The 144,179-nt window shown below is 39.1% G+C and overlaps 2 protein-coding genes across 5 annotated transcripts; both read left to right on the top strand.

The window, feature by feature from the left end:
* The first annotated feature begins 27,460 nt into the window (after positions 1 to 27,460).
* Positions 27,461 to 36,337, top strand: LOC115783783 (uncharacterized). Of its 4 annotated transcripts, XM_030734782.1 has the most exons (8): positions 27,963 to 28,256; positions 28,437 to 28,470; positions 29,827 to 29,903; positions 31,057 to 31,162; positions 31,271 to 32,254; positions 32,935 to 33,087; positions 33,877 to 33,969; positions 35,251 to 36,337. In XM_030734782.1, the coding sequence occupies exons 5-8, from the start codon at positions 31,271 to 31,273 to the stop codon at positions 35,569 to 35,571; spliced, it is 1,551 nt and encodes a 516-aa protein (XP_030590642.1). In that variant the 5' UTR covers positions 27,963 to 28,256; positions 28,437 to 28,470; positions 29,827 to 29,903; positions 31,057 to 31,162; the 3' UTR covers positions 35,572 to 36,337. The 4 variants fall into 4 exon arrangements, with proteins under 4 accessions (XP_030590639.1, XP_030590641.1, XP_030590642.1 ...); XM_030734779.1 differs by lacking the exons at positions 27,963 to 28,256; positions 31,057 to 31,162 and adding an exon at positions 27,461 to 27,620; XM_030734781.1 differs by lacking the exons at positions 27,963 to 28,256; positions 31,057 to 31,162 and adding an exon at positions 27,642 to 27,941.
* Positions 36,338 to 67,135: 30,798 nt separating this feature from the next.
* ntsr1 (neurotensin receptor 1 (high affinity)) lies at positions 67,136 to 131,618 on the top strand. Its single transcript, XM_030733777.1, has 4 exons — positions 67,136 to 67,817; positions 109,404 to 109,605; positions 119,139 to 119,223; positions 131,363 to 131,618. Exons 1-4 carry the CDS (start codon positions 67,149 to 67,151, stop codon positions 131,616 to 131,618), a joined length of 1,212 nt encoding a protein of 403 aa, XP_030589637.1. The 5' UTR covers positions 67,136 to 67,148.
* Positions 131,619 to 144,179: the final 12,561 nt, after the last annotated feature.

The raw sequence follows: 144,179 nt of genomic DNA, 5'->3' as shown, positions 1-144,179 counted from the left end.
TGTTTAGTGACTGAGAATGTGTGATTGAGTTGCACTCGTTGTGTCTAAGTGCCTGAACTGTGTTTGCGGTTTGGCCAATGGAGTGTTTGACTCATGAAATAAGTTTAGTCCACTGAGGATTTGGTTTAGGGAATGAAGTTTAGTGTTTTAGCAATTCAGGAAAATTGTGGAGTCTTGTCAAGGCCAAGTTCGGCACACAAGAGGGTTTCCCCCCCCCGTTGCCTGGCATGGAACATTATTGCCTGTGATGTGGATGAAGTCCTCTGCCCGGACCCTGCATGAAGACGATGATGTTGCAGAATGTTGTTCTGTGGTGAATGTGTTTTTACTTGCTGTGTGGATGGTCTGCACACACTGGTTTTGAACACAGGAAAACTGATTTCTGCAGTGATAGTTTGATTTTGACAGGAAGATCTGGGATTTTGTGAATGTGGTTTGAGTTTTTTGGATTTGTGTTTAAAGTTTTGAGAAAATGGGTGGTGGATTCAAGAAATGTGTTTTAGCGATTCAGAAAAAGTGTGATTGAAATGTATTTATATAGCACCAAATCATGACAGTCCCCTCATGGCATTTTATTTTGTAAGGTAAAAACCTTACAATAAAAAAGAGAAAACCCCAACAATCAGATGACCCTCTATCAGCAAGCATTTGGCGACAGCGGGAAGGAAAAACTCCCTTTACACAGGAAGAAACCTCTGGAAGAACCAGGCTCAGGGAGGGGCGATCATCAGCCGCAACCAGCTGAGGGTAAGGGGATGGAGACAGGACAAGACATGCTGTGGAAGAGCACCAGAGATTAATAATAACTAATGATTAAATTTAGAGTGGTCTCATGTCTTTTCACATATAGTGAAAAGACATGAGACCACTGATTTCTTGCAGATAGCTGAGAGAAGAACTGAACTCCCTAAAGGTAAAAGGGTGTAACTTTAATGATCAATAGCTCAAGAACTGGAGAACAGTGTGTTACTAAGACACAGAGTTAAACATGAAGCACACACCTCATCCCCTTGACTTGCCCGAGTCCTTCATTCTTCATCTCCCTGATGAATGGTGAACCAATCTGGTGCAATAGCACAGTTGGGCACACTGGGCTTCAGCCATTTTTCCGTGAATGCCAAAAAAACAGCATTTCCTGATGTCTTTTAATGTATAATCTGTGCACAGATCTTGTCCAGTTTGTTGTTCAGGGACTGAACGTTAGCAAGCAGGATGCTGGGAAGATGAGGCTTGTTGTTTCTTTGCTGCGTTCAGCACAAAACTCCAGTGCATTTCCCTCTCTTTGTTTTCCTCTGGCAGAGCAGAGCAGCATCTACAATATAAAAAAAAAAATGCTATAAAGTCTGAATTGGCTGGCAAACAAAGCTCCAGAAGTGCTTGCCAGTCATATTGAATGAGTGATAGCCCTGTATGGACAAACACACAAAAAAAGCTGGTAATAAAAAGTAAATAAGTTTTTCACTGAAATAACAAAGAGAACTCAAGCAAATCGGCACACAGAAGATCTTGTATCATCTGACCTTTTTCTGTTTTTCAAAGTGAGTGATAGAAAGAGAAGGATAGAACAGATTCAATAAAATTAGAATTTAATGTTCTCATAAATGTGGTTTTAACATTGTGATATACCAGCTTCTGATATAAGTGAAATGCATTTGAAATGCAGAGAAACGTTTGTTGATGTTACCCTTTGGGCTTCTTTGACCTTCTGTTCAATAAAAAAAAAAATGACTGTTATTATTTTTGACTCTCAACTGCATCAGGTGGAATGACTTCAAGTGCTGACAGGAGAACGCAATGAGGCTGATGAAAACTTTCAGAGCTTTTATAGGCCTGGTTTAACGGCATTGTTCACACCCGAGTGCAGGAGAAAATGGAAAATAATTAGAGCTCAGATGCTTAAAGAACAAAAGTTCAAAGTAACAGATCTTTGCTTTTTTTCATAATTCATGTAAAATAAGAAAGTGAGGTCATTATGAAGTTCAGCAGTGGGAAAGCAAATGGGTGTAGTGAATGTGCTAGAGATGTGTTTTAACTTTTTCAGATCTCAATTACTGGCTGATGAGGCATCATTAAAAAAATAACAGATTTCCTAAAAACACCACCTCAAAGTTGACCCTGAGCAGTTTTGTTAATAAGACAAACAGTATTTCAAACACTGATTTGACAAGTTCCCATCACGACCATATTTCTGTACTGCAGGAATGAAACTGTACATAATGGGTGCAAAATCCGATGAAACAAATGAATATTACCAACATGTTTTGAGTAAATGAAAGAGAAATAAAAACATAATCTTTACTTTTCCTTGCAATTCAGTCCAATTTCATTTAGGATAACATCAAGCACAAACATTATGTTATATGGATGGTGCAGCTAAAGCTTTAGAGGCAAGACAATAAGTGGGAGCCATCAAAGTTACTTACAGCCAATTTCACTGTTACAATAAAAACACAAGGCTTCTGTCCAGATCCTGATAAACAAAGCACTGATGCTTAATTAAGCAGGCAAACAGATCACTTGGAGCAAAGACAAGTTTACACTGAAGCCCAGCCCAAAAATACCTTTATGTTTGTGTGTTGATTGTGAAGTAACCATGATTGCATCTGGACTGCTATTATTATCAACATGTTTGGAAAAAGCATTTTTAGCAAATTCATTGTTCAAATAGAGACTGATGGTGGCAGCATTTTGGTTTTCTCCCACAAAATCTGCTTTTGTGATATAATACCAGAAATATTTTAAGTTATATTAAAAAAATAATAGTATTGAATTGAAATCTCTGGGAGAATTTCTGAACAGCAAAGATAGCAGTTGTAAGTTTGTAAGCAGTCAGATTTGACTGGTGGCATTCTGATATCCTGTGTCAAGTGAAGTTCAGCTCTCGATTACCGGAAGAGCCTAAGCCTGGCACTATGTGGATAATCATAATCTAAATGTATAAGATTGTTAGAGAACGAATTATGCGATTTAGAATCAAATGATAAGTATGTGTGTAACACAGAGATGATCTGCATGCATGTATGCATGTATGAAAAGTTGTGATATCACTGAGCAAAGGGTAAAAAGAGGAACAGAAACTGTTGCCTAGGGACAAGTAGGAGCAAAGGGAAAAAACAAGCTGAAAATAACCTTAAGTGCAAAGTACCTAACAGGCCCATGTAGTAACAAGAAATGAAGTAATGTTTAAGCCAAATACCATAATTGGAAATTGGACAGTGGGGTGATAATTTGTCATGATGATGTTTTAAAACTAGGATGTGTCTTAGATTTAAACTATAAAAAGTGATGCACAGAAGCATCGAACAAGAATTTCAGGAGCTTCTTCCCCAGACAAGAACAGCTCTGCTGGACCAAACCCTCTGCGGACTAATTCGACCTTGAACAGTTCTGCTGGATTCTCCCTGCCAACTGAAGTTGGATGTTACTCTGCTTTAGGATTTCTATCTTTTGGACCTTGGACTAAGTCAAAGAAGATTTCTAAACCACAAAGCGAGGATTACAAGAAGGGATAGAAGGACAGAAAACGTCTTTCTTTTGGACTTCTTTTTTCTCCACTTCACGGAGGCAGTGAACTGGACTGGTTTTTGGGTGTGGTCGCTTCGGCCGAGTGACTCATCTGAAGTCCTTTCTTCCCAAAAAGGATTTTAAATAATTGGACATTCTCGAACCCCTTCTTCATCAACCCAGCTCATAAGTATTCATTTTGATTAAGATCAAGTGATTTGGAAAATTAAGATTAAGTGATTGATTTACAGTGATTTTGAGTTCTGAATTTTGATTACTGAATTTTAAGAACTGATTGAGAATTGTATTTTGAGCTAATTGCAACTGCTTGAACTGAAACTTGCAAAATAAAATTGACTCTAAAAAGTCAGTATAGTTCCATTGACAATTATTTCCCCATTCATGGTACACTTAGTCTTATGCCATAGTAAAACCCTAGGCAAGTTAGGCTCTAACATCTAGTTCTGTTTTGGTCACACTAGTCTTGAATCCACTTAAAATGTACTTATGTCCCTAGGGCTTTCTGCCTAGCCTTTAAATAAAACTTGGCCAGTAACAAGCGGAAGGACCGAAAGGGGTTAGCCACTACAACTAACGGAACTGTACTTCGGGGTCAGCTGCGTGGGCCTCCCTGACTGGCAGCATCGGAGTACAGAGGAAGCGGGGCAGACGTTAGGATTATCAGTGGTAAGAAGCCAAGCGAGTCACCCCGCTACAGCTTTAAGTAGTGTCACAGAGTATCAGCTGGGGTAATACTCCGCTGACGTGCGTGGCCAGGACCCTATTGAAACGGAGAAGCTGTCACAGATATAACCTGTGGGATCTAACACCTGCTACCTTGAGATAAATTCATTTAGATACTTTTTAAAAATAAATTAAATGACCAAATAATGACCGGAAGCATTTCAAGGTGACTGCCAAGTTGGGAGGCTTGATTCTTGAAAGACTTTGGTAAAATGCAATAAAATAGCTATAGTATTTTTGTCTTTTAATGTCAATCCACTCATATTATTGCCTTTATTTCTACTCTGTACTATTTATGACAAAATTATCTGTCAATCTAGATAGATCAAAAATTCGGGGATGCCACTGACTTTTTCACATCAGTCATCACAAACATGTCAAAACAACAACACAAGATGCCAGGTGATCACCCCAGAGTTGAAATAACAGAACTCAAGCAATTTAGAATTGGTTTTTTTCTTTCTTTTGCCAAACAGTTGAATTATTGCCATATTTACAGCGCACCTTGTTACATGACTCTATTCTTTGTTGCTCACTTTCACTGAACGACAAAGAACAGAGGTCAGCACGGTGGTGCGGTGGCTAGCACTGCTGCCTCACAGTTAAAATACCATCTGGACAGCCTGGGTTTGATTCCACCTTGGCCTAGGCCTCTCTCTCTCTCTCTCTCTCTCTCTCTCTCTCTGTGGAGTTTGCATGTTCTCCCTGTGCCTGCGTGGGTTTTCTCTGGGTACTCCGGTTTCCTCCCACAGTCCAAGGAAGACATGCACTTACTGGGGTTAGGTTAATTGGAAACTCTAAATTGCCCATAGGTATGAATGTGAGTGTGGATGTCATCTGTCTCTCTGTGTTGGCCCTGTGACAGGCTGGCAACCTGTACAGGGTGTGCCCTGCCTCTCGCCCTATGTCAGCTGGGATAGGCTCCAGCCCCCCCGTGACCCTAAACAGGATAAGCAGAAGTGAATGGATGGATGGACAAAGAATAGAGTCATGCTACCAACTTAGTAATGAACAGGATGTGTTAGCAGGTTTGTGCAAATATGTCCGTCCATCGTTTATCCTGCTTATCCTGTTCAGGGTCACGGGGGGGCTGGAGCCTATCCCAGCTGATATGTACAAAATTATTTATAAAGCACTTTTCACAGACATATTGTTTTATCGAAATAATGAAAACTAAGAACAATCCCGATAAAATAAAAAGTTAAAATACAGTTAATAACAGTACAAAACCCAGTTCAATACACAGAACAAAATAGAACAAATGAAAACAACTAAAAAGAATGGCCAATAAGAATCTCACCAAAAGGTCTCATTAAATAAAAAATGTTTTTAACTGCTTTTTAAAGGAGTCCATGGAGTCAGCTAAAAAAAGTTGGAGTGGGAAATATCCCAAACTCTCAGTGCCACAGACTGCACCCCCAGTCCTCTGGCTTGTTCTGAGCCTGCAACTGAAGACTGCAAGCAGCTGTTTAATAAGAAACTGAATTAAATCATCTGGAACTTGTCTATTTTAGTGTATGTAAGTACAAAAATTTAAAAACTCTACTGGGAGGCAAAGTTGATAATATAAAATAAGAGTAATGTGAGCTTGCTCAGCAGAACATGTTAATAGTCTGGCAGTAGCCAACTAAAACAATAATCCACCCCCCACCCCCCCAAAAAATAACAAAAAAAAACAAACAAAAACCAAATGAGGTCACATGGCATGGAAACATCTTCATAGGAGGAGAGACAAGAAGCAGCAGGGCCAAGTCCATGGACGTTGGTGTTTAAACAGTCTTACTGAAAATGGGCCAGGTGCTCTGCATTTCCTGCTATCTCCTGCATCTCCACATGGGGAATGTCATGCAACACAACACACACATAGCCTGTACAGCAGTTCCTGGTTTTTCTTTACTGTGCAGTTTCAGTGCATTTCAAACCATGAGAGTTGGGTTATGTCCTATATTGTTGATGGTAAATTGTAAATGGGCTAGTTCTTATATAGCACTGTTCTACAGTAGTTGAGCACTCAAAGCGCTTCATACAACATGTTTGCATTTACCCCTTCACACACACATTCACACACACATTCATACACACATTCATACAAGCACTTTTTTTACATCTACGGTACCAGTCAAAAGTTTGGAAAAACTTTTGACTGGTACTTTAAGTGCTCTTTTTCTACCATTCATGCACATTCACACTCCAATAAATACAACTCAGGGTTCAATATCTTGCCCAAGGGTACTTTGGTGTGCAGAGCAGCCAGGACTCGAAAAACCAACTGATGACCTGCCATGTCCATCATACAGCTTTTTCATTGTCAAACAGTCCTAAAAACCCTGTAGATGTGTCCTGCTGGAGTATAGTATTGTGGGTACCGTGTTCTTATCCCACAGTACTGGGCCTGATGAAGGCCTGATTCACATAGTCTGTGCCAAACAGTTGAAGCTGAGATGTCTCTGCTGCTGGAAAGCATTGATGTAGGTTCTAATCAGAAGTGCTGCTAACTATTGATTTTTGAGGCTGTTGATGTTAATGAAATCTGCAGCAGAGGAAACTCTTGATCCTTCATTCCTGGGGTCATCTGCAAAAAAAATTGGTGATTTTTTTTCCCCTAAATATCTTTATTTTCTTTTCTGGACTGATTAATCTAAATGTGTTCATGGACTGTCTTTACTCTTTAGCAGGAATTACCTCTTAATTGTTATCAAGCTATTAAGCTACTCCCACCCATCAAAATCTAATTGAAAAAGCACTGACAATGACATTGCCAGGTATCTAAACAAAGATTTGATTGAAAAGTGAAAGGTAAAAAGGCATCTTCTATGGTCAATAACATGACATTTACAAAAATTCATACCTTAACATCTAAATTTGGTCAGAAAGTGAAAGGCATCCTATTCCTGCTCGAAACATCTGCCAGCTTCTCAGACGAGAAGCTCAGCAATGCATAAATATAACTGCACTTATTTTGCCTGTCCCAGATTGGCTGACCAGAAACCTGGTCCACAAATGTCTGGTACTTTGTGCATATGCAAATCTATCCATCATTATAAATATTGACAAATTTTAAGAATCTATGCTATGAAATATTTTTTATGTATCTAGCTTCTGTTTGATTAACATAACCATGAGTAGTCTCAGTGCAATATTGCTGAGATATCAAGGGATTCAAAAAAGATTGTAACTTTCTATAAATGTAATATTCCTTAGCTGACTCATGGAGTATTCCCCAAACAAACACTTAAGAAAGCCTATATTAAAACCCGCCAAAATGGAAACTGGCAAAAAAAAAAAATGAAAGCACAGCTGATTACTGACTTTCATTAGAATTATCAAAACAAAATCCACCTGTAGTTTCCAGTTAGTCTTATTGCATGAAGATGGATATACATAAATAAGCTGTGAACACCATAATTGTATTTGGACACACAGGCTGTGTATTTGAGTATGAACCTTTTAGTTCCACATGGAAAAGAGTTGCTACAGGAAATAACAAAGGTGATTGTGTGACTTCTTAAAGATTAAAAAGAAGGAAGCAGAAAGATTGATTACATCTTTCACTAAATCCTAAATGTTTTCTATATTTCTTAGTTTATATTATGATAGAAGTTATTATGACTAAGAATCTCTCTGATGTCTGAATATTGATATTTCTTTTCCACTAAACACTCTTCTTCTACTTGTTTAGCTTTGTTTAAGAACCAATTATTGAGTGTTATGGTTTGAGTTTGTTTTTACTATAATTCTGGTAGAGGGATTTTCATAGTGGCAATTCAGCATTTTACTACAAAATAAAGGCCTTTCCTTATAGGTCTGTGGGCATTTTATTCTGAAAGGAATAAAGAATCACATCAAAGAGATTCATTCCAATGCATGAATCTGTGACATCATCTGTAGCTCAGGAGGTAGAGCAGGTCACCTACTGATCGGAAGGTCAGCGGTTCGATTCCTGGCTACTCCAGGCTACATGCCAATGTATCCTTGGGCAAGATACTTAACCCCAAGTTGCTCTCCGACCGTCATGTCAGAGTGTGAATGTGTGTGAAAGTTAGCTAATTAAAAGCACTTAGCTTAGTAAACATGGAAGTGCTTGTATGAATGGGAGTGCATGGGTGAATCTAAAACATGTTGTATAAGTGCTTTAAGTGCTCTGACTGAGTAGAAAAGCGCTATATAAGAACTAGTCCATTTACGATTTATCATAAGGAGATAATGTCAGAGTGTTTGATCTGAGAGGGTATAAGGAGGTTCAACAGCCAGAATAAGTGATCTTCGACGGCAGAAACTCAGAGCAAAACAGATGCTTAAAAACACTGAAGTAAACTCCAGAAGGTTATTATTCTGAAGCTTCAAGAATGTCAGACAAACAAGAGGAAACAGTTGTCAGACCTGAGGCAATAAACATACAGATGCATGAAAATGATGATGGGAAAGTCCCATCCCTGGAAACTGGGTAGATGATTATGACCCCGAACAGGGCAGGCCCCTGTATGAAAGTCCAAGTGAGGAGATCGCAGATCTGAAACGACAGCTCCTGGACTCTCAGATTCAGGTGGAACTTTTTCAGAAGAAACGGGTAGCTGCCATTAATAGAGGGTCGAATATCCAGAAGTTAGGCCTAGCTAGTGTGCCTAGTTATTGTGTGTCCATTGAGACACACAATAACTAAGGGCTTCTCTTCCTGCTCTTGACGGAGACGGTCGCATTCTATCTCTCTCCCTGCCCTCCCTATCTCTCTGCTTGCTGTGAGAGCGTCTCTCACACACTGTCCGAATAAGAATAAGATTGAGAGCAACATGGATCTGGCAAACTGGGCCCTAAACACCACTGATCGAATGTTTTTTTCCACTATAAGATCGGGGAAAGGGGAGCCTGCGTGTCCGAGTGGAACAGACCCGGTTGGATACGTCATCGATTCTTGGAGCTTGTGGAGACCTGTGTGCTTCTCAGCCCTGGAAGTCGAGGACGTGGAAGATGCCTACATATTTGGCTATGTGGTAGGGGTATCTCTCTTGTTTGGGCTCGGAGGATACCTGATTTACCGGGAAATTAAGAAAATCTGGGCAGCAGTTCGACATCTGCAGAGGCTGCCGACCCAGGTGGATGGGCTGTGCAGGGCCGTACAAATTCAGACTCAAAGCCTGTTGGACCTGAGCCGTAAAGCGTGCTCGCAGGCGAGAGGGGTTCGATCTGGAGATAAGGTTCGGTTCTGCATGGTGAGGACGGTAACTAATGAATTTGGAATATTGGATAACTGAATGGGTTCCCCAGTGAGACTGAAGGCTGTTGGAAAAAAACAAGCAGCCTGTTCCAAAACAACATCTGCATTATCAGGAATTCGGCTCCCTAGCCGGCCTTGGGCTGGCAATCATATCTTTCCAGGCCTATGTGTGACGGTCGCTCTCCCCCCTCAGCCCTCTCTGTGATTTGTGAAGCTGGATCTGGTGTACCACGGCCGCTGATGAACTTCCACCACTATGACGAACTGTTTTGGCTAGCAGCTGGCATCTGGGCTCCACAATGCCCTCACCCTCTCGTCTCTGTCTGTTTTTTGTTTTTTGGAACCTTGTACGGTGTTTATAATGAATACAGTACGAGATGATTTTTTTGAACCTACCTATCCCAGTGTATCTCTTTCTGTACCTCCTGCTAAAGGTAGCGCTGCAAGTCGGCTGCATGACCTCGGACACCTGTCCCCCCGTGTTTGTGTTTGTTGTATTCTTGGATGGGTGCTCTGTTAACTGCAATTTCCAATGTGTGAACCTGTTCACCCACATGGCAATAAAACCTTCATTCATTCATTCAACTATGTAATAGCTACATGCGAAAAAATTGATGGTCTTAAAAACAAACGTAAAGAATCTGAGAATAAAGTCAAGGATCTTCAGAAGCGTTTCTTTGGAAACAGAAATTTAGAGGATCAAACTGATGTGAGAAACCAGCAGCAGGAATTAAAGCAACTTCAAAAGGATTTCAAGAACCTCAAAACAAATTCAGAGAAGACGACTGAAAATAAAGATAAGGAACTTGATGAGAAATGTGAGGTTGCCTCTGACGAAGCTGCACGACACAAGTTTAAGTTGGATCAGCTTCAAAAGGAGTTCCAAAACAACCAAACAAATTTGAAAAAACCATTTGTGGCTTGAAAAAACAGCTGCAAATGCTACAAAATCAGCTCCAAAACAACAAAGAAAATTCAGAAAAGACAATTGAAAACCTGAAAACCCAACTGGAGGTGTCCGAAAATAAATTGAAAGAACTTCAGAAGTCTTTCTACAACAACAAAAAACCTCGGAGGAAACAATTGATGAGCTGAAAACCCAACTCCAGTACTCTGAAAATAAAGGTAAGGAACTTCATGAGAAATGGGAGGCTGCCTCTGACGAAGCTGCACAACACAAGTTTCAGCTGGATCAGCTTCAAAAGGAGTTCAAAAACAACCAAACAAATTCGGACAAAACCATTTGTGGCTTGAAAAACCAGCTGCAAAAGCTAGAAATGAAGCTCCGAAACAACAAAGAAAATTCAGAGAAAAGCAAACAACAAGAGCAGATCCAGCAGCAGCTCCAGCAGCAGCTCCAGCAGCAGCTCCAGCAGCAGCTCCAGGAAGCTCAGAGAGAGCTGGAGGAACAGGCAACTCAACGCAGACAGGAGAGAGAGCAATTCCAGTCTGAGATGGAAGAGTTAAAGTTCCAGCTCGTTAGCTACAAGGACCTTCATGCTTCCTACCTCAAAATCACGAAGGAAGAGAAGGAAGAAAAGAGCCGCATGGCAACTCAACTGGAAAAAGCAAAGGCAGAGAAGGAACTGCTGCAGGAGACTGTGGAGCGTCTGCAAGAGTCTGCCCAAGAAAAACACGGCACAGAGAAACGCAAGGAAGAAAAAGGAGACTCACTGCTGGATACTGTGAAATCTTTGCAGGAGTCTTTAAAAACAAAGCACGAAAAAGAGACGATCCTTACCACCAAGCTGGATGAGCTTGAGGCACATCCTACGATAGAAACCCAAAAAGAAGAAAAAGATGCGCAATTGGTTCCTTCGGCTATTCACTAGAAACGCTTCACAATAATCTGATTTACTGTCCTAAAAATCACATTTATATACAGCTAAATATGTCAGTGAACTCCTCAGAGGTACGGTAAGAAATCATTCCTTTTTTCCATCACGCACCCCCCAACCGGCCGCAGCAGATGGCTGCTCCTTCCTGAGCCTGGTTCTGCCAGAGGTTTCTTCCTATTAAAGGGAGTTTTTCCTCCCCACTGTCGCCAAGGGCTTGCTCAGAGGGGATCTTCTGATTGTTGGGGGGGCTCTTTTAACCAACCACTGATCAGTTCACTGGCATTAAATTTCAGACTCAGCAAATATGTAAATATTATTCCTCACAATTGTGACATTACACTGTCACAAAGTGAGGAATCATCCATTTAAAACATATTTGCTGAATCACCTTTGGTTGTATATGAATATGATCTTTAGGCCACTGAGACCAAATTTAAAATAATAAAAAAAAATAAAAAATTGAAAGTGTCTGTGTAAATGTTTTCATATATACTGTAAAAAAAATCCTGTTTTATGGTAAATTACTGGCAGCTGTTGTTGCCATTAAAAAATATGGTACAACTCATGAGAAATTACAGCTGGCTGGCTTACATTTTACAATCAACAACTGCTTATGGTTAATTGAGAAGAAAATAACAGATAAAGCCCAATGCACACAGAGACACACTGTTAAACTTTCAAAAACTTTTTGCATTTCCACATTTTTGTGAAAAACATTTAACTGATCCAATTACTCGTCCAGTATGCAGGTATGGCAGTGTTGAGATCTTCTTTAAAACAATATGTGTCCATATAAATATGAATAAAATCCATGGTGTGTTGCACAAACATGAAAAAAGTAGCCACTTGCCTGGCTGATCAAGAGTGTCAGAGTCCAGGTATGACTGAAGAGCGTACTCTGGATGGGATGAAGTCACACATGGACAGTGGAAACAGAATTGCAAGAGCAATTAAGAGTTAGAAAGTGAGCCACAGTACCATTAATCAAACCCACAGTGGGGCCCTCTTTTAATTATACCAAGAATGTATTTCTAGCACAGTTTTTTACAAGTAAATGCTTCAGCTTTGGAATACCATTTAATTAGTAAAAATCAGACTTTCTTTGACAGCTCAGAAAGTGTGAAGGATATCAAAAAACACAATCCAAGTAGAGAAAAGTGACTTTGCTTCCTCTTTAGCATAAACCTGCAGACTTTGCTAAGGACCTCAAAGAGAAGTGAAAAGTCTAAAAGCTTAAGGAGCAATAAAGCAGATATCTGGGAGTCGACCAACTGAAGGCTCCCAGTCTCCAGAAGCCTGGAATATTTCAGTGTGATAATGATCCAAAGCACAGCACCAAAGTCACATGAGAGTTTCTAAGGAAGAAAAAGTCAAAACTGACCTTGGCAACCCAGTATGTTGCCTAAATTGAGCCAACAGAGCAACTTGGGCTGTATGTGAAGTGAAATGTCAGGAGGTTTAACTCTTAAAATAAATTACTTTTTATCATTATTGGGTGACAGACTCAACACTAGTTGGCATGCAGGATACCAGTTTTGCACAAATTTCATAAGAGATGTTCTACCATATTTCAGAAATTATCTTTGTTGTATGTGGTGCATTACTCTATTTTTCTCTTTAAAAAGTCAGGAAAGCAATGTTAAAGTCTACGCTGATCTTGTCTTCCACATAAAATAGAGACTGTAGTTTCTTCCTTACAGTGAGAAATCCTCCTTAATTTGAAACTGGAAGACTCAGTATTAACAGACACCTGAAGCCCTATCAACTGGAAAAAGACCGATCAGTGTATCCTTGATCATGTGCAGACATCCACAGCACAAAGGAATTATTATGGTTAAAAACAAAAACAAAAAGACACCAGCAGAAAATACAAGATAGGCAATTTTACTACCATTATTTACAGCCCTGATGCAGGAGTGGTTACTACTGTGTCTGGATTATAGATGTATAAATTTACAGTTTTAATAATTAGTATGTTTGCAATGTAGCGTTTTCTTTTCCCTTTCTGTATTGCATTAAGTCACTCTGTATTGAATTGTTTTAATCTCTAACTCACTTTATTAAATCCTAAATCAATAATAGTCTTAATTATTGTGTACATTACTAAATAAATAAATACACTATAAAGACTAGAAGCAGATATATTAGTAATCATGCAATGATGATTACATTAGAGGAAAACCATTACGCCTGATGATTTTATTTCAACTTCAAGTATGTTTATTCTTATCATGTATAATATTGCTTTCATTTCTTTATTTTATTTATTGTCGATATAACCAGGCTTCCATCTTAATCTCATAAATGTTAATGAGGCAGTCTTTAAAACCCAGCAGCTTGGCCATCCAACATGCTATGCCACAGTTAATCCAATCCATAGTTCATTTCACTGAAATGACATGAACACAATAATTGAGGAAGGGAATGCAGTCATGAGGAACATGACTGTTCATAATCAACTGATTGCAGGGGTCACATTAACATTATGGACCAATAATGACTTTCTGTCAGCCATCCACATTTTGCCATACATCCCTTATCATGTTTATGTCTTTTTTAAAATTATCTCTATTGTCTCTTGCCATTGTATATTAAAAACACTAGCTTCAGAACCTCTACCAAATTCTAGATTATTGATGCTTGATGCCAGACACCAGTTCAAAGACCCTTTGAACCATGAAACTGAAGGACAAGTTATAGTTTTCTCCATGTCTACCATTAGAATACCATTCTGCTTGCTGTTTAATTTACTCAGCATCCTACTGTTCATGTAAATTCCAGAGATGCTTCATGTCACCACCACTTATTTTCATGATATATGGTACAGAAGGAATGAGATATTAAGATATTTTAAGCCTGTGACAAATACACTAAACCCTGAACCTGAATTATCAGAGTATGTAACATGCTTTTTATAACCAATGAACTAAGTCTTAAATCAATAAAAAAGAATAGTTTTTCTTTGTAACTGAAAATTTACACACAAAAAAGAGAAAAAATATTTGGCAAACTCAAACTTGAATTACAGGGTCAGTCCCCCACAGAGGAATTGGAGTTCCACTCCACCATGAGCACTGCTAAAAAAAAAAAAAAATTAAATAAAGACTTTAAACAAATTTGAATCAGATCTCAAAGGGAAAAACAAATCATATTGGATATCTATTGTGATCTACATGGATCTATATCTGCACCTTTGTGCCAAGAAGAATAGGATGAGCAATGCCAGAGCCCTGCAAAATTCAATTCAATTCAATTTATATAGAATTAATTTATTATAACAGTCGCCTCAAGGTGCTTTATATTGTGAAGACCAAACAATTAAACAATATGACCTCCAGCAGGCCATTTGTATGAATGTCTCTAACCAAAAATCAGAAACAGACTTTATGAGGGTGACCTGAGGGCCTGACATCCTATAGTACCCAGTATCGTGTAGCCCAATTGGCATTTGCCACAGAATACCAGAATTGGACGGTCCACCACTGGCCTCCTGTGCTTTTCACAATTGAGAGCAGGGGCACTCTGAGCACATGTAACAGATCTGAAAGGGTCTGGACAAGCTGTGGAGCACATTATACTGCCTGTATTATCGTTCAGTATGACCGGTGGTGAGTCAGTGATTGTCTGAGATGGCATATCCATCCAGGGATGCACAGACCTTTACAGGCTAGGCAATGGCACCCTAACTGCCATTAGGTATCAGGATGAAATCATTGGACCCACTGTTAGACCTTATGCTGGTGCAGTGAGTCCTGGGTTCATATACCTGGTATGTGACAGTGCGGCCTCATGTGGCGAGAGTGTCACGGTCTGTTCCTGCTTTTGTATAGGGGGCTGGGGTTGTTGTGTTTTTTCCTCCCTTTTGGTGGAGCCACCTTTCCTTATGGCAGCCAAACACACCTACACTCAATGAAGCCTCATCAAGTCACTGTATTTGAGCACCGGCAGACGCCTTCACTCCTCGGCAGAGAGTCATCATCTGTCCTGTGATAAACTGACTCCATTTAACAAGCGTCTATAATTTTCCTTCACCTGACTAATCTAACGATCTTGCCTCTTGCCCTTTGATACCTTAAGGATGAACTGTGGCTTTTCCCTCCTCTCCTTTCAGCAGCCCACCTCATGAATTCTGGACTTACCTTCCTGCCCTCTTCCAGCCTCACCTGTAGGACTTTTCTTCCTCCAGCACTGACTGCCTCCCCCCAGAAATTAGTTCACGAGAGTCAATTATGCATTCAGTGTGCACCCTTTTAGTAGATGCACAGTGGCTATTGCATTGGGTACAGCTGCTGCTGTATTCTTTTGTTTCCAAACTTAATAAATTAAGACTCTCGAAGTTTGCCATTATCTGTTGAATTTATGCCAATTCTTTTGAACACCTGTAAAAAAAGTTCTCTTTGAATTTGAACTCCCTGCTTCTCTGTGTCTGCTTTGAATCCCTTTGCTCGAGTGTGCAGCACTCATGACAGAGAGTACATAGGCAGTTCCTGGAGGATGAAGGAATTGATACCACTAACTGGCCACCAATCTAGTTCAGTTACACTGCTCTCTTCGTGGTTGGCACATTATGTACATACTGCTCACTGTTGTTCCCATTGTACTTTTGCCTCTGGACCTCCAACTTTCCTTCTATTGATATTATAGTACTGAGCTACCAGGTGCTTTTAGTCACTGAGGTCTTCTGCACATCCATAGTTCCCACATGCATTGCATATAACCTCTCTCATTGTGTCGACTGGCATGGTAACTTTTCGAACAGTTCCGTATTCTCAGTCCTTGTCCATGTATGTCTTGTTCTAGTAACCCACTTCTTATCAGTATGTCCTCGTTACCCAACACCTGATGCAGGCGTTGTTAAGCTGTGCGATTTCCAAGCCGTATGGCTTGTGTCTCTTACTTATGCTCTGAGTTAGGCTTGGGTAGCATTGGGATCTAGTCCAGCGACTCTTACTGGATGCATGCCCTGACTGGAATTCAAGCATTTATCCCTCCCTTTAAATGACATGGTAGAACAGTGCTAACTTTGCACACACACAGAAAATCATTTAAAAATGATGACAAAAAAAAGAAAAAAGTTTGCTCTTCAGTTTCCAGTCTGAATAACAGACATACTTATGTACAGCACAGAATCCTTTTGTATTTACTGCATCCTTTTGAGACAAATGACTCAGGGATTTTTACTGTCTGGCCCATGCACTCAGCAAGGGATTTTTAATTCTAATTTTTTAAATCGCGTTGTTTGTTATGGGCATAGTGGATGTAAGATATAGAATGTTTGAGGACAGACTAGGAGATGCTGATGACAAATATAAAAGAAATCATGTTTGTTATTTTTTTGTGTAAAATACTTTTATCTGAGTAAATTAACAGTGGAGGATAATAATAATTTACTATTGCTATGATACATTTATGTTTATTGTGTTAAATAAAGCCAGATGTCACTTCTGTTTTTATCCCTCTACACGAAAATGAAATGTTTTGCATTCTTGCAACATTAAACAAATGAAAGTGCACTATAAATGGTCCAAACAAAAGCTAATTCTGACTGTAGTAATCAATCATACTGAGAGAATACAGTCAGTAAACAAGATGTCTTTGCCTGTCCTCAGTCCATTTAATCATTAGTGTTAGTATTTTCACATAGATGTGCATGAAACTCAATATGGTGATAGAAAAAAAGTTTCCTGTGTGCTTATTTATTGTTTCTTTATTTTTTTGGAATTATTAGATTTTTTGATTTATTGTTCTGCTGTTATTAGACATCGTCTCAAAGGTATAAAATAACTGAAATTGTCCCAGTGCTATCTATCTGACAACCCACCTCTGATTTAGTGCTGCAGCTGTGGCTTTTGCTTGGCTGTTCTTTTGTGCTACATATATATATTTTTAAGCTATAAGAAAACCCCCAAATGCATTGCATACCTTGCTTTGATACCAATGATAAAAATGAAATTCAAAATAAGTTGCAATGCATTCATTATTTTGTTGTTTCTTGCAGTTTTCTTCTTCAGACTGGAGGAAAATAACAGCTAGATTCTCTCAGACAGCATTTTTATATCCTATTTTTGGGCATGCGCCGCCCCCCCTGCTTCTCTCTCACACATGCCCAGTGAGTCATGTCCTGTTGACTTCGGAACTTTCCACAAAAGTCTAGTACAGACTACAATTACTCTGCTGAGAATAAACATTAACCATTACATTTATTTCATTATATTGATTACATTTTCTTATTCAGTTTACACAACTTCATTTCAACATGATTTGTCATTGTTAGAATCATATGTAAATATATTGTTCTATAGAACTCTGCACTAACTCGACCACATAAGGCTTTATGCTGAGCTGGGGGATCTCACACCTCTTTGTTACAGCTCAGAAATTGATAACAGTAAATCCACATAAGGTTATAGAATAATGATCAATGAATGAAATAAAAACATTTTAACTGGCCCATGTATTAATTGGCCCATTCATTAGTGATGATCTCCTCCCTTCATTTATGTTGTAGCTCTGTCTTCTTCACTTTACTTTTTCCTTTACATTACTACCTTCAAAGTGACTAAAACTGGGAGCTGTTACGATTAAAATTAACGGTGGGTTATGTTAGCCTGCTTGCACAAACCTACCTATAGGATTATATAAACATTATCTGTGCTAATCCTTAATCATATTTAGAAAACACTTAAGAAAAAAAAACAGGGCATGCTCTGCCCTTTGTAGGGTTTCACTGTGGTCCCTGGGTCTCTGACACCCAGAGAAGAATTACCTTGCTTGGTAAGATTTACCATGTAACTAGCCCTGGTCCCCCTAACCCTAAAAACTGTGATAAACCTTCTGCATCTACGAGTATGCAAGGTATGAGTGATGTCAATGTCATCATAAAAGGGTGTGGCTTTGAATAGGTGGTTATGTGGCCTTTCTGTGACTGTATGGACTTAAATGCTTAGTTCTCAGTTGCACAGGTTTAAGACTGATCAGTGACCATCTGGAAACCACCATTCGTGAGGGAAAAATGTATATTACCTGACCAGATGTGCACGGTTCCTGGAGATTACTGATAGTCACTGTGAAAGTGACTGCTAAAGCAATATTCATGCATGCTGATATCCATTCAGCAATAGGGAAAAGTCTGCATTCCCCACATGGTGGTTGCTTGAGGTTATTGGCAGATGCTAGCATGAAATTGGTTGCAAAGAAGTATATGGTGCTGCACTAAAGACCTCCTTGTTATTGCTTAGTCACCAGCAGATTGCTATGGTCACTAATAGTTTGCATGGAAGATGCCCACTTGTCTGCAGATATTGGAGCAAACTACTCGTCAAGCCATGACACTGACAGTGTGACACAAACCAGAAAGACACTGTCCAGATTTAAAGTAAAAGATGTGCTATTTGCAGCAAGACACAATTTTTACTTTGAAGGCAAACACTTGAAGGCAAACTTTGCATCACAGTCATGCTCAGAGAGAAAATAAGTGTTTGCAGACAAGTTGGTGTCTTCCATGAAAACTACGGATAACTACGACAGTTTGATTATAACAAAAGCAATCACAAGAAGGCTTTTGGTGCAACACCTTCTTTGCAACCTGTCAAAAGCCAGCAACATTCAGCAACCACTCACCAATCAGTTGGGAAATACACATTTGTCAATGACCCATCATCAGGAAGTCAATGACTGGACTCTAGGCTTGAATGACTGAGGCCTCAGACACACTACCCACTCACCTTTCAGTAAAAAAGCTGCTCTTACATCACATAAGAGCAGCTTACAGCTTTTCTGTAACTGTTCATGTCCTTGTAAACAAATGGCTGTAATCCCTGTCTAACCACACGCCCACTACCTAATCCAAACCTGGGAGTGTCAACCCTTCACTACACTCCTCAGACCTCCAGAAAACCTGACCTCCAGCCAGATCCTGATAGGCACCACGTAATACTTACCAGGACTTTGTTGATTTTGTTTTGGAGCAGGGAAGCAAAGTGAGTAGCCCCAGGGAGCCTCTCCAGACACCAGTGACCACTTGGTTGCAACACAGAGTCCCTTTGAAGGGTGGTAGTTTTCTCTGCTTAGGTGCTGCTGGTGGGGCCTTCTGGTACTGTACACACTGTGACTCAAACATACCACTGAAGAACAAGAACAAGTATTGAGTCATTAAATTAGTAATTATTTAATTTTTACTTTGAAAAAATATTAAGGTGAACATTTACTTGTTGAAATACCAATGGATAGATTAGCTAATGTAAAACACATAAATTTGGTTTGATAGCATGCTGACATTTACTAATCTGCACAAAGCTGAGGCTGATTGGAGGATATTTAGTCATTAACCAAAGCAAAAGATAGATTAAATGTAATAACGCTGGAAGGAAACATGCAATTCCCTCCAAGCACTATAACAGTTGTGTTTATGTTTTATTGTGTAGATACTGTATATGATGATTAGCATTGCACCTTCCTCAGCAGTGTCAGCAGAGGAACATATAGGAGTGATTTTGCCAGTACTGCTGATGCATCTTTCAGATAGGCACAGAACACAAGTGTGAAGATATACTACAGCATCTTCATAGGAAGATAATGTACCACAGCATTTTCGTTAACACTGAGATAGAAACTGTCAGCTATAGCACAGCAGCTGCCAGAGCTACATCCCTGCCTTTGATATGAAGTTAGATAGCATCGCATTGATCAACCAATCAGCATGAAGCCCCAACATCCACATAATATGCATGTTTGCTTTGGCTTATACTGTAGCAGGAGGCAACACGAAGCTACAGTAGCCCGCCTCCCCACCCAAAGGCATAATTTAGCATGGACTTCTGCTGTGTGACAGAAAACCTATTTTTCCTACTTTGAAGTTTTCCCTATCTTTGAAGTTTATACTTTCAGTTTGAGTCTTTACTTGCTGAGTGCATGTAAAGCACTCTGCTGTGCCATTCCCTAAAGCATGTGTGTGCTGTCTTTGTTCTCTGGCAGATCTTCCAAGGATGACAAAAGCTCGTCTTTTCTGCAGCCCTTGAACCTGTCTGATGCCGTGCAAGCTCTGAATGCTCTGAGATCTCAAATACACACTGAAAAGACAGTTTTACTGCTGCTTTGTCTTGTGATATTTTCATCATTTCATCATTACACAGCAGGAAATTGTTCTACCAGTACTCACTTTAGTCAAGCTGTGTTGAAAAGCCAACCCTTAATTGAAACCCTTGTACAATGACACCTATTTCTCATCAATTTTATTTTATTTTACTTATACAATAAAATGTGCAGTTGTGGTCAGAAATTTACATACATTCATCATGTACATGAATGTCATGGTAATTTGGGGCTTTTAATGGTTTCTGTGGACTGCTCTTTTTCAAGGGTGGAATGTAGAGCATACATGAATTGGGTGCCCAAGTTTTAATATACTTTTGATTTTCTCTAATCTACACAGATCCAAAAGTATACCTACATGCTCAAGTATATACATGCACTCACTTAAATCTTTTAATAAGTGGTAATGGAGATTCTTTAAAGTCTTTTAACCTGACAAAACCAAGGCCTATTAACTTCCCACTACATCTGATGGTTTCTCTTTCCAGCAATAAAAAGGATTTGTTTAACAGCACTCATTGGACTGACTTAATAGTCAGTGCAAAGGGAAAGTCCAAGGAAGTCAATAAAGATCTAAGAAGAATAACTATAGATTTGCACACGCTGGAAAGGTCTCTTGGAGACATTTCTGAACAACTGCATATGAATGTCACCATTTGGCCAAGTACTGGAAGAAGATCCAAACTGTCACCCTCAGATGAGAGGAAATTGGGTAGGATGTTGAGGAAAAAACCCAGGAACCACCAAGGCTCAAGCCTGCCACGAATTGAAAACTGGTGGAAAACCAGCATTACTGTCTACAGTGAAATAAGTTTTACATCACCACTTACTGAGTGGGTGCCAACCAAGAAAAAAGCACAGGCTGCAAAATTGACACCTTCAAGCTCAACTGAAATTCGCAGCAGAAATTTGCAGAATAAGCCAAAAGCCTTTTGGAGAAGTTTTATAGTCAGAGGAGACAAAAATTGAGTTTTCTGGTCACAATGACAAGAAGTACGTTTGGAGGAGTAAAAATGAGGCTTTCAAACCTAAGAAAACTGTACCAGCTCTCAAGAATGGTGGTGGTAGCAACATGCTATGGGGCTGTTTTGCTGCCAGTGGTACTGGTACAAGGCACAAATTGGATAGAATAATGAAGAAGGAGGACCCTTTTTACTGGTTGGGAAACCTGGAAAACATTAATAAAGTGATGTCTCTACTAACAATATCTGCATGAACATCCATTAATTCTGGGAATAACTCATTCCTCCAATCTCATTGTACATCCTGTATAATGACAATAAAGGGATTCTATTCTATTCTTATCTGTTACAATATGCTATAGATCAATTAATAATATATGAATTTAAAAAAGTAGACAGCTGGTTTTATCATTCTTTTTAGTGAAAACAACCAGCCATCCATTAATTTTCAGTTTGTTTGTTTGTTTTTTTACTTTTATTGTAAAAACTAGTTCACTCAGGACCATTATTCACAATAAAATGTTATTTTGTTGTGAATAATGGTCCTGAGTAAACTGGCCTTCAACACATGTTGATGCAAGAGTCACTGATAACAGATATGATGCTGATTAAGTGAGAAATTTTATGAATAAAATGCTCTGGGGTGTAGATCTCTTGCAAAGTGGTTTGCAGGCTGTTGTTGTGAACAAGAAAGTCATCTTAAACAGTACACACTGCATTAGACATGCCACCTGGATTTGTATGTATAATGGTGTCAGCTGATGTGTTTTGGCACTGAGAAAATATAGCAATCGCTGCAACTTCAGATATGGAATGAGTAAATGAAATGCAAAGAAAGTGTTGTCACCAATCTTGAACTATCCCGCAAAACAGAAACGTCAAGCAAATGCACACACACACAAAAAAAAAAAAAAACAACCAAATACAGAAAGCACTAGTGAAGGGGGCACTTATTTTGCTACAATAGCACCTATTAAAAGGTGATATATGCATCCAGTAGGCTAAACTGTGTTAGCTACTCGGTCAGAACATCTCCTAAATACTAGATTTGATCCCCTGTCTTGTGGGATGTTCCTAGTGTGACATAGTTAATACATACTAAAACAACAAAAGGGTGATGGACACCTAAGGACCTTAAATAAGAGCATGTGATGCAAATTGCTGAAAATTTTGGCTGACTTTGATAGAAAGGTGTCAGAACAAAGTTCACCACAACTTGCTGTGCATGGCTTTGTGCATCTCCAAACCATATGTCCATACTCAGTCTAGTCTAGTTTCTAGTTTTTTCTTTTCCTGGTTATCTACACATGCTTCATAGGCTAATTCTGATTTGTCTGGTACAGATTTTTCTTTCTACATTGCCTACTTGGTGAGTAGTACCAAGTTGTTCTTATCCAAGTGCATTTTGTCAGATGTTGCCTGCATTTTCCTTTTTTGGACAAGATGTTCCAAGTGCCTAACCACTGCAACCAACACATTTCAAAAGGCCCAGCCTTTAATGTGAAGGTGAATGTTCTCAGAGAGTAAATGCTGAGTGTTTAAGACAAGTTGGTATTGAGACAACTACGGGCAACCATGACCTCTGATAGATTTTGCCATGTGTATGGTCCCTATACTTTTGTGACTAAGAGATCTGCCTTTAAAAAAAAAAAAAAAAAAAATCACTTGTGTTTTTTATTGCTATTTATTTATTTATATATTTTAACTTTTGCTCTCAGTTGATGGTTAGGTTTAGGCACTGAAAACTAGGTTAGGTTAGGTTTATGAGTGGCAGAACTGTTTTACTAATACCATAATATGGTGGGTCAAGCAGTACCAATAAGGACACCTTGTGCGTAAATGAGCCCGTGGTTCTGGCCAAATGACATGAAAATGGACTGGCAGCACATAGTAACCCTGAATAATATAAGTCAGCTCTTGCATTGCCTTTGGCTCTTCACTCAAAACCATTTAGCTGTTTGTGACATTAGGCCTCAGTTTGGGTCCCCAACAAATGCTACAGAAATATTGAGTGTGTTCCACTACTTTCTTTACTTTTCTCAGCACATTTACACTTTCATTGTCTCTGTTATCGCCAGCTCTGCTCAGCAACCCCCCCCCCCCACACACACACCTATTATATCAAAAAGGACACATTCAATTCGGTTCCGTTCAGTTTTATTTGTATAGCGCCAAATCACAACAAACAGTCGCCTCAAGGCGCTTTACACACAATTATTGTCAAGCCAGGCAGCTGTGCCTGCCCGTCCTCCCCAGTGCCCCTCCCTGAATCCGTTGCCCCACCCCTGCCCTGCAGCCGTGCCCCAAACCACACTCGTTGTCACAGTGTTAAAACAGGGAGACCAGGTGACATAGATTCTTCATCATAAGTGTAAAATTAATTGGTAATGAATCATAACTACACATAAGTCATTTGTAATATATTTCAGATGCTGTTTGGTATGGATTATATTGAGTTCATCCCAGCTTTCCCAAGGTTTGCACATATTGGGCTTCATTTGTTCCTTTTAACAAATTACCATTTTCCATTAATGGCCCAAGGACACACTTCAAAAGCCTTGATAAACCATTTTCAGAGCTTACATGCACTACTTTTCTAGGACAATTTCTCAAGAGCTAAGCGACACTCTACCCTACAGCCCCTTAAAGAAAAAAAATACAACTTTACGCTCTGTTCCTCTTCTTTAACCTCTATCTATCTTCTTTCATTTACATTTTTTACGTGCTTCAAAACTTCTGTTTTCATCAATTTTTTAGTTCCTGCACTTTGCAGTAGTTTTTTTTCGATTATTCTTTTTTTTTTTTGGCCAAGTCATCACCAAGGTCTTTTGCTTTTCTGCCGCTCACAGCTGGTGGAGTATGGTCAGAATATCCTGTTATGCAGAGTCACTGTTGCTTTGCTAAAAGGTAAAATTACTTCAACCACTAGGTGATTGAAGCATAAGGTGGATACTGGGAGTCTTAGGGACTGATAAGAAAAAGGGCATAGAGCTGTTGCTAAAGGAGAGATAGTAGATGACGTTCGAAAGAGCAGTATTAAAGTATAGGGATGTGAAAAAAACAAAGCCAAAGCTCAAAAATTACACTCTATACCCATAGTTCTTCCATAGGAATTGAAAAGATGAGTAGCAGCCAGGTGCTGCTAATCAGTTGCACTTGATTGATTGATTGCCACTTCTTTCAAAGCAGATGTTTTGGCACTTTGCTGGTCTGGAGCACTCAGGTTAGTCTTAACACAGTGTGAAAAAATTATCATGCAAGGTGGGTACTTCTGACTCAGTGTTTTCTAATGCTTAAACAACAAAGGCACACGTATGCCTTTGATATAACAAAAATAACCTTTTTGTGGAATGAGTATGTGGACGAACACTGTTGTGGACCTTTCCTGTGAGGATTTTGTGTCACAGTTTAGAAATGTGTTTGTTAAGACTGTCATAGACTGTTTTTCCTACAACAAGGTAAGAGGAGTGTGGCAGATTATTCTATTGACTTCTGCATTCTGGCTGATGAGGCAGGCTGGAAGAAAATGCTCTGAGGGATGCATTTTTGCATGTGAAAGTATGAAAAGTGCTTTGGCTGCAAAGGATCTCCCTGAATCATTTGACTCACTTATTTCTGTTTACAAGGCTTGATAATTACATTTGGGAGCACTGGCAGACTCTAAACTACAACTCCCAGGGTTCATCACAGTGAGGTGTTTCTGGCCTGGGAGGAGTTTCCCCAGAAAGAGGCAGTAGGTCAGAAGGAGGTGAAAGTGAGCCTGTTCAACTTGGCAGAGTGCATTCTGCTCCCTCGAAGAGACGAAGAAGAATTTGCATGGGTGAGTGCATATACACTGCAAAAATTGACTGTCTATCTAAGTCTAATAATCTTACATTGAGCCAAAAAGTGTTTTTGTTCTTGTTTTGAGAGTGATATACTAAGCAGGAGCTGAATGTGTAAGATTATAAAACTTGTTTTTAGAATATATTTCTTTTATTTCTTACTTAGTTACTAAATCCTTAAACTACCGTATTTTCCGGAGTATAAGTCGCACTTTTTTTCATAGTTTGGCTGGGGGTGCGACCTATACTCCGGAGCGACGTATATGTGACATTTATAACACATGAACCAAAATACTCCAGCCACTTGACATCTCCGTGAACTGCAGCTTTAAGGCAGTCTTGCGTAACCTGTGGGCGCAGTGGATGATGGATGGAGAGCACAGCTTAACGGCAACTGGGAGAATGCGCCACCCAACTTTCCTGGAAGTCATTGGATGGATCAAGAAAACATGGGCTTCAGTGACAAACCATCCTGTTGGGATTCAGAAAGGCTGGAATAATTGGAACTGCAGCTGACGACGAGTCTGACTAACGCGACACAGAAGAGGAAGCGGCGCTTCGTCTACGGAGTGTACGGAATTATTTAGAAGTGACACCGAGGATGAAGAATTCAATGGATTGATGGTTTGGTTAACTTGTTAGTATGTTCTTTATGCTATGGTTATCTGAATAACTTAATGTTACGGTAACATACCGAACACGTGTTCGTTGTGCGTCATGTAGCTGGATGTGTTACGTTAGCATAACGTAGGCGTAACCGTGTTCGTCCTGTTCTTTAATCCATTATTATTTTAAATTGCCGTTCAAGATGGAATTTCTGCTCTGGGTCTCGGATTCTATCAACCCCCCCCCCCCCCCCCCCCCCCCCCCCCCAAAAAGTGCGACTTATAGTCCAGTGCGACCTATATATGTTTTTTTCTTCTTTATTATGCATTTTTTGGCTGGTGCGACCTATACTCCGGAGCGACGTATAGTATGAAAAATACGGTAGTTACTTTACATGCATTTTAGGCTAAATTGTATCACTGAGACACTGTTTGAGATCACATTGTATATTTCATAACCATATTTAGATGTGAAAGCTTATTTTAAGGCCTCTCAGTAATAAGTCGCTTAGGCTTTTGTTGGCCCATCATTAACACATTTATTTACAATATTTACAAAGCTGCAGTGTAACATTTTATGTAGTAAAAATCCACAGCCACAACATAGGCAATAAATCACAGCACATCTTCCACTGTTTCATTTCAACTTTTAAGTGCAATGACATCATCAAGGTTATATTTTGCCAGAGCATACATACTGCATTTGAAACTGACTGGATAATATGATGTAGGATCAACTAGCTTTTCAGCATCTATAAACTCTGTTGCTTGGGCGAGACTACGAACTACAATTTCACATGCTAAAAGATCTGTATTAAAGCCCACAGTCTCACAAAGCTGGTCTAATGAACTGTCTACCACATAAATATTTTTAATAAGTCCAAAAACAGGAACTGTGTCACTCACACTGGTGATTATTAGAGACTTTTCACTTATGTACTTGTTCCCATTGAGAATAAGCCATTTTACTTTGACTCCATGTTGTATGCCACCTATCCCCCAAAAAATCTTTGCTGCAATATACTCAGAATTTGTCACTTCAGAGACAGGACCCAATTCCTTCTCACGTACAAATATTGGATGCTCAGTGCCCATTTCATTTTGACAGCATTCAGAAAGCTAATTATGGTTCACAAGTGACTTACAGACATTTCTGAAGTTCAATTTAGATGCCCATTGTTTAAAATTTTTAGCCTAATGAAAATCTTCAATCAGAATCAAGTATTGCTATCTCTACAACACACGTTCGTAAACCTCTATTAGAAATGTAAATGTAAATGTAGCAGAAGAAAGTGGACAAAATGTTCAGTCTAAGAAGCAAGACCAGAAACAAATACCTAACTGCTTCACATCACTTTTGAGCTGTTGTTGGCGGGCTCAAACAGGCGCTGCAGGTCATTACCAAATCTGGAGGGGGGTTACACGTTACAATGCGATTTTTTTTTTTTTTTGTTTACCATGACTAACCAATAGTGTTACAAGTTTGAATACAATTTTCCACATAAATGTGGAAAATTCCACATAAAATATGTACATGTTTGATGTAATTAACAGGACATGCAGACAGACTTGGTACTAATGAACGTACACTCTTAACCCAGATATTAATTGTAATTAAACGTTTTAGTAATCATTACTTATTCTTTCGTGTTTGGTAAAAATGTTGTCCCATTACTAAATCAAATTAGTTAACTGTACTTTTCTACACAAATATAGAGTGTAATGAACTTGTTAAGCAGAGATTACTAAAGATATTATGTTTTTGAAGTGAAGGGGCGGGGCATATTCAAACTCAGTCCTGCTGCAACATGCACCGTGGCAAGTTCAACGACTCCTGACTGGTAAGTGTGAAGAATAACTATTTTAAATAATTCTAGCTATTTCTTTGCTTAAAAGATAGCTGAGTTCCATGTGCAGATATAACTGAAAATTATAGTTACAGCCTACCGCCACCATTATCGACACTTTGGTAAAGTGAGGGGTTTTGGAATCGAAGTTAAATATCGCGAGTGGAGTGGCGAGCGCGAATGTTAGCATTGGCTTAGTGTTAGCATACTGACGAGTCTCAGTTTATAACGGACAGTTACTTTAGGAGAGATGTACTTTGCTGAAATAAACCTTTATTACACCAAGTTTAAGCCGAGTGTATCCTGTCTCTGAGGGTAATTTTTTTTAATCGAAAAAGCCGCTCCAGTAGTGTCAAGACAGCTAAATGCTATCGTTAGCTTAGCGTTTCACATCGTTCGTAACAGCATGTGCTTGTGTTAACCTAGTCCACGTTTTTTTTCTATACGGTTTCGTATGTACTGAAATGTAATGGTCGGACACAAAGGTTGAAATCTTGTATGACTAAAGAGCTGAAGCTGAGGTTATCGCCAGTTCTTCTTCTCCACCTCTGATCTCCAGACTCTTAAAATACAGAACTGACAACAAGTTAGAAACGTTATTAAACCTGTCAATTGTCTGCAGACAGAAGGGTAAGCCTAACTCATTTGGCAATATTTTAACTCTAATGTGAAATGGGAAAACAAAATTTTCAGGCTGAGAACAGAAATTTCAAAGGGAGACAGTATTTCAAAGTACCATATTTCCTTGATCACTGATGACATGGTTGTGGACAAGTGTGCTAAAATTTTTATTATTTTTTGTTCTTACAGGTCCGTGTGAAGATGCAGTGGAAGTGCAAATACTGTGAGTTTACATCAGAGAAAAGGGGTTACCTCTTAAAACATTACAGGCTAAAACATGGAAGCTACACCAGAACTGTACCATTTCCTTGCTTACACCAAGAGTGTTTATGCACATTTAAGTCCATCAGTGCACTTAGGGTCCACTTATCCAAAATTCACCAGAAAGACCAAGATGCACAACTGTGTGAAACACTGACCTTTCACTGTCAGTCCTGTGATTTTTCTGCTGCTTGCACAGAGGCAGTTTTTATCACTCACTTGCGGAGTACACATTTAAAAGTTAATCACAGAGTCCACTGTCCATATAATGGGTGTAACTTTCATACTACTGTGTACTCCACATTCAATGCACACAGAAGTAAACAGCACAGAACAGGCAATTGGAAGATGTTCAAACCAGAAATAGTGTCTGGTAGTGAAACCAATGAAGTGGCAGAAGAGGAACATGGGCCCCCAAACAACACTGTTGATTTAGAAGGCAGCGAAGAGTCCAGCAATGAAGAGCATCATGATCTTGGGAAACAGTTGGAGCACAACCTAGCTGCTCTTTTTTTAAAGATGCAAACCATCCTCCACATTCCACAAAGTTCTATCGATGAAGTTATACAACAGCTCCTACATTTAAGTGAACTGTCCCAACCACTGCTGCACAATTCAGTCAAGGACATTTTGAAGCTACACACAGATGTAGATGATTCAACTGTGAAACAGGTAGTCAGGGCTGCCTCAGAGAGCAATATCATACTAAAGTATTGTGGCAAGGGTGGCTCCTTATCAACCTCTAAAAGGAGAGCAGCATATGTAAACAAAAACTTTGATGTGGTTATGCCAGTTGAGTACTTTATTGCCAGGGAAAAGAAATCTAGTGCTGTATATGTTCCTATAAATGCCATGTTACAGAAAATGTTGAACAGGGCAGACATTTTAGATAAAGCTCTTCCAGTACAAAAACATGTGCCACATGAGTACAGTACATACAGAGATGGTTTGTACTGTAAAGGAAATGGCCTCCTTAACAGCGAGGAATTCAGAATCGCTGTTGGACTTTACACAGATGATTTTGAAGTGTCCAATCCATTAGGGACATCTAAGAAGAAACATAAAATGAGTGCAGTGTATTGGGTGCTTGCCAATGTGCCATCAAAATATAGGTCCACACTCCAGTCCATTCAACTTGCTCTTTTATGTAAAGCCTCTGATGTAAAAGAATATGGCTATGCTAAATTTCTTCATCCTCTGATCCAGGATCTGGTTTCTTTGGAGCAAGATGGCCTATATGTTGAGAAGTTGGGAGCATGTGTCAAAGGCACAGTGTTGTATGTGGCTGCTGATAACTTGGCTGCTCATTCTTTTGCAGGATTCTTTGAGAGCTTTGGAGTGGACAAGTTCTGCAGGTTCTGCATGGCAACGAGGAGTGAGATCCAAGACAAGGAGGTAAGCTCGGGCTCTTTTGAACCCCGAACTGCAGACATTCACAACAAACAGGTACAGGAGGTACAGCAGGATCCCACTTTGGCAAAACAGTATGGTGTAAAGGGACGATGTGTACTAACTGACAGTCTGGAGCACTTTCATGTTGCTCGTGGCTATCCCCCTGACATCCTACACGACCTTTTTGAAGGGGTTGTTCCTGTTGAGTTATCACTCTGCATTTCAGAACTGATTTCTAAGAAATATTTCACATTAGAAACACTGAACCATGCTATCAAATCTTTTGCATATGCTTTTCATGACAAAACTGACCAGCCTCAGCCTATTGCCCAAGGCTTCTCTACCAAAGGGACCATAGGTGGAAATGGCCATGAGAACTGGGCTCTAATCAGGTTGCTCCCACTTCTCATTGGCCATAAAGTGCCTGAAGGGGACGATGCCTGGAACGTTCTGATGCTCCTTAAAGATATTGTTGAATTGGCTGTAGCAACAAGGCACACTGAAGAGTCTATACATTTCTTTGACTGCAAAGTGTCAGAACACAGAGAACTGTTGCAAACTACATTCCCAAATTTCAAATTGCGTCCAAAACACCACTTCATTGAGCATTATCCTGAGATGATTAAGGCATTTGGCCCACTGTCAGATGTCTGGACAATGCGTTTCGAGGGAAAACATAAATTCTTCAAGCGGGTCATTCGTAATGCACACAACTTCAGACATGTGGCACTTACACTGGCTGTAAAGCATCAGAAAATGATGGCTTACTGTTTGGACACAAGTTCGTTTTTCAAGCCCTCAGTTGAGCTGGACAAAGTTACCACAGCACTGATCACATCTTTCCCCGAGAATGTCCAACAAGTTTTCTGCAAGAGAGTACCCCAGCTTACAAAGGTTCTGGTTGCATCATCAGTCTCTGTAGATGGAATTAGATATTGTGCTGATATGATACTCTCTGTCGGTTCATGTTCAGGCCTCCCAAATTTCAAACAGATCAAGCAGATTGTGGCAATAAACACAGAGATCTTGTTTGTGTGCAATACAATGACGGCATGGTACCATGAACATTTCAGATCATTTGAACTCTGTGGCAGCGCAAATCCCTCTTTGTGTGTGGTGGAACTAAAAGAGCTGAATGATGTTTTCCCTCTGTCAGCATACAGATTTGGAGAAAATTCAGCAGTGACACTCACTCGCTATATTCTGTGTTGAGAAACCACAAGTGTTGTCAGTACTAGCATTGCTCTGGATAGAGTCTAAATGTAAGCCTAATTGGTAATTTTGTATCTTTTTTGATAAGCCATATGTTAAACTGAATATCTATGTCTTTGTGTATATATTTCTAATAAGCTATTTTTTTTATTTCCAAGATGGCAGCACACCAGAAGATGACCTTGAGAGTAATTTTCACAGAGACAGATATAAGAAAGGTTGTTCTGAATACAAGACCTACTACAGTGGAGGATTTGATAGGCAAGCTTAAAGAATCACTGGGACTTAATTTCAACTTCAGTCTCCAGTACCAAGATCCTGAATTCAATTATGAAGTGTGCAATCTGACAGATATCGAAGATCTTCCTGAAAAACCAACAGTCAAGGTCATCCCTCTACTTGAGTTGGTATCTGTCTCAACATCTGAAGAAATTTTGAGTGGCACACCCAGTGTAGCAGATACAGAGATCCTCTCTACATCCTCGCAGGAGCGACAGAAACAGTGGCCAGATTGTTTTGATATCCCAGATTTTTCTGTTGATGTAGCATATAGACTTAGGCAAGCAGATCTTCAGTTTCTTCGTGATGGTACGCACCTGAAAGTAACAAAAGAGCTGAAACATGAGATTCTTGAAAGATTGGCAGAGAGCATGTATAGTTACACAGCATACCCAAATAATGCTCAGTTCGAAAGTGTTGCACAAGCCCTCATAAGCAAGCACCCCTCTCTCCAGGAGCGAGGCTCAACCAGTCGCTGTAGCGGCTGGAAAAATAGTCTAAAATTTAAAATGGCTAATTACAGAACAAAGCGCAGAAGATCAGGGTGCCTTGATGTAGCAGTAAATGCAGGGAAACGAGGAGGGCATTCAACTGAAGGAGAACCAGCCAACAAGAACATCAAGAAGGCAAAGAAAGGCGAGATCAACTTCTTACCCAACTTTCCAGACGGATTTAATCAGGTAGCCCTTGAGGGTGCCCGCAAAGACTTGGTTAATGAAATGCAGAAGAGAACACCAAATGGACAGCTTGTAAAAGAGAAGATGGATCTGACGTTTGCATTGAGAAGAAAAGAGGTGGTGGAGTCAGAACCTGCCGTATGTGAGATGGTGGAACGTTGGCCTGCTCTTTTCACAGAAGATCAGGTTAGTTCATTCATGAATAAAATAATGAGAACTTTTTTTTTTAAATATGTGTCTGTGTTTCTCTTAGGAAACTGCCTTTATAAAACCTAAAAATATTTATCTGTTAGCCATTCCCACTGTCAGCAAAAAAAAAGTAATTTTACCATGCAGGACATGGTAGTTGCTATTTAAAGCTGCCTTTATCTTTTTTTGGTAAGGAATATTGTATATTGAGTTGGTCGTTATTGTGAAATCAACACCCTGATGCAGAACTCTGATTTCAGATTATTCTGAAGAGGTTTATCATCTATTAATTCCCTATTCACGGTACGCTATCCTGCTTATTAAAAGGTTACTTGCCAACAAAAATATATAATTTGACACAAAATATTAATAGTCTGTTTATATGTAGCAATGGTCTGCTACACAAAAGTAACACAATACTACAAACAATCAGGGCAGTAGAAAAGCAACTCCTGTGTTGTGTGCGGTACAAAGTTTTTGTTAAAGAAGTTTGACTAGAATAACTGAAATATCCCCAAATTTAAAGTGTTAAGTGAGTGAGTTGAAGGGGGCTTTGTGTTTTACAGCTGACCATGTCCACACCTGTGCAATTTTTATTGCTGTCCTCACTCTGGTGCTTCCACCTTCAGTTATTAGCTGTAAAGATGTAATATTGGAGCATTTTCTGTATTTTGCAGGTATGCATGGAGTTCAACAGGATTGTTGGCAAGAATCTCAAACAGGAATTCTATGAGAGCATTGATCGGCACAGTCCTCGTCTTATCGAGATTTTTCGATCCAAGAGAGGGAACATTGGCCAAATGTTGACACAGCTTTCCCAACAAACAAAGGTTGGTCCTATTAATCACTTGCATTGTGTGCAACAGCTCATGTAATGACTTGGCTTTAAGTCCAACTGTATTTATTTTCATGCTTCACATAGATTGTTGAAATGATTAAAAGATTTTGAATTTAGGGATGGAAAAACAAGGCTGAGTTTCTGAACTTCACTTAAACTTTCAGAGAACTTCAGTAAAACCTGCTAGTTCTTCTCAGTGTTAAGGGTGTTACTGTCTCAGTGGGTTAATTAACCATGAGCCATGTATTTCTTAAATTTTAGGGAATGTGCCTTCAAAAGTCCTTGATTACCATTAGGGATGCACTGATATTAAAATGTGGGATGATATCGATACCCGATATTAATATTGCTGTTATGGCAGATAACTGATAATGTATACAATATATATATTTCACTACCCTTTCGACACCTTGGAAAAAACAAAACAATCCCACAGCTGACATTGATTCTCTGCTTCAGATGAACTCCTCACAATCTTGCGCTGCATTGCTGTCACATGACCAAACAAATACCACATGACCAACCTCCTCCCCTGCCCGTCCGGAATCAAATGACAAGAAGATGGAAATAGATATGGGTTGTTAATATTGGCCCAGTTTTGTTTATCGGACCAATACTCACATGTTAACAAATGACTAATATTGGCTGATACCGATGTTAATGCCGATATATTGTACATTCGTAATAACGATGCTTAAGAAGATGTGGGGACTTTATATTTTTTGATACAATCAATTGTGCTTAGTTACTTGCTTATTTTTGTCATTTTACTGCCCAAAAGACTGCAGAGCCAACTGATATTCGAACACTGGTGCTCAGAGGACTTCCTGTTATCCTTGGTGACAACCCCACAGACTTCTACAAACCAGCCTTTGTAAGTAATTTTACTTAAAGACTACCTAAAGGAACAATAACAACTCAATCTTGAATTTTCACTCTTATACACGGTTCTCATGGGTCTTTGAAATACTTTAAATTCTTTAATATTTACTTTGCAATAATGTTTTGCAGCTGTGTTGTATGACCTATTTATCCAAAGTCAGTGTATTACTTGAATTAAGTGCCATTTGACACGGCCCCGGTTTGGAGAAGCAGCAGAGGTACTGGTGTAGGAAACTAAGCAATATACTGCTGTGATCAGTGTTTATAACAACATTATTTTAGCCACCTAAAAAATCTAGATCAGTGAAATGTACACTATACACAGAATATTTTCACTGCATTACCTTACTGTCAGTCAGACTTCTGACATAAAATTACTTTTATATAAGTTGTATATAGATTTCTCCTGCCAAACTTCATAGACAAAATCTGTTTACTTTGCTGAACAGAGGAACGGCTCTTCTACTGCTGCCTCAGTCTGTTCGATTGTGTTATTATTTGATTGGTTTGGATTCACTAAAATCACACAGTAGCACACATTTAAGGATCAAGGACATGCTAGACTAACAACTCTTGTGTTCTGTGAGGTAAAATTACTAATTTTTCCTATGGCATTTGGTTGGCATGAAGAGAGTGCTGTAACTTAATTTTCTAGTCAGATAGGTCCGTTGGACAGCAGTTTGAGATGCTGAAAATAGTATGCGTCCACTAAAACTGATATAAATTTTTTGACTTATCTAAAAATACAAGTTGCAGCAGTACATTGCTTATCTACCTACACTGATCCACCTGCTGCTTCTCCAAAGTGGGGAAAGGCTGACCACCATCTACTGTAGGTAAGTATGCTGACCATCTGTAAGCACCTCATGCAACCCACTTTAAAGGGATAGTTTTTTTTTTTTTTTTTTTATATATATATCTTAATTTATATCTTATGCTATGCTGTGTTGGGTTCATGTCAGGATTTGGGCATAGACAGACAGGCGTGGGAAAACAGATGGCAGTTCCAGTGATTGAAGAAAACTTGTGAGCATAGTTTTAAATAATTCAAAGGATAAGGTATTGTTCCACTTAGCACTAGCACATGAAGATGCTGGATAGATGTTCTTTTGTGGAGCTCCAACTCATTCAACATTTACACTAGGAAACTAGGGCTGCATAGCATGATAAAACAGATATGACAGAAATTTCAATTTGATTGTGGAAGTTATTTTTTTTTATCAATTATTGATGTCACTGAAATATCACTGTTGTGCTCTTGTCATTTATAAAGGACTCAGATGATGATGACTCTTTCCGCAACATTGACATTGGGATCCTCCTTGTTGAACCTGAAGGTGCTGTGCCCTCATCCTCCCTGCATCTCAGTCCAGCCTCACTAAAAATTGTCATTGAGGGAGAAGTGGTGATGGACAACATTCAAGACCTGCCAAAAGCTATGTGTCTTCTCTTTGGACTTGCATATGCAATGCATCTCAGTTACCCCATTTCTATGAAGTTCACGTTCCAGTTCATCCAACAGGTATTTCTTGAGCTGGGCCACGTTGAACTAAAACCAAAGTTACAAACATTGAAAAACCAGCTTGCGATGTAACGAAATGTCTTGTGTGTTGTCAGTGAACAGTCAGGGGGTTGAAAATATACTCAATGCAGATGGAGTTGATAAAGTTGCTCTTATCTAATGCAGTTCAGTGCAGCAGTACTGCCACAACTTTTATTTCTTAAGAAAGTTTGTAATGTTCAGCTTACAGTGTTATAAGAGACATCAGTGTCCAGCCACTTGTACTCTAAAAAACAGGATTTAGAAGTGTATGCTCAGGGCTCCATAGTAATATTTAGTTGATACAGTTAAAGGAAAATTCAGCACTTTTCATGTAAACGTCCAGTTTGTGTTGATGGTAAATGTAGTCATTTGAAGCAGTAAATTCAAAATAATGTAATTCTTCCTCAACAGCAACATTACTGCTTATTTTACAGGTTTTTTCAGTCAATAGCAGCACAGGAATTTATTGCTTCAGTTGATTACATTTACTAACAACACAGACTGTACATTTACATAAAACATGCAAAATCTTCCCTTAAACATAGTTGATCTGTTCATTTTCCAAGTTGGAGATTGTGTCCTATTTTAAGGTGTCCAGTTTTTTCAAAAGGATGCAAATATTTTTGTTGAATGCTGCTGCATTTGTATTCCTTCTCTAAACATGTTAGAATTGAGTTCAAGCACATATGCCTATTTTTACTTGCCTTTTGTATGGCAAACTTTTTTTTGAATGGCTACTGTTTTGATACTTTTTTATACTTCTGAAAAACATGACAAACTACAGTTAAAATTGTCTTTTGCGTAAGTATTCTGCAAAAAATAAAATATTGGAATGTTGAAATGTATTTGATTTATTCTCTTTACAATTTAGTGTTACATTCAATACAACTTGAACATAAAAAGGGTAATAGGAAGAGGGTAAGAGGAAATGTTATTAATTATATTAACAAAATATAAATAGCTTTAAATGTTAAATTGCTTATTTGCTTTACAGTTTAGCTTAAAAGTAATTTTCACTCTTAATCCAAATTAGTTGAGTTTACTAGAAAATCGCGTGGAAACTCGTTGCCTTAAACCATTCTAGTTTTTACACAAAGATGAAACTAAACATGTTTAGTTGTGTTAACTTAGAACCTTAGTGCAATGTATCAAACATGTTCAGTAGTATTTACTAAAATTGATTAGCTCACATAAATAGGAAGAAATTTATATGAGGTAATCAATTTTAGTTAAGACTACTAAACATGTTTAGTTGTGTTAACTTAGAACCTTAGTACAATGTATCAAACATGTTTAGTAGTATTTACTAAAATTGATTAGCTCACATAAATGGGAAGAAATTTATATGAGGTAATCAATTTTAGTAAAGACTACTAAACATATTTAGTTTCATCTTTGTGTAAAAACTAGAATGGTTTAAGGCAACGAGTTTCCACGCGATTTTCTAGTAAACTCAACTAATTTGGGTTAAGAGTGTAGGAACAGCAGATGCAGATCAGAGGCAGGTATGCATGTCTTAGCTGAGGGACCTATGCAGGCTGTGGAGGAAAACGCTGATAGTTTAGTTTCTGCACTAGTTGAGGCTCCTGTCAATCACTCCGGGTCCGCTGTGTACAGAAAGAAAATAATTATGTTGCATTTGAAAAGTCCATAAGGTGTTGTACTGTTTGAATGGTCTGACATTTTTGAGCATGACTTTTTGAGCCTTGGCTCAATGTCATCTTTTTTTCATGCCCGCAGATAAAGGCGCAATTAAAAGGAAGACACAAGAAAATCATGGATGGACTAGATGATGTTACAGTATCAGTTCTAAATGGTATGTCAAGTTTAAGTGTCTCTAATAAAATAAAGTTGTCCATGCTGATATTGGTTTCAAATTTGAAATTAATTTAACTATTTATGTAATCTCAAAACACCCAAATGTCAAAATTTTATTCTATTTACATTTATTTGTAGATGGGAGATAAAACAGTAAGAGGACAATTTGGTTTTTAATTTGCCCTGTCAAGTTGAATACCATTAAATTTAAAAGGTCTAAGTTTTTTAACTCTAAAAGGTTTGTTACTATTTGACCTCTCTTTACAGCTGCCAACATAGATGAGGTTTTAATCCACACCCTCAGTTTTTCCTGGTCCAGAAAACTTTCTCAGGAGGAAACAGTTGTGGGCTCATCTTCACAAAGAGGCAAGTTTTTGCTGCCTTTGATCTAAAAATGCGTTGTGCAATTTTGTTTGTAACACCTACAATATTTATGTTTTGAATTATTTTCTTAGGAGGACTATTCCACCTTACCAGACAAAGCTGGCCCTGGTGAAGCAGGAACTAGGTCTTCACCTAAACAAACACCTCCAACAAAGATTCTAGAGGCATATCCATGTTTCAAGGAGCTTCACAATGTAAGTGACTTACTTTTTATTGTGGCTTTCCTACAAAGCAAGCACTGGTGCAGGTTTTAACATTTACACTTGCACCATAGGTGATGGATGAGCTACAGCGGATCCTGGATAAGAACAACAACAAATTCATAACTGAAGTAAAGGCAAGATGGGAGGACTTTGCTCCATGGTTCAGTTTTATGGTCTTTGGAAGAAGGTGTTAAAGCCACCGATGAACCAAAATAGAGGTTAGTCTTTGTGCTATCTTTAATACATCATGTAGCTGTTTTCAGAGACATAAATATGTATATGATTGTGTATGATAGTGCTGATTAAATAAAACTGGAATAATAGTGCTGTTCTTGGTGACGCCTTATTTTCTGTGGTCTCAAGATTAAGTTGCCAATCAAATTTAGGTCATTTAGGATTGAACTAAACATTGATTTATTTTGTTCCAGTGGAGTACAACATAGCCCTGTTTAGGGCACTCCCCACACTCTTCCCCTCACCAACTACGCCACCCAAGAAGCTGGAACATGCCAGTGAGGCATTGCTTCATGTCCTTCAGGTCAGAGTTTGTTCATGTTGTTATCAGTTAATATATAGATATTTTATCGATCCCGAAGGAAATTAGGCAATGTATGTCTGCAAGGGCTTTCACTTTGCATTTTGGCAATTTATTTGGTCCTTTTTAAGCATCTCTGCTCCTAAAAATAATAGAATTTACATTTGAAAATTGATACTGAAATTTCTGCAGCACTATGTTGGTCAGAGGACAGTGTGGCCTGCCAAAATACAAATACAGACCAATGTCTACAGGAAACACTAATAAATTGATTAAAAATAACTAATTAAACTAAAATTCACAAATCTTCATCAAAATCATAAAAATTCACAAAAACAAACTGGAAGTAATAACAGATTTAAACCATTGCAGTTGCAGTATCTCTGTCATTTCCCAAAGTATGTAGAGAATGACTACTAACAGTGACTAAGAGACAAGTTATTCTTGTCATAGTTATTTCATTGGCAGGCATATTTGACATTTTCTGTAGGGCATTTTTCAACCTAAAGAAATAGGTATTGTATTTTTCAACCTAAAGAAACAGAAAATGATATTAAGATGACCTGTACCACATGTATTTAAATGATTGTGCTCATTCATACATATATATATATATATATATATATATATATATATATATTATATTATATATATATATATATATATATATATATGTGTGTGTGTGTGTATCTGTATCTCTCTATATCTCTCTCTCTCTCTCTATCACTCTCTCTCTCTCTCTCTCTCTCTCTATCGCTCTCTCTCTCCTCTTTCTCTCTCTGTCTCTCTTTGTGTGGTCTCTCTCTCTCTCGTGTGTGTCTCTCTCTCTCTGTGTGTGTCTCTTCTCTCTCTCCTCTGTGTGTCTGTGTCTCTCTCTTCTCGTTCTCTCTCTCTGTCTCTCTCTCTCTCTCCTCTCTCTCTCTCTCTCCCTCTCTCTCTCTGTCTCTCTATTCTCTCTCCTCTCTCGCTCTCTCCTCTCTCTCCTCTCTCTCTCGCTCTCTCTCTCTCTCTCATCCCTCCCTCTCTCTCTCTCTCTCCTCTCCCTCCCTCCCCCTCTATATATATCTCTATATATATCTATATATATAGTCTATATATATATATATTATATCTATATATATATATATATATATATATATATATATATATATATATACATACATACATATATGTGTATATATACATACATATATGTGTATATATATATATATACATCTATAAGGTCTGGGTATATGTATATATGTATATATATATGTATATATATATATATGTATATATATATATATGTATATATATATATATGTATACAGAGGTGGCAAAAGTACTGACATTCTGTACTTAAGTAGAAGTACAAGTACTTATGTTAAAAAATACTTTAGTAAAAGTCGAAGTACTGGTTCAACTTCTCTACTTAAGTAAAAGTAAAAAAGTACAGGCTCTGAAATGTACTCAAAGTAAGAAAGTAAAAGTAGTTCTTTGGAGGATGTTTCTACCTGCTATTTTTGTGTAAAACAAACCGAACCTCATTATATATTATTGTAATAATATAAAATAGTACATGAGAATACAAATGTTATTCCAATCTAAATTTTAATTCTAATGAATGCACTCAGCTTCAATCTGTTATGTAGGACACAAACTGTGAAAGGGAATTTAAACACAGCTCTATTCTCTGTGTCCTCCATAGTAGAGGGTGACTGTGCCTCCACCTAAACACCAACATGAGGATACTCAGGGGTTACAGTGGGATTCAGAAGGTGGAGGAACCCTAAGATCAGCTGTAGTGGCTCTGCATGGGGAGAAGAATCACAGCTTTCTATTGTGAGCTGCAGTAAATGATGTTGGTGTGCAGGCTGTGATCAGCTGACCTGCTGCTGCTGCTGCTCTGAGGGTTACTGCTCTGTGGGGATGAACTGAACTCACAAAGATGTAACCCAGTATTTCACAGCTACCTGAGCTGATCTCCATCCCCTACACTGACAGCATTACAGGCTGTAGAAATGTTGGATTCAGTGAATGAATCTCAGCATTAGCAGCTTTGATTCAAACTCATCTCTGCTGCACTGATGTAACCTGTAACTCTGACCATCAACACAAACACTGTGCTCCAGTCCAACACAGAGCTTTACTGTAAATACAGTACAACAAACTAACCTATTTATTACACACTAAACTGCAGCATTTTCATAGACTCTTTGAATTTCACAAAGTCAGCATACTTCAGTTTGTTTTCCAGTCCTTACCTTTAAATCTAACCTCTCTTCTTCCTCTCCTGTCCTCTTTCTCCATCTCTGAGTGAACTTCTCTCACTTTGCTCTCCCTGAAATACAGCAGCTCTTCTTTTAGCTAGCAGACACACTGTGTGACAAACTGCACACACTTTGTGTGTTTGCTGATATTTGTTGAGCATTTAGAAACGTTGCATTTACCTGCCACACGTTACTCCCTTCATGCTCGCTCCTCTTCAGTAGCGCTAGCTAAGCTGTTTATGTGCTTCTTTGGAAGCCGCAGCGCAACTTACGGACTCGTCCTGCCCGATTATAGCACTATAAATGATACATTAATTATATGGGTTTGCGTATTTAATCCCTTTGTACGAGATAAGCCCCGGTGATGGAGGATACGAAGTACGATTGTCTCTTATATGTTATTATTCCTCCATTTAGGCTCAGATCGTTTGATGTTTGACGGCGCACTGACCGGAAATGCAAACTTCTCTCTGACGTTAAAAAGTAACGAGTCTGTTTGAAAATGTAAGAAGTAGAAAGTACAGATACTTGCGTAAAAATGTAGGGAGTAAAAGTAAAAAGTAGTCAGAAAAATAAATACTTAAGTAAGTACAGATACCTGAAAAATCTACTTAAGTACAGTAACGAAGTATTTGTACTTCGTTACTTCCCACCTCTGTATGTATATATGTATATATATATATGTATATATATATAATCATTAATATGTACATATATACATAATAGTGTCTCAGTAGTTTGACTGCTCAGCTAGTTTTTTAATGTCTCTCTTTTCTGTTTTGTCCTTTTTTCTTTAGCCAGCAGAAGATCCAGCCCTCTACCTTCAGAGGAGATCTCTCTTCAGCCCTGTTTTGCTCTTTGATGGGTCCCACTGTATTATGGAAATTGGAACCACACCCATCACCATATTTGCCAAAGAAGACCTCCGTCAAGGTTTGCTGTATCTGATGGCATACAACTACACCTTGCATCTCACATATCCAAGGTGTGTGGAAACCCTTCTGTCTGTCATTCAGACTGAAGTGTTAAAGGACAGTATCCATGAGCGAGACACCACAGGCTCATACAAAAAAAGCCATGGCAGAGTGAAAGGCTTTTATTCAGGAGTAGAGTTGTTCAGGTACACAAGTCTGTGACATAAGAGCTGTAAAAAAGACATTTAAATTCTTCATTTTTGTTTATCTAATGCAAACACATCATCTGTTCTTCAAATGTTCTGCTTTATAATGTGAGTTTCAGTAGCTTTAAATGTTGATACAGTTAATTAACTTTACCAGTTTTTAGCTGTAATTGAAAGTTACTATTAGTTCAATGACACCATGTATAATGTATGGCATTACTTGCATTACAACCTCAAAAGGGTTTGTTTTGCACATTCATGTGTGCAATGCTGTAAACTATTGTTGCTATTTGGAGAAGCAATTTAAATAAAGGCTGTTGTGTATTGTACTGTGTTTTTGGATTCATTTAGTGTAAATGCTTTCTTATTTTAAGACAGAATACGTAGAATTAGCAATTCTTGAATTCAGAAGAACATCTGTTAGTTCCTCTTGTTTTAAGAGTTTTTCTCTCAAAGTGAGAAAGAAAAAAACACAGAAGCATTGGCAGGCTAGTTTTGAGTTTATTTGACTTAATAAAGCACTTCAAATGAGTGTTTCACAACTTCTTTTAAGTTATTTCTCACTTGTCTAAAGACTAGATATTTTGTCTTATTTCAAGAAATCTTATCAAGTGTAATTATCTCAATCCACTGGCAGAATATTTCACTTGATTATAGTCTGAATCTTTCCAAATTAAGTAGTTTTTTCCTTATATTTAGACAGGTAATTTTTGCAGTGTACTGTTGTATGAAAAGACACTACGTTGATTCATGTCTGTGGAGGTTAAACAACAGGGCTTGGCAGTAAAGGTGGGGATACTGGCGGGCAAAATAAATAATGAGCCTTCTCTACCAAGATTACTCTTCTTTGCCAAAATTAATGTCCAGTCAGCTTCTAACTCTCTCCAGGCACTCGTGGATTCAGGGGCAGGATAGTGTTTCCTTAATTAGACTTTAACTGAGAAATTTGATATTCCTCTTGCACCGTTGCCTGAGCCTCTCCAAGTCTCGGCCCTGGATGGATCTCATCTTCCAATATCGCCTATAGCGCTCTCCCAGTCTTTCTTTCCTCTCAGTTAACCACACAGAGGAGATCCAATTCTATCTATCCAAAGCGCTTTATACTCCCTGAGTTCTTGGTCACCCTTGGCTCAGTAAACACAACCCAAACACTGCCTTCACAATAGGATTCAAGGATTCAAGAATTTTTTTAGTGTCATTCACATCACATTTGCATGCAGTGGAATGAAATTCTGTCCTCAAGTTCCAGTGTTGCCTGTGTAATAGTTATGATAGTTTCAAGTGATTTAAAGAAGATAAATATAAATACAAGTAACAATAGTATAAAGAAAATATATACCTATATATATGTATATGCACATATACATGTATGCATACCTTTATACCCACACACACTCACACACAAATATATACATCTGAGAAGTATGTACAGTATATACATATAAATGCTCCTCAGCCTCCTGCCTGGGGGTAATGGAACAAAACGTGTGTGTGCTGGTTGTGTGGGGTCCTTCAGGCTGCAGGTGGCCCTTTTTGTGCATCTGGAGGAGTAAATGTCCATGGTGGTGGCGAAGCTGACTCCAACAGTCCTCTGTGCAAATCTGGCACAAGCACTGTCTAAGCTCTGCAACCCTACCCATCAAATCTATCTTTTCTGCCAAGCAACCTGACTGTGTGGTCTGTCATGATCTAGCAGCAGTTTGTTGTAATAAACTGGCCCTTTCACTCCCTCCTCACTGACCATATGATTGTTCAATAGAATTGCTTCCTGGTCCTCCCCTTCCTACTAGTCGTCCCTACAGTCTCACACAACCAGAGACATCCATGGAGAAATAGGTAAAACTTTCTCTGGAAGCAGGCATCACCCTATCCTCCTCTTCACCCTTTGGTGTTGGTTTCTTCTTTGTTGAGAAAAAAGATATGATGCTCCATCCCTGCATGGATTTCAGACGGCTAACTGAAATCATGGTTAAAAAGAAATATCCCTTACCTCTTCTGTCTTCTGCTTTTGAGCTGCTACAGGGAGCAACCAGCAAGTTATATCTACACAATACCTACCACCTCGTCTAGATAAAGGAGGAAGACAGCTTTCTAACACCCACCTTGGTCATTTTGAGCGTCTGGAAATGCTATCAGGCCTCACTAATGCTCTAGCAATGTGTCAAGCTTTGGTTAATGATTACCTGTGATTACCTCAACCTTTTTTGTGTGTAACTTAATGATATACTGATATTTTAAAAAACACTCTCTGAACATGAACTCCATGTTCGGCAGGTGCTACAGCATCTTTTGGAGGACAAACTCTTTAAGTGAGAAGTATGAGTTACATGTTGAATCTGTTCCCTTCCTAGGCTTCATTATTGAGAAAGGGCAAATCAAAGCAGACCCAGCTGACCAGTTCCAGCCAACTGGAAGCACCTCCAATGCTTCCTAGGTTTTGCCAATTTCTATTGTCGGTTCAGCCGTAACTTCAGCAAGGCAACACTACCTCTCACTAAACTAACCTCCCCAAAGGTTCCCTTTCAGTGGAATGATATGGCCCAGAAAGCATTCATCACACTCAAAGAAGTGTTCACCGTTGCACCTGTTTTGATTCAAACTGACACGACCAAGCAATTTGTTGTTGAAATGGATGCCTCGGATTCTGGAGTTGGCACTCTTCTCTCCCAACAGAAACAGGGTAAAATGCATGGTTGTGCCTATTTCTCTCATTGCCTCTCATCTGCAGAAGATAACTATGATGTCAGAGACTGAAGTTCCTGGCCGTCAAACTAGCCCTGGAGACACTGGCTGGAGGGGGCTGAGCATCCATTCGTGTCCTTACGTCCACCAAGCCAGGTGGGCACTGTTTTTCACTAGGTTTAACGTTGTTGTTACCTACAGACCCAGCTCCCGCAATCTTAAACCAGACGCCCTCACACACCAAATCTCCACATCTGAGTCTGTTTCAGAACACACAAACACATTATCTCCTAACTGCATCAATGGATCCCTCACTTGGGAGATTGAATCTGTAGTTCACAATGTAAGACCTGGATCCCAGTGTCGGGCCACCCAATTGCCTCTTTAAGTGCCTGCTCCCGAGTAATTCAGTAGGCACACACTGCCAGGTTGATCTGTCATCCTGGTAAAAATGATACAATCTCCTTTTTGCAATGTTTGCTTTGAAGGCCAACTCTAGCAAAAGATGTGCGTGATTATGTATCTGCAAACTCTGTCTGTGCCCAAAACAAGTCTGTCAGCTCTCCATGAGCATGATTCTTAAGGCCATTACCTAATCCTGGATGTCCCTGGTCTCACATCGCTTTGGATTTTGTCACCAGATTGCCACCTTCCTCAGGTAACACTGTAATTCTAACCATTGTTGATTGTGGGTTCCTCCTGGTACCTGACAATCCTCGTATGAGGAGATTATGAAAGCATTTCCTGGAGGATGAAGGAATCGATACCACTAACTGCCCCCAACACTTTCCTGACCTAAAGCCAACAGTACACCTCTGGGACATTGTGTTTTGGGCCATCCAATCCAATCATCTGCAAGAAACAACTGCTATCACAACTAAAGATTGCTGCGATACAGCACAAATGCTATGGCAAGGGTAAACCAGGACGTCATGTCAGGAGGGAGCTAAGTCTACTAAGCTAAGCTGAACAGAGCCCAGAAAGGCATCAGCAGAGATACCAAAGGAGCAAAACACCAGCTAGTAGTAGATAGAGCAGTCTAGAAATAGCAGTCACTCGAGGCTGACTAATCTGTGCACCGCCTGGATTGATTACAAGAAAGTCTATGACTTGATGCCTCACACATGGCTCCTGGAATGCCTAGAAGTGTACAAGATCAACAGGACCCGAAGAGCCTTTATCGGGACCTCAGTGGGGATGTGAAGAACAACACTAGAGGCCAACTTCAAGCCAGTTGCACAAGTCACTCTCAAATGTGGGATTTACCAAGGAGATGCTCTGTCCCCACAAATCGAAATACACACATGCACTATTTGTGCATGTGTATTGAAATACATATTCACAAATAGTTTTACTACCATAATAGCCCCATAGTGGAACAAGAATATGGCAGAAGTGGACAAGGGATGAGAATAGAGAACTGCTGGAATGTTACTATGCATGTAATCCCAGTGAAAAGAGATACACGAAGAAGATGTGGAAACTATGGATTTTTTGATACCGAACATCTAAACTAACATTAAAACAACTAGTACCTCAGTGTTCCAGCATCTGTAAGAAGCAACTGGTATTGCAACTAGAGATTGATGAGGTACAGCAGAAATGTTATGGCAAGAGGGAAACAGGACATCAGGTCAGTGGGGAGATGGCTAAACTGGAAATCTGGGCCCTCCATGGCTGATTACGAAGACTACATGAAGCTCCCTCTGAAAATCTACTAGAAGATTTGAATGCAGCACTATGGACAATCCCTACTGCAACCAACCAGCTGATACTGCAACAACAGTGATTCTTGAGATGCTTGGCTATAAGTCACAAGGAGCAGTGCTTTTCATGGAAAAGAAGACAAGAGGCAAAGATAAAGGCAGCATGAAGAGAAGGTAGCTAGCAATCAGAGCTAAGATGTAACAAAAAAAAAAAGGTGCCTAAGAAGTACAACAAACTGTCCATACTGGAGGCCTTTGAACTCACAGAGACACTGCTGCATGTCACTGCAGATCAGCCCAGTTGTGGCACAATTATTGATGTTCTACTTTTACACACAACCAAGTTATCATTTCTGATTATTGATTGTGGCGGCGGGGTGTGGTTCGGGGGGCATCGAGGGGGACGGACAGTGTGCAGCTGAAGTGGATGCCTGCCACGCGTGTAAAAGTTACAAAAGAGAACACAATAAAAAGAGTATTGTGACATACAACCCGGTGTTGCTGTGTGTGAGTTTCAGGACTGACCATAGACTCATAGCTCATAACACAATTAAACCTTGGTCCAGTGTGTTCTGTTTTTACTAATTATCTCAAACCACTACTTATTTCAACCAGTCACCTTTGCTGATTGCGTTAATCAAAGAAAAAGGTGGCTTTAGCTTTTGTCTTTTTCTGATCTTAGTAGATCCATTACAAGCTGTGTTTGTTCCTGTTCATAGTAGGACTGCATGTTTTTGTTTAAAATGTAAATATATTTTAACATGTGTTCAAAATCAAACATGGGAGAAAATATTCAAATTGGATCGACTCTCATTAGGGTACCACAATGGTTATGAAATACAAAGACCTTTTGAGCTAATGAAAGTAAAATGATATCCTTCAAGCACCCTTTCCACTGTTTGATTGTTTTTATTGAGCATTGCATCATGCATTTGAATCTGAATTATCTTATTATTTGTTATTATATTTGCCATTAACATTCAGAGTGCAGATAAGAACACAAAAGTAAATTTACTGAACATTTTGTTAGATAAAATTATCACTCAATAAAGATAAGAAATATCATGGAGGTTAATTAACTCCTCACAAAGCAAAAAAAAAAAAAAGAAAACTTAAAAAAGCTGATCACTATTCATTTAACTTAGAATGTCAGTTCATATCAGACTTTGTTCCTTTATTACCTGTGGTGTCTGATCTACTGTGACTTAAACTGCTGTGTTAAACTGCATCTATGTATGGGTTTCTCCTTTAGGATGAAGGCCTCGAGTTCAGGCTTGCTTTGACCTTGTCCAAAAAAGGATAGCTCAGAATGAGCATATAGTTTCCATCAGTAAATGGTATGAGAGAGTGTAACCCCTTGTTGCTCTCTCTCTCCAAAAAGGGAATGACCTTACATACATGCAGGAAACAAGCTATACCTGGTTCTCCATAAAATACTATATGTGGTACAATGTCAAAGGTCAAGAATGAGGGTGCTGGCTATATAACTCTTGCCAGTCCCTTTGTCTCACGAGTTTGGATCAATTGGCTGTCCTCTCCCAGATGTTTGGAGTGTCTGTCTTGACACTGTCTGATCTGACACTGTCTGTTTTTGTAATAAACTTTGTATATATGCATTAAGACTTTGTCAGCAAAGGATTTCTTCAAACGCAACATTATGGCATCAAGATCAAGAAACAACATACCACTTTCAGGCTTACAGTAGTCAAAGGACTACAAGTATCACATTGTAAAATTAATCAGCTCATGTGTTCAAGGCACAGTTTAGTTTTCATCTAGCAAGTCAAAATTTTGCTTAAGGTATGATATGGGTTACAACTGACACAGCAATCGGGTTTCTACAATTCTGACCCAGTAATGGGTTAACTTGACCCAGTACTCCCTGTTGGACACCATCCACTTCCTTCAATGAGTAACACATAACTGAATATAAATGTGCAGAATCTGTAAACAAGAAATTAGGAATACTTTATATTGAAAGGTTTTGGATTTCTATTTGCTGGTCCACATTCTATTCCATACCTGTTAGTTTCCACTGTAGGGTTTGTGTGTTGTATTTTTAGGGGTCCCCATGTTCCTTTAGGCTGAAAATTCAAACTCAATTTCAACCAAAGTTTTCAAAAAATCATTAGGACAAGCAGGTTCTGATGCAGGCTGTTTATTAGACAAAACACAGACAAGAAACAAAACACAGACAATAACAGCACTAAGACTAAATACACACACACATAGAGGGAGAGAGAAGAGAAGAGAGGAAAAAGAGACAGAGAAAGATGCAGAAACAGGAAAAGAAGAGGACAGGAAAGCAAAGAACAAAAGTAAGTGAGTAAAGTAAAAAAGTAAGTGTGAGACAAAGAAAAAGCACCTTATTTTATACCTTTAAAGATGGTAACTGCCCACTTGCCTTTTTGACCCCTCCTAATTTACATGAAGTGTCATCCCCTAAAACCTGAAACAGACCAATCACCTTTGGGCTCCACTAAACAGGTCCATGTGAGACTACTGCCCCCAAAATAATCCCACTGACAGCTGTTAAAACTCCCACTATAAAGAACTCATTAGGGCAGTCTTACTAAGTATACAAATTTACTCCCAGACATTGTTTATATATTAAATAAGTACAGATGGATCTTCAGGGCAGCTGCCTCACAGCTAGAATGACATCTATAAGGTCTGGGTTCAATTCCACCTTGGCCCACATATCTTGCTGAGTTTGCATGTTCTCCCCGTGTCCACGTGGGCTTTCTCCCACAGTCGAAGGACATGCAGTTACTGGGGTTAGGTTAATTGGTCACTCTAAATTGCCAATGAGTGTGAATAGTTGTCTGTCTCTCTGTGTTAGCCGTGCAACAGGCTGGCAACCTGTCCAGGGTGTACCCTGCCTCTTGCCCCATGTCAGCTGGGATTATCCCCGGCCCACCGCGACCCTTAGGATAAGTGGAAGAGAATGGCTGGATAGATGGGTCTTCAAACTCAAATTTCTGGGCACACTGTCCTACTGTAAGCAACTTGAACTTTAGTAAAAAGGTGATAAAGTGTTGTGTTATGTTAAGATATAGCTGAGTGGTTTTAGCAGGAGCTAAAAGTGAGGCCCTGAACATCCAAGGGAGTGAATACAACAGGCCTCAGTTTTGTTCTACTGATCTAAAGCATAGTGTTCATTAATCCAGTGTGGTAACTAACATAACTGGTGAAAAATTATATAAAAATACTGACAGTAAAATACCTATATCAAAGTGATAAAAATTCCCAACAGGTTTATGACTCTTCTCAATATCACTGTGCCTAATAAGGGCAACACCAAAATGAATGTATTTGGACAACCTTGCAATAAATAAGACTTCACTTAATAACAGGGCACCACCTTAGACTGAAGGAAAATTGATGATGTTGACAATAATGATAAAGTGGTTAACTTCACCTCAATCATCAATTACTAATCTGAATGTTCAAATTAGCAGTTAAAATACTCAATTATTAAGGTGGGAGGTGGGCAAGTTATTAGTCCCGCTTAGCCTCAATCCAATTAGTCATGGGAGGTACGTTATCTATTGGCTAATAGCCTGGCTAAAATTTTGGCATTCAATATTTATCAAAGATCATATACTACTAGACTTAATAGCAGGAACATAGCCCTGAAGAATGATTTGTGAATGTTCTAACGGCAGAGGATGGCTTCAGGTCATATTCCACAACTACAACCAGCGAGAGCTTCTTACCAAGGTGACAACCTTTGGCCCAGTAGGGGGCAACGTCGGCTTGATTAACGCAATAAAACCTACATCTCTGCATTCGAGTGCTCAAGCTATGCGGTGTTGTATCGTTCCTCAACACTCCCTTAACAAATATAATTCGAATATTCCTCCATTGTACATGGAATTATACCAAGATATTTTACAACTGCTGGTGCAAAACAATACGGTTCATCTCCACAGCATTGATAATGGCTCAGCCACGCTGTCGTGGCGACATCTGTTTCGCTATATCTCCACCAGTGGAACGCTGTAATAGTCATTGAAAAGTTAACTACCGTACTTCACTATAATATGGCATAACACAGGGCCTTGAGTAATGCACTACGACTTGGTCATTGCCATTCTGGCAACAGCAAATTTATAACACCGTGTCTGAGGGTTAAAGTAGGTTCGCTGTGAATCGTCTATTGAAAAACTGGCCGATCCTTATAGCCTAAAAAATATACATTTTACTCAACTCCATTTTAAAAGCGAAATATGTTAAAGCAATCTATTTCATGATAATTTCTTCACACATAGGCCCGTATCCTAATTCATGATTGTTAGTAAGCGGCTGCAACGAGGAAAGAAAACACTCGAAGTTAAACAATATTTCTTTATTGTTCAGGGCAAGGCATATTTTATAGGCTATTAATGCAATATACATATTAATAATATAAAATTATATAATACTAAATACATTAGGGTAAACACATTCCTACGATTTCAACAAATTAAAGAGGAGAAAAATTACAACTGTGTAATACCTCTATTAAAACGCTTGAGATGAAGGCTGAAGCCTTAAACGGAGGCTGAACATGCCTGAAATGAAGAGTAATGCTTTTCGCATTAAACAAACCCGTTCTTCAATATTTTCCTAATTTAACATTCTGAAGCTTTCTTTTCTTTCTGAAAGTCAAATCAACGCGCGCGACCTTTTTTCCCGTTTCCCGTCTAACGTTCCCGGGAAACGGGAAATTGGTTCTGATCGCATTTCCCGGGAATCCGGATCCCGGATTAAACCCTACTCTCACAGTTTCAAGTGCAAAGAGGATTAAACATGTACAGTGTGGCTGATCAAAACAGGAGAGGTCATAAATATAGTTGGAATATACATCTATATTTATACTGCTCAAAAAAATTAAAAGCACAGTTGTCAGATAAGTAGTAGAGGGGGTTTTCAAATCAGTTTCAGCTGGTTTGGCTTTAATCACATTAAAAAAACAGGTGCACTAGAAGGGCAACAATGAGACAACCCACAAACAGGAACAGTTTTACAGGTGGAGGCCACTGACATGTTCCCCTCCTCATCTTTTTGACTAGATTTGCATTTTGCTAGGGTCAGTGTCACTACTGGTAGCTTAAAGCAACATCTGGACCCTAAAGAGGTTGTACAGATTATCCAACTCCTTAAGGATAGTTCATTAAAATACGCCTTTGCCAGATGATTTGCTGTGTCACACCAGCACAGCAGTTACTTGGCCAGAAGGACACATTTCGTGTTCAGAAGTCTTTTATATTCTCCCTTACATAATTTTTTTGATCTCTATTTGGAATGGCCATGCCAGCTTTATTTCTCACCTTTCTATCAAACACAAAGTAAGTTTATCCCCATACGGTTGAGGAACAATATAATTCATATGTATGTCAGTAACTGTGTTTTCATTTTTACTTCTTTTTCAATTTCCATTGAAAAAAAAGTTACAGTTACAGCATTAATATCTTCAGAGGGATTAGATCCATTGTTTTATGGATCTGTTGTTTTCTAAGGAAACACAATGCATATTTAAAAGTGTTATAAGTCACACTATGCCAGGTTTTTACATAGAGAAAATAAAGTAATTATAGAGACAATAATCATCTCTGAGGCTTTCAGTCTCTCACCCTCACAAAGTGTGTTATTATTTACGAGAGAGTTTCTAATCTTACAAATGGCATATTTTTCTGTAGTCAGCCAGTGAGCAGTGACGCATGGCAAAAACACGTAGTTCATGGCAGTCTATCAGCATTGGTTTGGTTCGACAACATGAAGCATTTGGGAATGTATTTATTTCAGCTAGACGCTTACTCTGGTGTATTATTAAAGACAAATATTACAACATAAAGATCCCAAATGCAGTGCTCAAAAAAAATGAAATGAACACTTTATAAATCAGAGTCTAGCATCAAGTCAGTTAAACGTCTGGGATGCTGATTTGGGCGTTTAGTAACAGAGGGGGTTGTTAATCAGTTTCAGCTTTTTTTTTTTTTTTTTCACTAAATTTGCATTCTGCTAAGGTCAGTGTCACTGCTGGTAGCATGTGGTGCTACCTGGACCCTACAGAGGTTGGACAGGTAGTCTAATTCCTCCAGGATGGCACATCAACACGTGCCATTGCCAGAGGATTTGTTGTGTCTCCCAGCACAGTCTCAAGAGCGTGGAGGAGATTCCAGGAGACAGGAAGTTACTCTAGGAGAACTGGACAGGGCCGTAGAAAGTCCCTAACCCATCAGCAGGACTGGTATCCTGCTCCTTTGTGCAAGGAGGAACAGGATGAGCACTACCTACAAAATAATCTCAGCAGGCCACTGGTGTGAATATCTCTGACAAAACAATCAGAAACAGACTTCAAGAGGGTGGCCTGAGGGCGTGAGGTCTTCTAGTGGGCCCTGTGCTTGCTGTCCAGCAGCATATTTGCCATTGAAACCAGAATTGGCAGGTCCACGACTGGTGCTCTGCTTTTCATCCTGAGCACATGTTATAGACACAAAAGAGTCTGGTGAAGCCGTGGAGACAATTATACTGCCTGTAACATCATTCAGCATGACCAGTTTGGTGGTGTGTCAGTGGATGGTCTAGGGAGGCAATCTGGGAGGATGCCAGATATGCTTACAAACAAGTGGGGGGCATACAAACTACTAGTATCATTTTGAGTTGCTGGTGGAAATATCGGTCAAATGATAGCCTGCTACAGACATTAATTTTCAACATGTCTTTTAATTCAGCCCTTTGCAGGTTGATAATTTTCATTTCCATCAAACAATGCGGCATCCTTTGATTCTTAACACATTACCCAGGCCATATCAGTATAGATATCCAGAATGACTTTCTTTTTCCTCATTGAGATCTGATGTGTTTTCAGTGTGTGTGTGTGTGTGTGTGTGTGTGTGTGTGTGTGTGTGTGTGTGTGTGTGTGTGTAGCGGAAATGGTGGGTGCAGACCTGCAAAGATGGGATGTAGCCGTGGAGGTGAATAGGCAAAGTACTTGAAGGCTCAGCAACTTTGGATTTGATGGGCCTGAAGGCTTAGCTTGGCTAACTTTGTCCAACACTGACAACACCACATAAAATTGGTATGACTGCATATCAGGGAGATAGAGAAAGGAAAGAAGGAAGGTGAGCTAGTCTAACGTGATGATGTATGTTCACAAGGAGAGTGAGAGAGAGAAAGAGAGAGAGATCCAAACAATGATTGCAGTTACTTATTTCTATAAAACACAGGCTCCTATAGCTAACTCTGTGCTACGGCTGATGACACAGCAAAGGTGAGCCCAAATGCAGACACGGAAAGAGCCATATCTAGATTTGGGGTGGCTGTAGCTCAGGAGCTAGAGCAGGTCACCTACTAATTGGAAGGTTGGCAGTTCAATTCCTGGCTGCTCCGGGCTACGTGCCAAAGTGTCCTTGGGCAAGATACTGAACCCCAAGTTGCTCTCCGGTGCAAGCGTTAGAGTATGAATGTGTGTGAATGAGTAAAGCAATTTATTGTACAGAACAAAAACGAAATAAATAACAGGATGGCTCTGTGGGGGTTTCCTAAAGCTGTACTGCAAATCCTTACAAGCAGCAAGACGGTGCATAAATGGAGAGTGGGCCAGTCTAGACAGAGGGAGAAGGAGACATGAGTTTATGGGCTGGAGTGAGCATAACATAAAAGGTAAGTAGGGACATTGCAGGGAAGAGTTTACGTGAGGAGAAGTAATGGAAATGTCCAGGGGAAGCGGCAGGTGGCTGCCTAGGTGTGATGCTTTTTCCAGGAGGGCAGGCAGGCTGAGAGGCAAGGGAGTTTCTGCAGTGACAAATGACAAATGTATCCAATAGGTGAGACAAAAAACTCCTTAACAAAAAACACACGTGTGAGTAACTTCATGGTATACATACCATGAAGACGGAAAATGTGCTCAATAAGCAGATCAGAGGTTTCTAATGCAGTGGGCAACTTAGAGAATGCGAGGAAATGAGCAGCTTTGGAAAATCTGTCGACTATGGATAGGATGTCTGGTTTACCATTGGATGGTGGCAACCCTGTAACACAATTTACTGCAATGTGGGACCAAGGTCTGTGAGGAACAACCAGGGGTTGAAGCAATCCAGAGGGTGGCTGATTAATAATTTTATTTCGGGCACACACGCTATAAGCTCCTACATATTCCTTTACATCCTTGTCCTAAGAATGCCACCAGAAATACCGCTTGAGAAAAGTCTGGGTCCTACTCACCCCTGGGTGACAGGAGAATTTAGCAGTGTGCCCTAATGAATGACAGCAGACCGAGTGGGTGTTGGGACCAACCGCCAGTCAGAAGGACCTGTCCCTGCTCCACATTAAGCCCTCGCTGATCGGGCTCCTCCACATCCCAGAAAACAGCTCCCACCACACAGGAACTCGGAAGGATGCATCCAGGTTCAACTGAAGTCTTCCCTGAGGAGAACTGAGGAGGACAGAGCATCAGCTTTAACATTCTTGGACCCAGGGTGGTAAGAGATATGAAAATCAAAGTGACAGAAAAATAAGAACCACCAAACCTGACAAGCATTGAAGGTTCTGGCTTGTTGCAGGTAAGTTACGTTTTTGTGATCGGTCCAAATAATTAATGGCTGTTGTGCCCCCTCCAAGCAATGACGCCATTCTTCCAACGCTAACTTAATTCCTAATAGTTCACTGCCCCCAACGCCATAATTTTGCTCAGCAGGAGATAAGCACCTGGAAAAAAACACACAAGGCCACAGTTTCTCCTCTGGGCCAGCCTTTTGGGATAACACCCATAAAACACTCTGCCCATATGTCAGTCTTATGGCCCCATTACACCTGCAATGCAGTGTCTGTCAAAAGGCAAAATAAGACAAAGTTGATATCAAATTGAGAGTATGCCTGCTGTCAGAAGCCACCGTTTCTGCCAGTCCCTGCCACCATGGCTGGGGTGAAGACACATATTTATGAGCATGTCATTTTTCTTTTTTTGTGTTGTTTTAATCCTTTATCAGTTCAGAAATTCACAGATTATACATCAAGAAATGTTGCAACAATTTGAAAAGATGAGACTTTGTGAAAAAAAACTTTCTTTGCTTCCAATATTCACTTTATCCCCTCCTGATGTGGTGATATTGTCTGAGTGGAGACAGCTATCGTTCAGGAGAATGCTGCTAACTGCAAGCACAAACGGATGTGGCTGTATGATGACATGACAGGTGGTGTACAACGCAACCAATATGGCAGGTATACTGGGGCCTTTACTTGGTGATTGTCCTTGCGAGCAACTAGTTGTTTGTACCCGTGCCCTTGGAGTGGAGTGCATGGAATGAGTTGAGCAGGTCCAATGAGGTCGTGGTGGGTGCAGTCCTGTTGTCCTGGCTTGAGAGGTACAGTGATGTGTCTTCATCCAGATCCACCTTTATGGTGAGGAATGGAAAGAAGGTCATTGACATTTGGATAAAGAGGGATGCAACTGCCTCTTATTCCACTTTAATGAGCATGGAGGAAGTCAGCAACTGTAGTTCTAGACTATAACTAAGTAAGTAAACAGGGCTAAGTCATCCCTGCTCTAACTCTGGCCAGCGGTGACACAAGGAAAATGCTGTTCCTGCTGTTTGTTGACTTTGGGTACTTTTTGGGTACTTTTTTGACATTTCACCTTCCCCTCCAACTAAGAGGGTTAAGCGAAGTGTCAAAAAAGTAACAGGAGTTTGGGCACCCCTGGTGTATGCAAGCGTATGCAGAACCCAGGGGTGGACTTCACTCTAGGGTGTGAAAATGGAGAATTGTGGGAAATTGAGTCTGTGGAGAGCAATACAGCATTTGCTGAAATGTAAATGCTAAACTAAAAGCAATTTAGCTTTTTGTTGACATTTTTATATTTATTTGAAATTGTGCTAATTAGAACTTGATTTCGATAAAATGTGCGATCAACCACATTTTATTGAGTTCAAATTCACAAGTCACACCAAGGCCTGATCACTGCCAGACCTGCCTAATCAAGAAAGAAAGCCTTTCTGATGAAGTGATGTATGTTAAAGGGTCTCAAAAGCAACACATCATGCCACAAAACTCAAGAACAGTTGAGAAACAAAGCAATTCACATCTATCCATCTGGAGAGGGTTACAAAGCCATTTCTAAGGCTCTGGGAGTCCAGGGAACCATTGTGAGAGCCATTATCCATGAAGAAAATTAGGAACAGTGGTCAGTCTTCCCAGGAGTGGGTTGGCAACCAAATTTACTCCAAAAGCACATCAACAACTCATCCAGACCACAAAAGAACCCAGAACAACATCCAAAGAACTGCAGGCCTCATTTCCTCCAGTTAAGGTCAGTGTTCGTGATTTAACAGAAATAAAGAGGCTGGGCAAATAATGCATACATTGAGGGTGAAAACCACTCCTGACTAAAAAAAAAACACAAAGGCTCCTCTCACATTTTCCCAAAAAAAATCTTGATGATCCCCAGAGTTTTGGGGGAATATTCTGTGGAATTATGAGACAAAATTTGAGCTTTTTTGGAAGGTTTGTGTCTTGTTATATCTGGCAAACTAACACAGCATTTCATAAAAAGAGCATCATACCAACACTCAAACATGGTTGTGGTACTGTGATGGTCTGGGTCTGCATATAATCATTAATTATTATGAATCTCTGGCTCTCTTCCAGGGAGACGGAAATTAAAAATTATACTGCAAATTTCCTGGGGCTTTAACAGCACATTCCTTATCATCACTTTCTGTACATGTATAGGCTGAGGGACATTTTCACTGAAAAAAAAGGAAAGGAAAGGCAACAAATCACAAAGTTCCAAAGGGTAACAAAGCAATGCAGAAGATATTTGTTTTATATTATTAGAAATGGAAAGCTATTGTAGAGGTCTGGTGTGTTTATTCAACAATGTATGAGATATATTAGGCTGAGCTGGGAGAGATTCATACCCATCACTTCTACATGCAGATGAATATGTTGTAGTTTCAGGATGAAGATAACTGAGAGCTTAGAAATCACTAAAGACCTTTTGTTGCATGTTAGATATGAAACATGTTCAAGTTCTGTTTGAATGAGGCAAAGCAAAGTAAGGTGCTGTTTTGATGGAAAAACAAAATCACATCTATTTTATAGCAAACACTTGCAGCAATAACACTTGAAATATAAGTAGCAACTTCTGGATACATAAAGATCAATATAAACAAACCACTTGAAAATGATACAATTTTGCTACAAACTAGCCACACATAGTGTGTCTACACATAACACACAGCTCTGTCAGTATTAAGTGCTTTATTTTCTGTAAGACCATTGGATTAGGGGGTTTCTGGTGTCATCCCCACTGACTTAGATAACCCTCATCACCCTGGTAACCAAGACAATGGAGGAGCAGTCGTTGCTTTCTGTGGTGCTGGCATGTAATTTAAACCCATTAAAAGCCCCCATGTAAAGACACAGTGGTCATTTCATGCATTCCTGTGGAACCAGACTGTCCTTGAAAGAAAAATACAGTTTTGGGGTAGATTCTTCTGATAATTGCAAAAAATTATTTTAATTTATATTTATACTGCATATTGGTTAAACTAATTTCTACAACATAATAAAGACTAGTTGTACTTACTAATATTTCTAATTCTAATTTATTATTTCTAATTTGTTCAGTTTGTTAGTCTTTCTCTGGGATGCTGATTATGTGCATGCTTCTTTTGGGCCAAAATAATCTGTTCAGCCTGCTTCCTCCAAATATAAACTATCACCACTAACACCAGTGACAAGTGCTGCAGGATTTTTTAGACCTTTTCCTATAGTGAACAGTAGCATGAAAACCCATCACTACACAGCGCAGAAAGCACAGGCCTACGTCTTAATTAAAAATAAATAAATTTTAAATGAAAAAATCACAGCAGAATCGAAAAGCTTGAGTACTGTGTAACATGTATAACTGTCAGGGGATCCAAATTATGAATGAAAAATGAAGCTATTAGCAAAATAGTTCATTTTAGTATATTCAGTCAACCAAGTTTCTCAGAGATGCTAATCTGAAAATGCTGATGGAGTCTGTTTATGTTGTCTGATATGACAGGAGTGGCATCTCCTCTCTAGGCTTTCATTGCTAAAGGACATATTTTTGAAACTACTCGCTAACTCCTCGCCACCACATGTTGGCCAAGTTGATCAGTATGAGGAAATGGACCCACACAGCACAGGAATGTATGTGAGCTGTATGGGCAGTGGTAGCTGTTACACAGCAGAGACGTGTCTTTGCTCATTGGCAAGAAGTCACTGCTATGTCGCTTAGCCCTGCTTCGCCTACGCCTGCCTCTCTCTGCGTGATCCATACAGAGAGGGATTTGATAGCACTGATGTGGCTTACTCATCAGCAAGATGTTGGGGGAAGTGGCTTACCTCTGCTTCACTGATGCTCTTTCTCTGTCTGCATGATCCCAGTAGGAATGCACTGGGTAGATGTGCACAGATGCTACATCTTTTCTCTCTACCTAATGCATTACTGTACTTATATTGTACTTAAATTGTACTTATATTTAAGTGTACAAATATCTTTCATGTACAAAAACACAAAAATGAATTATTTTTAAAATGGCTTAGTGTTTGTCAAGGTCATGATGGTGAACTAAAAACTGAAGTCTGAAATTAAAAAGTAAAATTTAGGAAAAAACATAAACTGAAGCAATTTTTTGTATTTAAGATCAGATCTATGTCTCTTTCTTTCTTTCTCTTTAGTTTTAATTTATATTTTTAGCTTCAATTTTGGACAAATTTGTCAACACAACCATCACGACGAGGCTCTGAAAACACACTTGTTGAAACTGGGATGTGCGACTTTGTATTTCAATATCTATTCAGTACATCTTAAAATTTGTCCTTGAAAAATGTCCCAATTAATTAATAGAAAAAATTAAACACTGAAACTAATAAAAATTAATCAGGATAAAACGAATCTACTGTGCAAACTAACTGAAATGAAAAATAAAAAAAATTAGGAGAAAAATACAAAAATGTAATAACTGGTGTTTACTTAATGAATAATAATACTGAGGGAACAGAAAACATTTTTACATTTGATAATCTGTATGTATTGTATAAATACATATATGCAATGCATAGACTTTACCAATATACATGTATCCAAGTCTAAAACATCAGGGATGTGTCATTGTCCAAGAATAGGAGTTCATCTGGGCTGAATAACTACTCCTCCATTTAATCAACCTCAAATTTCAGCAGGTCTAGAATAAGTAAGGTTATTGTATTTTTAAAACTGTATTAATCTTCATTATAAAAATATTTTATGTAAAATATAAAATATTTTATATGAATTTTATCGCTAACATTACAAGCATTGAAGGGAATAATTATAATCAGAATGCACAAAATTCAACAAAAAATTGCTCCTTTAGGTGACTGTTAATGCAGCTGCCCTGTGGTAAACAACCAAAAATGCAGGATTAGACCCAGAAATCTGGGTGGAGAGTGATTGGCGCTGTTGCCTTACAGCTTGAAGGCTCTGGGTTCAAAGGTCTTGGTCAGCTGAGCCTTTTTGTGGAGTTCATATTCTCTCCCACAGTCCAATGAGGGGCTTGTTAGGTTACACCCCAGTTAATAGTTTGGTAGATAACATGCTGTAGAACCAGCTCCCAGTTTGGATTCTGGAGACAGACACCCTCTTTATTTTTAAGATTAGGCTTAAAAGTTTCCTTTTTGAATAAGCTTATAGTTAGGGCTGTCAAGTTTCTCTGAGGTCACTTGGCAGAGGACTTGACCTTCACCACCAATACTGCAGACATCATCAAGAAGATCCAACAGGGGCACCACCCACTTAGGAGACTCAGGAAGGCAGGTCTTCCTACCCTACACTTCACCACCTTCAACAGGGGCACCATTGAGAGTATCATGGTTCTTACAGCCTCCTGACTTGGAAGCTGTAAGAACTGAATAGGCTGATGAAGATGGACAGAAGGATCATAGGTGCCCCCCCGGTGCTGGACATCTACAACAAGGAATACATCTGTAGGTTGTCAGATATCCTAAAAGACCCCTACTACCCATCTCACAGCCTGTTCTCTCTGCTACAATCTGGGAGAAGGTTCAGGAGAATCAGCTGTAGATCCAGCAGACTTTTCAACAGCTTCTCCCCACTTTGCATCACGCTTGGTGATGTAAAGCTTGGATGCAGCTGCTCAGCCATGGAAACTCATTCAATGAAGCTCTCTACGAACTGTTCTCAAGCTAATCTGAAGGTCACATGATATTTGGGGGTCTGTGCCAGAAAGTTGACGATCTCTATTTGCTATGTGCCTCAGCATCCACTGTCCCCACGCTGTGATTTTATGTGGTCTACCACTTGAGTTGCTGTGGTTGAGTTACTGTCATTCTCAATCACATCCATAATACCATATTATTCCATAATTTTGTCATAATACCACTAACAGTTGACTGTGGAACATTTAGTAGTGAGGAAATTTCATGGCTGGACTTGTTACACAAGTGGCATCCTATCACAGCACCATGCTGGAATTTACTGAACTCCTGAGAGTGACCGATTCTTTCACAAATACTTGTAGAAGCAGTCTGCATTCCTAGGTGCTTGATTTTATGCACCTGTGGCCGTGGAAGTGATTGAAACACCTGAATTCAGTGATTTGGATGGGTGAGTTAATACTTTTGGGAATGTTGTGTAAGTGTCACTAAAAACTGTATGAAAATTTCACAACTAATCAGGTTAATTGGCAACTTATTTATATTTTACACAGCATCCAACCTTTTTCGAAATTTGGTTTGTACTGCTGAAGCATATATTAACAAATGACCACTAACCACAAATCTTCTTATATGTGTCACCACAAATGTTGATATTACTTTAAATCCCTTCAGTTGCCCTCTTCAGTTTTAACTTGACCCAGTAGCATGCAACTTTGAGGTGTTCCCTGTTAAATCCAGCTGTACTGATGACCAGTTCAATAATGCAAAAGCAGAAAGGCACAGTAGGTAGTTAAAGCAGACTTCTCATGAGGAGTAAATTACAGTGCTTTCTCTGAAGCAATGTTTGCCATTTCTTTAGAAGAACCTACCCACCATACAGTCCTTATTATTCATCCATGTAGAAGTGGAACCTTTCAAACTGTTGAAATGTCAGATGGATGTTAATGAGGCACGTATTGAAGGAATATCAGCAGCAATCCTTCCATTTCACAGAAAAGGGCAGTTTGACACTTGCACATTCATACAGGTTTTAAGAATAATCTTGATCTAAATCATTTTTAGAGTTTGCAACATTGTGCTTCTTCATGCAGAGAATCTTGCAGTAAGCTGTGACCTGTTGTTGATGAATAATAAGCTTCAGTACTGAATAAACAAGAGATGATAGGCCATCTCTGACCTATTTAGTAAATCTGTGACAACTTATGTTTGCCTGAAACTCATTAACAGAATTGATGTAGGTAAAATATTATTCTTTTCAGATGGAATGCAGTCCAACGAACCACCACCTACTTTCACCAATTGAAAATGAGCAAGTATTTTTCTTAAAATGTTTTCTCAGTCAAAACTTTTGATATGTTTTCTACATTCTATAGTGAACAACATATTAGTTCTTGGGATTTGCTAATCATTGTATTCTGATATTAACTGCCTTTTACATAGATGTATTTGTTAGGGACATGTAGAAAAACAGTAATCCCCTCAGAGAACAGAGAATAGATGCACAATGATGTGATGGAAATTGGGAATGATACACAGCATTAGTGTCACAACATCTTTATGGACAGTAACACTGCGACGAGAGATATTATTGCGCTCATATTTCTGACATTTCTGTGAGACCAGGAGGTCACCAGCCAGGAGGTTTGATGTTTTTTTATAGTTTCTAACCTGCCAGTTTTTGTTCATCTTTTGCATACATAATGAATAACAACAGATATAATCTCCAATGAATAGAATAGCTTGGTGTTTGCAGTCTGAAATTGAAGGATTCTGGCTCTCAGTGCACTAAATGTTGCACTTGACTAAGGTCCTTGGTCTTGATTAAAGATCCCTTAGCTGTTAATGAGGGGATTTATCTTACAGTTGGGAGGAAATGTTTAACAACCTTTGAAGGAGTTATGTGTATTTATGGGCTTGTGTGCAAGTACAGTCTTTCCCTTTTGGTGACAATAGCAGGGTCAAAAAAAAAAAAAAAATCAAACAGGTGTTTGTTGGTAGCACATTCCACATTATGTATATTTCAAGTGAAAAGCCTTTCTATGATTCTTTTAATGTCCAACCCATTGCCTCCACTGATGTAAAAAAAAAAAAAAAAAATCTTCAAAGCTCAATAACAACAGATTAGTTGCAGCTCTTCCATCCTTTCTAAATGCCACAGTCCATTCTTCCTTGTAATGAAAAAAAAAACTCAATGAAAAGAAAGAGAATATTTACAGACCAATTTCAAAAGCTTTTTTTTTTTTAATTTTACAGAAAACTTTGGCTGTTCAGTTGATTGAGTTTGCAGAGCTCACCACAGGAATGGACACCACCGGTCTGTCATTCATCAGTCTTTGCGCTCATACGCAGCTATGTAATGGAGCAAATAGGGCAAATGTATCCTCATCATTATGCCCCTTTGCAGCCCCTAATCTTTTACCACATGTGAGTACTCCACAGTGGGATATTTATCATTAGGCACTTTAACTTTGTATTTGCATTACAATGATACCATGTTTTGTTATATTTGTTGAATTATAGGACTATAATAAGTAAAATTACTTATTTATCATTTACTTATTTTACTACCAATAAGTGGGGGAAGCCTGCATTGAAACAGAAACACTTTAAAGTTATATAGGCTGCTTTGAGTCCCACCTCTGTTTGTGCAAATTAATCAAATCAAAAATAATTTACTTTGATAATACATGTAATAGTTTTAAAAATAGTAAAATTAAAAGAAAATAATACATTGTAATTTAATTTCGAGTGAAGTCCAGCTGCAGACCAAGCATATCACTAGTTTTCCTTCTGCATTCATGGCATAAGTACATCATAAATACAAACTCTTGTAAAACCCTACACCACAATCTAATGTGCACGTCCTTAGACATCTGATTACATGTAACTTTGTGTCATGTCAGTGCTGCACACCACTTGCATAGCTTACATCATACGCTAGTGAAAGCGAACAAATTTGGCCATGGACTGATAAACTCTTTTTTTTTCATGCAAGGCTTGTATTTCTTTGGATTTTGAATCTACGGGGGGACTAAAGATAAGCCATTTGTCTGTCTCCATCTATAGACACCACTATTGAGGTTCAGCAAAATTAAGATAATTTGCATTTTAATCTAGTGGGTTTGATACCCCTGCACTAGTCAAAGCAGGTGCTCCTTATTGCTACCTTGGTAAAGACAGTCTTAGCATTTAGATGGTCTGAAAATAAGCTGACTATTTTTTTAGGTTTATATTTGTCAGTTATAGTTATTTTTTTGTTTTAAAAAACAGTTACTGAAAAAGAAAGAAAAAGGGAAAATAAAAACTCTTAGACAAATACATAAGACAAATTATGACTAGTGTACACACCAGTTTAAAGTATCTCTGTGAAACCAGCCACATGGGCTGCATCTGCAATTCTAAACTAGCCTGTTATTTAATACCCTAAAATAGTATGTGAGATGTTTTACTACGTCAGAAGCCTTATTTACCGATCAGTAACAGTAGAGTATGGAAGCACGTATCCAACAATGCCATACATTACTAACACTCGTAAGAGGCATTGGTAGTGATGAAAGGCAGCTAGTTTCTGAAATCATGTCATGGTCCTGGGCCTTTTGCCCAGTGTTTTATGTTTTGTTTAATTTCTCTAGTTGTTTTTCTAAGTTTGCTTATGTTTAGTTTGTTATAGTTTTCTGTTATGGTTATTTAGTTTCTGATTACCTTGTTCTTGTTTCCCCCTTGTTCTTGTGTTCTGGTGTATGTGTTATCCCTCTTGTGTCTAGTCTTTGGTGTTTGTGTTTCTGGTGTTGATGTCTTCCCCGTTTAGTCATCTGTTTAGATTCCCTCTGTGTGCCAGCCTTCCAATATGTCAAGTCTGTGTTGTGTCATGTTTGGTCACTTCCTGTTTTATTTTGACAGTCCCTTGTCCTGTGTGCTTTGAGATGTGCTTTATTTCCTGAGTCTCATTAGTCTCATTTTGTTCAGCTGTTTCTACTCTCCCCTCATCCCCTCATATGTGGCAGTCTGTCTCTGTGTCTCCTGCAGCCCTTAGTTTCCTAGTTTAGATTTTCCTACTTTCTGTCCCCCTGGCTTTGTGATTTACTGTGTTCAGCCATAATAAAAGGTCAGCCTTTTGTTAAATCACACCACCTGCCTCTGTGACCTGCTATTGGGTCCTCACCTTTTCACACGCCACACGGTCTGCTCACACACACACACCGTGACAAATCATTAAACATTCATTTTAAATGTTTAAATATATGATTTCATTTTCACTATTTATGCTATTTGTTTATTTAATTTAGCAGCTAAATGGCTAGGTGGCCATGAATAGAATATATGAATAGAGATGAGAGAGGATATGATTGTTTTTAATGAAGAAAAACTGAACAAATGGCAAACGTAATGTGTGGATGCAGACCTGTGTGCCCAGGATGAAAACTCCTCCACATCACAGTACATTGTAAGTTATTATTACTATCTAATAAGTGGTCAGTGCTTTCAATTTTAACAAGGTTGAGGAATAGCTTGCACAGAAAATGGTAAAGAAGTTCATGTTTGAAGGTATCACAAAAGTCACATTATTGCTGTGTGGTTATGTCTGCTAATAATGAATGCAGAATGAAGGTTCTGTATGTGTCAAGTTTGAGTGACACTGAGAGCTTTGTTGAGAATCTTGGCAACAGCCGATAGATAATATTTATTAAGTTGTGTATTGACAAAATTGAATGAAGGACATCTGCTTGGTATTTAATGCTAAGGTTTTGCAAAAAACATATCTGACATGCAGTGCAACTGTGAGTACACCTGTGCATCATCACTAAAATACTATCTTACAATAACTATGTATTATGAGACACATATACAATTAGTATATGAAGAACCAGCAGGTTGGGTACAGTACTTCATACAGTATACTGCAAGTATAAACACTGCTATATATAGTAGCGTTTGGCTGATTAGCTGAGCTCACTCGGCTTTTGATGGCTGGGTTGTAGAAATGCCACCAGCAGTATCTCTGAAGATTTAGCAATATTGTTATCTAAGTAAGGAAGCAGATGTGGCTGAAGTTAGAATAAACATCACAATCCTCTCTGCAGAAGTTGCTACAGTCTTATGATCTATAAGCATTTCCATTTACAGTAAATGCCTGAATGCTAGTTTCCCCTTTTCACCAGTTCTGCTGATAATTTGTGTGAAAAATGGATGGATGGATGGATGGATGGATGGATCGCCTCGATAAGGCACTTTGTTATTAGTTTAACAACAACAGTGGGGGATTAAGAAAACAGAAGAAGGTAGGGAGGGCAGTTATAAAATACATCAAATATTGCTAATACAGCTTCAAATATGCAGCCATAACCAGCTGAAAGACTCTAATCTCTCTAACTTAATAGCTTTTAAAGTAAAAAATTGCAGGGATGAAGTGTTGGATTAATATTCCAACAGGAACCATTGTGTTGGAAATCATTAACCCTTTATAGGGAAAATGGCTATTTTTGGTTATTTCTGCACACTTTATGAGACCCATTCCTCACCTCAGTGAGGTTAAGAAGCATGTGGTCTTGAAGAACCTGTTCATGAAGAAATGGCCTAATGTGCATGCTCAATGGAACAGGTGTAAAATACATGTTCCACCATATAAGTGCTTTTCTTGTACCAGTTATGGGAACCAAATATGGTAACTTCAGTGATCTTGATTTTCTACATGAAAAATGTCACAAAAGTAATTAAGTCTTGTCATATCCTCCAATAACACTCTAAGGTTGAAATTTTGAATTTAAAAGTATTTCATTAAGTGCCTTATAATGGGGTTAAGAGTGGGTTAAACTATGATACTATTTTCCTAAACTCTAAATTTAATTTGAGAACGCGTTCTTAGTTATCATCAGCTTTACAGCCTTTTTATAATAATGATATGAGAAAGTGCTGAGTAAGTGTGGTGTTAATGAGAAAAATGCAGAAGGGCAGATGATCGTGGATTTAGCACAAAAAACGGAAATGGCTGTGGTGAGCACATATTTCAGGAAGAGAGCGGAACACAGTGACATGAAAGCACGTTTAAAAGCCTTATACGTGAATAATAGCGAGCTCTCGGGAGTGAACACAGCAAAAAAAAAAACATTTAAATCTGTAGATATACCACTAGGTGTTAAACTATATGGAAAGAGTGTTTCAAAAGGAAGTGGGCCTGCTTTGCTACACTGGTGCCGACTGTTGTGAAAAAACCATTAGTCATTTTCTCCAGTCTGTCCAGAGGATTCCTCCACACTGGGAGTGGATCATAAGCACTGAAGATCATTAACTGCTGCCCGAAACACAATCTGACACCCTGCTGTGAAGACTAAAGCTTGCGCCTAAAATGTTTCTTTGTACTTGTGTGGTTGACTGAGGGAAGAAGAGATACACGTCTTGAAGAGGAAGTTAAGGCTTCAAAACAAAACAACGAAGAACAAAAAAAATCTTTTAGAAACTATAATGAAAGCAATTCCTTCAGTTCTTGTTTTCATGTTGCATCGCACTATTTGTTTCCAAGGTGAGCTATAAACGGACAAAATGAAGCATATGGACAAATTGAATGGATGTGCGTCATCGCAGCAGCGCCAATGAGCGAGCACGCCTCCTGTCGTGCCAAATTATAAAGGCTGCTCTCATCTGACTTCAACACCAGAACGAGTCCGTTATGTTTCAAGTAGAAACACGTTAGCACATATCCACACAGCTTGATCTGTATTACTTTTTTTCTTTTTATATGTTTTCATATATAGAAGCAGAATGGATTTAAACTTTACGCTTTCGGGGAGCGACTTGATCGGCTTTGGCTCCTTGGCGCAGAAACTTTTTGGGAATAATTCTGTGTTTCCGTTTGATAACAGCACCGCCGCTACCAAAAGTGATGAAGAAGACTTGGAAGTTAATACTGACGTGTACTCAAAAGTCACAGTCACTGTCATTTACGTGGCTCTGTTCGCCATAGGCTCCCTAGGCAACTCCATCACCCTCTATACCCTGATTACCAAAAAGACACTCCAGAACCTGCAGAGCACCGTTCACTACCACCTGGCCAGCCTCGCCGTGTCCGACCTGCTCATCCTCATCCTTTCCATGCCCATAGAGCTCTACAACTTTATCTGGTTCCATCACCCGTGGGTGTTCGGGGACGCCGTGTGCAGGGGTTACTACTTCCTCCGGGACAGCTGCTCTTATGCCACCGCGCTTAATATCGCCAGCTTGAGTGTCGAGCGCTACATGGCCATCTGCCACCCGTTCAAAGCAAAGAGCATCATGTCCCGCAGCCGCACGAAGAAACTCATTAGCGCCATGTGGCTCGCATCCTTCGCGCTCGCGACGCCGATGCCCTTCATCATGGGCCAGGTGACGCGTAAAGGCGAGAAGATATGCACCGCTGTGGTCTCTCCAGTAACCATGAAGACTGTTCTCCAGGTGGGTGTCCTGGACTTATGGCTATAAGCACGCCTCTCTCCACTGTTGTTAATTTACGCACCGAAATAAAGTAAAAAAAAAAAAATCTAAATAAAAGTCCACAGCCACAATTAGTACATGAGATCGGTGTGAGGAATTACTTTAAACTTCATGCAGAGGTGTGTGCTATCGCTATTAGAGACTCTGCCCAAGGATACTTGTTGATTTTTTTTTTCACACACACACAAAAAAAGAAAAAGAAAAACATACATATTAGCCTGCACATGAAAGCATTTTCGTTATTGTGTTTAGGGTTCAGTGTCAAAAATAGCGTTTTCCTGCTGCAAGCAAACGATCTGCAGATCAGCGCATGATGCTGAGTTATTTAATCTGCAAATCAACACATCAGTTTAATCTAAATCATCAACATGTGCAGCGTGCAGGCTGCTTCAGCAGTGATGTTCTGTTTTGGCTCACTTTCCTTGTGTTTATGTTGGTAGAGTTGGAATAATTACAGATTCATCCATAAACTGACTTTAACTATATTTTTTGATACAAAGCTCCAAAGATCGGATCATTTCAGCTCCTCAAATATGATAATGTGTTGCTTTTCATCTTTTTACATGTTAGTAAAGTGATTATTTGTGATTGTGAGGATTCTTGAATTCAGCCGCTTGGATTTCAGCTTCATTCTGTGTCATTTTTTTAAACAGTGATGAAAAATAACACCACTGCTTGCTCTGTTTATACAACGTGAGTCGAAAATTTAAACATAAAACTTAAGTGGGGGACTTATACAGTATTGTGCAACTGTATTGAGCCACCTGTCTTTTTTAAATGTTTCACTAGGAAATGGTAAATAAACACAGTGATTTAGTGAAACATGCAAACATAAATGAAAATGCAGCATATCAGAGGTCCCAGCTCTGAGGAGACAAATCCATGACTGGTCTTTGTGCGCTTTTCCATCCAGGTATGCTTTAACTGCATTGGCAGTGTGTCTGGGATCATTCTGCTAGTGACAAATGAAGCCACTGCCAAAGAGATGCTTTTCAGATGGTTCTACATGGTGTATCAAAAACTGAAAAAAAGCCCAAAGAAAAACTTTGAAACACCTTCAAAAAGCTCAGGGAACTATTGCACAGCACCACTTTTAAAAAATTGCAAGAAAGTCTGGCTCCTTTGAAGCAAAGTATAAAGAAATAAGCGGTAGATCAAGCCTCTTGGTTCTTATTGAGAATACTTGAAAGCAATTTTCTGTTATGAGCTGGACAATACTGAATAAACCAGATAATCCAATAAACTTTATACTGGATTTTTTCCTCACTGTCAAATATATCAAGGAACAAGCTGTGAAAAATAACATAATTAATGGAAAAAAAAATTGAAAAGAAAGAAAGACCTGATTCCATTTATGGAAATACATCTTGTAAAAACATAATCAGACCTTGACATTTTCTATTGTGTGGCAAACTGAATGTTTTGGATGTTTACTTATACAGCTGCTTTTAAGGCCAGGGTTCTCAGAGTCTGGGATGTAGGCACTAACTATCTTAGTAACACACTATGCAGCCTATGACGGTGACAAGGAAAGAATGCACGTCTTCACCTAAATTCATACAGTTAATGTTATATAATATGATATAAAAGTACAGAAGAACACTAAGGGAGTTTTTTCTTTTCTTTCACCATCATCACAGACTAAACATCTTAATATTGGCAAATACAGGCAGCATCAAGGAATCACAAAAGAATCAGCCACTTCACTAAATGGATAAAGAACTATAAACTAAAATAAAAACTAGAAGCACTCAGAGAGCGCAAACCTCCGCCAAGGCCATAGGGTCACTGACGCTGTAATACGTGTATCTAAATACTGTGAAATAATCTTTCATCTTTCCCAGACAACAATAACCCCCTATCCTGCAATAGTGAAGAATCCTTAAAAAAATTCCTGGATCCAGATCGTGATCCGGATCACCGCCAAAATTTAATCACTTCTTCCACAAAATTTCATCGAAATCTGTTCATAACTTTTGGAGTAATCCTGCTGACAAACAAACAGACAGACAGACAAACAAACCAACGCGACCAAAAACATAACCTCCTTGGCGGCAGTAATAACAGTTTCCAGCATAAAACTCTGAACAGACAAAACTAACTCAAAAATGGTTTAATGCAAAAATTTCAAATTTTTTTGCTCAGTTGATGATGGCCGGCTGTCCTGACTTATACCATAACATCACAGTTACCACCACAATACTGCATTTTACCAATGCAGTGCTCAATCATATGCTGGCTCACTAGATTGGTACTCAGTCTTCAAAACTTTGAAAGCGCAGCTTTAAGCACTGTGAAATGAATGATAGTAGACAGGGACACAAACCTGGGCTAAATCTTGTGGGCTTTTGTTTACTCTGGCGACTGTCTGAAATGTCACAGAAGAGAGAATGTTTGGAATGCCTGAGTCCTGAGGCTATGTGCATTGTAGGGTGATCTATGTCTTAATGTAGACAGCCTAGGAATAATCTACTAGTGCCATATAGCACTTGTCGTTTGAGCTCTGGACTTGTAGGTGATTGATGGAAATCAATAAAATGAGTTTTTCACTGAGTGCCCAGCACCCTCATCTAAAGAAAGGATAGTTCTCAAAATTGTCTCCAGGCGTCCCCAAGAGCAGCACGCTCATGGATCGTGTAAGTGATTAGGCCAATCTCCCTCAGCTTGACAATGCACACACTTTGCGCTGACTAAGAAGCTGAAAACCTGTTGGGGGTTGTGAGAAAAGCGATTTTGGTTCCAGTGTAATCGTTAACGATCATCGTGATCTGTGCCTCCTGCTTCTCTGCATCACACATCTGTTTTTCTTCTCTTTTGATGTCCTTCAGTTTATCATCTTTTGATTTTTTTCTCTTTTCATCACTCATGCATTACTAACTGAAGCTGTTCCAAGGGTAGCAGTTGTTATCTTCCAGTGCTTTCATTAAGTCTACTAGTGAGCCAGGCTGCATTAAGAAGCCCCCTTTTTTTAAATGTGGACTTTAAAATTATATAAGTTGGGATGTGACGTCTGGCAGCAGGTGGTATGTAACAGTCAAACTGCTACCATAACATTTTGCGTATGTGTGTAAATATTCTGTACTGTAGATTTATGAAAGATTCAGTATGAGCCAATTCAAGAGGCACCCTGCTGCACTGGAGGGTCCCCACACGCTCAGTCTGTTTGGACAACAGTGAAATACTCTGAGGGGAAGAAAGTGTGTGTGTGTGTGTGTGTGTGTGTGTGTGTGTGTGTGTGTGTGTGTGTGTGTGTGTGTGTACTTGCGTGAGAAAACTGACGTGTAGGAGAATGATGAGAAGGTCAGAGAGTGAGGAGGAGGAGGGTGATCCTGAGTAGTTTAGTAGAAGGAGTTCAGGCCTCTTAAATTCAACTGCTGCACAGTGAGTTAAACTGTACTCTAAATGGCAAATATAAATAATGCAGAACTCCTGCTTCTTAAAACTGTCAAAGTTAGACTCTCATGGGTTTCAAAAATGTTACATTTTTTCTGTTTTATTTTACTTTAAATGTACAATTTTTAAGCTCCTAGTCGTAGTTGATATAGTTCCCCATCAGAGGTAAGAACAGGTGGAATTTAAAACCACAGGTAACACATGAAAATGAATAATCTGATATAATATGGTTTATTTTGTTCTGACAACATCATAATTAATGCCACTCTGACTGACCAATCAGGTTGTTGCAATGTGATAGCACTGAGACAGGGAGAATGTTTTTCCTCCAGAGCTTTCTCACAGAAAAGCTTACACTGTGAAAGAGTCTATTTCAACCCAAACTACGACTTTTTCCTAAACCTGGACAAGAAGTTGTGTGGTTAAAACCTAACAAAACAGCAACTGAAAACTGAAATTGATAATAATTTTCAAAAACAAAGGCCTGAAAAAAATAAGCCAACATTAACTTTTGGTTTCAGAATGGATCCCAACTTCTGAGCGAAAGGTCCGCTTAGTGATGATCCTAAAGAAATATTAATATTTTGTAGGAACAACACCAACATGGTGATCTCAGATACACCCTCGCACAATATGAAAGCACATTACATAAAAAAAATTAAAAAGAAAGAAAAAGTTTTTTTTGTAATTATGATGGATTATATGATTTAAAGTTATGAATGTGATCTTGAAGATCAATTTAAGGTGGTTTCCACAAATTATTTTTGAAAATGTCACATTCAGATTTATCAGTCATATGTGCAGATGTAAACTTTTACAAGAAAAGTAGAATGTTCAAATGTGGCCGACTACACTGCTGAAAATGCAATACACCAATTTAGGTATTACTGCGTTTTTGTTGCTGTTGCTTTTTATTTAGCTTGAGATGTCCTAATAACTGGAGAGAATTCAAGAAATTAATCATTGTAAGGAAGTTACCTAAAAGAAAATCTATGACGTGATTCTGCAGTGACAGAAATGGCAGCTGTTCTGGCTTTGTGCTGAAAAAAAAAAAAAATTAACAGCCAAACCAGCAAATCTTTTTAAAACCTTTATTTAACTTCTGAGATCAAAAAACATGTTTGCAAGAGTTCAGGTTCAAGTGTTCAGACAGGCAGCCTTAACCCAGCAAGATTTTTTTTTAATGACAGGAGATTCCAGAGCTCCTGGAAGAAACACTCAGACAGGACCCCTGTACTGTGAGGCAGGAGTGCTAAATACTGAGCTATCCACTTTGCACTGATGTAAACACACAAAGTTTCACAATTGTGTCAAATATGTAGTGACAGACCAGCTAATCATTATACCAGTAAAGATTTATGTAAGGCTACATTCACACCTGCAGTGTTAAGTCTGTTTAAATTGAACTGGTTTGTTTTCCCCCTTGATGCGGTTTGCTTGTGCAGGTGTAATCGCGCTCAGGTTCAGACCAGAACAACCGTAGCGAGACCCTTTGGAGGAGGCGGTTTCGGTCTAGTTCCAAATGAACATCCGAGCTCCCAGGTGTTTGCTGAACGTTTGAGCTAACTGTTAAAACCACAAACATGTTTAACAAACAAGTTTTAGAACTTAGCATGCAAATATAAGTCGCAATTCTCAAAAATGTATTTACAAATTTAGCAAACTACAAAGTTATATACAACTATTCACATTACAGTGCAGGCAATGCTATTTACTATTTACAAAACAATCAGCAGCATCTGCCGTGCTTATGATTACACAACACACTAAACACACTACAGACTAACTACAGACTCCATACACACTAAAGTCTCTCCAATCTCTCACATTTCAAAACTCTTTATCAATATATGATTGTCTCTTTTTTGCCCATCACTCCCACAACTTTCACCTGTTGCTCAGCAACCAAATGCCACATGTTGACATATCATTTTTTGATTGGTTGTTGTGGTATATTTTTCCACCAATAGGAAAGGGGATGTTGTAATTTTTTTGGCCAAAAGCACTTTCTGTTAACAGATGTTTCTTGATGCACAAAATGCTCATTGCATGTGAGGACAATATACAGGACAAGGCATGGTGTAAATTATTATTGACAATTCTGGTTTTTGTCATGGTCCTGGGCTGCTTGCCCAGTGCTTTGTGTTTTTTGTTCCTTGAGAGATATATATATATATATATATATATATATATATATATATATATATATATATATATATATATATTGTTGATGTATCCTAGTCCTGGTCTTTGTGTCTAGTTACTTCCTGTTTTATTTTGGTGTGTTGTTGGTCCGTGTGCAGTGTGTCTAGTTTTGCTTCCTGTGTTTCCCTCCCAGGTGTTCCCTATTGTCTCGTTAGCTGTGTGTGTATATTTTGTCTCAGTCTCGTTTTGTTTCTTGTCGTGTCGTTGTTTCTGTCATGGTGGAGGTGCAGAAATAGCCGGCTCTTTCGGCTCCCAAACAGCTCCTCAGATTTTATTTAAAAAATGTATGTAAAATGAATTACTACTGTAAACACACACATTATATCCAATGTTTCTTTATATACTCAACATAGAATAGAGTGCTCCAAATATAAATTATAAAAAACAAAAATTGGCACAAACCAAGGGCCCGTGAGGGGTTGATCCTCTTTCTCCTTGCTGATATGACCTGCCCTGTTTTGTTCTTCTAATTGCACTGATTGATGGACAGTTCATATATGCCTGTGCAGGTTGTTTTTGGAGCCTGCTCGATATGAAATTCTAACTTTGCACAGTCTACAGTCTGCTTATCACATGTGTCCAAACTTTACTACGTTTTCTGTCACTCATTTTCCTCACTCTTCCTGCATGTTGCCTCTATGTAAAGTGCAACTTTTTCGTGCTCTTTCCGGTCTCTGAGCAAACTTTGCAAGAGCGTCTCCCTCTGTGTCTGATCTGTTTGGACTCACTGTGTGGTGGGTCTGTGACCTCCCCTCTGCCCTGTCGCTCAGTGTAGACACACAAATGTTGCCACACATCTTAACCAATCATATGTGGCTTCCACAAAAAAGAAAAAAAAAAAAAAAAAAACAGCTCACAACCAGGAGCCGGGTCCGTCATTCACTTCAAAGAGCCAGCTCTTAGAGCTGGGTCATTCATGACCGACCCATCACTACTGTGCTCAGTTGCTTAAAACACACATTCAATACGCAACTACTGTATGATGTGTTTCTTGTTACATACACTCATACCTCTGCTCTGTCTGCAGCAGCTGTGTTTGTTTCAGACTGTATTATATATGCACCCACTTCATACTTTTCTAATCAGCCACTCTTCTGCGAGTATACCTTTCATGTCTCTGAATGGTCCAGTGCTGTCAGTGTGAACATGCTCGTAGTTAGATTGATAAACTCTGGATTGACTTATCCAGATGATAACACCTTTTTGTGACCACTTAGCCTGATTGACAGTAAGGATAAGTAAAGCCAGATAATGGAAAGATATCCTCAGTACGCTGAACTTTCTTTATAGTACAAGGCCCAGGTATCAGGAATTGGAATCATGTTGACCTTTTTTTGAGGCCTGACAGACTGAACTGGTAGTTTCAATTTTGTAATTTTGTTCTGTCTTTTCTGTTGGGTAATATGGATTTCTTGGCTGCAGTTAATGTTATTAACAGAGAAGTTTAGAGTTGGTGGATGATAAGCGAGAAAAGATCTCCTAACAGAGAAGTGGGCAGGGTAAGGATTTTGAACAGGTCGTCCCTGACTGCCAACCAAGAACTACTCAAAAATAAACTAGTCAGTTAAATCAAAGTCATATAGTTCCAATACAGAATACTGACATGTAAAAATGATAGCACAGACAACTTCAGGAAAAAGCTGACAAATCTCAATTTTCACCATTTTATTTTGGAAGTATTTTTAAGTACTGTGGTAAAAAATAAAATAAATCAATAAATAACCAAATGAAGCATGCACATGTTATGTGAAACTGTAACAAAACATAATACAATTACAAAAAAGCTGGGGCACTGTGGAAAATCTAAAGTAAAACTGGAACATTTTGAAGCTAATTAGGGTATTTGGCAACAGGTCGGCAGCATGACTGGGTATGAAAAAGCATCTTAGAGAGGAAGTGTTTCTCAGAAGTTTCCACATCCAGAAAAGCACCAGCAGGGCTGAAAGGTTTTTGCAGGTTTTAGAGCTTTACCTGAACAAACAGGATTTAAAATGGTAACAGGACTGGTTCTTATATACCACTTTTCTGCTTCAGCACTCAAAGCACTTTATACAACGTCTTCATTCACACATACGTTCATAAAAGCATTTTTTGCTACATCCAAGTGCTTTCTATCTAACCTTCGCCCACACGTTCACATGAACGCATCGGGAGCAACTCAGGGTTCCGTATCCTGCTCAAGGATATTTTGGCATACAGACTGGAGCAGCCAGGGATCAAACCACCAACCTTCCAATTAGTAGATGACCTGCTCTGTCTCCTGAGCCACAGCCACCAAAAAAAGATACCAATCATACTGTTTGCACATTTAACAATGTTTTAAATCAAGAAAAGCAAACTCTAATGATTTCCAGAAAGTCAGGAAGATAGGGGTGATTGAGGGGAAAGCTAAATGAGCAAGGATGTGAATTTATTTTTAATTCCTTAATTTCCTGGGAGAATTCTGAAAGTAAAGTCAGGCATTGCAGTATATCAGATATTCCAGTTCATCTACATTCAGTATTGTAGCACAGTCCTGCTGTGTGCACTTCTCCTGGGCTGGTATACCTGTGAGCATGTTTAATGTTGCTGCACTGAGTGGCATCAAGCTGTGTGGGAGTGGGTTACTCAAGGTTGAGTTAGTAGAATGAATTTAATCTGACCAATTCAGATGGATGTTTACATTTATTTCCTGTTTGATGGAAATGTTGCTTTCACTGTGTGTTTTTCCTTCCCCCTGACATTATCAATAAGAGTGTAGTTTATTTTTATTTTTATTTTCCACCAACAGTTCCTTATCATATTACTTGCATGAGTAATCACTGTCCACTGTACAAAGTTCCTACGGGCTTTGCAAGTCATACAAACAGCATATCTTTAAAGAGGTCATTGGGTAGATGGGTAATAATTTCACATGCACAAAACCATATAGAATTTTTTTTTTTTTTTTTGCCAAAAAAAATTGTATGAATCTTTCAGGACTTGAGGGCTCTTTTTCCACTATCAGGGTTCAAATATCCAGTTGAAGGTTTTAGTCTTTATGAACACAAAAACAAACCTTAAACTACTCTACAGGTTTTCTGATAGGAGCACGAAGCTACGGTTAAATATTTGTTTGTTGTTATAGTTACCCTGAGAGCATTTATAATTGATCAGACATGAAGGACACAGATTATGATCAGTGCACAGTGTAGATTTATTTTCAGGTCAAAATAAATCTCCAGGCTGTGGGGCAGCTGTCAGGTTGTCAGCTAGTTTCTCTGTGCTGAACCATTTACTGTGTGTTGCTACAGCATTCACTGTTTAAATAAAATGAATCTGTACATAGTTTAAACACATAACACACTAATCAGTGATGAATCATTTGTTGTGTTGTAATCAGTCACACTGATTGAAATATGCCTGTCACAGCTGGACTCTTGAAGGTGGGACTGAAATGACTTTCTAAACTTGGACTAAATGCAGTTTAAAATGAGCTTTTGAATGCAGGTTGCAGAATCTGATTGTATTCTGATGGCAATCTGTGCTGAAATATGTTTATGCTTTGAAATAGTCATTAAATGTTGTTACGGAACAATATGAACCTTTGAAATTGTTCCTCAACAACACACAGTGCCCCAGTAATTTGAAATTTTAATGTCTGAGCCTCAACATTATTTGCACTGAAAATAACCGACATTAATCTTACTGGGTCTAAATAAGATAAGAAATCTGTGTCTGTTGATTCATATTTCATCTTCATCTGCTATCACCTGTATTTTGTCCTTGTTCGGCTACAGATGCATAGTTTGATTTAAAGATCAAATGTGAAGTTTTGTGGGATTCCAGTTTTATCTTTTAAAGGTGCAGTCAGTACATTTTTGAGGTTATTTAGTAGAAAACAATACAGATACAGTATTGTACAATACAGATTAGTGTGTAATTACAGCTTCCAACAAACTGATGCATTCTCCTGAACTTAGAATTAATCTATTAAAAATACATAAGAGCAGGTGGCAGTTTGTGGCATATTTGAATACAGTGGCCAGGAATCTGGCATCTCCCTTCCAACTAATTGCATTTTTATGTATGTGCCGTGGAGGGGCATTTAAATTTGTGCCTGCACCTTCAGACTCACTTCGTCGGGGAAGGGGTCCCCATCACCAAAGAAGTGAAAACACAAAGAAACAAATCTTGCAGTCTCCAGCATCAGATGTGAGCTGATACTGTAGCTCTTCTGTTGAAGCTTGAGCTCTAGAAAAACCTAAAGTCTTCTTTCAGTGGAGGCTTATTCCCTGCTGACACAGTCTTGATGACAATTGAGAGTCTCCTTGTGGCTTATGTTCTTGGTAAAATGTAGTATCAGTATGTTCTGACCCATTATTTCATGGTCTTGACACTAATTGTATTTATCAGTTTATTTTGGATGATTTTTGTTTTTTTTAAAGGTTGTCATGCTTCCCACTCTGCTGCCAAGTCTATTCAGTAAGATGCCACTGTGGATGTGTTGGAATGGGTCTGTCTGGGCCATATTTCTTCTAAACTACTGAATGTTTCCCACTATCCTTCAGTACGTCAATATATCTCTTCTTCTCTTGCTTGAACAATTTTCAAATATGAACTTGCAGAACCTGCAGAAGGCAGGACATATGACACCCACCACCTAGCAGTGAATGCACTAGAATAATAGCTTTTCCTTTTTGCACATAGGTGCAGGTCTGATATCCTTTGCAATAGGTAGCAAGCAGGTTCAAGGTGGGCTGACTGCATCAGATGTTTGCATTCACACACGCACATCAGTCAGAAACTCATAGGAGAGTTCAGAGGTGCAGTGCATCTGTAAAACAGTCAACTGTTTGACCAGTTTTTTTTTTAATTAAAGCTTCTAATCTCTGCCCTTTCTCATATTCATTCATTCAAAACCTGGTTACCATTCATCCAATCATGTAGTGACTGCATGACTTTTTACCAGTGTCATGCCAAAAAGTGATTTGGGGTATTTGCAAAATAAACAAAAAATAAAAATTATTTGCTGTATTTAAACAGGTGTAAATGAATTTTTTAGCCTATAACCTGTCAAATATATCTCTCATAAATGATATCAATTCTTTTTGAGTGAGAAAGAACAGTCCTGTCACAAGTAGAAGCTACTGTACAGTCACTTTTTGGCAAAGTGACTTTTATATATTTTTTTATCAAGAAAAAAAAAATCATTTTTTCAGAGAGATCTGGCCAAGGGGGCAGCAAAAGTTGCAACAAATATAACATCACAGCTCTATAAAGATAGATGATGTGGCCAAAAAGTACTGGATTGATTATAATGTAAATACAATAACACAGTCATAAAAATAGTTGCAAAACAGGTTGTTTCTTTATTTTATTTATAAGGCCTTTATAAAATTAAAAAAAAAAAGAAATTCTGAAATGAGTTTTTGGCAAAACACCAACAGCTGGATAAGATCAAGTTTCCAGAGATGCAAACATTTGGCTCCACATATTTGTGTGCACAGAATTTCTCTGTTCTGAACTTAAACAAGAACCGCCTGAGATCCACACTAAGTGACATTTTACACACGTCTCCCACTGCTCTGGAGCCACACCTGCCCTGTGTGCCCTTCACATTACTGTCAGTAGCTCACCTGCTGCTCTGTTATCAGAATTACACAGTAGTATTTTACAGTGTCTGTATAATATAAATTTCAGTAGGAAATTCAGAACTTTATGCTCTACATTTGGTTACTTCATCTTTGTTTGCTGCATGGAAATTAAATAATAACAATGTTTATATGCATCTTTTCTTCTTTAAAATAATGTCATCAGGGACTGTTGGCCCTTGGGCACTTTCACATTGTCAAGTCTGGCCCTCCTTGAAAAAAGTTTGGACACCCCTGACATAGAGAAATGATCATGATATATTTTCAGGACTTGCCAGAAATTCATATGATTTTGTTCACTTTTCGATCAAGCCCTTGCTTTCAGCTCCACTGCCAGAAGGACAGATACTGGAAACCTTTCATACCACACACTGTCACCCCCTGTAATACAATATGTCTATCTGGCAGAGAATCATCTGCCAGATTTTATTATTAGTAGTAATTATTTCATCAGAAGAATTGCCCATGTATGGGATAAAGTATTGATTATAATTAATCCATATTTCAAGGGTTAAATACTTTAGTAACTTTACATAAAATTATCATCCAAAATCATCTTTTCTTGCCTGATAAGTTAGGTCTGAAGGAATTTTAGCCTCTATCTCTGTCACTTGTCCAGATAAAGTCACCACTTTATTTCCTCCTGTCACATTGACCATGTCCCCATCTCCCACCACCTATGCTGTGGAGAGAGGTGTTTTTTTTTTCTTTTTCCCATTAGCACCTGCCCGTGGCTACAAATTCCAGACCCTCGCTGGAACTGAAGTGGAGGAGCGATTTGTGTCATAACCAATCTGTCGTTGCTGACATGAGGCATATTTTCCAGAAAATCCCATCTGCTGCCACATTTTGCAAAGACTTTAAAAGGCAACAGATGTTGTTTACAGTAACTGCAAGGCTATAGTATAGTCTCAAAAATGATTCACTGATTTTACAACATTGCATACAACCTGCTTCATGACAAAAAGTAGAGTTGATAGACTGAACATCCAGGAATCAGTTGGTTGGTTGCTTTGACCTTTGTAATGCTGCCTGGAGTCTGAGTAAAAAAGCATCAACTTGGTGTAATTGCTAAAGCTCACTCTTCTGTGTGACACCATACAGTAAGGACCCTTCTTTTAAACATTGCTGCTTTGACAACAGTACAGTATATCCAGCCTCCCCCCTGTTATCTTTATATTCTCACAGCAGCAGTAGTTGCCTGTAGTAGTCTGAATAACATAATATTTGGCCTCACTACAAGTCTCATTGAAAGCAACAGAGCATAATCATTCAAGTACTGCACTACTTTGAAGCCCCTGCTGGATTTTGATATTTGATTTGTAGCTCCATAAGGAGGGTACTTTTTGACAACTCTTGAAAGCTCTCTTTAGATCTATGTTACTAGTGTGCGTAATAACTCATCACTTCTCAGTTGTTATAGGCTTTTTCTTTGCAGTGGAAAAAGCAAACAGTGTAGAATTGTAGATTCATTTCTTGGTAATTCTTTCCTTTCACAAAAGCTTTCAGGATCAGACAGAAGTGCGAGATTTGCTGCATCACTAATGTGTTGCTTTGTCTGTACTATATGTGAGGAATATTATTTAGAATGTAACTGATTTATTCTCCTAAAATGTTCACATTATCAACCTCTCATCAAATACTATTTACAGCTAACATTAATCGCTACAGAAGATATACAGTTGTGGTTACAAGTTTACATACACTCATTATGAGCATGAATGTCATACATGTAGTATTTTCGGGCTTTTAATGATTTCTTTGAACTGTTCTTTTTCTGGGGTTTAATGACTTTACAAAACAACAACTGTATATATATATATATATATATATATATATACAGTTCCAGTATGCCAGACAATCCTGATCCTGATCACAGAAGGAACCGGTTTCATCTGACTACCGACCAATAGCCAACATGGAAACTCCTGTCAGGCATCATAGCAACGAAGATGAGCAGCCACGTGGCTCAATACATGAACGGGGCCCAGAAGGGCATTTGCAGTAACAACAAAAGAGCAAAACACCAGCTACTGGTAGCTAGAGCAGTCACTCGAGACTGTGAGACCAGACTGACAACCTCTGCACCACCTGAATTGATTACGAAAGCCTATGACTCAATGCCTCACACATGTATCCAACCAGATATTTAACAAGACTGTCTATGGACACCGACTACAGAATGGAGCAAACATCAGCCACCTCCTCTACTTGGATGACATCAAACTGTATGCCAGAAATGAACGAGACATTGATTCTCTGATCCACACCACTAGGAGCTACAGCAATGACATTTCAATTGTCATTCAGACTGGAAAAGTGTAGTTGTATGGTAACAAAGACAGGGAAGGTAGTCAGAACAGAATTGCACTACCAGAAGGCAACACTGCAGACACTGAGGACAGCTACAAGTACCTTGGAATCCCACAGTCAACATCTGTGCCAAGTATGGCCTGGAAGTCCTGAGGTCAAAGTGGGATTGCCCCCAGCAGGTTCCAGGAACGACATCTGAGATCTTTGTCCTAGGAACAGCTTAGATTCTGTGCAGGACTGTCAAGCTCCCAGGCCTCTGGTAGAGGACCCGAGCTTGGAGAAGGACAAAAGACCAAGTTTTGTGGGGGATTTTCTTCCACTGAAAATCCCTTCATAACTTAAAACCAAGTAGATGTAATCCTACACCTTTTCAGTCATGGATATGTGAATATCTATGCATACAAACCTCTGCCACTCACCCGTGGCTTGCTCCCACTCTGTCTCTGTATCTTTAAGACCCCTTCACTTGCAAGTTCTCTTGCCAAATGGAGGGAGAGACAGTCAGTGCTGCTGAAGTTTGATTTTTGCTAAGGATGAGAGGAAAACCGAATAGTTAACTAATTAATGTGATGTGCTCTCAGCTGGTCAGGGGAGAGAAAAAGGCATTGACAAAAAATCCATAGCCCCTGGAGACTTGAACAAAGGTTAAATGCAACCAAAACAAATTTGCTTTCGTGGCAAAATCATTTAGCTCTCTCACAAGAACATTTGTTATCGTCACATTGTCTCTCTCCTCTCAACGTCTCTGCATGCATCTGCTCCACTCCATGCATGATGGTGAGCAGAGATACAGCAAAACTCTTTAGTGTCTTAAGATAAAATTAGTGCATATCAACAAAACTATGTTCAAAAAGCTGTTAGATAAACTTTGTTCCCCATCACCAACTTTTAAGTTACCTAGTAAGTTGATGTGTGAACTTTAGATCTATAATGTATGATGCCCTGACTGTCTGAATCTGTGCTGTTGAAACTGTTTCAGGTGAAAATGCTTAGCCGTGATAGTGACTTCTTAATTTCATCATGTGTCTTCTTGCATATATAAAAAATGACACTGGTTTTATTTTGGAAGGGTTCATTAATATATAGTTAACTTTCTTTAAAATGTCTGTGTAGGTTCTCAGTCATCCAGGTCATAGTGGTCTCTGGTTCTCGAGAACTGAAGAAGTCTTTCGGTAGTGGTGGGCGGATCGATCCAAATATCGATAATATCGATACCAACGTTGGTATTGATATTGCTCAATATCAGTGTAATGAGATCAATACTTTAGCTTCAGTTTCTCTCCTGTATGCAGTGCTGCAGTTTCATCAAAGATACGAGCTGACTGTTTAAGTGCTGCTCCTGTCACAGCATAGAGCAGGCACACTTTGCTGGCACACTTTGCTCCTCCCCTCCCTGTAGTGTTTTGGTTATACCATCACGTGACAAGTGACAAATTTTACATGAATTTGAATTTGTCAGTGGCCCGCAGGCCACTTCCGGCCCCGCCCCCTACTTCTGGCCCGCAATTTGATGTCAGGTATGTAAGACAATTTGGCCCTTTAAGTTACTTTTTTGACATTTCACTTTCCCCTTCAATTAAGAGGAGTTAGCGAAATGTCAAAAAAGTAACTTAAATGGCCAAATTGTCTTATATTTTTGACATCAAATTGCAGGCTGGAAGTAAGGGGCGGGGCTGGAACATAAATGTTTTATAGCATTGTGGAGTGATAATTTTGTACAGCTTGTTGATTTAAGAAAAAATTCAGAAAATTAGTGAATGAAGGGATATGTTTTATTACATTTTGCATTATACTTTCTGAATACTTTACCTGAACAGAAGTTTTAATTTGTTCTTAAGTGATCATTTTGTACACTTTATTTAAAAAAAATACAGACATCACAGTGTATTCGGAAAAACTGTTTTGTTACTGCTCTAACGTTTCAGAACAAAACCTTTTATTTTGATGAAGTATTTTCTATTTACCTATAAACTTTGCCCAATTCTATCCTGGTTTTTAACTAATTAATTAAGGTCAAACATCTTCAAGAAACAAAAAGAAGTACAGTCACCCTTTTTTTTCAAGCTCCAGAGCCTTAATTTAAAATGTGTCATTTATAACTACTTACAAATTATAAACATACATTCTTTTCACTTGAAACAAGGACTGGAATGCATAAATAGATGAGAATTCCCTGAAATGATTTCAGTGTGAATGATTGATTTTAACCATAAAGCTGACAGCAAAGTAGGGCAGTCCAAAGACCACTTCACAGAAAAATATTTTGGTGACTGCTCTATTGTGTATCAATACAAAAATGTAAAGAAAAAAAAAGTGAACAATTAATATCCATCCATCCATCCATTTTCTTCCGCTTATCCGGGGCCGGGTCGCGGGGGCAGAAGCCTAAGCAGAGAAGCCCAAGCTTCCCTCTCCCCAGCCACCTCCTCCAGCTCATCCGGAGGGACCCCAAGGCGTTCCCAGGCCAGCCAATATATTGATTGTAATACCCATGAGAATTCGCTTATCCTTTTCAGGGTCACAGGGGGCTGGAGCCTATCCCAGCTGTCATAGTGCGAGAGCCAGGGTACACCCTGGACAGGTCGCCAGCCTGTTGCAGGGCTAACACAGAAACAGACAACCATTCACACCTATGGGCAATTTAGAATCACCAATTAGTCTAACCGCACTAACTGCATGTCTTTGGATTGTGCATGAAACAAAGGCCCTGGCCAGATGGTGGATTAAATCCCAGGACCAGTGCTAACCACTGTGTCACTGTGCTGCCCACAAATAACTTTATAACTTTATTTTCTGGACACTTTGAATTGTCTTGCTTAAAGTAATTTGTCCCTGATTATTTCAAACAGTGCTGTGCATGATGATCTCATCTAGACATCTTAAGTAAGTCCACTGTAAATAAAGAAAATATCCAGGAAAAATTTTTTTGTTTGTTCGTAATTCACTTATACTTCATATAATAAGTTATTAAATAAGTTATAATAAGTGCAGCTGTCAGAGCTCACACTTTTAATGCTGCTGTTTACTTTTGAATCACAAAACTCGTGTTTTTTCAGATAAACAGGCTTAAAATGATTGACAGCTGAAATAACAAATGACAGTTGAGTCACTATGCCCACACAGTCTGATGACCAAGACGTTTAAGACAACTCAAAGTATATTCATGTGACTGAGCTGCTCATACAGTGCAGTCACTTGAAAAATATATTCTTCCAATGAAACAGGGCTTCTTTATTATTTTTTTAAATAACAGCATCACATAAGAAAATTATGATGCAAAAGTTATCTGGTACTGAACATTTCATGAGAAAGGAAAGAGAGCAGATGTCACAATTAGTGTTGTAAATGTTTAAATATTTGGATGATATTGTAAAAAGCGTATTTGCATTCTCTGGGTTCTGATTTAACAATGCTGGACATAACAGTGGACAAAAGCCAGATTCATTTACGTCAGGGATTGTTTCTGCATAAGATTATAAAACAGCACTTGACATGCAGCATGATACAAATACTTTGATTATTCCCTGCTGAGAGTGAAAGAGAAAGAATTGTTTACATGTGAAGGACTGGTTTTTGGCCATTATGGGAGCACTGTGTCAAGATAAATGGGTTCTCTATTGCTTGTAAAGAATATGCCACCAGTCAATGGTGGTTTGCTGCTTCAGAATAAAAACACCATCTATTTTATTTTTTACTATTTCTGGAACCAGACAGTCTCACTGAGGTCAAGATCTCACTCACAAGAGATGATGAATCAGTATGGAAATTCAAAATAACATTCTTCATTCACTATAGGCAGAACATACAAATAGCATCTCTAGTTGAACTCTGTTACAAGCATTATTGAAGGCAAGGCAAAAGCTGATATAGCTTTAAGGTCTCTTGGGTTATAAGTTCAAACTGTGTTGCGAGTTGTTCTGTGTGAGTTTTGTAAGACAAACTGGTGTCAAACCAGATAACAAATGACATCCATGCTGAAAGTATCGATAGGATTGGGAACATCAACAGTTTGTGCTCTTGTAAAATGTGCATTTAGTGTTTAGTTCAGAATTAATGAAGTGGTCACTGACAGCAGTCTGGAATTTGTAGAAGGTCATCCTCGCTTTTCATTAATCGGTTTGTACATCCTCGATTCCTGTCACCTCTTCTTCTTGCAGAGATGGAGGAGGTGGCGTGGAGGAGGAAGTGACAGAGGGAGAGAGGAGTCAAAGCAACAGGCATTTAACAAAACAAAACATTCTTGCTTAAAGCCACAGCATTTAAATGTGTGATAAAGCTGCATTGTTTGCCCATTTTTTTGTTACAGTATAGTCTATTCTGATCTCAGGTGTCAGTTGAACATATCAGTGTTTGTGACAACTTATAGGCCGTATTTGTGCCACACCGATCTATTCATATGTGAAGCACAGTTAGTTTGATAGTCTTAAATAACTAAAACATTGTAAGATTACTTATAGAGTCTTCTTCCCATCATGGTTTGTATATCCGGCTGTGTGTAGAAGTGTCTGCTCTCTGTCCTGTAGGTGCATGCTAAGGATTGAGAAATCCTCTAACTTGGTGTACTGAGATGGATTTTACAAGCAGGAGAATGACGGCACAGATGACGAGGCAAAAAAAACAAAAAAACAAAGGAGAAATTCGAAAATGCCCGGGACAGCATCTCATCCTGATCCTCTCTTGCTGTTTCAGCTGCCACAGCAGCACCGGATGAGACCTGTGAAAATCCAAAACAGAAAATTGGATGGATAATCACACTGGGCTGCTCTCCGTTCCCATGTCAGTTTTCTTAGGTCTGTAGATAATCTGTTTTGAAATACAGTTGCTTGTCTAGACGTTCTTTATAGCACCTTAGCATGAGTCATTTTAGTCTTTTAAAAATTTCTTAAAAGTCACTGAAGGAAAAAAAAATCAGTATGCATGAACAAACACTTTACCCATGAATGAAAGGAAGCTCGGACTATAAATACACTCAGGGCTAATTAGGGAACCATTTCCCTAACAGGAGTATAACAGCTGAGCATAATCAAGGTCGAGACAGGAAGTGAAACTCAAGCCAGTTTTAGTAGACAAGAAATAATGAATTAAAAGTAGAAATAATAAGAGAACAGTGACAAAAAAAGACAAAAAAAAACTCAGAAAGCAGGGAGAAGCTAGAATAATAAACCAAATATAAAGCCTAACAATAATCAGAAAATAAAAAATATGGTCCTGGATCTTCTGCCCAGTGTTTTGTGTTTTTGGTCATTCAAGTTTTGCTTTTGTTAAACATCTTTAGTTTGTTTCTTAGTTTGCTTGTGGTTTAAAGTTAACCTTCTTTCAGTTTGGAGCATTTAGTTTTGAATTACTGTGTGCTTTCCTGTGTTCTGTGTGAAGTCTGCATTCCTGTTCCCATGTTCAGTTAGTTCCTGTCTTATTTTGTTTTTTCATGTTTTGTATTCAGTTCTTCTTCACTTGTCTCATCATCAATGATTTGTTCCAGCTATGCTCCCACTTGTTCCTCATTACCTGGTGTCCTTTGTTGCACCCTCCCTCATGGTAGCGTGTCTCCCAGCTCTGCGTTTACAGTTTGTTTAGCCATCCCTAGCAACGTCACTCTTCAGTTACACCTTTTTAATCCAAGCGCTCTTGGGGAGAAAAAAACATCTTTAAACTTGTGTGTGTTCTGAAGGTTATTTCATAACCAGGGCTCAAAATAGATGAAGGCTGGAGCACCAAGCATCTTCCTCACTATGGCTGTGTAAATACATATGCAATGCCACCGTGACACACCAGGCATAAGGAGGGCCAAAAAATTGGATCATAGAGCACATGGAATACTGGACATTACAACCCCAAAGTTAAAATGTAAATAAAAACAGAATGCAATGATTTGCAAATCTCATAAACCCATATATTATTCACAATACAACACAGAAAACATATCAAATGTTTAAACTTAAAAATTTTACCATTTCAAGGAAAGAATAAGTTCATTTTGGATTGGATGGCAGCAACCACGTCTCCTCCTCTTTTAACAAGAGTCTGTAAATTTGTTAAATCAAATGGGTTTCAATGTGTCTGATTGAACCAAATATCTCACATACCTCTGACAGAGTTTAAAATGTGGTTGCTCTTCTGGTAAAATAATAGGTCCACTATTTTTCACTCTCTATATAAATTGTGCTCTACTGTTGAACGGACCTTTCCAAGCCAGGCTGTTGATGATTTCCTACATACAGCTGCAGTCAAGCTGTATGTTCTGTAGTTAATACTTAGAAAACCTCAATTCTGATCTTTTCTACATTTTGCTCAGATAATAGTATTCAAACCATAGGGGAGAACACAACTGAACACAGCTTTTGCAAGTCACATAATCAAAAAACTGTAATATTCAGCTGAAAACGCAGCTCTCAAAATCCAAAAACCAGCACTCCTTTATAAGAACAACACAAGGAAGCTACGAGCAACATGGCAGATCTGAAAGCAGTGCTAACGGAGCTAAAGACACTTTGTTCAGAGTTTTGATCTAAACCGGATCGCATCGATGACCACTTAGGTAAGAAGTGCAGCTCTGTCACAATCTTGGAAAATAACATGACAGACATGAAATAAAAAATCTGATTGCCCCATCACTCAGAGAGAGGAGGCTGAAAATGACAGCGCTGAATTAAGCAAAGCAATTAAACAAACTGCCAACCTGGAGTCAAAAATGGAAGATCTGGAAATCTGAGCCAAAGAACAATTTTTTTTTTCTAACAGTGTCTGCTTTTCAAGGCTTTCATTTTATTGGAGGAGATTTTAAGTGCACGCTAAACCCGGTAATAGATCATTCCACAGGGAGGGATACTTACTGTATAAGGCACAAACTACGATGTATTGTAGATAAAAATCAGGTTGAGGTGTGGTGTGAACAGAACTCCAATAAAACAAAATACTCTCATCACTCTGTCTCAAGCCCATAGAATGTTACCTTTTGTTAAGGGAGCTGTTGTCAGAGAGTAAAAGTTGCTGGTATGGCGGTATGCTGCACTAAGTGATTATGCACCAATATCTGTCAATATTCATATAGACAAATTATACAGCAACTAGTCAACACAAACAGCTAACAGACACCCGTCCAATTAGATGGAGCTTGAGAGAATCTGCCAGTAACGGGATAAGCTGCACAAATCCAGGTGTGCAAAGCTTGCAGAGACTTACTCACTAAACCTTGAAGAGGCATTTGTTGTCAAAGGGGATTCTATACATACTGAATACATTTTGTAAGTGGCTTATTGGTTAGATAAATGTGTAAAATGTCATTTTTTTCTTTAAATCTTTAAATGAAATGTCCATAATACAAAAGGGCACAAAAAGTAGATATCTATGATTATACAAGCGATTGTATATGTGCGAAAGCAGAGTCTCAGCTGGCCTCAAATGATGTTTCCTCCATGTCTTACTTGCTTCTCAGTGGGAGACACCAAGACAAATGTGAGAGAAACATGGGCTGTGGTTAACAGACTTTAGATGCATGCCTGCTGTGTTCTTCTTGTCACTTGTCATTTCCCTCTTCTTTTATCATTTCTTAAGGCTCTCATCTTCTTGTCTACAGCTGCTCCCAGTTTTAGATGTGAGAAAGGGGTTATCAAGGGGAAGAAAAAAAATTGTGAAATGTGCTTGAATTAATCATTATCTTCAGATCGTTTCTTTAAAGGTGTGTTTACACTAGAGATTTTGAAGAAATGTTAGTTATTTTTCAACACCTTACAAAGCATCTGTTTGTGCTGGTTTTAGAGCAGTCCTCATAATAAACTAAAAGCATAAGTGAGCCCACTTTGAAGAATTTTGTTTGTTGAGTAATGTCAATAATCAGAGGGCCACTCAGAGAACACACCCACCACAATGACCAGTGCCCTATTTTTCACACCCGTGGCTGCTGGAGGTCATTTTGTAGTTCTGGCAGTGCTCATACTGTTCCTCCTTACACAAAGGAGGAGATACTGGACCTGCTGATGGGTTAGGGACCTTCTATGGCCCTGTCCAGCTCTCCTAGAGTAACTTCCTCTCTCCTGGAATCTCCTCCACGCTCTTGAGACTGTGCTGGGAGATACACCAAACCTATTGATGTGCCATCCTGGAGGACTACCTGTCCAACTTCTCTAGGGTCCAGGTATCGCCTCATGCTTCCAGTAGTGACACTGATCCTAGCCAAATGCAAATTTAGTGGAAAAGATCAGTCAGAAAAGACGAGGAGGGAAAAAATGTCTGTGGCCTCCGCCTGTAAAACCAGGATATGGTGGGGGTCTCATTGTTGCCCCTCTAGTGCAAATGTAATTTCATGAACACCAAAGCAGGTGAACCTGATTCATAACCCCCTCTGGTACTTAATCGACCAGATCAATATCAGAAGTTGACTCTGACTCTGGTTAAAAAGTGTTCCTTTAATTTTTTTTGAGCAGTGCATTTGGGATCTTTTATTTTGCAAACTGATCACCTTCCCTGTGCATTCCCGTGTTTTGTTATATTTGTCTTTAATAATACACCAGAGTATGCTTTTAGTTGAAAAAAATACATTCCCACATCATTCATGTTGTCGAACCAAACCAATACTGATGGGCTGCCATGAACTACGTATTCTTGCCATGCATCACTGCTCACTGACTGACTACAGAAAAATATGCCATTTGTAAGATTAGAAACTCTCTCGTAAATAATAACACTCTTTGTGAGGGTGAGAGACTGAAAGCCTCAGAGATGATTATTGTCTCTATAATTACTTTATGCTCTCTGTGTAAAACCTGGCATAGTGTGACTTATAACACTTTTAAATATGCATTCCTTAGAAAACAACAGACACATAAAACAATGGATCTAATGCCTCTGAAGATATTAATGCTGTAACTAACTTTTTTTTTTAAAGATGAAAATGGAAACATGTTACTGACATACATATGAATTATATTGTTCCTCAGCCATATGGGGATAAACTCACTTTGTGTTTGATAGAAAGGTGAGACATACAGTAAAGTCAATGGTGTGGCATGGCCATTCCAAATAGCGATAAAAAGTATTGTGTAAGGGAGAATATAAAAGACTTCTGAACACGCAGTGTGTCCTTCTGGCCAAATAACTGCCATCACTAGAAGTATATTAGTGTGTGAAGGCACTGGTTACAAACACCATATTGAAAAACTGTGGGCTTACTGAGCACACGACATACAGCGTGTGGTTCTGGTAAACAGTATCTGTCATGTGAGACACCGAGAGGAAGAGAAAAATAGAATTTTCTGCCAGTCTACAAAGTATAACACAGTGTTTGAAAATGACAGGCAGAGTTTGTGAGAGCATTAAAATCCATTGGCTACTTTTTCCCAATTCTACAGATAAACAGCAATATGGTGCCAATGCATCACTTGTTTATCTACACAGTTGGAAACACAATGAGGAATTGACTACATACTTGAGGACAGTGGTGCTGTCATCTGTACTGTCATTATTGCCAACATGTTTCTGGAACTGATTTAAATCCTTTTCTGTTTCTCAACAGAATGTCAATACAGTTGTGCATTAATAGACTAGTTTTATGCTCTTCAAATAATTGTTTTAAATAGTTTTGATATTTATATTTAACAGAAATGTACTAACTGCTAATTGATGACTTTTGCTTTATGATACAGTATACTGTATTATATACAGAGTATTATAATGCTACATGGAGCCATTAGAAAATGGTTTGGTGACTCAGTCAATTAGTCAACTGGCAGAGTTTTCCCATAGACTGTATATGAAAGATGGATGTAGTCACTATGATATCATCTATTTGTTATAGAGTCCATGTTTTGTAGCTTTGGATGAGAGGGTGGAGTGCCAGTTTATCAGGTAAGGCTGGCAAGCTTGGTCATTTCCTGCAGTGGCTCCAGAGTATATTTGAGTCACTGAACTGGACCTCTCCACCGTGTGCTGTTGTGGCCTTATTGAAAATTATTAAGATGGCCTGCTGTGTGTTACAACACATCTAACACATTTGTGCTTCATTTTTGATAAGACATTTCTAATATTTCATTAGTAAGTTACTTAGCAGTAATAGATGACCTGATGTATAAATGTATATCTGTGTGTGGCACCCACACAGTTTATGGATCAAGCTATCCAGCTTCCTCGCTGCTCCAGTCTGCATGCCAAAGTATCCTTGAACAAGATACCTAACCCCAAGTTGCTCTGTGATGCAACCGTCAGAGTATGAAAGTTTGTGAATGTTAGATAGAAAACACTTGGATATAGAAAAAAACAGTGCTTACATGAATGTGTGTGTGAATGGGTGAATGCAAGTGTGTTGTATAAAGCACCTCCAGTGCTCGACAAAAGTAGAAAAGCACTATATAAGAACTAGTCCATTTACCATTCATTATCCAATAACATAGCATTTCATCCTCTTGTTCAAATTTGGTCACTTCTGACTCCTGAAAAAAACATGGCTGCAGCCAAAGTGTTAACATGAGGCTTCCAAATGGAGTCCAGAAAAGAATGGGAGACATTAGGGTGGCTATATCCATCTTTTCTGTAGTGTGTGGTTTACAGGGTTGTCTGGCTCTGTATTAGGAAATTTCTTCAGCCTTGATTGTAAAGAAATGCTGCTGATGCCAAAACCTGAGTCAACCATCTGCAGCCGCAGCAGAATAGGGTTTCCTCAACTGGCTGATTTGTGGTGAGTCTGTGCCTACTACAGACTCAGATTTCTGACTTGGTTGACAGCAGTGGAACCCAGTGTGTTTTTCTGCTGTTGTGGCCCATCTGCTTCAGGGTTACATATGCTGTTCATCCTCAGATGCTTTTCTGTTCACCTCAGTTCTTAAGGGGCTTATTTGTATAGCCATAGCCTAGTAGTCATCTCTGAGAGTTGTTTGCTGAATTCACTGAGCAAAAAGGACAAAGACAAAAATAACTTGCACTGTTGATATTGTGAACCATCCCCAGACTTAAGAATTTAGATTATATCAGTTTGGCAACATCTGACCATTCTTTACAGTTCTTTGTAGGTGGCAGGTCACCTACCAATCAGAAGGTTGGTGGTTCAATCGCTGGCTGTTCCAGTCTGCATGACAAAGTATCCTTGGGCAAGATACTGAACCCCAAGAGGGGTTCAGTGAGGCATGTTGTATAGATTGCTTTGAGTGCTCGAGTAGAAAAGCACTATATAAGAAGCAGTCCATTTACTGCAGTTTCTTGTTACTTAAATACTGATAGAACATCAGTATTTAAAACTCAAGTTTTAATTACTTAGAAAAAGATCTAAATGATTTAGGACTTTGTACCACCTTATTTACCTCTGTCAAATGATGTCAAGTGAAGATTGAGATCTTGATTGCCTGCTAGCCTAAGCTTGGTGCTGAATGTACAATCATAATTCAAATTTATAGAACCGTTAGAGAATGAAGTATATGATTTATGATCAAATGATGTGTGTGAGTGTAACAGAAATGATGGCTGGAGCAGTGTGTTGAGGAAATTGCGAAATCCTTGAGCTAAGAGTAAAATGAGGAACTGAAAGCTGTTGCCTGGAGACGCAGAGCAAAGTTAGAAACATGTCCAGGCATGTTCAGAATGGAAAAGTACGAAAAGTACCTAAAAAGAACCTAAAAGGCCCAATGAAGTAATGGTTAAGCCCAAACACCTCCTACCAGGGATATACTGTAATTTACATAAACTTGTTTTGACCACAGAGTAAATGACACATTTCAGAAAGAATCCTAAAACCTTTTTTAAACTGGTGTTGTGACAATTAGTCTTGGGTATATGACTTTAGAGACTTCTATATTTCTGCTCGATAAAGAAAGCTGTAGCACTAATGTGAAACCTCACCACATAGATAAATATTAACGCTGCCTTATCCATAGGGGCAGCTCACAGACATGAAAGCACGTCAATCGAGCATCTGCCATCTCTCATGAGCATTGTCTAGCTGATCCAAGCTGAAAGCTGAGTTGCACGGGGCCAACATCTAAAGAGGCTGTTAAGAACAGTGATCACAACTCATCTGTACCAAGGGGCAGCTGTGTAGCTTTGGCCATATCCTGTTTGTGGCAGTGTGTATGGTGCCAAAGTATCTGTGATAAGATAATATATGTTTATAGAAACCAAAATATTAAACACAACACAACAATATATATATAGATATATATGTACTGTATGTATCTACAGTATATATATATATATATATATATATATATATATATATATATATATATAAGGAGTTCAATTACTAAAAGTGTGAATACATACAGATGTTGTAGTTTGTTGTAGTTTGACATAATAAGGTGCTGATCAGTTGTCCTCTCTGTACAAGGAATCATCACCACCAGAACTGAGTTAGATTCAGGAAAAAAACTTTAAAAGGTACCAAATCCAGACAGAACTTGCACACTACAGCTGGATCTTGTTCTTGTAGAGATATTTAAATTTAAGTACATTAACATACTTTCTAATGGAATACTATGAATGCAGCTTGGGCAGTGGCCGAAGCAAAAACTCGGGTGTGAGAGGAGTTCGGTGAGGCCATGAAAAAAGACTTTCAGACAGCCTAGATGCAATTCTGGCAAACCGTCAGGCGACTCAGGAGGGGAAAGCCGTGCACTCACACGGTCTATAGTGTGGGTGGGGTGCTGCTAACTATAGTCAGGTGGTGGAAGGAATACTTCGAGGACCTCCTTAATCCCACTGACACACCTTCTGTAGTGGAAGCGGAGTCTGGGGATGAGGGGGATGACTCACCCATCACTAGTGGTGAGGTCACTGAGGTGGTTAAACAACTCTTTGGTGGCGGAGCCCCTGGGGTGGATGAGATTTGCCCTGAGTTTCTGAAGGCTCTGGATGCTGTAGGGCTGTCTTAGTTGACACACCTCTGCAACATAGTGGGGGGGGCGAGGGTGGTGCTCCCCATCTTTAAGAAGAGAGACTGGAGGGTGTGCTCCAGCTATTGGGGGATCACACTCCTCAGCCTCCCCAGTAAGGTCTATACCAGAGTGCTGTAAAGGAGCGTTCGTCCATTAGTCAAACTTTGGATTCAAGAGTAACAATGTCGTTTTTGGTCCTGGTCATGGAACGCTTGATCAGCTCTTTATCCTCTCGAGGATGTTAGAGTGTGCATGGGAGTTTGCCCATCCAGTCTACATGTGTTTTGTGGACTTGGAGACCGCGGCCCTCAGGGTATCCTGTGGGAGGTCCTGTGGGAGTATGGGGTGTCAGTCTCTGTAAAACTGCAGTGAGAGCTTAGTCTGTATTACCAGCAATAAGTCGGACTCATTTCCTATGGATGTTGGACTTCGCCGGGGCTGCCCTTTATCACTGATTCTGTTCATAATTTTTATGGACAGAATTTATAGGGGTAGCCAAGAGGCAGAAGGCTTCCACCTTGGTGGCCTCAGAATCTCATCTCTGCTTTTTGTGGATGATGCAGTCCTGTTCCTGTTGCCCCAGCTCACACTGGAACGGTTCACAGCCAAGTATGAAGTGTCTGGCATGAGAATTAGCACCTCTACATCTGAGCCCACAGCTGGAAAAGGGTGGAGTGCCTACTCCGGCTCAGGGATGAGTGGCTGCCCCAGGTGGAGGAGTTTAAGTATCTTGGGGTCTTGTTCACGAGTGATGGGAGAAGGGAGCGGGAGATTGATAGATGGATTGGGGCTGTGTCTGCAGTGATGCGGATGCTGCACTGGTCTGTTGTGGTAAAGAGGGAGCTGAGCTTGAAAGTGAAGTCCACATCGAAAGGAACCAGTTGAGGCTGTTCGGGCATCTGATTAGGATGCCTCTTGGGTGAGGGGTTCCGGGCTACTGGGAGGAGGCCCTAGCGCAGACCCAGGACACGCTGGAGAGATTATATCTCTCAGTTGGTCTGGGAATGCCTTGGGGTCCCCCGGATGAGCTGGAGGAGGTGGTTGGGGAGAGGGAGGTCTGGCCTTCTCTGTCAGACCCCATAACCCGGCCCCAGATAAGTGGAAGAAAATGGATGGATGGATGGATGGATGGATGGAATACTATAAAAATTGTTCCTAGTTCTTAGTTGATATATAATCTCAGTAAACAGTTACTTTATTTTGTTAGAATCTCAGTCATTAGCACTAAAAGTCTCCTTAATTTTTCTCCTTGATTTTCTTTTTTATAAATCATCTTAATACCCACGTGTCACCGCCCACTTACAATTAGGTTAGGATAAGTATTGCATTTCATCCACATGCAGAAAGAAAAAACAACAAAAACAGAGAGAGAAAAAGGGGAACAGGAAAACAGGGGAACGCACAGCTAGGGGAGCTCAGAAGACAGCATGAAATAGATTAACTAAAAGCAAAAACACAATACAAAACTACCACAAACCAAGAATCTCAACTAAGAAGCACAACTAAAAATACAACAAAAACAGAACCTCATACAAAAACGCAAAACACTGGGCCAACGTCCCAGGACCATGACATCAAGTGATTTCAAAATCTGCAAGCCACAAATTTTTTGAGAAAGGATGTGACGGCAAATATTTAAAGCTTGTTGACCCTCATTTTTAACAATTGTTCAGTCTAAAGCTATTTCATCAACTGACAATTCTTGAAAAACAATATGTTGTCTGCCCCACTGTACATCGTTAATTACCTGAGCATTACAGCTATGCAGCAGCTGCCAGCATATGTCTGTCAATATATTTGCCTGCTGATGTAAATTCAGGGTGTTCCATGTTCTGGCTGAGGTGATGGTGTTGGGAAAAAAAATAGGGTGTGAGAATAGTGTTGTTGCTTCCATTGTTTCAATTTCTGACTCATTTTGCAATTCTTAAGCAAAAAATATCTGAAGGTCCCTTTTGATTTTCAGTTTCCCGCTTTAATGGAATATTAATGGGTATTCCAGGTGAAGATTTTCTCCAGGAGGCATATGATGCTGGCTGCTCAAGATGTGAATTAGAAAAGCATTAGTCCTCTTGTTTGTTGTGAGTTGGAGCCCCTTCACACTCCTTCAGCAGTCAGATCACGTTTCCATTTGCAAACACTATGGGTTTACACCCACACATTTAAATCTGAGCTGAGCACACTACAGTATATCTGCTGCTCTAGTAATAACACATTATTCTGTGTGCTCAGTCAAACAAGCATTTAAAATGGCAGAATTCAGCAGCAATTTAGGGATGGATTTATGAGGAAAAAAAACATGTTTTTGCATCGTTAAACGTTTTGAACTTAGAACCCCAAAGCCACAATAACCTGTACCGCGGATGTAACTTATCAGAGGTGGCACATAAAATGAACAAAGAAAACTGCTGAAAGCTATTGGAGGAGGTGGACCGGCTCGCTCATCAAGTAGAAGGAAAAATGCTGGAACTGATGCATTTTGGCACTTAACCGCATCTCTTTGACTAACAGCAAGCAAGCTTGAAAATACTGACCAGTTAATGGAAGACCTAGGAAGAGCATCTTATTGTCTTGCAAATGCATTAGATTTTACCTCAGCCGACTGAGTTTGTCTACAATTTCCAGGCAAGAGTTAATGGTAAAAATGCATATTTTCACAAAAGCTGTGTGAACCAGTTTAGTAGGAGCTCACTACCTTGGCAGGAGAAGAAACCAGGGTCCAGAAATGGAGCCAGACCTGAGAGCAGAACTCTGCATTGAGTGTCTGATAGTCAGCCAAAGCCCCCCAAAATTACATGGAGCTGCTGCCCTGTTGTCCCACTACATGCAGGCATATGCATTTGGGTTGGCTATTTTTTGAGTTGGATGGCAGGTGAATGCAGAGACATGCTCACGACTGGCGATGCAGACTGGGTTTTGCGATACCACTTCTCTTGTAAGGAAGGAGCCTGAGTTGGTGTTTGACATGAAGCTGTACCAAATCTATAAAGTTGCCTCAATAGTTTGGGAGACAAAAAAAAAATGCAAAAATGCAAACTTTGAAACAAATGATCACTTTTTTGGTATGTGCAAAACTGGTTAAGCAGGGTCATAAAGCTTATACTTTAAAGAGAAAAAAATACAGGGAACACCAGGAAATAAATTAATACCATGAAAGGAAATTATGATTTGTACAGGAAAATATTGGCCATATTTGACAATACACTAAACAAACCCTGAAAACATACAGAAGCATGGACATCTGCCCTTAAAGTAGAATTTGACACTAAATTCCACAGTCATAAAGAGAGCTATTCAACACAATCAAGACAATTACACATCTAACACAAAGCAGAACCACTTATCCAAATTTCATCACAGAGTTTTCAAATGTGGCGCTGAGTTCCATTTGGCTCTCTTTAGCCTTTATTCTGTGAGTCCACTCTCTTGTAATCTTTGAGCAGAGATTTACTTGTTAATGCTTTAGGCAGTCTGATTGGTCTTGTTCACCATTCAGTGAAGCGTGACTGTAGTGATGTCCACAATTTGACTTGCATTGCAAGTGAGTTTACACATGTTCAGATGAATTGGTCCTACCACAAAAAGACAATTTAAACAGAAGATGAAGTGTGTGAATAACACTACAGCCCAAATTAGGAAATAGTTTTTTAAAGACCATGATTTTGAAAGTTTGTCTTTGAGCCTGGACTAAAGTAAACATATAAAGGGAACTGTTTAGAAGACCCATTTTTTAAAGTGCACCAGGGATCTCTATATGGGGATACCCAAACATTGGTAAGCAATTACTATGCCTATATTGTAGATATGTGTTTATGTGTGCATGCTTGATTGATAATGTAATGTGTCTTGGTTGAAATACTTAAGACAATGCTTAATGTTTAGCTATGAATCTTATGGATGATGGTGTCTATCAGTTTTGTCGTGACTGAAACAACTCAATAACTAGATGATGGTTTACAATGACAAATTGGCACAGTAATCTATGGTCCCCAGGTAATGTATCCTAAATAACCTCAGTTGTTCTTCCTGATAAGTGTAAACCAGTATGTCACCAAGAATTGATTGCATCACATGGTCATACAGCCTTGGTGTTAGATTTACCAAACTGGGTATTTTTTATTGATTATATAAAACAATGGTATAGCCTCCAATATAGATATATATAAGTACCTAAACTTGCATTTTTTCAGAATGGGATGACTTCCCTAGTAGCAGAAGGATGTTGGTTGCATTGAAATCTATGAGAAAACAACTCTTTGGCTTTCCTGGTCTAGGACCGTTCTGGAAGGTTTATGGCCATCCTCACTAGCTTCAAATCTTATAGAATACAACATGACACATGTCCATTTTGTAAATCACATTACAAGTAAAGACTGAGGATAAAGCATGGTTCCCCCTCCTCTATCTAGTGTCCTTCACTTTCTTAGTCAGGTCCTCCCCCGTTTGTGTCAGTTGGTTTAAAAAAAAACCTAGGTGAAGATGGTGAGCTCAGCTTGAGGCTTCACAGCATTAATGTCATCACGGTGACTCCATCTATACAAACTATCATACCCTTTAGTGATAAAATATTTGCCAAAACAAAGCTTCTTTTGGTCTCTTTGGTTGACAGGAGAAACAGTACCCCAGTCTTACTGTTCAGAGGTAGTCCAGTTATACACTCCTGATCAAAATTTTAAGACCAGTTAAAAAACTGCAAGAATTTGCATTTTGCACTGTTGGATTTTGAGAAGATTCTAAGTAGAGCTTCACAATGCTAAAAGAAGAAATCGGCGCAAGAGACAAAAACTTTTGAGCAGGGAATTTTTTGAAAACTGCATTTACACTCAAACATGATTTTTTCAGCTGATCAAAAGTTTAAGACCACAGCCTTTAAGAGCCAAAAGCTGTGCAAAAATTTGGATTCCATGTCATTTTCTGTCAAGTCTTTACACTGTCAAGACCTCCTGATGGCAAAAGCAAAAAAGCTCACAGACCTTGAACATGGTAGGATTGTTGAGCTGCATAAGCAAGGCCTCTCACAACATGCCATCGCTGCTGAGGTTGGACGCAGTGAGACAGTCAAGCGGTAGACCCAAAAAAGTTTCACCAGTGCTGAGCCGCAGGATCCAATTGGCTGTCCGTCAAGACACGGGACGATCCTCTACCCAAATTAAGGCCATTACTGGTTCTGACTGCAGCGCAATAACCATCAGACATGTTGCATCCCTCATGACTGAGGGCCCTCGTCTGTGTGGTAATGACTGGGTTTTTCAACAGGACAATGCTGCAGTTCACAATGCCCAGGAGAATAACATCACTCTTTTGGACCATCCTGCATGTTCCCCTGATCTAAATCCGATTGAGAACATTTGGGGATGGATGGCAAGGGAAGTTTGCAAAAAAGGACATCAGTTCCAGACAGTGGATGCCCTTCGTGAAGCCATCTTCAACACTTGGAGCAACGTTCCTACTAGGCTCCTGGAAACACTGGCATCAAGCATGCCTAAACGATTGTTTGAAGTGATCAACAAGAATCGTGGAGCTACTCATTACTGAGTCCTTTTTTTGACACTTTGATTTCTGTTTTGAGGGGGTTTTCTGGTTTTTTTGAGCTATGGTCTTAAACTGTGAACATGCTAATCTCAAAGTTTCAGAACGGGACTTCAGAAATCAGTGGATGACTTCGCAGTAGCTATGGCCACCTTTTATGCTATGTCTAAGATTAGGTTTTTGGTCCATGTGATCTTGAGGTTTTCATAAGATCCTTACATCCATGACACAAGTAACAGTATTAGTTCATTCTTTTTCTTTTTTTTTTTTTTTTTTGTAAGGATTTTTGTAGGGCTAGATTATGTACAGTGAACTGCACTGAAACAGGAAACAAGAAAGAAATACAGATGCACACATGCTTCCCCATGCAAATCTTTAGCTTGTTTAGTTAAACTCCAATATTCCCAGTAAATGCTGACAAAGGAGTAACAAGCACAGCAGGGGGGATTGTTTGTAACGTTTTCAAATCAAAATCCAAATGAAGAAACACCCTAAAGTTTGAATATATTTGCATTCTTATAATGGTGTGAAGCCACCAGAGGAAACATTTACCACCTGCTTGTAATTACATTCCAAAAAAACGAAGTTTTACACACAGCTATCTGTAAATCTCCAGTGACACTGAGTTAAATTAGCATAATAGCTTCTAAACCCTGGATAAGAATTAACGATTGAACACAGTAGAAGCCATGGAAACAGTCAGTGATAGAAACATCAACGTCAAAGTGTAGTTTTAGTAGATTTACAGCATAATTTTCAAATTTTTTAACCCTGCTCCTTGATATTTCTTCTGCATGCATCCAACATAAGAATAAGGCATCACCAGAATTAAACTCTTAGTTATTAGCCCTTTCACCTCCATTCTCTCTTGCCTAATATTTCAGTTTCCTTGCACTTCACTCCCAATTATCCACATTCACTCTTCCACATTTTTTGGCTGCTTTCCATAATTCCGCCTAACGCTGGAGTATGGTCTCACTCTGAAGCCGAGGGTTTGCTTTGCGACTTTACTTCTGCTTTTCTCCTTATCGGCTTTAATCAGTCATTGTTGTCTAGGAGGCAGGGGGGAGACTCAGAAGTCAGCCAGCCTGTTCATTAAAACCATTAACATTTTTCATTCATGATTATCCCTTTGATAAACAACAGCACTGCATTGCTGTGTGCATCTGTGTAAGTGTGTGGTGGGTGGAGAGTGAATACCTTTGGGAAGAAGTGATGCCAAAGCTGTTACAAGTACACTGATTAACCGAATATCTACACAGATTAACAAGTCAGACATCAGTACACGTTTCTGCTATACAGGCAGCTCCGCGGTAGCTACAGCAAGAAGTCAGCTGTTTCATGTCAAGCAGCACCTTCTTCTTTTTTTTCCTTTCATTTCACTTTCCCTCATTAATCTTTAGTTCTCACTTTATTCTCCCATTTTTATGCAGCAAAGGTAGCACAGGGGGAAGAAAATTATTTCCCTGGTTTGATTAAAGTTGGCACTAAAATGTAATTTTATTGAGAATTTGGAATTGTTTCTCAGTGGAACTTTTGAATGTTTTCATTATTCCTCTGTAAAAGTAAACATGTGCTACAAACTATTTTTTCATGCATTTGCAAAATTAAATAAATGGCATAGCATCACATTTGCTGCAAAATGCTTTTCAGCAGCCCCAAATCTGGATGACTGTTTTGTTTTGTTGCATCTCTAATTTTTCCTTGATGTACTACGTGTGCTTTTAATACATTGTCCTTTCTACATTCTTTTTACATCCTTTCTTTCTTCCCTATCGCTCACATTTCTTCTACTAATATTCCTCCAATCTTATCGCTTTTCCAATAATCAACACAGTGGTTGCTTTGGAAGAATATTTGCAGATAATGCATTGTGTGATATACTGCACAGAAACAGTTTGAGTGTTTTTGTGATATTTGTTAAGCTATTTAAAATGTTGTGTTTAAAATTACCCTGCCACTTAAAACATGACTCCGTTTATGCTTTATGTGGCTGCAACTTTTTCTATCTCAACTTTTTACCTTTGAATGCGTCACAGGGATGAGAAGGAAAAAGAGATGTGTTGAGGGTGTAAGCAGGCCATGGGATGTAATTACTGTTAATTGAAGATGTCGGAACACCGTTCCCATTTGACCACTTTAAGTAAGTAAAGTTTATTTGTAAAGTGATTTTCACAGAAAATATTTTCACATGAAAAACTGTAAAATCAAAATAATGATAAAACTAGGAATATTTGCAATAAAATTAAAAATTAAAGTAAAGCAATACAAAACTTATTTAAATACACAGAGCAAAATTAAGGAAAACAGATCATTAAAAACAGTAGCTATCAATAAAAAGCTCAAGAAAAGATTTTAACTGCTTTTTTAAAGGAGTCTACAGAGTCAGCTAAACAAAGTTAGAGTAGGAGACTATGGCTCTGAAAGGCTCTGTCTGCCCTAGTCCTCAGTCATGTGTGAGGAACAACAAACAGTCAAAGACAGCAAGCAGCAGTCTGTTTAATAAGAAGATGAGATAAATAATCTGAAACTTGTCAATCTAGTGCTCTGTATGTAGGTACAAGAATTTTTTTTTTTAGCAAAGGAGTTACAGCATTCTGAAAGTAGGAAGGGAGACAGCCTTGTCTCAGTTCATTAAAAGAATTAACTTGCTAGTTATTAAGCAGTAATTAAGACACTAATAGTATAACATAATTTTACTAACTAAAGCTTAAGCACAGATTTCTTGGATAGTTTGTACCACACATTATGCCATATATTTTGCCAGTGCAATAAAAATGCTTCTAAATGCACAAAGCAGCACAGTGGTTACACAGTGGTTACTGAACTTGGCCTCTTGACTGTGTCAAGAGGCCAAGTTCAGTAACCACAGTTAGTGGAGATGAAGGATAGCAGATGCCAGCTGGCTACAACTGCCTGTGTTGACACTCTTGTCAATCAAAGAAGTCACTCAGCTAAATGTGGGGACTTTTTGAGCCAGCTCCAAGTGGCCATTAGGGGAACTGCAGTTTCTGCCATTACTACATTGGCTTCCTTTTTCTGCTTGATGGAAACACAGCTCCCAAATGAGGTTCTATTAAAACCCTTTAACAATCCTAGGGCCCTGATACGGGCCCAAATACATGGGAAAATGAACCCCAGGAATGTTAAAGGGTTATTAAAGGAACACTTCCAAGCAACTGCTTTCAGTTTGTTTCTATTAATAAAATATAGTATATTTGTCAGAACACAGGGGTGTATTACAGTTAGTCTCATTAAGGATTATATATTTAAATGCATTTTTTATTGAGTGTAATTTCAGTTCATTTTGCATATACTAGCACTGGCAACAAGAAATGCTAATTTGAAGTTAATGTGACAGAAATGGTCAACCTTCAGTCACACTGAATCTTTCTCCTCATCCCTAAAGATTTTCTTAGCTGTGAAGTGAGTTTTTTTTTTTTTTTTTTTTTTTTTTATCTATAATGAAATCACAGCACTGACATCTGCTTGAGGCCAGTTGAAAATGAATCTGATAAAAGTTTGTGTTGAGGCGGGCCTGGTCGCCTTAATTTGTGTAACATTTCCAACATTGCAGCTCCACTTCAGCTGTAGCCCATCAGGATATATGGGGCCCACTCTGTGTCACAGAGCTGTCTAAAAAAGATGAATAATGCTCAAGTATCTCATCCAACCTTTTTTTAAAGCACCTGTCTTGGGGGGGGTCATCTCTGAATGTAGTGTGCCAAAGAAAGTCAAGGACTGGCTCTGCCATTTCACATGTTGAAGTGTGGGCAAAATACTGAAATATCAAATAAATAAATAATATCTGTCCCTGATGTGACATTGGTGTCTTATATTTATACTATAAATAATAATCATCATGGGGATGTCTCAGTGTGGTCTATTCTCAATTCATGGAACCACTACAATTTGCTTCTAATATAGTCTGTATCTTTATACAACTCACCTGGTGTCCTCTGACAAAACTTGTAATTGGCGACTTGTCCAAAGCCTGAAAAATAGAGTCCAGGAGGAATAGGAATCTCTCCGTAAACATCAGTTACAACATGCCAAGGGGTTATCATTGATCTTTGTCCGGTCACACAAAAACACTTTGCCTTTAAAGCCCTCAAGCCTGTACAACATTTTGCATATCCCCAGTTGTGTACCTTTCAGTGTCTCCCTGCTGGCCAAGATGTGAAAATCCAAAACAGGCCCTGACATAAAAGAGAGAAATGTCAAGTTTAATTTAGGTTTTATTTTCTTGGCTTTCATATTTTATCAAACATCTATGTAATGTAAACAATCAAAAATAATTCTAACTTTAAAAATGTTTAAACTGCCACAAATCTTGATACTAGAAATTCTTCAAAAATGAATGAACATAACTTCATTCTAATGTGCACTTTATGTTGTAATTTGAATGACAGTAAAGTCTGTCTATGTCTAAAATTATCTACTAAACAGCAATAAGTACTAATCCCTGTTATGTTTCTTTTATTAGCACTGCATAATTGTTGTGCTTTGTGGCAGCTCATTCAAACTCACCAGTACTCTGTACAGCAAATAGCCCCCACCAGTCCTGACACTGGTTTACAGACCAGAATATCATTTGCAGCCCCTGGTACAATTCCCTGTAATTTAATAATGATGCAGAAATAATTGACAAAAGTTGATAAAAACTGCCAACCCAACAGCATTAAGTATAACTGGAATCCTTGGAGAGTGCCAAGTCTTTATCCCAAGCAATTTTTGAGTTTGTGATTTTAAGCCCCATTATTACCATATTGTCTTTTTTGTTTTGTTTCGTTTTGTTTTTGGAACCAGAATGGCTGCTTGAGGGAGGTTGGTCAGAATGGGATCTGCCCCAAGGGTGGTTGAGAAAGACTGAGCTAAGATCCTGTGGGACTTCCAGATACAGATATGTCTGGTGATGGTTATTCAACCGGATATAGCAGTGATGGACAAGCAGAGGAAGAAAGACATAGTGACAGACACTGCAATACCAACAGTAACATCAAGAAGAAGGAAAACAAGAAGCTCAGGCTGAAAGAAGAGCTAGAAAAGATGTGGAAGATGAAGGTAACAGTGACGGGGAATGGCTATATTTATATATTATGAGATTAGCGTCTTCAAGTATTAGAGATGATCAGTTTTCAAAGTGTTCTAGGGGGACTGCTTCCACTACGATGGGCATGAAGCTGTGGTTTGCTCCGCAGATTTCAGAGCATTGTCCGTAGAAAATTCCAGGCTATGATGCAATAAATGCTGTTTGGTTTAGGCATCTGGGAACTGTGTCTATTTTTACTCGGAGGCTTGGGACTGCTCAGGAGTGAAGTACATCTTCAGCTGACACTAGGACCTGGATAGGGGAATCAACTGGGATTACTATTCGATGGTCGGCTTCTAGGAGACGAAATTGTCCGGGGGTCAGGTCCTGGGTCGGGATTATGTACGAGTCAAAGCCAAGGTCTTCATAATCAGTGTACTCGTAGCTTCAGTATCATTGGTGACCTATTGCTTTAATTGTGAGGTGAGGGTCATTGATCTTATCCATAAGGTAAAGCAGGGGTCTCAAACTCTAGGCCTCGAGGGCCGGTGTCCTGCAGGTTTTAGATGTGTCTCTGCTTCAACACACCTGAGTCAAATATAGAAGTCATTAGCAGGATTCTGGAGAACTTGACTGCATACTGAGGAAGTAATTCAGCCAGGGGAAGCTGCATCTTGAAATCCTAGTTGGGAGGGATGGGCCATTATAACAAGACACGTGGGGGTTTAACCCACAATTTTGCCTTGACAAGGCAATGTAATTTTCTATTTTACTAGAATCTTATGAAGAAAGTGACAGAGTGGTTATGTGGTTGGCTTGAAACCAATTTATGGAGGTTCGATTCCTTCCTTTCTCGTAGGTTATGATTAAGGAGCCTGACTATAGGGTTTTATTTCTTGGGTCAGGTTTGTTGTACAAATGCTGGTTCTTCAAAGGTGTGGTATGGGGGCGGGCAGCCGTGAAGTCACTCTGCATTTGTTGGTGTAAGTTCAACTGATAGGACATCCCGTTTGGCAGCAAAAGTTTCTCAAATAATAAATAAGAACATGATAACTGTCACAAGGAAAAATATTGAACCAGTGGAAGAGATTGTGTTTCAAAGAGTATAGGCGTCTGGGTAGTCTGAATATCGACGAGGTATACCTGCTAAGCCAAGGAAGTGTTGCGGGAAGAAAGTCAGGTTTACTCCTACAAATATTACTGCAAAGTGAATTTTAGTTCATGTGCTGTGGAGTGTGTAGCCTGAGAACAGGGGGAATCAGTGGACAAAGCCTGCAACAATTGCGAATACGGCGCCTATTGAGAGGACATAGTGGAAGTGGGCTACAACGTAGTATGTGTCGTGGAGTATAATGTCTAGGGACGAGTTGGCTAAGACAATGCCCTTTAGATCTCCTACTGTAAACAGGAAAATAAAGCCTAATGCTCATAGAAGGGGGGTTTCTCATTTAATTGAGCCGCCGTGAAGGGTGGCCAGTCAGCTAAAGACTTTTACCCCGGTGGGGATGGCGATGATCATTGTTGCGGAGGTAAAATAGGCTCGGGTGTCTACGTCCATCCCGACAGTAAATATGTGGTGGGCTCAGACAATAAAGCCTAAAGCCTTTTTTGTTGGCATAGTATGCGACAATATGGGAAATTATGCCAAATCCGGGGAGAATAAGAATATAGACCTCTGGGTGGCCAAAGAATCAGAATAGATGTTGATAAAGAATGGGGTCTCCGCCTCCTGCAGGGTCAAAAAAGGTTGTGTTTAGGTTTCGGTCCGTTAGAAGCATAGTAATGCCGGCGGCAAGGACTGAATAGAAGGAGAAAAACGGTGGTATCAATGAAGCCAGATGACACACATCAATTAGTCAAACTGCAGGAATGTCTTAAAGATATTAAGGCCTGGATGACCTCTAAATTCCTGCTTCTAAATTCAGATAAAACTGAAATTCTTGTTCTCGGCCCCACAAATCTTAGAAACATGGTGTCTAACCAGATACTTACTCTGGATGGCATTACTTTGGCCTCCAGTAACACTGTGAGAAATCTTGGAGTCATTTTTGACCAGGATTTGTCCTTCAATGCACATATTAAACAAATATGTAGGACCGCTTTTTTGCATTTGCGCAATATTTCTAAAATTAGAAACATCCTTTCTCAGAGTGATGCTGAAAAGCTAATTCATGCATTTATTACTTCTAGGGTGGACTATTGTAATTCATTATTATCAGGCTGTCCTAAAAGCTCCCTGAAAAGCCTTCAGCTGATCCAAAATGCTGCAGCTAGAGTACTGACAGGGACTAGAAAGAGAGAGCAGATTTCTCCCATATTGGCTTATCTTCATTGGCTCCCTGTTAAATCTAGAATAGAATATAAAATTCTTCTCCTCACATACAAGGTCTTGAATAATCAGGCCCCATCTTATCTCAAAGACTTCATAGTACCATATCACCCCAATAGAGCACTTTGCTCTCAGACTGCTGGCTTACTTGTGGTTCCTCGGATACTTAAGAGTAGAATGGGAGGCAGAGCCTTCAGCTTTCAGGCCCCTCTTCTGTGGAACCAGCTCCCAGCTTGGATTCGGGAGACAGACACCCTCTCTATTTTTAAGATTAGGCTTAAAACTTTGCTTTATGATCAAGCTTACAGTTAGAGCTGGATCAGGTGACCCTGAACCATCCCTTAGTTATGCTGCTATAGACCTAGTCTGCTGGGGGGTTCACATAATGCACTGTTTCTTCTCATTCACCCTATTTACTTGGTTTATACTCCACTCTGCATTTAATCATTAATTGATATTAATCTCTGGCTCTCTTCCACAGCATGTCTTTCTCTCCCCTCAGCCCAACCGGTCGCGGCAGATGACCCCCCCTCCCTGAGCCTGGTTCTGCTGGAGGTTTCTTCCTGTTAAAAGGGAGTTTTTCCTTTCCACTGTCGCCAAGTGCTGCTCATAGGGGGTCGTTTTGACTGTTGGGTTTTCTCTGTATTATTGTAGGGTCTTTACGCACAATACAAAGCGCCTTGAGGCGACAGTTTGCTGTGATTTGGCGCTATATAAATAAAATTGAATTGAATTGAATTGGTAATTAAAAGTGCTCAAATGAATAGTAGCGTTTAATATTAGGAGATAGCTGGGTGTTTCATGTTAATAATTGTAGTGATAAAGTTGATTGCCCCAAGAATAGATGAAGCCCCGGCTAAGTGGAGGAAAAGATGGTTATGTTGACTGAGGGGCCAGCATGTGCTAGGTTGCCTGCTAATGGTGGATAAACAGTTCACCCTGTGCTGGCACCAGCCTCAACTCCTGAGGAAGCGAGGAGGAGAAGGAATGAGGGGGGAAAATTAAGAAGCTTATATTGTTTATTCGTGGGAAGGCCATGTCTGAGCCACCAATCACGAGTGGAGTTAGCCAGTTACCGAAGCCCCCAATTATGATGGGCATGACTATATGTGGATGTTATTAGGTGGGCGGCTGCTGCTCCTGTCAGGGGCCATGGGCTGGGATCTACTATATGATATGCGTGTGTTTGATGGGTCATTAGACGTTTTCTTGAAGATAGAGGCTTAAAAGGAGCACAAATACGTAGGCTTGAATTATGGCGACGGCCACCTCTAATAGTGTTAGTAGGAAAAGAAGAATGGTTGTCAGTAGCGCGATAGTTGGCATTAATGGGAGAAGGACGGATGCAGTAGTGGCAATTAGTTGAATTAGGAGATGGCCGGCTGTTAAGTTTGCTGTCAATCAAACACCTAGGGCTAAAGGTCAAATAAATAGGCTAATTGTTTTGATAATGATTAGGACGGGGATGAAGAGGGTGTCGGTTCCTTCTGGAAGAAGGTGTCCTAGTGCATGGGTGGGTTGATTTTGCATACCAATAATTGCTGTGGCTAATCATAGGGCAGGGGTCGGCAACCGGTAATCCGGAATGAGCCATTTGAACCCGGTTTCCACAGAAAACAAAACAGTGAGAGCCGCAAATACTAGCGGAAGCCGGCAGCCGCTACCGGCCGCTACCACGAGTGATGCATATATTGAGAAATGAAAATAAATAAATAGATAAATAAAATGATTTTATTTTAATATTTCAAGATCACAATAATGTTCCAATTTAAAACTACAACAAAAACCAAACTGACAAAAATAAAATGCACTTCAGTTGGATACTTACAATTTACTTCTGCGAGCCGTACAGAGCGGCAGATTAAGCCTGGATGAGCTGCATGCTGCTCTGGAGCCGCGGGTTGCCGCCCCCGTCATAGGGGAATGGCAAATGCTATGTTAAGTGAGAGTTGTGTTGTAGGTGTGAAAGTGTAGGGTAATAGGTCTAGTATGTTTAGTGTAATAAGAAATAGTATTAGAGAGGTAAGTAGGGATGCCCACTTGTGGCCACCTAGGCATAGCGGTTGAAAGATATGTTGGGTAAAATGTTGAGACAAAGAATAAATGCAGAATAAATGCACTATGAAGATTATTGATCAAGACACACTGGGTAGTGATGATGATGATAACACAATCTTTTTTTTTGTAAATCAAATATACAAATGATATCTTCAGAAGTGCGCCTGACATTGATCTTTGTGTCCCTTCTAATGTCCAGTGTTTACAGCCTTCTCTGTTTCTGAACAGATAAATGCATTCCTGTCCTTTGTCGTACCCATGGTGGCCATATCTGTGCTGAACGGGGTCATAGCCAATCAGCTGTTGCGGATGTTTCGCGAGGCCGAGCAAGACAACCGTGTCTGCATGATCGGAGGAAATCCCACTGTGCTGAATGCCACTGTGGAGTCCAACCGTGCTCAGTCACTACGCCACGGAGTTCTTGTTCTCCGTAAGTAAACACTCCAACACTTCATGCACACAACATAGAACTGGTTTCATAAGGCAACCAGTGTAACGACCTTTGTTTCATTTTGTCAAGTTTTCTGAGCTGCTTTAGTGATTTGACACCCTCAAAATGATCATATGTTTCATGTACAGCATATGTGTGAAACCTTCTGTTCCTGAGGTCAAAGTCTGGTAAAAAAAATAAATAAATAAAATATTAGTGTCGCAAAAGAAACTAGGTCTCATTTTCCAACCTTCTACTATACAATGTTGGTGAGTCCATGCATACTGTAGCCTCAGTTCTTAGCTGACAGGAGTGGCACCTGGTGTGGTCTTCTGTCCATCAAGGGTTTACATGTGTTTGTTTACAAGTGTGTTCTTCTGCACACCTTTGTTGTAACAAATGGTTGTTGGAGTTTCTGTTGCTTTCCTGTCAGCTCAAAGCAGCCGGGTCATTTTCCTCTGACTTCTGGCATCTACAAGACATTTTAACCCAGAGAACTCCCACTCATGAGATATTTTCTCTTTTTCTGATCATTTTCTTTATATCCTAGAGATGGCTGTGTAAGAAAATCCCAGATCAGCAATATCTGAAATGTGCAGACCAACACATCTGGCACCAGCATCCATGCTATTTTCAAAGTCACTTAAATCACATTTTTGCCCCATTCTGATGCTCAGTACATGAGATGATCTGAGCTAACATTAAATATAACATAAAAACATGATTTCATTGTTGTCAGCTATGACTTCATATAAAAAAATAGTTCAGTTCTATTTATTGAAGTACAACATATGTGACAACTCAAGCACAACTGTTCTTCATGAGACATTAACATACACAGTAGCTCCATCTTACTGTAAATGACATGCTGCAGTGACACGTTTCAGTTATGGTAGTGTCGAACTTGAACACATACATCTGTTACAGTGATGTAAGCATTCATTTAAAGTACGGTCACTATAACAGAATCTGTCATAGCATGAGTATAAAAAGTAACAGCCAGAAAAACCACAGCGTCTCTGAAAATTATTGTTTTTGTATTAAAAATCAAGAAAAAAACAAGATTGTAAATTTGCCTTGCAGTGATCAACTATTCGTGTTAATTAAAAAATCTTAACAAATAATAAATAATAAATAAAAAAGTCAATTGATAAATATGGAAATAAAACATTAATAAATGCAAAATAAAAGATTGACTTTCAATGAAGACTAGATGATATTCATAAAGTAGCAAAATTCACAATGCAGCCATATTCATAACATACATGTAACAATAAAATTAGTGATACATTTGAATTATTATCCAAAATTTACAATGAGCAATGTATAGAGACAGACTTTAATAGGGGATTCTATATGACCATCAGGCTATGGTCAAAAACCTGATTTGTCATTAGGAAATACAAACAGTTCAGGAGATTTGGTTTTATATCCTTTTTTAGTCCTTTGCTGAGAGCTATTGATGTTTCTATATGTACATATGAAGTGAATTGAATTGAATTTTGAAAATGCATATCATCCTTTTAATTTTGTTGCCCAAATTAAATAAGCAAAATTAAGAATACAAACTTTGAGTAAATAAATAACATCAGGTTCAACAAATGAGAAACCAGATATAAGCAACTGCTAGTCATATAATACATGTTATATTCCCTGATATAAAATTGCAAATTATCAGAATTCATTGGACCATATTTTGCCGAGGTCTGACTAAGTGGTGTTCTTTTTTCTTCTCGTCTCTTTCATAGCTAATGTTCAGCTTGAAAATGCAGTGACACAGATTTACTTATATATAAAGGTCATCACCATGGAGACCAAAAGCTTTTGAATAAGTCAGAAATGGTCACTAGTTTTATCATCAAGCTTTGAGTTTTAGATGCTGGTGTGGACAGACTCCAGGAGGTTATTAACAGCCTGTTAAGCTGTCCTTTTGTGCTTGGGTACACGCCATCACCCACCAGGAGAGGTAGACAACACACTAAGCTCTCATTACACACAAGCATGTGCACTTTATCTATATCCACACCTGCATTAACTCAGCAGCTTCATCAATCTGTCACTGATCCGCATGTCACTCACTCCCGCTGTTCCAATGCTCCAAACCAGACATATGATCAGACTTACTGTTATCAAATGTGGATAAATTATGAGCTGCGAATGGTCGTCATCAGAAACCCAAAGAAACAAACACATAATTCCACATGCTGATTTAATGTTTGAGAAGTCTTTTTTTTTTTTCATAAACTGCATAATGCCATGGGGTGACTGATGTTGTCATTTGGTGCTATATAAATAAAACTGAATTGAGTAGAAGAGTTCAGGTGCTGAACTGGCCTAACTGTAATCCACAACTTTCACCAACTGAAAGCTCATGAAAATATGACCCAGGACTGTTGAGCAGCTGGAATTCTATAGCAGACAAGAATGGAACAACATTCCTCTCCCAGAGGTCCAGCCGCTGGCCTCCTCAGTTCCCAAATATTTAAAGATTTCTGTTAAAAGAGAAGGGGATGCTACACAGTGGTAAACATGACCCTGTCCTAAATTTATGTTGATGCCATCAAATTTAAAAAATGGCTGCCTTCAAATTCAATTTAGTCAATAAAATATGGGTTTATGAGATTTGAAAATTATTGCCTTCTGTTTTTAGTTACATTTTACACAAAAAACATTCTAACTTTTGTCGGAATTGGGGTTGTACAACTATTATAATTAAACAAATGTATTTGTTTTTGTTTCCTACCTGGAAATACCTGGAGTGATATTCCTGCCTGGAATATCAAGACACTAATAACTATTACCCAACTGTTCTACTTCTAACATAAGGAGAACCAGCCTCTGGTCTTCTCTGGACAACCTCAGATGAACAACACATAACACATTACACCATGTCATTGTTTATAAAGCAAAAACTCAGGCAAAAGGCAGAATCAGTATGTGAAAACTTAAGTACACCTTACTGCTTCCACGGGAATTTAGAGGCTAAGTAGCAGCCAGGTGCTGCTAATCAAGTGCATTTGTGTGAGCAACTTTATAAAAGTTTGATGTTCTGGAGCATTCAGGTGTGTGTTATTACAATGCAATGGAAGAAAGACATTAGCAGTGATGTTAGAGAAGCTAGTGCTGCTGCCCATCAATCTGGGAAGGGTTACAAGGTCATTTCTAAGCAACTTGAAGTCCATCATTCCGTAAGAAGGATCATTCACACGTGAATCTTCCCAGGAATGGATGTCCCAAAAAATTCACACCAAGATCAGACATGCAGTACCCCAGGAAGTTGCAAAAACATAAAATAAAATAAACCGCCCCCTCCCAAAATAATTAAATTAAATTAAATTAAAAATTTTGATTTCAGAAATTAAAAGGAAGAACACAAGACACAAGCAGCAGCTTCACTCACACATTTTCTGTTGAGGTTTAACTTCAGGGCCTGATTCACATGATACCTGGAATATTTGATATTGGCAAAAACCCTGGAACATGTTTCCATGTGTTTGAGAGTCCCTGGGATCCACTGCTTAATGAAATGGCACATGATCAGCTCTCACAAATCTTTGCTTGACATCTCTGGCATTTTGTGAGAAAATTTACAGCATAATAAAATACATAATATATAATAATTCTATAATAATTTCATTTCCATTCTTCTGACCCGTGTCATCATATCACAGATTGACTTTCAAGCTTAACTGAAGCAGAATAACATTTTGTAGTATCCAGATGGGTCCCATTTTATTCCCAATTACAGCATTAGTTGCTGTGATCTGTCTTGATATACTTGGAGTAATGTCGTACTTTACAGACAGTCCAATTGGCTGGATAATGTCAGGCAAATTAAATACGGAAAAATAAATTTTTAATAATTTCTCATACTGCTCTGACTGCAAGTGCCATCATTATCACTCAGACAGGCAAATCTTAGTTGTAATCTTCTTCACACAGAATGCACTCATCAGTTATGAAAACAGACCAGTCCCTCCCTTCCTCTCCTTTACTTAATTAAAACTACTCTCCAAATGTGTGTGAGCCATAATTGAATGGGTCCCAATTCTCAACCCAGTCAAAACAATGGCCTGTCTTTGTTCCATCATTGGCAATTCAAAAATAGCTTTTATTACATACTACAAAAACCACAGATGTAACCACGCTTAATTAAATCTGCCCACAGTGAACAGGATTTTGTGACTGATTTTTCTTCCTGCATCACCCAGAAGATTTCAGTTGCTTTTCCAGCATTGCCAGTGATTCTTTCTTTTTCTTTTTTTTTAGATTTGGCACTTTTAATATTGTCTCTATGCTTACATTGTGTAGAACTCATAAAAATTTGGTCATTTTTGCTATTGGTGGTCAGAGATTTGTGAGGTACTTGAATTTCAAAAAGAACCACAGCTAGATTAATGGGTGTCTTCTTTTTCTTCAAGTTTAGTTTGTTGGAACAGCTCTAATTTATTTTTTTAATTTTTGCATTTATATATTTTTAAATACAGCTTTCAAATTTGAAACTTTTACAGTTAAGGGTCCTTCCTGTAAGTCTTATCCTAATTCAGGACAAACAGCCATATAGAGTGAGTGTTTCCCCAACATGTTTTATTTCAGTGTGACAGTCTGTACTGCATTTTTCAGCTATTTATGGTCACACTGGATTCTCTATGTTCTGTCTCCCATCAGATATCCCTCTGTCTGTGTGCACAGTAGCAGAGGAAGAAGACAACTTATTCAAGTTGATTAAAGTTTCCCAGAAAGTGATAATTTGTTGAAAAAAGATGAACAGATGTGAACCAAATCTAAACATCTGTAAGTCTGATGGTCTGATGGCAAGGAAGTTAGTTCTGGCTAGAGCCTTACAAGGAAGGCTGTATCTCTCACTTCATCTCAAAGGCACCGATGGAAAAATGCTCACAGTAGGAAAGAGACATATATTCTTCTGCGCAGAAGAAAAACAATAAAAATGTATCAATTTAATTAAATTATTAAAAATAAAATAAAATAACACCCAACAACAGTGAAAATCCCAAAGAAGTGAACTGAGGGCAAACACTACAGGTCATATTCTCTGGCGTACAGTAACAGGTTGTTGGAGGATTTGCTAGTAAGACTGATCAGCTCTAACTTACAGGACACAAAGGATGTAGAAATGATATACATACACTCATGAAAGCCATATGAACGGACAGAAACTTCAAACCATCTGCACGTTTTCTAGACCGAGTCAAGTCCAATACGGGGAAGTGAAGATGAAAATTAGATGAGACAGAATTTTAAACAGACCAAAAAAACGAATTGTTTTACAGCATGTGTTTTTCCTATCATTATTTTTTTCTGTTTACCAGCACACCTACCTCTGTTAATATGTACAATTTACCATTCAAAAAATTCACTCAAGATAATTTAGGATGTGTTAAATTTTATTGCCCCTCACACTGAGTTTTCTCAATTTTTTAAACCAATATTTTTGATAAAGAAAATCACAATAAGGTAATGGTAATAAGGCAATGGTTTCAGAATAACTGAACACACAGAGTGACAAATACTGATGGGCAGAGACCTGAAGGCTAAGCAGTCAATCTGCTGGAGACTCCAGAGAAAAGAGATCTGCCCCGGACTTACTGATGGACTCCATTGGTGTAACGCAAACACACAGAAACAAACATGTTTGTGTGTCCATGATAGCAGGACATTACATCAATTTACATTAATTTTTCCTAGACATATTTTTAACATAACCATAACTAATGTCACCGCAATGTCACAGTGAATTAAGTGTCAAGTGATTTAAGTCCCACACAGCATGAGCAATACCTGATTTCTCCCCTCCAGACAATACACACAAATACACACTGTTTTTACTTCCTCAGTGTGTTTACGTATTTAAGCCATCATCTACATTCTGTCTGCTGATCTTTAATATGTCAAGGTTGTGGACAGACAGGAAATTGCCCTGTTGAGATTTGTCTCAGTAAACAGTGCATGTTATTACTTCCTCTGAGGAACTGAAAAAAAAAATCTGTGTTAAGTGCTGCTGGTGTTATGAGACAAGTATTTCTTGACTGGACCCAAAAAGATGCCTTTGGCATGTCCACCACCTAGACAGAATTTCATGCCCAGAGCTACAAGAGAGTAAATGTATGTTTGAACCTGTAATAAGGGCTCCTGACAGGCATACAAATCAGCACTTGAATATTTATTGGGTCTCTGTTGTGTGGCCTGCCTATCGTGCAGTGATAAGAAATAATAGGAAATAATAAAAGAGTGCTGGAGAGGTTCTTTAACTAGATGTGTTCATTTGCATTCTGGGTATGACAGCAGGGTTCTTTAAGAAGCTGCTAGGAAACCAGCAGCCACAAATGACAGCAGTGGCTGTTACCACCAACAACTACCTCCAATTATTCAATCACACAGGGACTGTGAGGTAATAGATGCTCATTAAACTCAGGGAGATATTAATATACATAAACTTTGCTGCATGACACAAAAGGTGGAAAGGAAGATTAAATGCATCACTACTTATTTCTCCATTCTTACAGGTCATTCCACAACAATGACGAGTGAGTAAAAGATAAATTTGTCTTGAAGAGTGAGTTCAGGCAGATTTCAAGCTGTGTTACTCCAGTCTGTTCTCAGAACTTTTATTTATTACCCTGTTTTTTTTATGTTCTTTAGAAATTTTTGCTCACCATTTTATCATCATTTGATAATGTCTCTGATTGGCGTAGGTGGCACTCATCAGGATAATTTTCTGAGCCATATGAGCTGTGAATTGCCCCCTATAGATTGGTTGGATGCTGCCACCCCATTCATGTGAATGTGCCGGGGAAAACCTGGGTTAACTTAGTAAGTTGGTAACCAGCTTCACATGACAGCTTATCCTGATCAGTATTGTTAGGATAGCTGAATCCAGATAATGGAAAGATACCATGGGTACCCTGAACTCGCTTTGTAGTATAGGAACCAGATACTAATTTGGCATCAGTTGAGTCCTCAAATTATGCCCATTCTTCTATTTCAAGCTGACATTGCCAAGTTCAGTTGTAATGAAACTGTATTGACAGAAAAAGCAAGTACAAAAGAGCTCAAGTTGAAAAGACTCTAAAACCCTTTGTAGTACAGTTACAGCTGCACTTCTTTGATGCAGTTTATTGCCTTGCCATCCAGTTAGAAAAGAGAGGAGATCCAAATAAATTGTATTTAAAAAAAAACACAGCTGATTGGTACAAATCAATGATTCAATCATTCAGCTCCATCTGCTCATTCTGCTCCCAAACAGCTGCTATTTTTAAATCAGTCTGCTTTTCTTTATAATGGTTTTCTTTTGTGCTACTTCTTGTGTGTTCATAGATTTTTGTATAAAGTAAGATCTGTTTAAATTTTATTCATGTGGGCATCTGATATACAATACCAGTTAAAAATTTGGACACACTCACCCATTCCATATGAATGGGTGAGTGTGTCCAAACCTTTGACTGATACTGTATCATCAAAGAAACCTTGACCCAAAATGAGATTTAGACTAGGACTCGATGCTGTTCAGCCTAATCAAGTTCTTTTACTGCCACTGTTTAGGCATAAAAACATTATTATTTTAGTTCTTATGACTATAATAAACTTTGAGCCTGTTTTTTTAATTTTTTTTAATGTCTACTTGAAAAACATCCCAAATGCCAAAATTCAGTAACAGCTCTACAACTGACCAAAATGATCAACCTTCACACATTTAATTTTTCATTAATATTTCATCCCTGAGTTGCACCTGTGTCTTACACTTTTTATCCAAAAACTTACAGATTCACTGCTCTTTACAGTAAAAGTATAAACATTCATTCATTCATTACATGCCAGGCATAGAGTAATCTATTCTTTAGGTAGAATACCTAGCTATACCTGACATGCAATGCAAGTACATTTATCTTTAAACTTTCAATGTCAGCGAGGTGGAAAGGGCCTCTCTGACCTCACTGACAGCCAAGACTTAAGAGGTTGTCAAAGCAGTGTTTCCATATGGTCACACAGTGGTTCCTAATATGCTATAGCCAAAGAATAGCCTTGTGTGGAGGTGATGAGTTCTGTGAGTGTTTATATGCTCTGTTGGATGGAATAATAATTCTGATCTTGCATGGCAGATGCTGTGCATTGCACTGTTTTTGTGTCTCTAATTTGCTGTGCTCAAGTTTTTATCAACAAGCTTTTGAATCATTCTCTCAGTCTCTGGAGTCTCCTTGCTATGTATTTATTTCATCAATCTTTTTACAAGAATTTAATAATACTTAACGTTACTGCTTATTTTGTTTTGGATTCACAGATGAGGTCACCAAAAGCACATTTAAACACTTTTAAAGTTTACAGTTTCTGTCTTCTTGATTTTTTAGATAAATTTGTTGAGTATTTATTTCACATTCAATTCCAACATGAAATATTACAGATCCACTGGTTTCTGGAATCTGTTTTTTTTTTTTTTGGAGAAAGAAGGTAATGAGAAGATGAAGTTATCACCTAAGATCAGCTCAAGTACTGTCTTTGAGTATGGCACTGAATAGCAATTTCGGAAGCTCCATAATAACAGATAGACTGGTGCTGCTGCAGGGACTTGTTGAATCTGCAGGAGGAAGGGGTAAATTGATCAAATAAATGAAGTTCAGAATACGGCTAGTAGTGTTTGTGTCTCAGTCTGTCTGTGGGTTTGTGAAAGTCAAGAGCATTTATGATCCTGATCAATTACTGTCTTCTAGGATAAGGTCTCCTTTGGATGAGGACTCTCTTTTTGAGTCATAAAGTGTGTATGTCATTGGTGTGGCCCTCCACAACAGTCCCATTTTCCCATTAGAGAAAGATTAGATTAGATTAAACTTTATTAATCCCTTTGGGAGGGCTCCCTCGGGGAAATTAAAGAAATGCTGCTAGTAGTGTTTGTGCATGTGACCCCTTGGGAACATTTATTTCCCACCCCTACCTTACAGGCAACTGGCCAGGCTGTTGTACATCCATGGTACAATAAGGCACTTTATTTCCTTACAGTGTATGGGTCCTTTTTAGATCAGGTCCAAATCATGGACTCAGAAAGATTCCTACTGTCTGCTCTGGGAAAAAAGTAAAACCAATCTTTTTTTACTCAGATGAACTAATAAAAAAAATGTCATCTAAATATTTTGCAGGGAACTTTTAAATGTTATTTTATTACCAAGTAATGCATCTGGTTGTTGCCTGGTTGTGGACAGAGACACTGGGTTCTGTTTCTGTCCATGTGTTTTTTAACTTGACATCCACAAAAATGTTTGCAGGACGTTTATCCACACTGTCACAATACTGGTCCCATGATCTTTAAATCAAACAAAGTCACTTTTTTCTCTGTTCTGATGTCTTTGATATAAATCAGCAATCAAAGTATTTATTTAAACCTGATGCCTAATTACTTTCTTAACATGTCCTACACATTATGCGAATAAACATTTTCCATTCATGACTCAATTTTCAGTTTTTCTCTGTGTTTTCTGCTTGCCTAGTTATTGGCTTCTGATGCTTCCCCTCTTCCTTGTGTTCAGGAGCCGTGGTCATAGCCTTTGTGGTCTGCTGGCTGCCCTATCACGCTCGCCGCCTCATGTTTTGCTACGTCTCTGACTGGTCAGAGTGAGTAACAATCCCTCTCAGTCTTTCATGCGAGTGGACATTCAGCAGTTTGTTTGCTCACTTAACCCATGCAGAAACATACAGATGCTGCATGTAATCTACAGGCACACGTACAGTACACACAAGCACAATTGTTCAAACACACACATATTAATATTGACTTAGGGTTTCATAACAGGACAATCAGTTAAGAAAGCCTAACAATAAGGAGCAACACAGATGCATCATCCTGATTAGACTGCCTTCATTAACATCTCAACTTCTCATTCCTACTTTTTCCCTCTTTTTCTCCCTTCTCCCTCTTCTAATGATTAATCTTTCCAAACTGTATATTGCTTCGCTAATCAAATCAAACAAACACGATTTCAGTAACTGAATGTTCCTATTTAAAAAGTCTCTTTCTTCTGCTCCATATGAATAATGGATAAGCAGCTTGTAAATGTGGCAGCTGAAAAATCATATATCCTGAGTAATGAAACACACTGCCTGTTCAATCAAGCACAGTAACCGCATGGTTTCTGTGGCTCGTGCCACATTAGAGCAACACAAGCTGAAGAGCATGTTTGCTTGATGCAAAAAATACACTTTAGAAAAAGTACATATATATTATGAATAATGAATAATTATGAAAATAGTTTATAACAGAGCACTTCGGCTCTACTTCTACATAACCTACAATTTATAAGTATATTCTAACTATCTAAGTAACTAGTGTTGTCAGATAAAAAGTACTACCCCATACCATTTTCTTATGACAACTTGATACAATTACAAACTCCAGTTTTGTATTTTAGTAGTACTTTAAAGTTACTTACTAGCTTATGGGTTTCCACTTAAGAATTGAAAAGACGAGCAAAACTAATAGCACAGCATGTAATTAACGCTCTACTTCACAGCATTGTCTTAGGCCAAGGTTTTCTTTATGGGCATCTACTTAGGAAGTGAATCGCTCTTCCCCCATCACTCCAACACTGACGCTAACAGATAATCCAAGGTTCCAGTTGCCTAGGTGATCCTGTGATACAGCAATCAATGATAGCAGTAGTTTGAGTCACTCATTGAACCTCATTGACTTCCAGTCATGTTTGGTCTCCACATCACTGTGTGGATGTGCCTTTAAGTTCTATGTCCACTACATATAATCAAAGTATCAAAGAACAGTCCAATTAGTTGTGGGATTTATTATCTTCATCATTTGCAGGTTGGACCTCTTTTTCTGACACATCTGATAATTGTTCAGAAATTCTGTTTTTCTTTTCATTACCTCAGCAGAATGTTATGCGGTAATGGGTAATTTTCAGACATGTTTACCGTCATTGTGTCAGGATGGTATCACATATCACATATTTTCTCTCCCCTCAGCCCAACCAGTCGCGGCAGATGGCTGCCCCTCCCTGAGCCTGGTTCTGCTGGAGGTTTCTTCCTGTTAAAAGGGAGTTTTTCCTTCCCACTGTCGCCAAGTGCTTGCTCAAAGGGGGTCGTTTTGACTGTTGGGTTTTCTCTGTATTATTGTAGGGTCTTTACCCACAATACAAAGTACCTTGAGGCGACTGTTTGCTGTGATTTGGTGCTATATAAATAAAAAATTAATTGAATTGAATTTGTATTTTATGATTTAACTGACCCAATGACGATATTTTGAATGGAAGAAAAGACCACAGTTGGGAAATCGTTTCTGATTGTGAGGACAGTGAGATGGATATCAGTGAATTTGAGGATAAGTGGAAATCCAAAAAGAAAAAAACTTTGAGTTGAAGTGAAACAAACAGGGTTTTAAATATTGCTTCTGTGGTTGTGGCTATTGTACTCATTTACATACAGTTAAATGAACATGTAAATAGAGAAAAATATAGAGAATTTAACCATATAATTTAACATGTTTAAACACATTCCTGTGGGGATCAGTGTGAAATGTATTCTCCAATGCCACATTCTCTTGATGATTTACCATTAAGCAGGTAGTTTAACATTTTGTTATTCATTACAGACCCTAACCTTGGCTTACAACCATACCACCTTGAACACGCCCGATCTCTAAACTGACTACGTTATAAGGATCTTTGATGTGACTCAAATTGTTCAGAAGGCTTTGCAAAGAAATAATATTATCCATCAATTTTTCTGTGTCTGCCACTTCATGTCATAGCTGATTTCTATCTCATTTGATGTCTGACATCTCATTTCCATGTAGACGTTAGCTCCAGTGTCTGCATGCAAATGGAGAAAAGTCTTGAGTAATGGCATGCAAGCAAGTTCTACACCAAAGGTCTTACCCTTTAATTGAAACTTTGACAAAATATGCATAAGTTTTCTGGAGTGGGTGAGTCTGAATACTGAAACAAGCCAAACTACAGAAAGAACTTGGAAAAAAATATCACCCAAAACACAGTCACTTTCTAGCTGGTCATGTTAACTACTATAAAGAATTCTCCACAAAGTATGCCAGCAAATGAATTATTGAAAAAGCCTATGACAAAAGAGAAAAGAAGGTAGGAAATTGAAGGTATGTGAGACAGCTTTAACTGTTTTATTGATCTCTCCAGCTAGACAGCATAAACCATTGTTAATCATTTTCACCTGCTTTGGTGCAAATTTAAGTAACAGATATACTGGATAACCAACAACAAGACAATAGCCCAGAAAGGGAATTTTGCTACTGTCTTTGTCACTACTGGTAGCATGGGATGGTATTTGCAACCCCTACAGGTTGCACTGGCCCAGTTCCTACAGGATGGCACAACCACATGTGCTGTAAACAGCAAGTTTTCTGAGTCACTGCATTTCACTGTTTTAACATTGTTCTTAGCATTGTTTTTATCAGTGACAATAAAAATGCTATTCTATTCTATTCTATTCCCCACCATAATCTCAAGAGTGTGGAGAAGATACCAGGAGACAGGCACACACATACTGTACCAGTCAAAAGTTTGGGCACTTGATTTATTTACATCTGCATCCATCTACATCAATAGATAATTTAGAATCACAAATTAACATGACTTTGGGCTGGACAAGGAGAACATGTAAGTTCCACACAGAAACCTGGAATCTTCTTCTCGTTCTTCTGGGAGGCAACAAAGAGAACAAAAAAAAGAAGAGCATAGATCACTCCTATGTGTTGACTCAGCAGAGAGTTCTATGGGAGAATAAAAGTCTGAAAACTATACACGTTGCCTGAGAGCCATACTGCATTATTGCTTAATTGTTTTAACATAACTGCATTATTGCTTAATTTTGTGTTCTCCTTTATCAAGAAAAAAAAAAAGCTCAAACTAGAAATGAATGTTACCAATACCAGACTACAGGAAATGAAGTGTCTGTGTGCTCAGAATTTTGTGGGGAAGAACCCCCCGGCCATGCTTGTCATGCCCTCCCATCAATGTGCAGCCAAAACCTGTGTTCACTATCCTGCCTTTCTGTTTCATTTTCATGTTTCCAATCACATTCAGTCTTCATTATTACTCAACATAGTGGCCACGAGATGTAAATAAATATGTCACTGTTTAATTCATTAATTTCTTTTTCTTTTTTTTTTGTTAGAAATTAAATCAAGTGACAAGTCATAGAATACATAAATGAAACAAAGTGAAACTAACATAATCAGCCACAGGTGTGTGTGTGTGTGTGTGTGTGTGTGTGTGTGTGTGTGTGTGTGTGTGTGTGTGTGTGTGTGTGTGTGTGTGTGTGTGTGTGTGTGTGTGTGTGTGTGTGTGTGTGTGTGTGTTAGATTACAGCTGCTCTAACTGTTACCTTCTATATATCATGCTCCTCTGTTTATTTGCAGAAACACCCAAAGTAGACTTGTTATTATTCATAATAATTATTAATTAAAAATAGTTATTAATTTGGTTATTATTTATACTCATGTTGCCATCATCTACTTTAAAATAAAAATGTCATTCTGTAAAATCAATGATGATGGTGTGTGCCTGTTCCACACTTCCAAGGAAGTAATTATCGAGAGGCAAGCATCACTATTATTCTCTCAGTAGGTTTTTAGCCACAGGCACCCCAGTAACTGCAGGGTACTGCTTCAGCATGGCTGTCATATAAATGGCATGAGTCAACTCTCATTTTTGACAGCCATCTTCAATATCAAATGTAAGGAAGTGTTAATTTTGAGGGGTTTTTTGTCCTGTATTGGGAAAAAGCAGAAGTTGAATCGAGGTGGTTGGTCGCAGTCAGCTGGAAAGGATATTTTAATTCTGCTGCTAACCTGCTAAGCTGCTCTTGGCTATCAGTTTTGTTAGGCACTCAGTGGAAACAGAAGACAGACAGAAACAGTGGCTGAATGGATGGAGCAATGTGTGATCATGCAAATGTTGTCACCACACTGTGACTTCTACAGTGACAAGGACTCCAGTATCCATGTGTGCATTTAGTTTGGGCATTGGTCTGTGTAGATGAACTCATTGCATTCAGTGATAAAGGTAGTGGGGATGGTGCATGGTGTTCACATCTGCAAGCATCTCTTCTGCTGGGACTCTGTCAGTGGCCACAATCTTCATCTGCTCAGTTGATGCATCTGTCATTACATAGCATCATCTAGTTCACTACTACTAGTTCAGTACTTTGATAGCAGCTGCCTCCTATTGATATTATTCCACTGAGCTACTAGATGCTTCTTGGTCAGTGTGAATAATGGCTTTCTCCTCATCCATAGTTGCTACATATGTTGCATACAACCCTTCTCATTGGGTTAACTGGCATGGTTGCATTGCATCAGTTCCGTATTATTAGTCCTTGTCCATATACAGTGCCAGTCAAACATTTGGACACACTCACAACTTTTGACTGGAACTGTATGTCTTGTTCCAGTAGCCCACTTCTGGTTCCTCAACATCTAACACAGAACTTGTTAATCCAGGTGATATCCATCCTTTGTGCAAGAAGCACAGGATGAGCACTGCCATTGCAAAAATGACCTCTGGCAGGCCACTGGTGTGAATGTCTCTGACCAAACAATCAGAAACAGACTCTGTGAGAGTGGCTGGCACCCTGTGCTTTTCACAGATGAGAGCAGGTTCACCCTGAGCACTTGTGACAGACATGAAAGGGTCTGAAAACGCCATGGAGAATGTTACTCTGCCTGTAACATCATTCAGCATGACTGGTTTCATGGTCAATCAGTGATAGTCTGGGGAGGCATACCCATGGAGGGAAGCACAGACGTCTACAGGCTAAGCAATGGGACTCTAACTGCCATTACATATCGGGATGAAATCCTTGGACCCATTGTCAGACCCTACACTGGTTCCTCCTGGTTCACAGCAATGCCTGGCATCATGTGGTGAGAGTATGCAGGCAGTTCCTGGAGTAACCAGGAATTGAAACCATTGACTGGCCCCCACACTTGCCTGACCTAAATCCAACAGAACACCTCTGAGACATTATGTTTCTGTCCATCTGAGGCCACCAGTTTGCATCTCAGACTCTCCAGGAACTCAGAGATACCCTGGTCCAGCTCTGGGAGGAGATCCCCCAGGACGCGCTTCTGTCATGACTTTTTGTTTTTTCCCATTGACATCTTTTTTTGGAAGTTTGGTCAAACTTACTAGCTAAAAATAAATTAATAGAATTTTACTTAAGCTTCTTCATGAAACTGACAGTAATGCATCTCATTACTTCTGTCTGTGTGTCTATTGTATGTTAGTTGACATTAGTGCATGCCATGCCATACTTCTAACAGTATGCTTACTGAGCATACTTTGTTTAATTTAAATTGAATGTCAGACTCTGCACAGATAGCAGGTTAACAGACTCTATTCAGTAAATTGATTGAAGAAATGCTGGTAAAAAAGTTGGTTAAAAAGTTGCCTCAGTTGCTAAATCACCCTTTCTAACAAGTAAACATTTGAGCTTGTTACTGTAGGCAGGCTAATACAAGAGCCTACTTGGAAATGTTTATAGATTAATACCGCACTATACATTTAATACATGTATAAGCTTATTAAAGGTAAGAAATGTGAAGAAGTCAGTTTCTTTTTTCAGAAGTCAGATTTTATCAGCACAGATAAGGTAAACTTGTTTTGTGACTAATTGAGGGGTAGGGAGGTGTTCCATAATTTGGGTAAGGAAGTGTTGATTGTTATGCGTCAGTGCAGCAGAAGTTTCTCATAACAGAAAATAATGTAAATAAAGACATAAATGAGCAAGGCATCGAGGTGAATGAGGATATCTTTCCTTAACTTGAAACAGTTGAAGAAGTGTGCTGTCATCTACACTGATGATGGTAAGCTGACTGAATATTATATTTTTTGTTTGTTTTGTTGCAGAGATGTGTTTAGCGATTTCTATGTTGTCTGTCAAAGACACCATTTTAATGTTTTTCTGATATTCTGACCAGACCATAAACCACACACAGTAAATGGCATCATCTACAGCAGAGGTCCCCAACCCCCGGGCCGTGGACCGGTACCGGGCCGTGGGACATTTGGTACCGGGCCGCACATATAGAATAAATAACTTAAATTATTTCCGTTTTACTTATTATCTGCGCCTAAACTATATTTTATTTTGAAAAATGGGCGGATTCGCTCCGTTACTTCCCTCCATGACTTCCTCTTGACGTGTCAAGACGTTTCTGCTCACATGATACGTCACCGCTAAAATTAAACCCAGAAGCTTCAGGCCTGTCTAACGAAATCGGTTGGTTGACCTACATAACGCTTCTTTAAATTTTTGAGTGCTCAACAAGAGTAGAAAAGCGCTATGTAAGAACTAGTCCATTTACCATTTTTATTTATCAACACCGGGGATAGCAGTGAGGTAGACCCAGCCATCAAACTGACTCTCCAGCGCTTGACACCGCGGCTCTGCAGCCACGCTCCATGTGAAATCGGCCGAACCCAGTCAAACCAGAAGCCAGCAAAAATGAGTATCAGAAAAACAAGCTCAGGGGGCTTACACTGATTCAGTGTTATGGTGAGTTGTATTTTTCATGCGCTTTATACAGTAAAAATCACCTAAGTCGAAGTCGCACAAATCGGGTTTTCGCTCTAGTTGGATGGCATCTGCAGGTCCTGATTTTTCCTAACATTAATTCCAATAAAATCATCACATAAATCCGTCGGATATTCACCTACCTCGGATGAAAAATCTGGTCCCATTGTAATAAATTTCCAGTTAAATGTGATCGCATAAACTGGATGAGTTTAGCAGCAAATTCTATATTAGTTCTATATTAGAATTACATGTGTTTGATTTCTGAACATACAGTATGTCATCTGTTACACGTTTTCCCACCCTCATCCTTCACTTATTGTTTTTATTAGTGTCTCTCTACTCCACTCATCTCCTGCTATATTTCATGTAATATTAAGTGTTGGTAAAAAAAACAACAAAGATGCAGGTTTTTCACCTCCTCTGTGCATTTATACAGTAATATTTAAACAGTATGACATTCACATTTTCATATTGGGGTGCAAATAAAATGTAAATGCTCCTTTTATTTAGGATTAATTTCCTGTCTTTGCAGTTATCATTGCAAAACAGATATTCTGTGCCTTTTCCAACCAAATGAAGATTAGGTTTGTACCACATGGACTCGAAAAGCCGATCTTACTCCAGCCTTTGTAATAAACGTGTTTTCTTCCCTTCATCTTGCTGGAGCTTTGACGTCATTAATAAATCTGGAGGCTGGCGGGAAGCCTACAGTACAAACTTGGAAAGACTTCCTCAAAAGTTGATCTGGTAATGACATAGGAAGGGTTTCTGGTGGTGGACCAGCAAGGATTAAAATGAGCATTATAAGGTCAGAGTAATACAGTGCAAGTATTTGCCCCATTCCTGATTTCTGTTGTTTAGTTTTTTGTATATTTTACATATTTCACATCATCAAATAAATTTTGATATTAGACAAAGATAACCTGAGTAAATAAAAAAATTCATTTTTCAATGATGATTGATAATCAGTGATTATTAAGGATTAAAAGCTTCTCATAATGCAAGGTAGGTTTCAATAACTTTTTCCTTTAATAAACTAAATTATCATTTAAAACTGGATTTTGTATACACTCAGGTTATCTTTGTCTATTTTTTTTTCCTTTGTCTAAAACTGTTTCGCAGCACTGTCACCGTATGAGCTGGTGGAAAACAAACATTTCTTTAGCTTTCTACCTAATGGAATAAAACAAGCTATGACTCCCACTTTCATTATATATTGCTTTCTTCAGTTAAGCAAATGCACTGCTTTCCTTAGCCTTTTTGAGTCTCAGGATTTCACTGTAGGCAAAATACATAATTCAGGGTTAATCAACATTCAAATGGGCCACATTTCAAACTGGAAGAGAGAGTTTTGCGTTGACACAGGACAGTTTTGCTGGCAGAGTTGTGGTTATTTGGGATGATAGGAAGATAACAAAGGTTGCTCTCAGTAGAAAGTGCAGAGGGAGCTCCCTTTGAGGCCTTTTTGAGGAAAGGATCCTCACCTCGCTGAAATTTTAAGCAGCCTTCAAGTGATCTGTTAAAAATGCTAGATATTTATGATAAAATGATACTTGGTTAAATTAATAATACATCTTTTCATTCAGAAATATTTATGTTCATGATAACCTTTATAATTCAGTAATCTAATGTTTAAAATGAATATTAACCACCCAGCAGCTGTTTGTTTCTGTGTGTGTGTGTGTGTGTGTGTGTGTGTGTGTGTGAGGCATTACTCAGTCATTTAAATGAATTCAATCTTCAGTCACAACTTCATGAATAATTACACAAATGTAGATTTTTTTTTACAGTTACTTTATACCAGTACTGCAAGTTTTTAGTTTAATAAATACTCTTTACCTAAACAGAATTTACTTAATATGGTGGATATATATAGTCGAACCTCGGATTCAGGAGGAACAATGCGGTTTTCGTCCTGGTCGTGGAAGGCTGGACCAGCTCTTTATCCTCTCAAGGATATTCGAGTGTGCGTGGGAGTTTGCCCAACCAGTCTACATGTGCTTTGTGGACTTGGAGAAGGCATTCGACCGTGTTCCTCGGGGTGTTCTTTGGGAGGTTCTGCGGGAGTATGGGGTGTCTGGCCCATTGTTGCGGGCCATTCAGTCCTTGTACAACCACAGTGAGAGCTTGGTCCGTATAGCCGGTAATAAGTCGGATTTGTTTCCTGTGGGTGTTGGACTCCGTCAGGGCTGCCCTTTGTCACCGATTCTGTTCATAATTTTTATGGACAGAATTTCTAGGCATAGCCAGGTGGCGGAAGGGTTCTTCCTTAGTGGCCTCAGAGTCACATCTCTGCTTTTTGCAGATGATGCGGTTCTGTTGGCTTCATCATGGGGGGGCCTCCAGCTCGCAGTGGAACGGTTCGCAGCCGAGTGTGAAGCGGCTGGCATGAGAATCAGCACCTCTAAGTCTGAGGCCATGGTCCTCAGCCGGAAAAGGGTGGAGTGCCATCTCCGGCTCAGGAACGAGTTCTTGCCTCAAGTGGAGGAGTTTAAGTATCTCGGGGTCTTGTTCACGAGTGATGGGAGAAGGGAACGGGAGATCGACAGGCGGATCGGGGCTGCTTCTGCAGTGATGCGGACGCTGCACCGGTCTGTCGTGGTGAAGAGGGAGCTTAGCGTAAAAGCGGGGCTCTCGATTTACCGGTCGATCTACGTTCCTACCCTCACCTATGGTCACGAGCTTTGGGTAGTGACCGAAAGAATAAGATCGCGAATACAAGCGGCAGAAATGAGTTTCCTTCGAAGGGTGGCTGGCCTCTCCCTTAGAGATAAGGTGAGGAGTGCGGCCATCCGGGAGGGGCTCGGAGTAGAGCCGCTGCTCCTCCACATCGAAAGGAGCCAGTTGAGGTGGCTCGGGCATCTGATTAGGATGCCTCCTGGCCGCCTCCTGGGTGAGGTGTTCCAGGCATGTCCCACCGGGAGGAGGCCCCGTGGTAGACCCAGGACACGCTGGAGAGATTGTGTATCTCGGCTGGCCTGGGAACGCCTTGGGGTCCCTCCGGATGGGCTGGAGGAGGTGGCTGGGGAGAGGGAAGCTTGGGCTTCTCTGCTTAGGCTTCTGCCCCCGCGACCCGGCCCCGGATAAGCGGAAGAAAATGGATGGATGGATGGATGGTGGATATAACTTTCTCATTATCTGAGGCCATATATTAGCAAAATATTACAATTTTATTTTTAAAAATCCATTTTAAAAACTATAAAAATCAAAGACAGATCATACAAAATATGTCAATTGTTGGTAAATGGAAAGGTGATTATATAGCACCTTTCTACTCAGTTGAGCTCTCAAAGTGCTCTCTGAACCCCATGTTACCCCACTCCATTGGAGTGCAAGTGTTTGTGTAAATGTTAGAAAGCACTTAGGCACAGATTAAAGCACTGCATGAATGTGTGTGTGTGTGTGTGTGTGTGTGTGTGTGTGTGTGTGTGTGTGTGTGTATGATTGGATGAATGACACTTGTAGTAGAAAGCACTTTGAGTGCTAAACTGAGCACAAAGATGCTCTATACATCCTCTTACCTGAACACTGCAGCATCCGCCGGAAGTCAGCGAGCATGGCTTCTGTAGTCCTTCTTCTGTAGTCCTTCTCTGTCAGTGATCCTCCGTTAGAACGATAACTACCTTCTCGACTGACTACGAGGTGCAGACGGCCCTTGCTGGCCCATATCTACAGGCCTGAAAACCGCTAATAAAGTCAGTAATTACCTGATAACATCCGAAGCGGGTGAACTAATGCAATTACCTGGACAGCAACGGGAATACGCGTGACCATGGTCACGGCCGATGGGGGTCATGGGTACTGTAGTTCATTTATTTATTCATCGTTGGTTCATGGATTTAACACAGAGGGAAAACGGCTTCAGACCACGGAACTCACAGAAAAAATTGGACACCGAATATAGCACTAACCATAAACACGTAAATATAAATTTAGACCTAAAAAGCCCCACAAATGTCATCGTTACAACCATAAGCAGCACCCCACATTAAATGAAACAAGGAGAAATTCATGTCAAAAGGAAAAGTGGCGGTTAAGGATCGCAATTAAAGGCATAATTCAGCTTCTGAGCTTCCAGTTCAAAAGAAAAGGGGGAAAAAAGGGGGACAGGGGCAAAAAAAAAAAAAAAAAACTATACTGCAGCTTAGAAGCCGTGCTCAGAGGCACGAACTTTATCCCACTGCATTTCAGGCAGGTTAGAAGTCGTGCCGAGTAACACGAAAAAAAGAGGGAATTCGTGTTCATGAGCACGAATCAATAGATTAAATTTCGTGACTACTGCACGAACTGCCGTGAGACCGGGTTGGCTCAGCGCAGCACCGCTTCTTTTTTAACCTACTGTATTTATTTACTTACTTAGTTAAAAGATGAAGTGAAACAAAGGAATCTTTTGGTGATTCGCAATGGAAATGTGTGAAAGGTCATACTGACAAAAATTTTAGGCATCTATTTTAGGTTTTCAAAACTTGATACTTCACCAAAACTTTTTTGAATCACAGAACTCAACGTTTTTGTTAAGAAGGCGCCACCTTTTGGTGACAGTCTACAATTGAGGGAAAGGGGTGTGTTCATGCTGGAAAGTAGATACGCCCAGGAGAAGGAGGGGGACTTCCAGCCCGACGACAGCCGGACGTCGGCCAGCTGGGAGCTGGACTTCAGCTGGCCGACGTCTGGCTGGATGCGGCAACATTAGGTGGCTGCATCTGTAAGTACCACTCCATTTATGACTGTTAGTCCCAGTCCATTAACCCACATATGAGTTCCAGTGTTCTTTAGTACAAATGAACAGAAGTCAGCAGGTCAAAGACATTGTGAGCAAACAACTCAAAACCCTCAATAAGTCATTGGGTAAATTCCATAGACAATATTTAAGACTGTGGTAAAGTTAGTGTTTCTGTCATTTTGAGTTTGTTTGATTTTTTTGCTGCTTTTTTTTTGTTTTTGTTTTTTGTTTCTTTGGTTAGCAGAAGTCCCATATTTGGATGAGAAAATGGTTTTGGATTTTATTTGACCTCATGAGCAAATCTATTGGGGACTGTTCAGGTGCACTAACTTCATTGTACATTTTGCTCTTTCATTGCTTGTTTTATTTGCCATTTTTATGCAAAACATTAAAAACAATCTATATGTACTTAGCCCAAAACTTTTGATACATAACTATTTCCATATAACTCTCTCTTCTGTTTTCTTGCAGTGACTTATACGACTTCTACCACTATTTCTACATGCTGACCAATGTCCTGTTCTACGTGAGCTCAGCCATAAACCCAGTCCTCTACAACCTGGTATCAGCCACCTACCGTCAGATCTTCTTCTCCACGTTGCGCTACTTCTGCATGCCCTGCCGCCACACACCCAGGAGGCAACCCTACCCCCTCAACCGCCACTCCATCAGCATCTCCAGCAGCCACACACTCTCCACTAACATCATTAAAGAGACAGCATACTGATTAAGCTGTAAATAAACACATTTTCTTTCATGTACCATAAATCCAACCATTGCCATGTCTTGATTCCATCTTCACAGAGGAAATTGTGGCATTGGGTTGGAGAATGTGGTCACCACCATTGTCATTTGAGGTCAAATGTTCACTCACTGACTATTTAATTTCAGACACATTTTCTCATGTGTTATTGTGTCTTGTATCTTTATCCAGCATATAACACGAGAAAAGTGAAATTGTGAAAGACAAAAAGAAAGTGCACCTCCTAAAAAGGAAAAACTTTTTATAGCATCAAGTCAATTAAACCTCTGGGATATTGATCTGGTCAGTCCAGTAACAGACGGGGGTGTTAATCAGTTTCAGCTGCTTTGGTGTTGATTAAAGTAACAACAGGTGCACTAGAGGGACACAAATCAGACAACTCCCAAACCAGGAACATTTGACAGATGGAGGCTACTGACATTTTTCCCTAATCATCTTTTCTGGCGGATTTTTCACTAGTTTTGTATTTATCTAGGGTCAGTGTCATTAGCATGAGGAGATACCTGGACCTGGAGGGATATCTGGAGAGGTTGCAGAGAGAGTCCAACTCCTCCAGAATGGCACATTAATGTGTGCCATGGCCAGAAGGTTTGCTGGCTCTGACATCCTCTAGTAGACACTGTGCTCATTGCCTGGCACCGTGGAGTCTGATTGGCATTTGCCGTAGAATACCAGAATTGGCAGGTCCACCACTGGCATCCTGTGCTTTTCACAGATGAGAGCAATTTCATCCTGAGCACATGTGACAGATGTGAGCTGGTCTGGAGAACCCGTGGAGAATGTTATGCTGCCTGTAACATCGCTCAGCACAACCAGTTTGGTGGTCGGTCAGTGATGATCTAGGTAGATCCATGGAGGGACACACAGACTTCTGCAGGCTAGGAGTGGGTGCGTAGAGTTGCTCAATATTGATTTCAGCTTAGTGAGCATTCTCTCTGCTGCCACCAGATGTGCACAAGGAGAACAGGAATGGAGACAGAAGAGTTCTTTGAGGTGCCCTTGTACTGCTTAGTAATGTTTTTGGCGCACATACTGTGATTGCTGGGAAAGATAATCCAAGCACCACAGCACCAGTGATGGCTCCACCTGCATCTTCCCCATCTTCTCACCTAATAGACAGGACTGAACTTGAACCTCACAGGTGCATCAGGTGTGTCCAGGTGTGCATAGACCCTCTGCAGTATGTAGATAAGGTATCAAGATTAGGTACTGGGATGAAATCATTGGACCCATTGTCAGGCTGGTGTAATGGGTCTTGGGTTCTTCCTGGTGCATAACAATGTCCAGCATCATGTGGCAACAGTTTGCAGGCAATTCCTGCAGGAAGAAGGAAATTATACCATTGGCTGCTCCCCATGCTTGCCTGACCTAAATCCAATAGAGCACCTCTAGGACATTATGTTTAAGTCTATCTGACACCACCAGGTTGCACCTCAGACTGTCCAGGAGCTCAGTGATGCCGTGGTTCAGATCTGAGAGGAGATCCCCCAGCATGCAATCTTATTGTACATTCTGTATAATGACAAATAAAGGCATTCTTCTATTCTATGCCATCCGTCGTCTCATTAGGAGCATAATAGCATACAAACTACTGAGTACCACTTTGAATTTCTGCCATGAAATTTTGGCAAAATGGACTAGGCTCCCCCTAGTTCACTTTGATTTTTGGGATGTCTTTGAATTCAGCCTTCTGTAGGTTTTCATTTACATGAAACAATAGGGCATCATTTCTTTCCTTACACATTACCCAGCCCACATCAGTAAAGATGTCCAGCATGACTTTTTCCCCCATTGAGATCTGATGTGTTTTCAAAGTTTTCTTTCAATTCTTTGAGCAGTGCATGATGGAAGGACATAAGAACTTTCCAAAAGATACTGATATAAATGTTTTATACTGTATGTTTCTATGCACATGTTTTTATTGGACCAATCATTTAAATTAATTCAGTGGGTGATGTAAAGAGTAAATTACCTCACTGATTCCGTGTTCTAATGCATTTAGCTTATATAACTCCTAAAAGTATTTTCTCTATAACAATGCCCTGTGGAAATACTTTCACCACAACAATAGTTATGATGTAACCTTCTTTTCAAATTGGTTGATTCATGGACAAACCTAGCTTTGATGTTAGAAAAAAAAAAAAAAAAGAACATAGTGGCCAGAATAGAAATGGGTGAAACTGATTATTTACAATATTTTAAGAAACAGTTAGAGGCCATTTGGAGCAAATGACACATGTTGAGCAGTAATGGATGCATAGATGCAAATATCCTCACATTGCGAAGGGAACAGCAACAGATAGCGAGTGCTTGCTGTAATGTTTAACCAGCAGCTGCTGCAGAGGCAGCGAGAGATCTGGGGAATCTAGTTTTTCTATAGGAGCAATGCAAAGAAGTAGAAACAATCTGGATGGTTAAAACAGACAAGCTGCTTCAAAGCATTATCAACAGTCAGATGGGAATACCTTGTGATTTATACACAGTACCATGGCAAGAAGCTAGCTAGGTGGAAAGTAAGAGTATAGAGGTGAAAAAAAATCATCTCATACTTTATATACATACACAGTTCAATTCAATTCAATTCAATTTTATTTATATAGCGCCAAATCACAACAAACTGTCGCCTCAAGGCGCTTTGTATTGTGGGTAAAGACCCTACATTAATACAGAGAAAACCAAACAGTCAAAACGACCCCCTATGAGCAGCACTTGGCGACAGTGGAAAGGAAAAACTCCCTTTTAACAGGAAGAAACCTCCAGCAGAACCAGGCTCAGGGAGGGGCAGTCATCTGCCACGACCGGTTGGGCTGAGGGGAGAGAAAGACATGCTGTGGAAGAGAGCCAGAGATTAATATCAATTAATGATTAAATGCAGAGTGGAGTATAAACAAAATAAATAAGGTGAATGAAAAACAGTGCATTATGTGAACCCCCCAGCAGACTAGGCCTATAGCAGCATAACTAAGGGATGGTTCAGGGTCACCTGATCCAGCCCTAACTATAAGCTTTATCATAAAGGAAAGTTTTAAGCCTAATCTTAAAAATAGAGAGGGTGTCTGTCTCCCGAATCCAAGCTGGAAGCTGGTTCCACAGAAGAGGCGCCTGAAAGCTGAAGGCTCTGCCTCCCATTCTACTCTTAAGTATCCTAGGAACCACAAGTAAGCCAGCAGTCTGAGAGCGAAGTGCTCTGTTGGGGTGATATGGTACTATGAGGTCTTTGAGATAAGATGGTGCCTGATTATTCAAGACCTTGTATGTGAGGAGAAGAATTTTAAATTCTATTCTAGATTTAACAGGGAGCCAATGAAGAGAAGCCAATATGGGAGAAATCTGCTCTCTCTTTCTAGTCCCTGTCAGTACTCTAGCTGCAGCATTTTGGATCAGCTGAAGGCTTTTCAGGAAGCTTTTAGGACAGCCTGATAATAATGAATTACAATAATCCAGCCTAGAAGTAATAAATGCATGAATTAGCTTTTCAGCATCACTCTGAGAAAGGATGTTTCTAATTTTAGAAATATTGCGCAAATGCAAAAAAGCGGTCCTACATATTTGTTTAATATGTGCATCCTGGTCAAAAATGACTCCAAGATTTCTCACAGTGTTACTGGAGGCCAAAGTAATGCCATCCAGAGTAAGTATCTGGTTAGACACCATGTTTCTAAGATTTGTGGGGCCGAGAACAAGAATTTCAGTTTTATCTGAATTTAGAAGCAGGAAATTAGAGGTCATCCAGGCCTTAATGTCTTTAAGACATTCCTGCAGTTTAACTAATTGATGTGTGTCATCTGGCTTCATTGATAGGTAAAGCTGAGTATCATCTGCATAACAATGAAAATTGATGCAGTGCTTTCTAATAATACTGCCTAAGGGAAGCATGTATAATGTAAATAAAATTGGTCCTAGCACAGAACCCTGTGGAACTCCATAATTAACCTTAGTGTGTGAAGAAGACTCCCCATTTACATGAACAAATTGGAGTCTATGAGATAAATATGATTCAAACCACTGCAGTGCAGTACCTTTAATACCTATAGCAAGCTCTAATCTCTGTAATAAAATGTTATGGTCAACAGTATCAAAAGCTGCACTGGTAGTATAAGGTTACAAAAACCTCTGCGATAGTGCAGAAACATATAGCATGGGAGCACTAGTGTGGGGAAGGATGGAAAGGGGAGCCAGCGGAGGCGAGGGGTGGTGGTGGGATTGGTGGTGGTGGGGGGGGGCTACTGTGGGGCTGACTCAAACTACCCTCCTCAGCTACCAGTTCTGATAAGATGTAAAGTTCCTCAGCAGCTAGGTCAGGGAGATCAGTCCAACACAGGTTGGAAGAAGACAGGACAGCGGGGCGTGGAGCATCTGTTTACAAAACATCACGAAGACAATTTGATAAGCAGCAGTCCAAGGCTGCCAGGGAGCCAAATTTCTGATTCTATGACTTGATTTGGGTACAGACTGTACTGATTAATTTGTTGACAGCCTTCAGTCTTACTGGCACCTCTCTGTGGCATAAAAAATCCAATTCATCCAAATCTTCTTGGTTCGTTCCTTCGCCGTGCAGAAACAGATACATAAATCTCCAAGATCTTAACCCTTCGAATCAGCTCCAGATATACTGAGTCTGAGTTGAGTCTGTACCTTCCTGCATTCCCGTCATAAGCAGCTTTACCAAGGCCAGACAGCTGCCTAGACTTCCCGAATTGCAATGACAATCCAGGTATCACCAGGTCCAATTTGGAGAAATCCCAGTGTCAATAAGCCAAATGTGTATCCTCCATTGACAATACGGCCAGGCACGTCATCTTCCACAGCACCCAGGAATCCATAATGTAGCTAGATGTAATGTCAATTAATAAGAGGGAATAGGGTTCTCCTTCCCCCAATCTCCTCATGGTGAAAATTTGATCAAGCAGCAAAGCAGGGGAGAAAGGAAGGGTTGGGGAGAAAAGAAAAGTGCAACCATCTCCGCTGAGAGCTGAAGAGAAAAACCTGACAGGATCTAGGATATCACTGAATTGGGTGGCTTAGGGACAGATAACATATCCTTTCCTTTTGGTGCCATCCACACATGCCTTTCTTGTTTCTGACTGTTGGTTCCTGGCTTTACATAAGCTGTGAAAGGAAACAAGCTGTGGATCAGGGACCATTGTAGTCTAGTTTCTCTCATGTCTCTTGACACCCAAAAGATACTACATATTTTGAATTCTGCATAACATCAACAATTTACAAGGAGCGCAAACTGTACTCACGTTTACCTGTTGCTTAACTTTAACCAACTTAGTAGTTTCCAACAAAATGTGACTAACAGCTAAAGTAGTTCTTGTCAGACAATTTCCTAACCAAGTAAATCAAAAAAGAATTTACAACAATACATAAAATGCTGTTTTAAATCGTCCAGTCGCCTCTTGAATGGTATAGTACCCTATCAAACATTTCAGCGATAAATAACTGTTAGCTGACGGTCTTTTCACAACATTCAGTCATGGTTGAAAAATAGTTCCAAAATTAATATTGTGTCAACATCAGGGATCAGTGTACTTCTTGAAGATAGTCCGCAAGGACTTGTCAGACATACTGAAAGACATATAGAAAGAAAAGCAAACACTTCAAGCTTGACTACAACCACAGGGCCCATTTTTCATCCTACTGATCCAACCAACTCCTCACTCCAGCCTTTGCACAGGGTTTATAATGCTGATATTAGTAGAGAGAGAGTCTGATTATAACAGTCTGACATGTTAAGTTCACCATGCAAATGTACATAAAGCTCAACAGCTTAAGTGTTTTATTTAAAAAAAATCAGGCTCTGATAATACAGGTGTGTTTACATGGAAAAGAAGTTGTGTGGCAATCACAGTGACCAAATTAGCTAATGTTTAAACAAAAAGGAAAAAAGAAGACAAAGATGATGTTAAACCCTTCATTGCAATAATAGCATAAACCTTTATTCTATGTGGAAATGTTTGTCTACAGTTCAGCTTTAGCCAGCACGCCTTGATCAGGGAGCAGGTTGCATTCAGAGTTTCTGTTTCAAAACTCTGGCCTTACATGCCACATTTTCATCTCTTCTTTTCCTGGTGACATGCAAAATGCAAATCACACAATGAGTTTCATACACACAATCTGCTGAACTAGTTTTACCTTAACAGTAACGGTAAAATGAAAACATTTTGATCTTGCTAAAAAAAAAAAAAGATGCAATTTCCTCATATTAATCATTATTAGGGCCATGAGACAGTTCTGAGGGAACACACTGATGTTTAAATCTATCAAACTGAAAGTTTCACAGCTCTAATGTGCAGCTGTGGTGTTAGAAATAAATGGCAGCAATAGAGAGCACTAAGCATGTTAGCATGCACAGAGCCTGAAGCACAGAGGCTGGTTCAACAAAGAAAGCTAATAGCCACCGATGTGATAATGCATTAATAATGCATAATGCATGTCTGTTTTGGGGCTTTAGGTTTTGTCAAGCCAGCTGAAAAAGCCCTGCTATCTCCAACTTGCTTGTTTTGTGTTGCAGAGTGAGGGAAATGCTTTAATCATATGGCTCATATGCTCTCTGCACAGTGCATGTAATTTACAATTTATAATACAAATTTATACAACACCACTTATTCTGCTTTAATATATACAATGGGATCAATGAATTAGGAGCAGTTAACCATTTTATTCAGAAGATCTTATATTGAGCAGCTGGTGAGATGGTTTTAATTAATTTATAAGAGAAGCCTCTATGAACTGATGTAACTTACCTGTGGATATCAGTGGAATTCATTATAGGAATACTACAGTAATAGTAAAGTGTGAGGATCACAACAGTAGAATCATTCATTGTTTGCACTACTTTTTCTACTGAAGTCTTACTTATGAGTTTTACTTTTGCTTTTTACTTTTGCAGCCTGTTTTTATGGTGGCCAACATACCTATACATAAACTGCATCTGTAGCTGATGAGTGTGTCATCAGATTTGGAAGAATAAATCGAAGCAATGAACAAAGTAATACATTGATCTTATGATGATCATGCCCAAGTAATTACAGTTCTTCCTAGAGGGAAAAATTAAGCAAAAATAGTTGACATTTAAACCCCGCCATGGCACTACCAAAAACAAAAACAAACAAACAAAAAAAAAAAACTAAAAAGTGATCACCAATGGCAAAAGATTAAAAAAAAATAAATAAAAAGTTTAGCCTCTGTGTCTTATTTGTTCCTTACAAGAACTGTTTGTGGTTTTCATTAATATGTACTTGATTATTGCTGGTGACAGTTATTTGCTGTTCATTGTAATGGTTGATATGACTCTGTGTTCCTGTGGGGTGTCTGTGTTAATATGTTATTTTGCATGTGCCTCATTGGAACTTCAGCCAAACATTAGATTAACCCAAAGCCACACTAAATCAAACATACATTAAAAAATGCTGTATATGTATTTAAACTTAAAAACTGATAAAAACATACATGTACTTTGTATATTGTTTTGTAAACTTTGCAGTAAAGACCTGTACATAGATGTTTCCTAATTGTCATTTGTCTTACATCAGAGTTCACTGTAACAACTATGTTACAGTGAAGTGGAGCGCTGTGTGAAATGTTCATCCACCAAGTCACTGATAACCCATATATGTCAGACTTATAAATCTATCCCTATTTTATATAATTTTTGTCTTTTTAGAACATCCAAACAGAACTGTAAAAAACTGTAATGGCAAGCATACACAAGAATAAAGCTTTTGAAAATCTGTCTAGCATGTGGCTAAAATCCAAACCCAGCCCCAGTCTAGACAAATCTCTGGTGACCTGGTGGACGACAGCAGGTTACTTTTATAAGAATAGATCATATCAAACATTCAAACTGTAAATTGTTATTTTTTATTTTTAAAAATGCTCATTTTTGATTTAATTCCACCTACATGTTTCAGAAAAGTTTAAACATGTCCTTGCTTGATGTGCCAACTGCTCCCAGTGGGTGACAGCTCTGGACAGCAAGCAAGCCAGATTAGCACCCAGACTCTTCTGCTATGGTTCCACACTGATGCACAGAAGGTTGTATGGTTTTGTCTTCCTCAATTGAGAAACAATGCTTGAAAAAGATGCTGTCTACATCTCTTTCTCCTGTAGTTGGCCTTTTGTGCTGTATCTTTGTGCTCTCTCTTCTCCTTCCCCTCACCCCCAACCAGTCATGACATGTCTCCCCCTCCCTGCACCTGGCTTTGCCAGAGCGAGTTTTTCCTTCCTACTGTCGCCAAGTGCTTTCTCATGGGGGGGTCATGTGATTGTTGGAGTATTTTTTAGCTATGTAAGGTCTCTTACTTACAATATAAAGCACCTTGAGGTGACTGTTGTTGTAAATTGGCACTAAATAAAATTAAATTGAATTGGATGGCAGGATATGCTGCTCCAAAATATGTATATCTTTCAGCATGCACCAGTTACCTATGTGCATTAACAGAACTTTTAAATGTGCACTGATTAACAAATAGAATGTCATGATGGCTGAGCGGGTTGCAGTTCACACTATCAATGTTTATTTGAACAATCACAAAGTATAAACAGAGGGAAAAAATGAGGCAAGAGCACCGAGTACCTGTCTGGGAATGCACAGAGAATCTGTGGAGAGGGAGAGAGAGCAGCGTTAACCAGGGCCAAAGGCAGTTTAGTGGAGGTGCGATTAAAAGAGTGAATGAGCTTACACTTAGTCTTGGGAAGCGAGGCCTCGGAGGGAATTTGTCGGTTTGGACTGGTGGAGTGTTTCCAGGAGGTGGTGTGTGGGCAGACTGGCGTGATTCATATGGCAGGCAGGTGGAGGCTGGAGAGCCAGTGGCTGAGTAACGCTGGCTCCATGGAAAGGCAGAGAGGGTCAGCAATTCCAGTAATGGGTGCACAGCGAAAAGAAGCAAACTGACAAATAGGAGAGATTATGGTTCCTGACAGGCAGACAAGAGTTACGCACAAACAAACTAGCTTTGTTACCACCATGAAGGTTGTACAATCTGGCTTCTAAATACTAAATACTCCCAGCCTTGATTGGTTAACCAGCCACAGGTGTGTTCGCTGGCAGCAGCCACAAAAGCGGAGACACAACCAACTGCCCACCGGCTCATCAGGAAACAAGCAGACAGGTACACACCCACACAGCATGCCCTAACCCATGACAAGAATAGTCCCTCAACTCATTCCATGGTAAAATACTATGCCCATGAATCCCACATTAGAGTTGTAATATGGTTTTGAAAATTATTACTGGAATTTTGAGAAACCTATGTGGGAGTTGCTCTGATGAATTGCTCTTTTAATGATATAATGTTCAGCAAATGATCAATTATCTGTAATTTTACATAGAGAAACATTTCGAATTATTAGCCCAAAACAGTCTTTCACAAAGTAGAGCTCCCATCTTTACATGGGATTCAATTCAATTCAATTTCATTTATATAGTGCCAAATCACAACAGTCGCCTCAAGGCACATTATATTGTAAGGTAAGGACCCTACCACAATTACAGAGAAAACCCAACAGTCAAAACAACCCCCTGTCAGCAAGCACTTGGCGACAGTGTTAAGGGAAAAACTCCCTTTTAACAGGAAGAAACCATCTGCCGTGACTGGTTGGGGCTGAAGGGAGAGAGACAGGACAAAAGACAAGCTGTGGGATGTTCTGTCATTACTTTTGTTCTGTCTTTTGTTGCCCAAGTCTCAACTTTTTGATACATGTGTATCTATCAAATTGAAAGTGAGCATATAGTTTAAATAACATTTCTCAGTTTATAAATATGTTTTGGTTTTTTTAACATTTTCAGCAGCTGTTGGTGAACACTGGCAACTGGTTCTATTTAAATCAAAGAAATATTTACTTTTTTACTATTTGATTCATTTCTGCTGTATATCATATTTAACAGAATGTGCTTTTGTTTCATTATATAAAAAATAAATAATAAAGAATGAAGAAATGTCGATATCCAAACGTTTACCGTCTGTCTCTCTGTCTTATTCCTGTCACACAGTCTTTCTCACAGGTGCTCAAGGAAACAGTGGGAAATGCAACCCACCATTTAGCAAAACAGTATCTGACCTTTTCTTATCTACATGCATAGCCGTCACCTTGAAAATTTAAAATATCATTCACAAAGCACATGATCTGTGTATTTCTAAAGCTGTAATCTAAGGGATGGCATGGGATCTGCTTCTCTGTGAAGCAGGTAATGAAACTCTTCAAAAAGGTATAGTTACAGCGCTTTCAGAAAGACTTCTTCTGTTACTGTAGAGATTATTAAGAAATGATCAGACAGAGGAGGGATTTCAGGGAATACAGTTAAATCTTCAGTTTTTATGTCAGAACAAGATCCAGAGTGAGATTAAAGTGGTGAGTGGCTCATTTACATTTTTAGAGAAGTCAATTGTAATAATAATAATAATAATAATAATAATAATAGATTAAATGCAGTGTTGAGGCTGTCATTTTCAGCCTAATCAAGCACTAAATCAGATAAAACATCTGAGAAATCAGGTGAACAATAAATAACAACAAATAAAACTGGTTTTTGAGTTTTCCAATTAGGGTAAATGAGTGTCACACTTTCAAATGAATTAAAACTTTGTCTGGGTCTTTATTAATAAAGTGGAGTGGATTGCTTCCACAATCCACATTTAAATGTTTTACTCTTTCATGCAATATATTGTTCTTTCAGCTCCCTCTTCTGTGAAAGCTGCTCCCACTTTGGACTTGGGAGACGGACACCCTCTCTGTTTTCAAGATTAAGCTTAAAACTTTCCTTTTTGATAATTAGGACTGGATCGGGCCATGATGCACTGAATGTTTCTTTTGCATGCACCTCTTTTCGCTCTGTTTATACACCACTCTACTCTACATGGTGGTGTGGGTGGTGCAGGTTTGAGTCTCAACCTGTCACCATTTACTGCATGTATTCCCCTGTCTCTCTCCTCACACTTTCCTGTCTCTCTCCACTACAATCTATCAAATAAAGCTGCCCCTCCCTGAGTCTGGTTCTGCTGGAGGTTTCTTCCTGTTAAAAGGGAGTTTTTCCTTCCCACTTTTGCCAAGTGCAGCTCATAGGAGGTCATTTTGATTGTTGGGTTTTCCCTGTAATTGTTGTAGGGTCTTTACCTTACAATATAATGTGCCTTGAGCTGACTGTTTGTTGCAATTTGGTGCTTTGAATTGAACTGAATTGAATTGAATTGAATTGAATTGAAATTGAAATTGAAATCTTTTTGACACCAACAGGTTCAATGTTAAAGAGTTAAATGCCAGATTTTTTTAAAAAAAGTTTAAAGTTAAAAAAAAAAGGAATTTTAAGAGTTTCTTATAATTATCAGGTGAGTTTGCATCCTTAATATTCTAAGGTAGGCTGTTCCACAGTTTGGGTCCAAAAACTGCATCCCCAGATTTGTATAGCTAGCAGTTTGGCAGTAGAGGATCTAAGAGGCTGAGTTGTGATGTAAAATAACAAACTGTCAGACATGTAAAATGATCCATGACCATTTAAAATTTTATATCAAGTAAGAATATTTTAAAATCATTTCTATGGGATACTAGACCAAGACTGGATTGATGTGCTCTCTGTTATTGTTTTTCATTACTAACCTGGAAGCAGAAATCTACAAAGGCTGTAGTTTACTGATAGTTGTTTTAGGAAGTCCAGCAAAAAAGGCATTGCAATCATTCAGTATTCTAGAAACAGGCTGTACCCTGTCAGCCAATGTCCCTAACATATGAAAAACACATCATGTTTGGTTTTAGGGCCAATTAAGAGAATTTCAAGTTTGCCGTCATTAAGTTTTAAAAAGTTTGCAGTCATCTGTTTGTAAATGTCAAACACAATGCTAGAGAGTTCAGAGCATCATTATCATCTGGTTTATCCACATAACTGTGGTAATGAATGCAATGTTGTCTTATAATGTTTGCAAGTACCAGCATGTACAGAACAAGTGAAATAAATATCTTGTCATCTAAAGCATTCGATAACATTATCAGAAAAAAACAACCCAGTGCACCAAAAGTTGAATGCAGGTTTTATGGTCTGCTGCACAAAGTTGTTTTTAAGTATTTAAGACTATTCTTTGCAGATCAAGCTTATAGTTAGAGCTGGATCAAGTGACCCTGAATCCTCCCTAGTTATGCTGCAATAGACCTATGTTGCTGGGGGTTCCCATGATGCACTGAGTATTTCTTTGTCATGCTCCTCTTTTCACTCTGTTTTTACAATCATTAATTATTAGTAATCTCTGGCTCTCTATCTATACCATTCTGCCAACTGAAGCATACAGGAAAACAGTTGGTGCTTATCACAACACAGTGGGAGAATGCCTGCTTTAATGACCAGCTGTAGAATTCAAGTACAGTAGCATCAAATGTAATGATTTCATCACAGCAGGCTGCCACACACACACACACATGCACACACACACACACACACACACACACACACACACACACACACACACACTCAATTTGGTCAGTCCCCGGAGACACGCACCATACCATGTTGTCTACCTACTGTCTGCTTTTTCT

This window comes from Archocentrus centrarchus, chromosome 7 (genome assembly GCF_007364275.1).
Source record: "Archocentrus centrarchus isolate MPI-CPG fArcCen1 chromosome 7, fArcCen1, whole genome shotgun sequence".
Classification (NCBI taxonomy): domain Eukaryota; kingdom Metazoa; phylum Chordata; class Actinopteri; order Cichliformes; family Cichlidae; genus Archocentrus; species Archocentrus centrarchus.
This window is presented reverse-complemented; position numbering and strand designations above follow the sequence as displayed.

Bases quoted from the DNA above. Each gene is read 5' to 3' on its own strand.
- LOC115783783 (XM_030734779.1), top strand. From the start codon at position 29,871: ATGGCAACGAGGAGTGAGATCCAAGACAAGGAG. The intron at 29,904-31,270 runs GTAAGCTCGGGC...TTTATTTCCAAG, and splicing joins GTGAGATCCAAGACAAGGAG to ATGGCAGCACACCAGAAGAT. The intron at 33,970-35,250 runs GTAAGTAATTTT...TCATTTATAAAG, and splicing joins ACTTCTACAAACCAGCCTTT to GACTCAGATGATGATGACTC.
- ntsr1 (XM_030733777.1), top strand. From the start codon at position 67,149: ATGGATTTAAACTTTACGCTTTCGGGGAGCGACTTGATCGGCTTTGGC. The intron at 109,606-119,138 runs GTAAGTAAACAC...CCTTGTGTTCAG, and splicing joins CCACGGAGTTCTTGTTCTCC to GAGCCGTGGTCATAGCCTTT. The intron at 119,224-131,362 runs GTGAGTAACAAT...GTTTTCTTGCAG, and splicing joins TACGTCTCTGACTGGTCAGA to TGACTTATACGACTTCTACC.